General features: G+C 35.2%; 7 protein-coding genes, 1 long non-coding RNA gene and 1 pseudogene across 11 annotated transcripts; 5 read left to right on the top strand and 4 right to left on the bottom strand.

Moving 5' to 3' along the window:
• The first annotated feature begins 19,097 nt into the window (after window positions 1–19,097).
• LOC114258016 (nudix hydrolase 17, mitochondrial) lies at window positions 19,098–22,796 on the top strand. The gene is made up of 5 exons (XM_082893945.1): window positions 19,098–19,414; window positions 20,022–20,130; window positions 20,485–20,568; window positions 21,078–21,206; window positions 22,452–22,796. Exons 1-5 carry the CDS (start codon window positions 19,344–19,346, stop codon window positions 22,557–22,559), a joined length of 501 nt encoding a protein of 166 aa, XP_082750071.1. The 5' UTR covers window positions 19,098–19,343; the 3' UTR covers window positions 22,560–22,796.
• Window positions 22,797–38,618: 15,822 nt separating this feature from the next.
• Window positions 38,619–51,239, top strand: LOC145802340 (protein FAR-RED IMPAIRED RESPONSE 1-like). The gene is made up of 4 exons (XM_082895036.1): window positions 38,619–39,118; window positions 39,276–40,143; window positions 51,006–51,077; window positions 51,174–51,239. The coding sequence occupies exons 1-4, from the start codon at window positions 38,619–38,621 to the stop codon at window positions 51,237–51,239; spliced, it is 1,506 nt and encodes a 501-aa protein (XP_082751162.1).
• Window positions 51,240–57,503: 6,264 nt separating this feature from the next.
• On the top strand, window positions 57,504–73,032 carry LOC114276559 (uncharacterized). The gene is made up of 3 exons (XM_082895037.1): window positions 57,504–60,551; window positions 72,042–72,301; window positions 72,387–73,032. Exons 1-3 carry the CDS (start codon window positions 57,504–57,506, stop codon window positions 73,030–73,032), a joined length of 3,954 nt encoding a protein of 1,317 aa, XP_082751163.1.
• Window positions 73,033–73,167: 135 nt separating this feature from the next.
• On the top strand, window positions 73,168–73,572 carry LOC145802341 (uncharacterized). The gene has a single exon (XM_082895038.1). It carries the CDS (start codon window positions 73,168–73,170, stop codon window positions 73,570–73,572), a length of 405 nt encoding a protein of 134 aa, XP_082751164.1.
• Window positions 73,573–76,258: 2,686 nt separating this feature from the next.
• On the bottom strand, window positions 76,259–77,664 carry LOC145802342 (uncharacterized). Its single transcript, XM_082895040.1, has 2 exons — window positions 76,993–77,664; window positions 76,259–76,909 (listed from the first exon to the last, which is right to left on the bottom strand). Exons 1-2 carry the CDS (start codon window positions 77,662–77,664, stop codon window positions 76,259–76,261), a joined length of 1,323 nt encoding a protein of 440 aa, XP_082751166.1.
• Window positions 77,665–92,217: 14,553 nt separating this feature from the next.
• LOC114276560 (protein NODULATION SIGNALING PATHWAY 2-like) lies at window positions 92,218–93,171 on the top strand. Its single transcript, XM_028218343.2, has one exon. The coding sequence runs from the start codon at window positions 92,218–92,220 to the stop codon at window positions 93,169–93,171; it is 954 nt and encodes a 317-aa protein (XP_028074144.2).
• Window positions 93,172–95,648: 2,477 nt separating this feature from the next.
• LOC114276585 (importin subunit beta-1-like) lies at window positions 95,649–98,825 on the bottom strand (annotated as a pseudogene). The gene is made up of 2 exons (XR_014343920.1): window positions 96,268–98,825; window positions 95,649–96,145 (listed from the first exon to the last, which is right to left on the bottom strand). The product of XR_014343920.1 is annotated as an importin subunit beta-1-like (transcript).
• A 541-nt stretch (window positions 98,826–99,366) lies between these two features.
• On the bottom strand, window positions 99,367–105,637 carry LOC114313420 (kinetochore protein SPC24 homolog). 3 transcript variants are annotated; one of them, XM_082893942.1, is made up of 7 exons: window positions 105,460–105,637; window positions 102,287–102,396; window positions 101,967–102,189; window positions 100,573–100,715; window positions 100,378–100,478; window positions 99,771–99,844; window positions 99,367–99,655 (listed from the first exon to the last, which is right to left on the bottom strand). In XM_082893942.1, exons 3-7 carry the CDS (start codon window positions 102,142–102,144, stop codon window positions 99,549–99,551), a joined length of 603 nt encoding a protein of 200 aa, XP_082750068.1. In that variant the 5' UTR covers window positions 102,145–102,189; window positions 102,287–102,396; window positions 105,460–105,637; the 3' UTR covers window positions 99,367–99,548. The 3 variants fall into 3 exon arrangements, with proteins under 3 accessions (XP_082750068.1, XP_082750067.1, XP_082750069.1); XM_082893941.1 differs by having other exon boundaries at window positions 101,967–102,199; XM_082893943.1 differs by lacking the exon at window positions 102,287–102,396 and having other exon boundaries at window positions 101,967–102,199; window positions 105,460–105,608.
• Window positions 105,638–132,221: 26,584 nt separating this feature from the next.
• On the bottom strand, window positions 132,222–135,773 carry LOC114313409 (uncharacterized). Its single transcript, XR_014343921.1, has 2 exons — window positions 132,639–135,773; window positions 132,222–132,509 (listed from the first exon to the last, which is right to left on the bottom strand). It is a non-coding gene; the product is annotated as an uncharacterized LOC114313409 (long non-coding RNA).
• Between the last annotated feature and the right edge of the window lie 8,406 nt (window positions 135,774–144,179).

Here is a 144,179-nt window from a genome sequence, read left to right on the forward strand (position 1 = left end):
GGGGACTTTTGTTTGCCTGTACGCTCGAGCGGGGAAACCTGAGCTCGAGCGGGACCCTGTTTCACTGAAATTTCTGAAAATGTTTTCTAAGTGCATCCTTCCATCCTCATTTCATCTTAGGCGTTCTTAGGCCTAGTTTTAGACATCTTAATGAGGTTATAGATGTAGAACACACCGAGGCAAATTTAGGGATTTAATTATTACCTTTCCCAACTGTGAAACTTAGAGTGTGTTCAATCTGTTAACTGTATAGGGTTGGCATTTCGAGGAGACGCTCTAGCCTACTGTAGCCCAGAACTCTGTGAGTAACAATTGTGTAAAGATATGTTCAACTGATTATCTTTTGAATACTGAACTGAACTGTTTACTGAACTGGTATTATTTACTGAATGAATGTATGTCCTTTATTTCTGAACTGTACCGTGGCATCCTCAGCACCTACTGTTTACTGTTACTGTTACAGAGATCTCTGTCGGTTCCCTCGTGGAGCCACTACTGTTTACTGACTGATGGCCATCATTACTGTTCGGTCTTTTAAGACCTACTGTTACTGATATGCTAATGGATGTACCACATATGACTGTTTACGGTACTGTGCAACTGAAATACTGATTGAAATGAACTGTTTTCATTACTATAAGGACATTCATTCTAAACCCCTTTGCGCTTTATGTTATTCACTGGGCTTTAGCTCACTGCTCATATATATACGTAGGTGTACAGGCACCGAATCAAAGCTAGAGGCGTCAGGGTTATTCCAGTTTTGTCAAGCCAACCACCGTGCCTCACTGCGAGGTTCCGAGTTCGCCATGCTATGGCTTGGGGTGTTTTTTTCCCCCGCTTGTCCCTGTTACTGTTTTGTATTACTGTATAGACTGTTATCCACTGTACTGTACTGTTATCAAGGGATTAGGTCCCTGTACTGAATGTCTGTAAATGCTTGTATAGCCTGTACTGTTGTGAATGTACGAATGCATGAAAAATCTTTTTGGCATACAGACTGTCACAGCTCATTGGACATTGTTTAATTACTGTATTGGCTTCCGCCAGGCCCTGTACTCTGTTTTACTGTTCTACTGTTCTGCAGGCCTTCGGTAATCTCGGATTACTGGCCGGTTACGGTGCTAAACCCATAGGGCCGGGTTTGGGTCGTGACACGAATTCACTCTATTGTTTCTGAAACCCACCAAAAGCCTCAAACCGTCACTCACAAGACCAAAATCGAAGGTTTCACTACAAGAAAAAACACTTTTGGCGACCACCTATTGTTTTTGGTCGTAAATAGTCCACTTTCTGCGACCAAAATTTAACTTTTGGCGACCACAATTTTTTGGTCGCAGAAAATCACCTTTTGGCGACCAAAAAAAAAGTTGGTAACGAAAAGTATACCTATTGGCGACCAAAGGTTTTTTTGGTAGCGGAAGATCACCTTTTGGCGACCAAAAAAAAAAAGTTGGTCACAGAAAGTATACCCTTTGGCGACCAAAAAAAAAAGTTGGTCGCGGAAAGTATACTATTGGCGACCAAAAGCTTTTTTTGTCGCAGAAGATCACCTTTTGGTGACCAAAAAAAAAAATTGGTCGCGGAAAGTATACTATTGGCGACCAAAGGCTTTTTTGGTCACGGAAGATTACCATTTGGCGACCAAAAAAAAAAGTTGGTCGCGGAAAGTTATGGCGGGATAAATTTTTTAAAAAAATGATACTACTGTAATTACATGCTATTTTTCTGTTTAGGCATTAAAAGTTTTATAAAGTAATATATAACCCAATTTTTATGGGTTATATATATTTTTTGCCAAGTATGAACAAGAAGCATGGTATTAGCAGAGTGGATTGGGCGCATGGTAACTCCTTGGTCAGGAGTTCAAGTCCCAGGTAGCACAAAAGAATTATTTTTTTTGGGTCAAGGCGCTGACTTTTGGCGACCAACTTATCTTTGGTCACTAAAAGTTTACTTTTGGCTAATATGAATTGGACTTTCTGCGACCAAAAAAGTTGGTTGCGAATGGTCACTTTTAGCGACCAAAGGCTTTTTTGGTCGCAGAAAACTATCTGTGACGAGGCTTTAGCGACCAACTCGCGACCAACATATTTTGGTTGCGAAAAGATTTTAGCGTCCAAATATGGTACTTTTCGCGACCAAAATGTTGGTCACGGAAAGTGTTTTTTCTTGTAGTGTTTTATGCCAATGGAGTGCACATAGATCCGGAAATGATAAATATAATAACAAAATGATAAATGCAATAATAAAATGGAAAGATTTCTTACCTTCAACACTATTTTGAAGGATTTACAATGGTCTTCAATGGAGGTTCAATGGAGGTCTTCTATGCAAAATCTTCAATGGAAGAAATTTCACTTCAGACTAAAGTATTCAAGGGTATGAGTGGGTCAATGTGGAAGTAAGGTCAATCAAAAGTATATGGAAAGAGGGTTAGTGGTTTGTATACAATGGTTATGAGTAAATGGTGTAATTGTAACTTTAAGTGTGTGGATTGAAAAAATTAATTAATAATCAAATTAATAAGTGTATGTATTGAAAAAAGATATGTCATGCGCTAAGTAAGCACCAAGGATCCTCTAGAGTGTTTTTTTCTTAAAGTTTTCTAAAGTGGTGTATTGTGTGGTTGAGATTTAATGCTGAAAAATTGATGTGATGATCTGTCATTAAATCTCAACCACACAATGCACCACTCTAGAAAACTTTAAGAAAAAAAAATTCTAGAGGATCCTTGCTCCTAAGTAAGTGTGTAAAAATAGAATTTTCCCGTAAGTCCCCTTCGTGTCTATGTTCCATATTCGGCCTGACAAAAATCAAACCATATTCGGCCCAATCAAGGCTTGAGCTTTTGGTGAGATTCACATATCAAAATGGGGTGAGGCATAAAACTAGTGCCATAGAAAACTAAGGTGTTTAAGGATCAGATTAGCAACGCTTGTATGGCTTTTAGTGCCCAGACTTGTCAACACCACTGTGCGTGACCGATTTATAACAAAATTGAAATAGTCTTGACATTATCAGGGAAGGTGTTGGTCGTCTTGTGTTTGCACCGCCAAAAAAGGGAGTTGTTGTCAAACTTTTTTACTATTATTTTTCCCTCAACAAATAACTTCAGTCTCTCTTTTGGTGCCCCAGGCTGGTTTGGCTATTTCAATTGGAACTAAAAAAATACAAAAAATAAAATAAACTAAATAAATCAGTAAGATAAAATATTACATTTAAACTATAATTACTTTAGTTTTTCTTTCATAAAAAGTCAAAGAAACCAAACAGCTTTTGCCAAACAAATTTTTTAGTTCCAAATTAAAAAAGTCCGAACTCTAAAAAGTCAATTAAAAATTTTTTTGCCAAACAACAATTAAGCAAAGACAATCTTACAAAACTTTTGAGACATATTTTGAAGAAGAAGAAGTGAATATTTATTCGGTTTGTTTTAGTCCCATAGATTTTGAAATTGGCGTAGCCGTGGCTTTCATCATGGTTGTATGTTGTATTCTTTTTTTGATGTATGATGAAAGGAAGAAAAAAATAACGAAACCAAATTTATTTATTTATTTTATTTATTATTATTATTTTTTTTAACGTAAGTTCAGGTTGGGTTCATGGTTTGGTTTGGTTTGAGGAAATGGGTTAAGGTGTCGAATGACAACCATAGAATTGATTTGTATTGGAGTTCATGAAAGTCACATGGTGACGATTCACCTATGTTGGGTGTACTTTGTAGAAAACTAGAAGGTGATAAAATAACCTAAAAGTTAATAAATTTTCAAGATTGTGAAATTGAGAAAAAAATTTACAAATTTCCTTTCATTGTTTTTTCCCATCCCCTTTTCTCTAATAAATGTGTACAAACTAAAAAATTTCACAAAAACTAAACATGACCATTTCTTTTTAGTTTTGTAAAATGAGAAATTCGCAATTTTAAAATTTCTTAATTTTGTGAAGCTGAGAGATTTTTCAAATTTAAAATTGAGAAATTTCTTAATTTCACTAAACTAAAATTTATAAACATTTACCAATGGTCTATTACAATAGCTTCATTAAAATTTCATTTTTTATTTTTTATAATTTTATATTTAGATTGATTTTGTTTAATATATTTCAACAAGTTGATTTAAAAAAGATAAATTTGATTAAAAACAAATACATAGTCAAAGTTATGACAATTTAAAATTAAAACAAAAAAAACAAAGGTATGCCAAGTAGGGTAGTATAAAATATTGTCTAATTCGCTAAAATCGCATAATCTGCACCGATCCATTCACTAATCGTAAATTGGTTTGATCCACAGTTTGAAATATATAATTCGCTTTCAAAACCATCATGGCCTACCATAGTTAATACTTCTTTTTTTTTTTTTTTTTTGTATACTTCTAATGAAATATGAAAATAAAAACCTGTACGAGAGATATTTGAGATGTAGAATTTGGTACAAATTACTATTATATATACAAAAGATATTATGTAAAATCATTTGGTATTATATATTATAATAATTTTTTAAGATTATCATTATTTTAACTAATAAGTTGAAGCCGTCTAAACTACAATTTAAATTACAAATATCAAATTTATCTATCCACCATTTAAATTTTAATTTTAATTTTTTTTCCCAAACCACACCCAATCTCACCGCACACACTACTAATAACAAAGTTAAGTTAGCATGCGCAACCTTTCTAGACTCGCATCATCAGCTCCTTTTTTCCCTTTAGCTAAGGACAAAATCATCCAAGTCCAATAAACAAAAAACACTTTAAAAATAAGATTGTATGAGTTAAAAATGTTATAGTGGGAAAGCTGACGTCTCTCTCAAGATTATGACTGCGTAATTAATTTAAAAAACAGTCACTAATTTGTTATATAAGTGATCTTATTATTATTTTTTAATAATAATATCAGATATATCTAATATTTTATATATTTATTTTGTTCTAACTCTCGTATGAAGTGTGAGACTCATGATACAATAACCCCCCACCCCATATGAAATGAGAATAAAATAGTGTATAAAATATTAAGTATATGTCATATTGTTGTCTTTTATAATTAATTTGATCAAATCTTTCTTTTAGTAAATAAAGTAGGTCAAATATAAAAATAAAAAAAAAGAACTTTTAAGTTTAATTTCATTATTACTTATCTTAAAAAAAATAAAAATAAATAAAAACCTTCATAATGCTTGTCAAGTTGTTAATTGGCTACGATCATCACTATTGTATAAACAAAAATGAAGTATTATTTATTGGGTTAAAAATATGATTATCCTAGTATTATTGTAATATGAAGGTTATTGTGGAGTCACGGTGAGTTCTTCCACTACTTACTAAGAGTATATGGGCCATTTCGAACCTCGTTAGGCCCAACATCGAACCTAATTTAATTATTCCAAATTTAGACCTAAAAACTTCTAAATTTAGGCCCTAAAAAATTATAAAAACAGGTCTATATTCATAATTTTCTTATCTTTTAATATTTTTTAGTTTATTATGTAACTAATTACTATAAAATTTTTAAATGGGTGGTCAAGAGTAGAATTTCTTATCCCAAGTCCAATTTGAAAATTAAACAAGTTTAAAATCTGACCTTAATTTGACCATTACTCAGTTGGGTTGGGCTAAATGTGTCTCTGGACCATGCCCACCCATATGGAGCAGATAGTAGAGTCCAAATCGGATTGATTATTAAAAATAAATAAAATAAAATAAAAAAATTCACCATTTAAACTAATCATGGATTGAAGGAGACTTCCAGTTACTGATTCGAGCTACACCCATATTCAAATGATTACAAAGTGGATGAGGATTTAATATGTGCATGCACTCACTACAAGAAAAAGTATATTTGGCGACTAAATTTTTGGTCGTCAAAAATCCATTTTTAGTAGTCAAAAGTCAACTTTTTAGTTTCTCCGACTAAATTTTTTAGTTGCTGGTTTTGTCACGAAAACACGGTCGGGGAAGGTATTGGTGACTAAAAAAGTTTTAGTCGGTAAAAAACAGGTCTTTAGGGACCAAAATTTTGGTCGCCAATAGTCAATTACACTTTTTAAAATTATACATTTACCGACTAATCTTTTAGTCGCCAATAGTCAAGGAATCGCCGACCAAACCTTTTAGTCGCCAAAAGCAACACTTTTAGCGACCAATAATTTTAGTCGCCAAAAGTTGTTCCGTGAAAAAAAAAATACTAACTTTTCTTCTGCCGAGATTCGAACCAACAACCTCCCACATTCAAAACTTTAAGCAACACACTATCTCCACTATGCCTCTACAACACCACATGATTATATATGCAACATATATTATTTATATAGTATATTGACCCGTATTAATATAAAACTATATATATAAACATAATTATTTTTATTCAATATAATTTATGTAAAAAATAAATTATTTACTAAAAAAAAAAGGAGACCACTTTTGGCAACTAAATCTGTTTTTTAGTCGCCAATTCTATATTTTTGGCTACTAATTATTTTTTAGTCGCTAAAAAAATTAATTCCCGCCTAAAAATAACCACTTTTGGCGACTAAACTTATTTTTAGTCACCAAAAACCTCCACTTTTGGCGACTAAACTGAATTTTAGTCGCCAATTGTAGACTTTTAGCTACTAAATTTTTTTTAGTAGCCAAAAAGCTTCACTTTTGGCTACAAAATTTATTTTTGTCGGTAAAACCCATATAATCGGCGACCAAACTGATTTTTAGTCGCCAATACGTATACATTTGGCTACTAAATTGTTTTAGTCGGCAAAAGTCTTCACTTTTGGCTACTAATTCCATTTTAGTCGCCGAAAATGCTACTTTCAGCAACGGAAGGGGATTTTTTAGTCGCCAATTCTGCTTTTTCTTGTAGTGACTTGATATTCAAACATGAAATTTGATGGATAAGTCTGTGGTCCAATTTTTGAAGGGACTTCTTTTTCTGAATTTAATTAATAAAATCTAATTGATATAAAAACAAATAAGTAGCCAGGAAGTAAGAGTCAAAAATGAAGGATGTGAAATTTCTTGTTGTTGGTGTATTTGAAAAGTAAATAAAAATTAGGAGAGCAATAATTTGAATATTCTTTTATATTCTTATCAATCAATTGTTTGAGATGCCCTTCAGCTCATGCGATCATTGACCTCCTTAATAACCAATATACCAATGTCATCTACAATTTTAATTTGACAATATTATGGAATTTGAAAAAAATATTTATCAAGTTATTAGAAAATGAAGTATGTGAATTCCATTTATTTAGTTTTTATTTAATTGTAACTTGAAAGTCAATGTAGTGGCTAAAAAAATCTTAGTTCATTTATCAAACTTATTTCTCTGCAAAAAAAACAAAAAAACAAAAAAACAAAAAACAAAACAAAATAAATAAATAAATAAGTAAACAAAAAACAAAAAAATCAATTTTTAGTCACTGTAAAAAGTCATTAAAAAAATAAAAAATAAAATTAGAACCAATCAAGCAAACTACTTTTCTTTTCTTTTCTTTTTTTGTAAGCCTTTTCGTAAGTTTATTTTTGGCTAATAAACATTTTTTTAGCTACCTCCAAAGAAGGCGTTAGAGTGTGATCTCAAATTAAGTTTGAATCTACACTACACTTTATTTTTTTAATTTTGAAGCTATTTTTTAGGAACAAACATCAATAAATCTCATATTCCCATCTTATACACCAATAAGTCCTTTCCAAAATTTTATGAACCCAAGAGTCTCATTTGTGTGTAAATTACTCAATTAACCCGTATATTTAGCCCTGCATTAAAAGTTGGCATATCTAAATTACTAAAAATCCATGTTGCGAAATGAAACATTTAGCCAAAGCATACTAAAAGTTATTGTGGTTGTTAATAGGATGTTTGAAAATCTCACATATCTAGATGTATTTGGAATCCAGGAGGATTGTTATGTATTTGAAATCCAGATATATTCATATTGTCAGATTGTTGCAGCACCAGAAATCTCATCCTAATATCAAGTACCACTCATGATCTTTTTGAATGTGCTATTCTTAACATTTATGCACCTAATGATGTTGTTAATAGAAGGAAGCTATGAGATTCCATCATCAATCTTGAGTAGCATTTTTTGAAGCCCTGGTGTATGGGGAGGGGGGATTTCAATGAAATAAGGTTCATGACTAACAGAAAATAGGAGGGACAAAGGTATGATAGAATTTAACAATTTCATTGACCAATTGGCACTAGTTGATATCTCATTGCTTGGTAGAAATTTCACTTGATGCAATTCAATGGACGGTGAGAGATGGAGTAAAATTGATAAATTCCTTATGCAGGCAATATGGTTGGAGAAATTTTGTTTCAAACTTTGGGGCTTACCTAGGGGACTATCGGATCATTGTCCCCTGCTGCTTATGGTGGATTTGAGAAACTGGGGTCCTAGGCAAATTTATAAATGCTTGTGTTCTCCATTCGAATTTCTATGCAACAGTGGAGAAGTCTTGGGTTGAATCCTCTGTTCAAGGATAAATTGATGAGGAAGCTTAGTGCATTGAAATTGGAGTTGAAAAAATGGAATGTCGGAGTATTTGGAAATGTGGTGAATCAACTGAAGAAGGTTAAAGATGACCTCCATGCTGTAGATATATTAGCAAAATTAAGACCACTCAGTACTCAAGAAACAACAAATAGGAAGGGAATTAGTAGTCTGGTTTGGAGTTAAGAAAGAGGAATGATTGGATTTGGTTCCAAAAATCCAGATTGAATTGGGCACATAATGGGAATAAGAACACTAAATTCTTTCATATCATTGCAAGAAAAAGGCAAAATAGAAATTTGTTGGACTCAATGTTGATTAATGGAGTTAGATATGATGAACCTGTGATGATCAAACAAGAAGTTTTTAGGCATTTCTCCACAGTTTTTGCAGAATATTGGGTTTGTAGACCAAAATTAGTTGGATCTTTTGTGACTTTAAACTCAACCAAGGTAAGACAGGTCTTGGAATCTCATTTTACCATGGAATATATTTAGAGGGTGGTGAAGGAAAGTAACGAGAACAAAGCCCCTGGACCAGATGGTTTCAACATGGCTTGTACCCAAAAGTATTGGAAAGTTATGAAGGAAGATGTATTCAAATTCATGCAAGAGTTCCACTCCAATGGCAAATTGGTTAAAGGTCTGAATAGTTCATTCATTGCCCTAATCTCCAAGTTGGTCAGTCCTTCGAGCCTCTTTGACTTTAGACCGATTAGTTTATTGAATCTTGCCTACAAAATCCTTTCCAAAGTTTTATCACATAGGCTTAGCTTGGTGTTACAAAATATTATTAGTGAAGTACAATTTGCCTTCATAGGTGGTTGACATATCTTTGATGATATCATGATAGCTAATGAGGTCATGGATTGGTGGAAGAAATACAAAAAGAAGGGAATTATTCTTAAATTGGATTTTGAAAAAGCCTATAACTTGGTTAACTAGAACTATTTGTGGTCTATGCTAACAAATTTTGGTTTTGGGGATTTATGGGTTAGTTGGATGCAAGAGTGTGTGACCACAGCCAGAATTTCTATTCTTGTTAATGGTTCTCCAACTGATGAATTCTCTCCTAGTAAAGGGTTAAGGCAAGGAGATCTTCTTTCCCCTTCCTCTTTAATATTGCAATTGAGGGCCTTAATTTGTTGTTGGTAAGAGCAAAAGATATGGGGTTAATTAAGGGTGTTTCAGTGGGCCAATCAGAAATTCAAGTAACCCACTTACAATTTGTTGATGATACCTTACTTTTTTGTGAAGTAGAGGAGGCAGAGTTGATGACTATTAAAAGAATTCTTAGATGCTTCGAGATTATTTCAGGCTTGAAAATAAATTTTTAGAAGAGTGTGTTATGTGGTATAGGAATTGATGAATTGGACATGTTTTTGCAACCAAACTCAACTGTCAGTGCCAAAATTTACCAATGAAGTATTTAGGGCTACCTCTTGGGAATAACACTAAAAGAGGCAAGTCTTGGCAACCTGTGGTAGATAAAATAAAGTCAAAATTGGCCTTTTGGAAAAGAAAATTACTCTCTTTTGCTGGTAGAGTAACCCTAATAAAATCTGTCCTATCCAATCTCTCATGTTATTATCTATCTTTATTCAAATTGCCTGAGGGTGTGGCGAAAACTATTGATAGACTGCAAGCAGTCTTTTTGGGAAGGAGCTCTGAACAAAAAAGCAAAGTGCATCTTGTTAAATGGAAGTCTGTCACAGCTAGTAAGAAGCAAGAAGGATTAGGGATTGTGAATTTAAGGGAAATGAATTGCAGTCTACTCATGAAATGGTGGTGAAGATATGAGGGGTGGAGAACAAGGCATTATGGAAGCAGATTATTAATAGTAGGTATGGAGTTGTAGGAGGGGGTTGGCTACCTAATCTTGAGCCTCCCGGGAGGGTGTCTAATGTGTGGAAATGAATTTTCTCCGGGGTAGAGGTCAATCGAGATTTACATTCTTTTTTCCTGTCCAGTATAGAAATCATATTGGGTGATGGTAAGAGAGTGCACTTTTGGCTGGATAAATGGCTACGGAATACTAAACTTAAAGATGAGTTCCCTAGACTATTCAGTTTGTCTACTGAGAATGAAGAATCTCTGGCTTATTTTGTGCATAGAAATAAAGTTTTAGGGGGCTGGAACTTATCTTTCAGAAGGTTATTAAGGTCTTGGGAGGATGCTAAGGTTAATAGATTATATCTCCTGCTATCCGAGACACCATGCCTAAGAGCAATCCTCCCAGATTCTCTTAGGTGGCAGAGGTCCTCATCTGAGCAGTTCACAGTTGCTTAAGTGAGATTTTGGTTGGAAGCTCGTCAGGGGCCTAAGTTGTTGATCCCTAAACTATTATGGGGTAATGTGGCTCCTCCTAGAGTTTAATTCCTAGGCTGGTTGATTTGGAAGGGTAGAGTTAAAACCACTGATTTTCTGCAAAATATTGGAGTACTTAGTAGCAGCTCAAGTATTGTTTGCCCCTTTTGTAAAGTTGAACCTAAATCCTTGAATCATATTTTTCTACTGTGTAGTGGCATTTGGGAGTCCTAGACTAAATTGCTACTATGGTTGGATTTGAAATCGGCAACACCTGCGTCAGTTGTGCCTTTGTTACACTGGTAGATGGGTTTTAAATGCAAAAAGATTATTATGAATCTCTAGAATTTAGTATCATTGGCTATGCTATGGTCTATTTGGCAAATCAGGAATGATTAAATCTTCAATGGATGTCAACCTAATGTAAAGGATTTGAGCGTTACTGTCAAATGAAGGGTGGCTCTGTGGGCCAAATCCAACCTCTTAAGTTTCTCTTACTCAGTGTTCAAAAAAAAGTTTCTCTTACTCAAGGCATGATATTGTCCACAACGTCAGTCAACTCTTGTTCTGTTGTTAAGTAAGTTTGCCTCTGTTTCTGTGTGCTGCTCTGGTGTATTTGTGCTCCTATCTGCTGTTACCTAGGTGCTTGTTCAAGTGCATTTGCTAATCTTGTGTATCTGGGCTGGTGCTGTTTGTTTTTTATGCATTTGATAATCTGGTGTCTCTCTGCTGTTACCTTGGTACTTGTTCTGGTGCATCTGCTTTGATGCTGCTTGTTCTGCTCTGGTGTATCTGTGCTGCTAGCACTGTTGTCTTGATAGCTATGCTCTAGTGTATTTGTGCTGATGTTTTTGCTAGCTCTGCTGTAGTGTTTCTATGTATCTGTTGGTCCCTCACCAACAGATTCTTGATTTGGTGCTGTCATATGATTGCGTGAGCTGCTTAGTGCCAAGGTAGTTGGGATTGGGCAGTTTCACTATGATGGCTTTTGCATCATTCCCCCTCCCCCCCTCCCTCCCTCCCTCCCTCCCTCCCTCCCTCTTGTATTGTTGTGCTTTCTTCCTTTCTTAAATGGTTTTTTCTCATCAATAAAGTTTTTTGGTTCATCAAAAAAAACAAAAATCTCACATATCCAACTTTCCAAAACAAAATGATACCATATCGAAATCTTTACCATTTTGAATATACCATATCCAGGTTTGAATAGGATACAAGACAAACCTCCACATCCATCAAAACCATATCCCATAAATTGCATATCCCTAAAAACCACATCCACCACAAAGGCTACACACCCACAAATCCCATATCCCAAAAACCACTTACCCCACAAAAATAAAACTATGAAACCACATTTCAACAATCCAAACATAAAGTATATACATCCTAAAAACTACATCTATGCTATGCTATGGACAAATATATCCACATCGATCCAGCTTTCAAAATGGTGAATATACCATATATCCAGCTTTTTAGAAACCCACAACTTCAAAACTCCACAGTTCGACATCAGTTTCCACCACTTCAATGTATATATTGGCCTCTATTCACCACCAAATGGGAATCCCAACCAAATCAAATCCGTGATTATCATATGTGATCTCACGAAATAATATTTGTCTCCACAACATTCCTTCTACAACAACAGATGGATCAAATCAAATCTATGTGGAATAAGACCATAAACGTAAAATCCTACACAAGATAATGAATTAAAATGACCTTACCAAAATCAGGATTTACTGGTAAATTTTCCTATTTTTTATAGATCTCTAACTTATTCAATTTTTGATCGAAGAGTGGCCTAGTGAACGATCGCTCACTTATCAAGTGTGATGTTTTATTATTCATATTCTTTTACTACCACATAATAATAATAATAATAATAATAATAATAATAACAACTACTTTTCAAATTTTTAATGAGCACTCAAACCTCAATAAGCCTTTCTCTCTTTCTATCTATAAATTTTAGGTTTAAATAAGGTGATGTTATTGTGACAAACTTATTTATTGACTCTAAAGTACTTACTTTGATAGAGGCATTAATTTTAACCTTCTAACTAACTTTGATAGAGGCATTTTCATATTTTAATCCATTATATTTTGTTTTAGCTTCTACCAAACAAGATAAGTTGTAACATTATTATCTTCTCCCCCCACAAGAATCAAAGTTGACGGCATATATATTAAGGAGAGAGAGAGAGAGAGGGAGAGAGAGAGTCCAGATTCAGATGGTAATGGAGAAAGGTTGGTGTTCAACTAAATTCAACTTGTCAATTATTTGCACGGAAGAGTCTATGCAGTCTTTCTATATATTTGATTTATTTATATATTATTTAAATAAATTTATTTAATATAATTATATGTACTTTATGAGAGGATTAATTGGAAAATGACTAAGCAATTTATCACTTGTGTTGTCTCTCAGGATACACATTTTCCACTGCACGTGAGTCCGACCATTCCAACAACAGGAGCCAACGAGTCTTCTGTGAAAGTGACATCTTGTTTTTGAGAATTATCACTTGTTTGGTTTCATTTTCATAATTAACTTTTTTTAAAAAATTATTTTTTTATTTTTACTAACTTTTTTCATTTTAAGCAATTTTTTTTTAATTTTTAGACACACTTAACATAATACACTTAAAAAGTATAATATTTGTGAAAAATATCTTTAAAAAATTCACTAAATACCAAAAATACAAAAACATACGAAAATTTAGTATATTTTTTATATTTTTTTGTTTTTATTAATTTTTTAAAATATTTTTTTACAAATATTTTACTATTTAGATACATTTAAATAAAGTACATCTAAAAAAATAAAAAATATATATATACTTAAAATTTTAAAAATATTTCACTAAAAACAAAAAAAATAAAAAACTCAATTTTAAAAAAATTAAAACAAAACACACTGATTATTTCACATTTTAAATATGTTTTTATAATAAAAATAATTTATATGGATAAGATTTATCCATAAAACATAGCAAGCGAAAAGTTACACTAAACTATTCCACTAAATTGTGAGACTTATCATGTCACATAATAAAAAGTAAAAAATGAGAGGGAGAGAGAGAGAGAGAGAGAGAGAGAGAGAGAGAGAGATAAACGTCAGACTCATTCATAAAAATTAATAAGTAGTTAAATTATAAAAAATATTAAATATATATATATATATATATAAACAACTTGTACGGTTTTACTTACTAGAAGTAATAATATTTTCAATAATATTTTCATTAAATTTTTTTATTTGTTTGGTCCTGTGGATTATACAAACTAGTCACGGATGCAAACACAATACATTTTAAAATAAAATAGAATAATTAATCGTAGGTTTTTTTTTAATGGAAAATAGAATAGTTAAGTACATTTCTTTTTATATTTTTTATATGGTCTTATTATGTGTATGCTATTTTACTAGTTATTATATAAAGCAATTTTTATGTAGGCATCTAATCTCCCAGACACATAATGTAGTTCATTGATTTGAGCTAATTGGTGTGCCTCCTCTCCATGACTGCATTTCAAATAAGAAAATGCTAAGCTAAGTATACTTTTATATAAACGAAAATAATAACATCACAATAACACAAAGTATACAAAATTGACACATGATTCATAAATCCCGCCAACAAATTAAAAAACACCCTATCTGTACGTGTAAATTATGTATTTTTAGCTCAACTATATGCAAAATATTGTCATAACATTTCCTCTCTTAGGGACGAAAACAAATTATTTTAAAAGTCAAAAAGAATAAATTATTTTACAGATTATATTCTTTTATTTTTGAACCATGTAAATATTCACCATTATTATTAACAAAGTACACAGTTAGAAAATGATCTTGTTAACAAATGGCTTAGAGAGGTGGAACTATTAAGGGACAAGTGGGGGCCATGACACATCCCCTGTATATAATATATATATATATATAAAAATATTTTTAAAGTGATCCCCTCTAGTCTTTTGGTTTATTAAAGATGTAAATACATCAACATCTTGTGTTTAAGAGTGAGACAAAAATATAAGAAATAGAATTATATATAGCATTTTGTTATTTGGTCCCATTTTCACTAACTATTATTGCTACAATAATCACATTACCTAACCAAAATATGTATACTATTTCATATGTCCTTATTTCATTGACTTAGTATATCACGCGCACTATACTCATATTTGTTACTAATATAGCGGCAACACATCATATATCATATATAAAATATGGTAAAATAAATTAATCATCATAGTATTATTGTTTCATCGACATAGTCACATAAAGAAAAACAAACTCTCTCTCTCTCTCATTTGTCTCTTTCCATAGGGTTTTTTTTTTTTTTTTTTTCAAGTTGTTTTAAATGCTATGAAAATCAAGACATTTCAAATGTCATCGGTCTTCTTTTATCAAGTAAATATGATTTTTAAAAATTGAGAGATGGATGGAATATTTTAGTTACCACAATAATATCATTTTGTGAGGCATGGAAAAAAACAAAAAATTACTATGAAATTAGTTGGTAATTTTGTGCATTAAATCTGTCTCGACTCTTAGTTGGTTTGGCTCCACTAAATCAAAATCATGGTTTCCCTATTGGCCTTGGGGTGCAAGAGAAAGCCATAAAAAAGAACACCAGGCATTTCAATATATTCAATACATTTATTTTAAAAATGAAATGCAATGTAATTTTTAACAATTTCACTTATTTTTGAGATATTTTTCATTAAAATTTTAATATTAAAACAATACTCTAAGGGCACTCATTAGCATTTGTCTTCATAGAATAACGAACAATTATTCACACTGTGGCTTCTAGGGTAGAACTTATGCAATTTTTTAGGAGTAATGTTGTGGTCAAGATTGGGGATGGTAGAAGAATTAGATTTTGGTCTCACTGTTGGTCAGAGGGTGTATGCCTTAGAGATGAGTTTCCTAGACTCTACTCTCTATCAGTTGATAAAATAGGGTCTGTATTCATGTTTCACAGCAATAAAGATGTATATGGGAATTGGGTGATTAATTTTAGGAGACCCCTCTTTGCTTGGGAAGAAGAAGAGTTGAGTAGATTGCTAATGCATCTCAGCAGTACCCTTTTGCTCAGAGCTAATGTAGCCGATTGTTTGACTTGGAATGCAGATACATCTGGTTGCTTCAGTGTCTCATCTGCCTACCAGTGGTTTGAACTGGGTTTTGGGTCTAATAGTTTGATCTCTAGATCTTTGCGGAAGGCTCCTGCACCACCAAGAGCATAATTCTTTGGTTGGTTGGTTTGGAGGGGTAGAATCAAGTCTGCTAGTTACTTGTGCAGGTTTGGTATCCTAAATGCCAATGTTGATGTTTGTTGTGTGTTCTGCAAAGAAGTGGAGGAAACTATTAACCATGTGTTACTTCATTACCCTTTTGTGTGGCTGATCTGGTCGTATTTTGTCAGAGGTTGGGGGCTGTAATGGGCTTCACCAGGTTCTGTTCAGAGTATTTTTCAGTGGTGGTCTGGCTGTAGAATGAAGCAACTTGAAAAGAAACTGTGGAGTGTAATACCATATGCTATTTTCTGGTCCATATGGAAACAGAGGAATGACTGCGTGTTTAATGGGGTGGAGCCTAATTTTGTAGCTCTGTGTAAAACCATTGAGGTACGAATTGCCTTGTGGGTTAAATCCTTTGTCCCAGCTTTGAACTACACTGTTCGTGATCTGGTGCATAATCTGCAACAGGTTAGAAGGTGCTTGGCTTAGGAGTTTCTGCAGCAGAATGCAATGATGGCTTATAGAGATGGAAGGCAATATAGAAATGGAATTTTGGTGACTTTTTGCAACTCAACAGGTTAGCAGCACATTGCGCAATGATTCTTTGCACATCAGCATATCAGATTCTGGTTGTCTGCTGTGATGTTCTGTGGCTGCTTAGCCTTGGGGACTAATTTGTGGTTTGATTAGTATAATCTTGGTGGTGATTAATTGGTTGGTTACTGCTTTGCTGTACTGGCCTGGCTGTTGATGTGTTGGTGTGCTCAGGTTGTATGCTGCTATGGGGAATTTGCTAGTCTACTGGTGGGCTCTGGTTGTTTGGGTTTTCTTTCTCCTTACTGTGATGTTTGGACTGGGTCAACTTTGGGTGATGTTCTGTATCTCTGTGTTGAACTACTGTGTGAATGCTGCTGTAATGCTGCTCTGTAGTTTGCTCTACGTGTTGTGTTGCTATTTTGGGTTGAAGTTTGGAGCTCATGTTGCTGCGTTGCTGTTTTGGGTTGCCTCTGCTATGTTATGCTTTGTTGTTGGTAGTTCATGGTTATGTAGAATGACTGATGGGCTGCAGTGTGGTTCATGGGACCTATGTACTTTCAAGGCAATTCTGGCTATTACTTGCTGGTTGTTGTTCTTCTAATTTTTGCTCTGCTGGAGGTTAATGTGGCAGCCATTTGTTCTGCTGGAGGATCATGGGACCTTGTGCTTTTAGTGTTTTTTTTCTTTGCTGTGCTTTTCTGGCTTTTCTTTCTTTGCTTGTTGTTGGTCTCTCACCAACTAAGCTCCGCTTTATTGATGTACTCTTTCATACTATGTTCCCATCAATAAAGATTTTGCTTTGCCGATTAAAAAAAAATAGAATAACAAACAATTTCTCTTCAAAGACACTTTGTTTGGTTTTGAGTTTTCAAAAATAACTTTTAAATTTTTTATTTTTCGTGTTTTGTTGGTTTTTGTGAACTTCTTCGTGTTTTAGTCAAATTTTTATTTTTAATGTACCTAATCTAAATTTACTTAAAAAATAAAATATTAGTGAACAAATCTAAAAAGAATTCAATAAATATAAAAGATACGAAAATATCATGAATTTTTATATATATTTTTTGTTCAGTGAATTATATAAATATTTGTTCACAATTTTTTTTTTAAAATTTTCAAAGTGTATCTAAATTAAGTGAATTTAAAAAAATAAAAAATAATTACAAAAATTTAAAACTTTACAATAAACCAAAAAATACATATTAAAAATTTTTAACATATTTTTGAAAAATCCAAAACCAAAGAGACTAATGTACTTTTTAACAATTTCACTTATTTTTGAGATATTTATCATTAAAATCTCAATATTAAACAATGAAAAATGATTTATTCACATAATTTCTGTCTTCCACAATTCCCCTAATGACATAGTAAGGAAAATTTGAAAAGTTCGCCCACATTCACATATTCCCACAATAATAGTGTTACATCCACATAATTTTCTTCTCCCACAATCCTCACAAATGAGGTGGCAAGCAAAATTTCAAAAATTGAACCACGAATTGGTGTAGAACTTGCATTATGTCTTGCCATCTTATTTGTGAGGATTGTGCGAGCGAAAATTGTGTAGATGAAGCATTTTTTTTTCTCTCAAAACTCTCCTCAGATGCATTCTATCTTGCCACCTCATTAGGGAGATTGTAAGGAAGAAATTGTATGGATGTATCACTGATGATTGAACAATAGTTGAAGTGCACTCATTAGCAATCTGTCTTCTACAAGTATACATGGTGCGGTTTAGGGCAGTTTGGAGATAAAATTATAAATTAAAGTCTGAATGGCGGATTGACAAATAACTAAATCGCGGTTTGGGCAGTTTCAATTTGTTAATTAATTAAAGAATAATCTTAAGCAATTATTAAGCATTTGCATAATAGATAATACTAATTTATATAATTTTTTTCATATATATAATACTAATTAATTTTAAAATATATATTTCATATAAATAACACTAAATGTGTAAGAAATTTCATATTTTAAATCTCTCTTGCATTGATTTTTACTTTAATATTCCATTAGAAGTAAATCTCTCTTTTGGTTGGTTTCTTATCAATCAAGCGGTGTGCTTGCATTTGCTTGAGCCTCTCTCACTGGTGCCTAGTAGAGCCGAACGGTTTCGAATATAAATTATAAATTTTAAATCCTAGATCAAACTAGCCCACAGTTAAAGAGTTAATTAATATGGATCGGTGCGATTTTAATAGACTTGGTGATTTTTTGGCTTAGGCCCCATTTGGAAATTATGATTTTTAATTAAGAAGTCAAAAAAATTCACTCTTTCTATTTTTTTATATATTTTTTCGTAAAATATTAAAAAAATCAATTAAGATGACAAAACAGTAGTCTTCATAGAATACTGAAAAATTACTCTTGAAAATAATAATATTTGTGGGGTTGTTTTATTATTTGCGAATAGTATGCATCTACGGCGTTCGTTAGCGGGGCCACCCACCGAATCTATTATAGAACCCGCCCACCATTTTATTTATATTTTTCTTAGGTTTTTGTCTCTCTTCTCTATTTAACGCCTCGTCAACCTTTGCCTTCTTTCTTATCCATCCATCCATACCATTCTTCATTAACTCTCTCTCTCTCTCTCTCTCTCTCTCTCTCTCTATATGTACATATATATACATATATATGGGGTATAAATATACCATGTATAAATTGATATAAACCTAAATAAGTAAAAAAAAAAACTGTCTCTCTCTCTCTCTCTCTCTAGAGTATTCAGGATGGTATGTTCGGTTTCTCGAACTGGAAGGCATTCTCAGAGATATAACAAAGGCCGTCGTCTTGTTGTTGGGTCTGTTTCTTTTTTGCCTTTTTTTTCTCCATCAATCTCATGATTTTATGTTATTTACTTCTTGTGCTTTGGTTTTTATGTACTTTCAAATTAAAATCAATTCTTTCAACATTTGATTTTTTTGCTTTTCAACTTCTTAGCATTTCACCAAAGATCAAGAAATTCTTGGCTTTTAATCTCAAAAAGATTCTTTTTCTTTTCCATTATGGTTAGTTTTTGTTTACCTTCTTTACTTTTCAATGGTTAGTTTTTGTTTACCTTCTTTACTTTTCAATGATTGTTTTTTTAAATTATTAATTACACACATTTCTATTCTATACATGAATTTTCACTTTAATTCATCGATTTTCAATCCTAACACATAATCATCATGTGACTATTTTTGGTTAGCTTATTATACGAAACTGAAGGTTAGATCTTATTATTATAAATGTACAAAGTTTGATGTCACAATAAAAAAATAGAAGAGCTGAAGAGAAATTATATGTAGAATATGAGTAAATTCACCTAATTTTTTTTTCTTCTTCTTTTCTAAAGGAGTATTGGCTTATTTTTTTGAGATGCTATATTTATTCTGATTCATTTCGCTTAATTTCTAATTATGCAGATGCATTCCATATAGATATAAAACTTGCACCACAAAAGGTACAAAAAATGATGAATTAGAAGTTCTTGTGATCTCTTCACAAAAAGGTCAAGGAATGTTATTTCCCAAGGTAACCCCACATTTTAAAATTTATTATTCATAATGTTACAATGTACTAAAAATTATAAAGAAAAATGAAATATATAGTTGGGCACAGTGATAACCTAAAATGAATTGCAGTGACCTAAATCGAATCTGAACCTGACATTGATCTTTTTGTGTATATTTTGGTGAGTTTATTCTGCACATATATTATTATTAATATTATTATTAAACCAAAAAACCAAACCAAACCTTATTATTATTATTATTATTATTATTATTATTATTATTATTATTATGTTTTTAAAGCATTCTTTCAATATCCAATGGTTATTCAATATGTATATGCATGCTAATTGTTGTATCGTTGCTGATTCACTAGGGAGGTTGGGAAACTGATGAATCTGTTGAAGAAGCAGCTTCGAGAGAGACACTTGAAGAAGCCGGGGTTCTTGGCAATGTTGAGGTCTATCATCTTTCCATTAAATTTGATGTATAAGTACATATGAATGCTATATATTTTTATATATATTTTATTTTTTAAATTATTTGACAATTTGATGAATGAGTAAAACCTATTTAGGCCATTTAGTAGTTTTGAACACTTTGACGTATAAGAAAAACTATTTAACAATTATTGGATGTGACAATTATTAGATGTGTATGATATTCTCAACAGCATTTACACCAAATAAAGTATACACTTTATATAATATAGAATAGATTATACCATATTTCGTATTCTCCACTCTCCTTATTCTAATCTACATGCAAACCATTAGGCTGCCTATGGATTTTAGATTTAAGGACAGATTTGTCAAGAAGCAAAAAAAGAGAAAGAAATATGAGTTAAATTTTTTGTCACTTTTTTTTTTTATATTCTATTTCATCAAAATTTCATAAATTCAAAATTCAAACAAACTTTTAATGTTTGATATCAATATTCAAGGTTTATGATATTGTGAATTTTGGCAGGGAGAATTAGGAGAATGGAGCTTCAAGAGCAAAAGCGGAGGAATATATCACGAAGGACGCATGTTCGCATTGCTTGTCACTCAAGAACTCAATCTTTGGCCGGAACAAAATTCCCGCCAAAGACTCTGGGTACGTTTGTAGCTTAAAATTGGCTGCTAAGTACATTTTCATCTCATATTTTAATTTAATTTGTTTTTAAATGGTATCAATATCGTTTCCATTCAAATTTTATAATCAAAATAAATTTATTTTTTTGTCCAATTTGGGCAAAAAATTGAGAAAAATGGCGTTGGAGACTATTTAAAAACAAATTGAATAAGATATGCACTAAATTTACACAATTAATATATTGATAATAAAAATGACACAGAACATTTACTTTGGGGATAGATAGTGCATTCAATCAAAATATTTATATTATGATTTATCTTGTTAATTACCAATTATACCAAAATTGTAGAAACTAACCTAACAATATAAGAGTAGTGCGAGGCAGTGATGTCAACCCAGTTGGGATCTTAATGTTTCACTTTGATACTCTTTGCACCCTCCTCTTTATTGATGTACGTTATCATACTTTGTATGTTTTCTTCATCAATAAATCTTCTTTTTTCTGATAAAAATATATATATATATATATATATATATATATATAAACGAATGGCGATAATACCATTCTACGTGGTGTATCTCCTCTTTCAATTAATTGAACAATTAACAGTCTCCACCCAATGCCAATTAAAGCCATAGGAGTTGGATGAGACCTACTTTACTTTTCAATTAACTGAGCGAGTAATATAATGTTCATCTAACCTCATTAAAGCCATTTAAGTCATGTGAGACCTCCCTTATCTTTCAATTAATTGACCAAGTAATAAACTTCGGAATAACACTATATGTACCAATTAATATATTAACTAATATACTAACTGATGATGTGACATAATTTTAGAAGTTTTGAGTATTTGTAATTTATATAATAAGTGGGTCAGTAATAATGACATAACACTAAGTGGTACACTAATGTATACATTAATTTGTACATGTAACACCACCGTAATCTTCGGCTGGACTTCATTTAATGCCATTGAAAAATAAATAAAGTATATAAGCTTAAACGGTTAGAAAATGAGTTCCGGTATCTCAAGTTAATAGTTTCCTCCTATGCATGAGTGGAGAAACAGGGAGCACCAAATACAAGCTAATGGGACGATAGAAAGACCATAATTCATGATCTTTTGATATCGGACCTCTAAAACTATGTTAAAACACCAATTATCTCAAATGATTAAACTGTTGCATTGTATATTTTTATCTTGCGTGTGTTATTATGGTGATATCGTTTTATTGAAACATAGAGTTGATTTGGTGTAGATGAATGTGGACAAAGCTAGAGAAGTTTGTCAGCATTGGTGGATGAAGGAAGCATTAGACATATTAGTTGATCGGCTCACATCTCCTAGACAGCACAAGAAGGAATAATATATTCCACTTTGTTCTCCAACTTTGGCAATAATTTTGTGTTTTTATGTAAGTGTTTTTTTTTTTTTTTTTTTTTTGTGTGTGTGTGTGTGTGTAATTGTACATAGGGAACTGCCCAAAACCATAGGTATGTATGTCCATGTATCTTTGCAAAACAGAAGATCAAAGGACTGGTTAGGGCTAAAATGTTGTACTCAAAACTCCATATTGCAAAGAAATCGAATGTGAAAGTGTTAACCAGTTAGGATTACTGTGTGTATGTGTGTGTGTTTATTTATTTATTTAATTTAATTTTTTTTTTTATTGGCGAAAAAATAATTTGTTGTTTAAATCAAAAGGGCACAATAGAATGAATCTGGTATGAACTTGGAAGTATGACATTTTGGGATGTATGTATGGTGATTTTATGAATATTAGACAACAAAATCAATGGGAAGCTATGTCTTCTAGTCTCATCACAATATGGAGTCCACACTAAGGCCTCGTTTGGGAAGGCTCTGTTTTAGTCAAAAAGTCAAAAAGTTACTAAATTAGCCAAAAAGCCAACAACTCATACCAAAAAGTCAAAGATTCTCTTTTCTCTCTACTTTTTTGCACATCTTTTCGTAATTAGCCAAAAAGTCATCCCAAACATACTAATTTTTTTTAGCTCATATTTTAGCCAAATAGCCAAAAAGTTACTAAATTAGCCTGTTCCCAAACAAGGCTTAAGGACTTCACCATCTTCATATTTGCAATTTGTTAACTATCAGCCACTCTAAGAGATAATTATTATCACTATTATTTATTCTTATCTTACAATACAACTATAATTTAAGTAAGGCCCGTTTGGAAACTTGGCTATTTTACGTGACTTTTTGACTATTTGATTATTTTAGATTGGCTAAAAAAGATTTGTTTGGGATTTCTTTTCTTTTTTGTAGGTGATTTTATGATTGTGAGAGAAAAAATGAAATGATTATGATTTAAATGTGACATTTTATCTTATTAACTATTTTAGTATTTTTTTTTTCATTTTGTCTTTATTGACTATTTTAACGAAATTTTAACATTCCAAACGGGGCTTAAAGAGTTCTTTAAGCCCATCATTAATTAATTGTCAAGATGTAATCACGGACATGCCTTTAAAAGAGAATTTGTCCCAAAATTTATATATTTATAATATCATCGTAGTTTTAAATATCGAACAATATGTATAACTAATTGTGAAGATGTGATCACGGATATGCCTTTAAAAGAGAATTTGTCCCAAAATTTATAGATTTATATTATCATCATAGTTTGAAATATCGACTAATATGTATTGAGATTTTATCATTTTAATATTGATATACTCTCATGTAGTGATTGAAATAGAAATTATATACGTATCAGTCAGTACACAGTCAATTTACAATTGATACGGCGGCCAATTGAGCTACCATGAACTTTTTTGTGAAAGCTGGTGATTTTAGAAATTTCATGTCTTTTACACTCAATTCCCAACATGCAGCACTAGATATTGCAATCAATAGAGATAAGTTCCTTCATATCGCCAATTAAAATCATGATGATGATATCCTTTAAAAAGAAAGAAATTCCTGAACTAAAATGTTGCTTTCTTGTCCATTCACACGTCTTACTAGCCAAGACTTTTCTAACAAACTGGTTGTTTCTTCTAACCTTCCTTTTTGTGATAGAATTATCTCACTGTCACAAGGCTTGCTAGGTTCATGAACTAAAATGATGCTTTCTTTTCTATTCTCACGTCTTAGTATTCAATTCCGTTGCTAAAAGTATAACAATAACACATTTGCCAATAAAGATATTTCACCACAAAAAAGTAATTTCGCTCTTAAATTTTTATTTTGAACTATAATTTCTTGTCGTGTATGAATCATGAATTTTAATGTCAAAAAAATGAGATGTATGGCGTAAATTTAAAATTAGGATGACATGGACCACACCCACAATAAATGTAGTTTGTTTTATTTTTCTAAATATGTTTTTTTGAGTATGTGGTATTGTTATAAAAGTATAAACTGGACCAGGTCATGCCAACCATACCAAGGATCAAGCTCTATCTAATTTCTGTAGAAAACATAATTACTTCTCTGAATTTTTTGTTACTTTAAAATAAATAAATAAATAAATAAAAAAATTAAAAGCTTATAACTAAATTTATAATAAATAATATTTGGTGACCAATCGATAATCCATGCTCCAAATTGAGCCAAGATTACTTAAATTTGAAAATTTTCCAAAAATAGTAAGATTCCTAGGAAAAATGTGATTCAAAATGAAATCATTGAGACCCCAAAATTAGGTATTTTGGTTTCCACTTTTTAAAAATAGTTTTTGAGTTTTCAATTAATATTTTTATATTTTTTAATATTTTTAAAAATATTTTAATTAATTTTTAAAAAATTTAAGATTCACTTAATCTTAATATACTTAAAAAGTAAAAATTTTGTACAAAAATCTTTAAAAATTCATTGAATACAACAAAATAAGAAAATATATTGAATTTTTATTTTTATTTTTTTGTATTTTTTGTATTTAGTGAATTTTTTTAAATTTTTTTCACAAATATCATATTTTTAAGTATATTTAGATTAGGTGTACCTAAACAATAAAAAAACAATTGCTTAAAATATTTTAAAAATTCACTATTTAAAAAAACATAAAAAAAAAAAAAAACTTAATTTTCTGAAAAATAAACTCAATTTTTTGGAATAAAATATTAAATTTTCTAATTCTAAATCCTAAACGATGAATCTTTCTCTAAATTCCAACACAAGGCACTGCGTAGCAATGAGCTGAACTTATCGGACCGTTTTGATTATTCAAGTATAGATGTTATGAACCTAATCTGATTATCTAAACTTCTTGTTAATTATCACTGTATTACTTCATGTTTAATTAAGCATAATCTTGTCAATTTAAGGTAACGTTTACGTTTTTTGTTTATGTTTATAAAAATTTTATAAACTGATTTTTGTTTATTTTTAGAAAAATATAAACTATAAACGCGTTTAGTTTGAACAAAATGTTTGAAAAATTTTAAAAGCATAAACTAAAAAATATGTTTGTTCAGGCTTAAAATATTTATATTTATTTTTTATTATTTATGACAATGGGATCATACACATTACAATTGAAAAAAAAAAATTACTTGAAAAAAAATTTATTGAAAAAAAAAATTTATTAGTCAAATTTTTAAATTTTTGTCTAAAAACCAACGTATTTTTTTCTCAAATTTACAAATTGACACAATCATTTATAAACTAAAAATTATCAAACAAGTTTTTTGACAATTTTTAAAATTTTATAAATATAAACTGAAAATTAAAGACGAAATGATTACTAAACAGGCCTTAAACAATTCAGTCTCTATACAAAATTGAACTATTTTGTTAGGTCAATAATTGAATATGATTGACACATAGTTAGAAAGGTTTAGCTCTGGACCATTAAAATAAAGTGGTTAAGCACAATATGGAGATGTATATGATATGTTGGAAAATGACTATGAAAATGACACCATACTAAAATTTACTGTCTATCTTAAAGCGAGAGTATTATTCTATACAAACATAACAAAATAAGTAGAAAATTTATAAAAACTGATACAATTGCATTGTGGGGCCATTATTGGGATGTTATTCTACATCGATTGAACATAAACGCAAGTACACTACACCCAGATTAAAGAGAAAAACCATATTTACATGGAGAGATTTATTTGATTCGCCACAATTTTACTTACGTCCACAAAAGAGAGAGATAATCTACCATACGAGGTGTTTGTTTTGGAAAGATTGGGTGTTGTTTGCTTCAAAAGTTTTGTTCCGGACTATTAGTCTCATATTTGTTGGACTATGCTATCTCATGGGGGTGGAATAGAAACCATGGGATAACTCATCTCATGAGATTAGCTACTAAAATTACATTTTTATCCTATGACATTTAATTATGTATTATATTTAGTAAAATTCAATAAAATTTAAATATTTCAATTTAAAAATAAAATAATTTTATTTAGTTTTTAATTTTGTTTTATTTATTTAATTTTTTAAAATAATTTTTTTATAGATATTTTATTGATGTTTTATTTTAAAATTTTGTTTATATTTTATTTAATTTCATTATTTAAATTTTAATAGATGTTTTATTTTATTTCATTATTTAATTATTATTATTATTTAAAATTTTAATTAAAAAATAACATATATTTTTATTGATATTTAATTTATTTAATTTTTTTAAAAAAAATTTATTTAATTGTGTAAAAAATAAAATAAAATAAATTTTTATTTAATCTAACTAAAAATAATTAAAATATTAAATTTATGTTTAATATTGCAATTACTTAGTAAATAATTGAAAATGATAAAATAGTCATTTGAGCATTTCTCTTTTTTCATAATATCTCAAACAAACATTGAATTCACTAAAAATAGTCAAATCCAGATATCTAATCTCATGATTAAACAAACATATGATACAAATTCAGTCCAACCAAATAGTCCGGGAACAATGTATCCCAAAACTAAGGGGTTGTTTGGGGTGTCTTGCACTTTTTGTCTTTTTGGACTAAAAAGTTGAAGGAAAAAATATGGATGTTTGGGTTAACTTTTTGACTTTTTATAAAAAAATGTGTATTAAAAAATTGTATAAATTAGTGTGTAGGGGAGAATTAGGATTGGGAGTTGTGCAGCCGTAATTTTTGACTTTTAGGCCAAGTTTGGCATTTACTAAATAATACAAAAAGTTAAAAAGTCATTATCCTATTTAAGTCACATCATCTTATTTAAATCACATCACCTCTCTTACACAACACATCAAACCCAACCCAAACCCAACCCATATAAGTCAATAAGTCAAAAAGTGTACTTTTTTAGAACATCCCAAACCAATCCTTGTGAATAGTGATAACTTTTTAACTTTTTGAGTAATTTTTGACTTTTTAACTTTTTTTACACTTTCCAACTTGATCTAATAATCCAATGAATTGTAATCTTCCCTTATCCAATCCGTCGAAACAAATACACCCTACATGATAGAGTACACTCATAAGACCAAAAACACTCAAAAATCGGACACCAACATCCGAGCCTCGAAACAACACCCGTTTCCCTACTCATACTCCATGCTTAGTATTTTTCTGTGTCAACCTCATCTCTAGAATAAATCCTAATGCCACATAATTAACAAAACTTGCACATATAAAAATCCAATAATTATACGAGTCCTGTAGAATACAAGACATACACTCAACACCTATTGTTTCAAAATAAAAGATTGTTAATTGTAAAAATGTCTCCAGCAAATCATTTTGATTACGATTACAGGTTTTATTTTATTTTATTTTTTGGCATTTTTTCCTTGCATGGATAAGCATTAGTTTGTCTTTCTGCTATATCCTGTGCTAAGGTCTTCCTTTGCATTGGAAATTGGGAACTCTCAGTGGACACACACACAATCACTTGTCTTTCTCACATGAAAAAATAAATAAAAATAAAAATTAAAAATAAATAAAGAAAGAAAGAAAGAAAGAAAAGAAAAGAAAAACACTGTGAAAAGTAAAGAAAGTAGTACTAGTGGACAATAGGATTAGGCAACAAAGAGATATTATGCTGTAAACCACTTCACTCGGTCGCCATCAATGTTTGGCTATATGAAATGAGATGATACTATATATATATATATATTTATTGTCTTTTCTAGAAGGGGAAATAATGACACATTGGTGTCAAAAAAAAAATACAAATTAATATTAAAATTTATATATTTTAATAATTAAAATGTTATATTTTTTTATTAATTTGTAAAAATTTTCCTTTACTCTTGTTAATGTATATGTGGTATTCTTAAATATATTAGGTATTGATTTCCTAAATATATTTAGGTTTCTAATAAGATACTCTTTCTCATAATTAAGTTTCTAATAGGATACTCTTTCTCATACATACCTTCTATTATATAAAATACATTTAACTTTACATATCATTCAATATAATCCATTCAATACAATACATATTATTTTATTTCACTCTTTACTATTCTAACAACTCTATTGACAAGTAATTCTCCCTTTGTGGAAATGGGCACCACCACCAAATGAAAGAAAACAAACATATCTATATAAACGTGGTTTGATAAATTTACCACAAAATAAGAAGAAGAAGACGAAGAAGAGAGTTTTTTTTAATAAAAATAAAAATAAAAATTTATTTGATGTACAAAAATATTTTTAAGATAAATAAATAAATAATATATATATATATATATATATTTGATGAATTGATAGAGTGGGTGGCCAACAGTAATGGATAGTAGTTAGAAGTAGTTGTTAGAGTGTCACCAAAGGTGATGATTGTGTGCTTCACAATTTTTTAGAAAATTTTTTCTAAAACTCATCTTGCAATGCAAACCTAACAAACCCAATATATTTTTTATATAAAAATGTCATTATGTTGTAGGGACGAAATTTAAATTATTATTTTTTTTGAGATCAAATTATTTTAATTAATAAAGAAAGTCACGGTCAATAATTGTCCAATTACTGGAGCCCTCCAGTGAATCTCCGAAATTGCCAGACAATCTTCGACAACTGGTGGCAATGGTAAGTAAGACAGATCGATTTCAGTCTTTATGAAGTTAGGGTCTCTCTTTGAGACCGCATCGAAGCCAACTTTTGGAAGTCTTCTACCATTTCCAAGGTGATCAATTTGGTGGCAGAATTGTTCAAGTTGTCTTCCACTTGCGCTTGGCTTGCACATATGTAAGTGGATGTGAAGGATTTTTATCATTCCATAAAATTTTGAAATCAATTATATTATTTTAAAAATGAAAACAATATTTTTTTCTTTTCATCGCTAAAAAAGAAATTTTACTGATATAAAAACAAGAGATACTTACGTTTAGGTCCCAATAAGTAGATTTATTGTCAGTGCATTTCATCTTCCTGTACCTTTAATTTCATATTAATTAATGAAATTTTTCTTTGCTGATTAAAAAAAAAAAGTAGATTTATTGTCTGAGAGGTCTTATAGAAAAAAATTGTCATAAAAAAATGTCACAGCTATAAGTTTTAGCGACAATTATAAAAATTATGATAAAAAAATCATTAATTGTCAATTTTTAGCGACATGTATAAAAAATTGTCACAAAAAAATTATTTTTAGCAATAATTTTACCAAGACTTATTTTTAATAGGACTTAATGGGAATTAAGTCCAACTATTAGGACCTATTGATAGTTTACCCTAAAAGCAAAGTACAAGGTACAAACAAATAACATCAATAAAGAGAGGCAAGTGCAAAAGCATCACGATGAGTTAAATCATTCTAACTATGTTGACACCAAAAAGTTTATCATATCATTTACTAGTACTCCTGAGTTTGTGAACAACCAACCAAAGAAACAGAAATGAAAACAATATGATATGCCAAATATATTTTCATGTCTAGTTTCCAAAAACTAAAAGATAAAAATAAGGCCTAGTTTGGGATACTCAAAAAAAATTAGAAAGTCAAAAAGTTATTTAAAAAGTTAAAAAATTATCATTATTCACTAAAAAAATAATAATAATAATTTTACACAAATTATTACAAACAACTCTGACGTCCCACAGGCACAAAGCTGAGTTTTTTAAAAAATTGCACAGACAGGGTGCACAAACAACACAGTGTTGTTCGGCCCATGGGGGCCATCACAGGTCCCGTTTTGATAATTTGAACCGTTGAATGTGTAGAACTCATCGAGTACTAAATGTTTGCAAAAAATCACATTGATCGAATATCGCTAATTACATGATCAAATCAGTTTTGTATACAAAAATGGATGGTGTTATAGTTAACGGTTGAAAAAAAAACTAATCCGATTAGATAGCTATCGATATCCGATCAATTTGATTTTTTACAAGCATATAGTATTCAACGAGTTTTACACATTAAACGGTTCATATTATCAAAACGAGACCCGTGCGGGCCCTCACGGACTGAACAACACCATCTAATGCAATGCTCGAAAAGTAGGCAACCATTTCTTAAAGTCAATTCACTCTGCCCAGACGGACAGCTGTACTGCCTATGTCCTTATCTTCTCTTACACACTAATTTATATAATTTTTTAATACATATTTTTTCGTAAAAAGTCAAAAAGTTAACCCAAACAACTATTATTTTTTCCTCAACTTTTTAGTCTAAAAATTTTAAAAATACACTTATTTAAGACACTCAAAACAACTCCTAAATATAGAAAACAAAAAATAAAAGCGATACCAAACATTGCAAAGAAAAAACAACTATCTATAAATCTAATTAGTAACTTTTCTATATCTTGGTGCTCTCAGCATATATTCCCAATGTATGGCCAAACATGTCTATTACTTTTCATATATAAATAATAGATACACTAAAACTCTCTCAACTGTCTCCCGAACTATTAATTAATAGTAAAATACTTAGTATTTCGAATTTATGTGATTTAAATGGCTTGAATATCTCAAAATGATATCGTTTTACTCTCAAAATGACGTCATTTTAAGACATTCAAGCCATTCGGATAATGAAAATTCCAAATACCAAACATTGTTGTAATGAATATATCACTTTACCTATTTTATTTATGAATTTGTACATATTAATCTTTCAAGTATAAAAATATATACAAATACATTTCTTTTACATGTGATTTAGGAGTGAAGATATATATATATATATTTTTTTTTGGTTCCTTCTAGTTGAAAGGGTCAAAATGTACAAATTCATAAATGGAGAAAATAAAATGATAATTATTAACAGTTGAACGGGTCTTGCTGTAATTAAGACTAAATAATATAAGCAACGTGTTTGATTCCAACTCTCCTCCACGGTAGTCTTCTGTTTAGTGCTTCTAGGAAACCACCTGGAAATTGCATTGCATGGACTGGAATGTTTTCTTTATAGTTACTATGCATGTATAATTATTAGTCCAGTGACTTTCATTTCTTTATGTTTAAATTCTCTCACTTTTGATTTTTCTTTTTTTTTGCCATTTTTAATTTATTAGTCGTGGGTATAAATGCAATGCATTTGTGATGGTACATTTAAATATTTAAGCGATTTAACAAGGGGTTTTAGTTTAATATCCTTGATATTATGATTAACATAGATAAAGAACATGTAAGATTTTTATAATAATTGGGATCTCTCAACATTTTCACAGAGGACAAACAAATTTTCAGTTCTTCACAGAGAAATTTCAGCTTCACAAAAAAATTTCTACTTTTCACAAAGAAATTTCTCTAATAATATTATTGATAAATCTTAACTAATAAGAAAAAATATATTAGGCATCTCCTACTACTCAAAGTTTAATAGGAATGTTTCACTAATTTTTCGATTTAACAAATAAGGATTAAATTAAAAAATTATTTAACAATTACTGGATGTAGAATTTTAGCAATTACTAATTTTAAGAATATTTTGATAAAATAAAAAAGCATGACAAAAATTTTAAATTACGTGCTTTATATAATTGAGTAGATATCAACTTGGTGTACTGAATCGTAAGGTAAGTGGCCGAGTGATAAAGCCTGGAGGATAAAATTCACAGGTCTCGAATTCGAGTCACACCTTAAAGTCACTGGAGGTTTGTTCGGTCGTTACCTTCAGAGTCCTGAGATTAGTCAAGGTGCGCGAAAACTAACCCAGACACTCGGATATCAAAAAAAAAAAAAAAAAAAACTTGGCGTGCTAGTTTGTTTAGTGCCCTAGTCGTTGTCTTTACATAGCTCCAAACAAAGCATGGATAATAAAAAAACAAAAAGAAATTAAATTAAATTAAATTAAAGTGATGTTAGCAAACAAAAAGTGGTTGTTGGTGTTCATTTCATGTAAATTTTTTTTTTTTTTCATAAGTTATGATGCTAGTCTTAGGTAAGTTAGGCTGTCGCCTAACACACAAATTTTTTTTAAAAAAAGCCTCTTAATAACTAAGAACGTTTTCATATTGAGGAAAACCCCCCAATGAAAGCAGGCTCAATATGAAGGAAATCCCACACAAACCTATATTTTTCTACACAATTGTTAGTTTTGTTGACCATGTTATGGATCCAATAGAAATACAAAAATATATACAAAGTCACTCCACTATGAAATAAAAATACTTAACATAGCATGACCCTTTATATATATATATATATAGTTACATATACATATATATATATATATATATATATACACACAACACTTAATTATTGAAATAAAAAATACTATATACCTTCAAAAAAAATTACTAAATATTCTACCCATTAACTCACATGAGGTGTGGATCTCATATGGTGTGATTTTCACACCCAAGTAAGTATTATGTAAAATTTTTGATAATTTTTTTTAGAGTCCCTAGTATTGCTCGAAATCGAATTGATCCAGGTATTTAGGAATATTCAAATGAAGGAGAGGAGAGGAGAGGCGAAGGGCAGCCACGGGGGAGGGAGACTGGAGAGAGAGGGATGGAAATATGAAGGTCGGGGCTGGCAATGACAGTGAGGGAAGGGTTTGTATTTTTGACTCATACATAAATAAACTTGTATACAATTGACTTAAGAAGAAAAAATTTATTTAATAAACTTATATATGATAAGTTTACCATTTCATTTGTATTATAATAATCTCTTAGAATTTAATAGGACTTATTTAGATTTTTTCGCCTAAGGGTTGGTTTGGGGTGTCCTAAAAAAGTGCACTTTTTATTTTTTTATAAAAAGATGTGCAGAAAAGTAGAGAGGTGATGTGATGAAAAAAAGATAAAAAGATGAATTATATAGGTTATGCCAAACCAAGCCTAAGTCCCAAATGGTAAGCCATAGTTTTCTGCTTGGTGCTTCTAGGAAATTAACCATGTGGAAATTGCAGTACGTGGAATGTTTTCTATATAATTATTACGCATGTATGCTATCACTACAACAATTGCATTTTTGACGATCAAATTTGACAATTAAAAAAAATATAGCCATCAAAAGTGATATTTTTGATGACTAAAAAATGTATTAGTCGGCGTTGGTTTATGGTATAACTACTAAATTTTTTTAGTCAATATTACTTATTGGTGAATAAAATAAATAAATTAAGAAAAAAAATATGCCATAATAGGCTACTACAACAAAGTTTAGTCACAGTTAGTCAAGATTTTAGGCTACTTAAATTTTTTTTAGTCGTCGTATAATATTTTTTGCCAACAAAAGGAAATTTAGCCGTCAAATAACAGCCATATTTTTATGGTACTCTTTGGCGACTAAACGATTTCATTGGCAAATATTAAGTTTTGGTAACTAAAAAAAAAAAAATTGTCGTGGTATATTCATTTTTTCCTACCCAAAAAAAATTAGTCGCCAAATTAATACTTTTGGCGACTAATATTTTAGTCACAGTTGATTAAGCTTTGGCTACAAAAAGTTTTATTGGTTATATATTAAGATTTGCCCACAAAAATCCAACTTAGCCACTAGAGATGTAAACATTTTAGAGGGAAATCATTTAATATTGGCGCCCACCCCTATTCTCTGTGTCGACAAAACAATTTGTTCTCTCTCTCACACAGATTCTCCTTCACCACCAAATCTCACCCCGCCTCACTTCATAGCAGACCACCGTCACTCACCGGACATCTTACATTGCCACCGCCATCGCCACCACCACCACTACAAACCACCACCTCTCTCTCTCTCTCTCTCTCCCTCCTTTCTGACGATTGCTCTAGGGTTTTATATATTTGATTCAGTTTCATTTCATGTTGATTTCTGAAATGGGTTTAGTTGTTGTGATTTGATTTCTAAAGTTCTATGGGTTTGATGTCCTAAATATAGGTCTGATTTTAGTGATTTGATACATATCTTCCTCTTTTTCCTTTCTCTTTCATTAGTTTCAAAGCTTTAATTCATAGATTGTGTATGTATTTCCATGTATGGCTGCTCATTGATTGTGTATGTATTCAAAGCCCTAATCCATTGTTTCAAAGCATTTAGGTGTTTGACAATATAAGAATTTTTTTGCTATGATGCTTTGTGCTCTTCCCCTCTTTTATTGATGTATTTGCATATGTAAAGTATGTGTTATCATCAATAAAATAAAATAAAAAAATTGCTGATAAAAAAAAAAGACAATAAGAATTTTTTATTGCACACCTGCACTTTTTTTAAGCGAGCCATTCAATATGTTCTCACTCCCCCATTCTAATTTTTGAGTCATCGGTCATATGTCTGGCAGATACAAAATTTATAAAGTGGAGTGTTTTTTTTATCAGATATTGCTTGGTGTAGGTTGGTGTGGAGTCAATCTTTAGATTCTCTTATTAGGGAGATTAAAAAAAAAAATTTAAAAAATGACATGAGTTCTCTTCTGTGAAGCTATTTGATTGGTAGTCCTCTTTGTTGAAGAAAATTGAATTCTACAAGCATGTCTGTATTCTTTATAGGTCATTTTTATATTACGCAAGTCATAAGATCCTATAATGAATAAGGAAATGCACTTTGTATGACATAGTTATATTATAGAAAAATCGAATGAAGATAGAGGAAAATTTTGTTAATGGGATGATTTGTGTGGAATCAACAAGTTTCAATTTTATACTTGACAAAGTCTCTGCTAAATCAATTTAGCTTCTCTTGCATCTACTTTTAAAGCCTTGAAATTCTTTCTCTTGAATAATATTTCCTAGCCTAGCTCATACGAGTTTCAATTTTGATGCTCTGATTGCAATCGTAAAGAATTTATTTGCTTCCCTTTTATGATTCAGAGAATTTTGTGGTACTAAACTAAGTTGAAAAAGCACTGTGGTTTGAGGCTGGTTTTGGATTCTTCTAACCATTCCAAATAATAGTATAGATGTTTTATATCTCCTATTCCAGAAAGAAGTTACTGATTTGATATAAACTGTGAAATGGTGTTTGCTTAACTTCATCTGTGGATGGAGTATTAGCCAAATGTTGGTTTTTGACTCATTGTTCACTCTCAAATTATTTTAATTTGGTATAAAGTGACTCATTATTTTCTATGTTTAAATTTCTTCACATTTGATTTTTGATCATTCTGAATTGGGTAAATTACAAACGCACCCTCTGAGGTTTACTTAAATTATAAATTATCTCTCATGTGATTTTAGAAATTACATTATGTCTCTTAAGGTTTCTAATTTCATAACAAATAGGTCCTTTTATTAATAAATAATCAAGTTAATTAACAATTTTTAATAATGTTGAAATTTTATTTCAATTAATAATTCTTATGATTTTATTATTATATAGATGAACAGTTAGAAATTTCATTCTTTCAATTAATTCTGTTAAATAAAAAATTCTGACAGGAAGATATTAATATAATTTTCCAAACCACGGGGAGCAATTTATATTTTAAACAAATCTCAGGAGATGTATTTGTAATTTAACCTTCTTAATTATATGAACTTGGCGTGGTTGTTGGCGTGCTCATTTCATGCAGTGATATATGCTATACTTTTAGAAATTTTATTATACAAAATTATTTATCAGAATCATATGTCCGTAATACATGTATTTTGTTATGTTGCACTTGTGACACATGCAGCCTAATTTATTTTATTTTATTTTTAATCTGTAAAAAGAAAAATTTTATTAATAAAAATCGATGTATAAATGATACAACAATAAACATCAATAAAGTGGGATAAGCGCACAAAATATCAAATCAAAACTATATAATCCTAATTAAGTTGATATTAAAAGACAAATCTTATCATTTACTAGCACCACACCAAAAGCTGGAAAGGAAGATACAACAACCCAATCTGCACCCGAGCAAACGCAGCAGATGGAACCAGCCTATGAATAAACACATCAAAACACCTTTCTTGACAAGACAAGTAACAAAGCATCAAGAACATGAAATTGGCCAATTTACTTGCAACAATAATTTTGGATGTGATGAGTGGAAATTTGACTTAGAAGGAGTACTATTGAATTGAAATTTTAATAAAAATTAATTTTTATTTGATGGTAGGAATAAAAATCACTGTAATGCAAATGTTGTATTTAAATATAAGTTCGAGTTAATCAATCTTAATTATTTTTTGTTTTCAATTTTATTTTATGTATGATGATCACATGGTTCAAAAAATCATCACATGGCTTGGAAAACATGAAAATAAAATTATATTAAGTTGCACACACAAAAAGAGATGTAGATAGGAATAAATAAAAAAAAGAAATGAGAGAGAATGTGAATAAATAATACCAAGACACTGCTATATATCACTTGTTTTTTTCGCAATTCTGAACTATTGAATTACACAGTAATATATTATTTGTTGTCGTTAATTGTGTAATAATTATCTCTAAACAAGTAAATTAATTATAAGTATTCATGCAAGAGGTGATATAATAAAAATAAAATAAAAAATGGGTAACATAAAGTACTTTGTTAATATAAAATTTATATTTAAAAAAAAAATAGTATAATTAAACATTTAAAATGATGAATTAAACATTTTTCTTTTTTTGAAGAGAGAAGTTAAAGAAAACAATGATTTAAAAACTTAATAACATGCTTGAATGAATTAAATTGAAATTATTTTTTATGATAGAGTTAAGAGTGTGATTTTTCAAAAGTTAAGGCGGGGCACGTAACCCCTGGTTCTCACATGCCTCTACCCCTAGATGTGGCCCATAGCCCATCAATTTTATATATACACCATACACCTTATTGTTAGGATAATTTTCAGAATAAAAATTCATGGTAGAGAGCATTTTCCTTTTTCTTCTTGTTGTACAGAAAGAAATTTGCATTACGAGGTCTGAAAAGAATTAGATACGCGAAGAGACTATTATCATGTTTTGAATCTATGCCACTCATCCGTAATTAATTTCACAAATAAACTGCAGTTGACATCTTAGAGATTTTTGGACAATTTTGATAATTTAGTTTTTTTAAGAACCTCTTCTAGTGGAAAGCTTGGGTTATCATCAAAATTACATGATTTAATATCATGCAAAAGATACTCATGATTTCATGTACTAGTAGTGGGTTGGAAACTCAATGTATTATGTTAGGTGATCATTGTAATATGATTCCTGATAATACAATAACTTCAATAGTGGATGGGTCAAACTGATTCACGCTTTCAACGGGTCTGCTAGCCTTTGTGTCCTCAAAGCGTACCTACAAAAAGGTCCAAAAGGGGAGATAATCTCCCGACGGACACTCCGACGATCAAGTTAGCTTAGAGCAAATTGAGTTGAGAGAGAGAGAGAAGCAAAGGGGTAGAAAACTTAACCTCAACGTATTTTGAAAACTTTCTTATATCCTTTGCTCATCATTTCCTTGTTCATTCCAAACTGTCTTGTTGGCCGAAAGTCTATAGCCTAGTTGACATTGTTCATGGTGAGTCTGCTTCTTCCGGTGTAAAGGGGTTTCCGCATTTAATGCTACAAGGGCCTCATTAAATGATTGATGTGTGGATGCAATAACTTTGCAAGATCTTTGTCTGCTTACATGGCTAGGCTTCTGCCTGACAAGTATTTGAATGCTATTGGTCCTGGCCTAGCATTGCTTTCTCAGAGTTACTAAACTTTAATATCTAAGCTGTGAGCTAGGCCTAATCCGTAGGCTGGGCCCTCTTGGGTGCCCATTAATATCAGTAGTCCCCCATTCCCAAGTGCAACTTTAGTCCAATGAAGGGAGTAGGAGTGTGGGAGGTAGTCCCCCCAAGGCTAAGAGGGACGGGGACGGTGGGGGGGTTTCTAGGAGAGTAGTCGATCGTCAAGATGGCCAAACATGAAAAATAACTGTCAAGCCGACCGACCACGATGGTGGCTGATTAGGAAGAATGGCCCTCAGGCTAGCCGACCATGAAGGTGGCCTAGCGTGAGGGAAGACCATCCGGTTGGCCGACCGCGAAGGTGGCTGAGCATGAGGAAAGATTGTCAGGCTGGCCGACCGCGAAGATGGCTGACCGACTAGTGTAGTGACTGACCAACGTGATGGTCGACCACTGAAGGGATCAACCGTTGAGGGTATTTATGGTGCACAGGGCTCGAAGAACAAGAAAGCACGTGATGATATGAAGTGGAATGGACGAGGGAGAGGAAAGAGAATGAGCGCTCATTTTGGAGATGTAGTATGTTTTGATACGACGTGTAGGAAAAACAAAGAAGGTCGACCTTTTGCAATGTTTGTTGGGGTGAACCATCACAAGCAAACCACTGTTTTTGGTGCTGCATTGTTATACGACGAGACAACTAATTCTTTTATGTGGTTATTTGATCCTTTTGCTAAGGCTATATATGGAAAAACACCAAGAACTATCCTTACAAATCAAGATCCAGCAATGGCAAAAGCATTAGTTGTTCAGTGGCCTGACACATTTCACTGTTTATGTATTTGGCATATCTACCAAAATGCAGCTATGAAACTTAGTGGTGTATTTGCAAGGTTCAAAGAATTTACAAAAGATTTTAGTGACTGCATATACAACTATGAAGAAGAAGATTATTTTATCAATGCGTGGAATGTGATGCTTCAAAAATATAGTCTTGAAGATAATGATTGGTTGAAGCGAATGTATAATATGAAGGAGAAATGGGCTTTAGTTTATGGCAGACAAACTTTTTGTGCAGACATGACCACCACCCAGTGCAGTGAGAGCATGAATAGTGTTGTAAAAAAATATGTCAACTACAAGCATGATTTGTTGCTTTTTTTTCCAACACTTCCAAAGGTTAATTGATGATCGCCGTTATGAAGAGCTCAAAGCTGATTTTAGAGCAAGTCAAAGTACCCCGAGTTTAACATTTCCGGTAGAACTTTTAAAGCATGCAGCAAGTATATACTCACCAGAGGTCTTTGAATTATTTCAAGCTGAGTTGTGCACGGCTAATGATTGTAATATGCATCTATGTGGTGAGGATGGAACAGTGACTAAATATAAGATCATTCCTTACCACAAGTGTCACGATCATACTGTTACATACGACTCATCAAAAGGTACAGTGGCGTGTAGCTGTAAGAAATTTGAGTTCATGGGAATTTTATGTTCACATGCACTTAAAGTTTTTTCTTCAAAAAATGTTACGAAGATACCTAACCAATACATTATAAAGAGGTGGACAAAAGATGCAAAATCAGGGAGTATAGAAGTGACTTGTATAATCTATGAAGATCCAAAGGCAATGATTGGAAGACAATACAAAGAGTTGTGTCACTTGTGTACTCAATTGGCAACTAGAGCTGCTGAAACAGAAAAAACTTATAAAATTGCTTTAGATGGCCTTAACAAGATATTGGAAGAGATGAATGCAAGTTTAAGAGGAGTTGTAATTGAGAAAACTTGTCTTGGGACTTCACATGCCAACAATAATTTGTTCAAGAAAAACAAAACCATATGCGTTGATGGCATTGATGCAAGAGTTAGAGGTATTAAAGTTAAAGCGAGAACCAATATCAAGTCTAGCAAAAGGCCAAAAAGTGCTCTTGAAAGGGCTACTAAGAACAAAAAATCTCATGGAAGTCCATTCTCAAATGACGATAACCCAATGTATGATCCTGTTAAACAAAGTGAATTTTCTCCATCAGCACACTTCACACAAGTATCATTATTGTTATATAAAATCATTTGTCTTCCTTTTATTTTAATATAGTCATACATACTGTAGGAGAGGGTTCAAGAAAGGAGTTGGAAAATTCGAAGATCGAATTCTCTAGAATATGATGAGAGGCTTAGATTCTTCAATAATCTCAACTTAGGAACACAACAACAAAGGAGATGATGGAGATAAGAGATTGGGTGAAGAAGAAGGCAAAATGGCTAGAGAATAGAATAATGGCAAGGCTCTCCCATTGATCTCCCACTTTCGCTCTCAAGGTTGATAATGGAGAAGGGAAATTAGTTCTTTCCCAAGAGTTAAAAATCTCCAAAATCCATCCCTTGTAAAGCTATGGGTGGGTGCTATTTATAGGCACCTCATGATGTAGGATGGAGCCCATGTGCAAGGCACATGGGGGATATTTTCTCTAACCACCTTGTCCGAGGGGGTGACCTCTCCGAGGAGGTGACTTCTCCGAGGAAGTGACTTCTCCGAGGAGGTGACCTCTCCGAGGAGGTGACTTCTCCGAGGAGGTGACTTCTCCGAGGAGGTGACTTCTCCGAGGATGAGAAAACCCCGAAGAGGAGATCAATCCCTCGGCGAACCCTTCTTCTTAGCCACACCTAACCAATGATCCCCAATCATCCCAAAGGGTCAGGGGTAGTCCCAGAGGACGTCCTGCCGCAAAAATATTGCCGAGTCTCATGGACCCCCCCGGGGTCGTGCCACCTCGACCCGGGTATAGGCTAGTTTAACCGAAGAGTGAATTTATCTCCACTCACCGTCCTCGGGATCGGGTCCTTTGTTCGAACTCCATTACGCCCATGGTTCTGGTGCGTAGATCCCGGAAAGCTCCGAGCCCGCAAGTGTTCTGGGACTCATTAACGGAGCGGCTTCTAGATTGCATCTGAATCCGTTCGAAGCCAAGTGCTTCGGATCTCTAGATTCGTAGGTCCGAATCCTTTCGAGTCCGAGTGCCTCGGATCTCTAGGCTTGTTCAACACCCTTTCGAGTCCGGGCCCGAGTAAGTCTCTAAGTCTCTAAGTTCGTGGATCCGAACCCCTTCGAGGCTTAGAGCGATTCAGCCCGTTTGATGGCGATAAATCTGGGCCCACCGATCTTGGACTTGCGATAAATTCGGGCCCACTAATCTTGGGCTATTGGGCCTAAATAATTTAGTGGGCTTAAATTAGCTCCTCTTACATTTGCCCCTTGCGTGTGCGAGAAATTGTAATTTTCTCGGACATGCATACTGTCATTTCTTCGACCTTGCTTCGCATCACGTTTCCCAAAAAAAAAAAACATGTTGTCACGACAGAGCCTATGGATAAAGTTGATGACGCACTTCGATTTACAAAAAAATTTGACAAGCAAAAATTTTATTTTATTTTTTTTTTTTTTTTTTTTTTTTTTTTTTTTTTTTTTTTTTTTAGGAAAGGCTCAAAAAACCCTAATCCTTACAAACTTTGCACAGCCGCCCCTCTCTCTAAAACAGAGACCAACCCAGGCTTTTTGTTCTTCAACAAATCTGAGGCTAACGCCATTTGCATGCTGGTCGGCGCAGCTCCAAGCAACACCATCGAAGACCCACGCCACTGCCACAGTTGGCCAGTACTGGAACCAGCTCGCCATGGTAGCTGCTTGCTCATCCTGCTAACGTCCTGCAACCTCGCCACTACCTTCAGCCATGATTTGATCAACGCTGACCACCGTTAACAGCCACAGCTTCGGCTAACACTGGTTCACGTCAACGTCTGCTGCAACTCCCGGTGACGGCGTCGTCCTTATCACCGACCCGACCTACCGCTGGCCCTCTCTTTGCCTCTTTGCTTCCGGCCCCGATTGTCCGACGCTGACCACGCATGTTGCCCGTTCAACGCGACATGCGTTGTCTTGCCCAGCGCTATTTAGCTCATCACCGGTCCTCCCTCTCAGCTTATCAACACTTTTCAGAGTTCCGAACCCCCAGATCTTGGCCTTGATTTCACACCCACTGAAATTCCCAATGCCCGCGCTGTCATTCTCGGTTTGTGAGCAAATGTTGCTGAAACCCCATTCTTGAATATTTTTTTTTTTTGATTTTTCTGATACATAAATATGTATATATGTATTTTTTTTTTGTTGCTCATGAACCTGGGCTTGCAAAGAATAAATTTGGGATTTGTGTTCTTGACTTCTAAATAGCTAGTGCTTGGTCATGGAGAGAAAAGAAATGCTCCGATATTGAATTTTTGCTAATCTTTGTTTTATAGAGTAGCTGAATCACCGAGTTTGAACATAAATATCTGTTGATAATGCTTGATAAAATACATTTTGAATCCTCACTTGGGATCTGAACTATACTGCTGAGACTTGTTAAATCCGAGAATGATGAAATTTTACTGCTCACTTATGTGTTTGAACCACTGTTACCAAATCTTGAACTCATGTTGACAAATCTAACATAAATAGAATATTTGATGCTTTCATTGAAATATTGATGTCAAGGGTGGAGATGTGATAGGAATGATGTCACGCTTGATGCCTTGCGCCAAGACCGAACCAGCCTACCATCGGCCTCTCTTTGCTGAAACTCTTCCTCCGGCTTCGACGGTCCAATGCAAACCACACACGTCGCCCGTTCAACGCGTCGTGTGTGGTCTTGCCTAACGCTGTTCAGCTCGTCGTTGGTGTGCCCTCCTGGCTTAGCAACATTTTTCAAAGCTCCGAATACATAGATCTTGGCCTTGCTTTACACTCACTGGTTCCAGCTCCAATCACTGTTGACTTCGACGGTTCCAACGCACACCACACACGTTCGCCCTCTCAACGCAACGTGTGTGGTTGCTGACTCTTCTGTGGTACCAGCGTTGCTTCCGGCTTGAACTTGTCCGACGCCCACCACGCACGTTCGCCCACTCAACGCAACGTGTGTGGTCCTGCCAAGCCTAGCCCAGTCTTGTTGATTACAGTCTGTAAAACCTCTCTGATTTTAACTTGAATTTCCAACATCGGCTTCGGACTTCACCCCTCTAACAGTCCCAAATTTGTGAGTATGAAATTTGGCTCCCTCTTCCTCTTGTTGAATAATAAAGACGATATATTGTTGTTTGTTTAACTTGTGGATGCTTGGGAAATACATAGCTGATGCCAAAATTTTTTGTGTGGCCGTTGTAGTTTTACGTCGGCTTGAGAGGAACCAGCCCGGAGAGACAAAAACTTGATAGTTGCATTTTCATGAACTTGCTCAGAGTAATAAAATTGTTGTAGCTTAAATAGATAATTATTATTTGTTGATGTTGCCCCATTCTGATAATGCCTGAATCATGATCTGAAATTGATATTGTTTGTCTCATTTGTTGGCTTTGCTATTTCAGGCAAATGAATTCTTGATTGAAATCCACGACCTCGGGGCCCTTGGAACCCGAACTAATGAGAGCAAGGGCTGTTCCTCGGAAGTCTGAACAGAAGCAAGACTGTCCCTCGGGAGTCCGAAGGTAGCACACACCCTACTTTGGCAAGAAAGATTCCTCTGGAAGATAACCGAGTCTACCAAGCTTGCACCAACAGAAATAAAGATTGTCTCCCAGAAGTCCGAGCAGAAGCAAGGCTGTCCCTCTGAAGTTCGAGCAGAAACAAGGCTCTCCCTCAGAAGTCCGAGCAGAAACAAGGCTGTCCCTCGGAAGTCCGAGTGGATGTGCACTTCTACTTTGGCAGCTAATGGAAGCAAAGGCTATCTCTCGGGAGTTCGAGTAAGAGTCCACTCTACTTTGAAAAGAAAGATCCTCGGAACTCGTATTGATGAAATCAAGGGCTGTTCTTCAGACCCGCACTAATGAGAGCAAGAGTTGTCCCTCGGAAGGCTCTCCCTCAGAAGTCCGAGCAGAAACAAGGCTGTCTCCCGGAAGTCCGAGTGGATGCGCACTTCTACTTCGGCAGCTAATGGAAGCAAAGGCTATTCTTCAAAGCTCGCACTGATAGAAGCGAGGGCTGCTCTTCGGAAGTCCGAGTGGGAATACACACTCTGCCTCAATAAGAAAGACCCTCAAAGCTTACATTGATGGAAGCAATAGCTGCTCTTCGGAGGTCCGAGTGGGAGTATACTTCTACTACGTCAAGAAAGGTCTCTTCAGGTTGGTAACCGAGTCTACCATTCCTTTTTCTTCTTTGAGGGGCAACAAAAAATTGAAAACTGTTTCAAGCAACATAACACAATGAAGATATACGATGTAGAGAAAATAACTTTTAATGGAGATACATAATATAGAGGAAATAAATTTCTTCATAACATAAGAGAGATAGAACTTCATGCACAATGCAGTAAATGCAAACTGTAAATGTCATAGGTAGACTTCTTTCACGGAATGTTGAAATTTGCCCCTAGAGTTGCAAGATCATTCGGAAAGCTTTCACCAGCTGCTCGGGTTGTGGCCATCATGCACCATCATAGCTATGTCTTTGGATCTTTCTGTACAGACTGATATCCACATCCCCGCAAGACTTTTCATGGATCTGTTGTAGTCGGAAACTTGCTTCTTGTTGGCCAACACACCAGGCTAGGAATCCGGTACCTCCTCGGAAATAAAGTTCACCTTGAATAATTATGAATTGGGCAAGCTTGGCCATAGTCAATTTTCCAACTTTGCTTCTGAGTTGTTCGAGGACTTCTCCTCTCCAGTCCTCCGGAAGGCCTTTGTCTTCAGGTATTATCGAAGGCTCTATTCTCTTCTTGATAATAATTGTCGCCTCCTCCTCTGGGATATCAACTCTTGCCCCTAATGTTGAGAGGGCATCTGAAAACTTGTTGTCGGAGCGAGGCACATGCTCTATTTCGACCTTCTGAAATTTGTCAAGAAGCTTTTGGACTGCTGTTCGATATGTGGCCAAGGCAGGTTCCTTTAAGACGAATTGTCCTGAAACTTGCTTCACTATCAGCTTTGAGTCCCTCCGGATCCGAATCTGATGTGCTAAGAAGTAATGTCTGAGCTTTTGGGCGGTAAATACCCAAGCTAAGCAATGTCTCTCTATCGGAGTATATTGGACTTCTGCTCCTCGAATCTTCTGGCTGATGTAATACACCGGACGTTCTGCTCCATCTACATCTTGGACCAATAATGCCCCTATGGACTTGGGGGTTGAAGTTAAGTACAACATTAGAGGCACCCCGGGCTGCGGGGCTATCATGGTCTGAGGCGAGGTCAAGGCTGCCTTGATTCTCTCGAAGGCCTTTTGGTGCTCCTGGTTCCACTCGAACTTGGCATCTCCTTTTAATAAAGAGCCGAAAGGTGCAGAGATCTCTGCCAGTGCTGGGATGAACCTCCGAATATAAGACACATTCCCGAGGAACTTCTTTAACTCCTTCTGAGAATGTGGGGGAGGCATTGCTTTGATAGACTTGACCTTGTCTTCATCTGTCTCGATACCATGCCTATGTACAAGAAACCCGAGGAACTTCCCGGCCGTCACCCCGAAAGCACATTTGAGAGGATTCATCCTCAATTCGAATTTCTGGCACCTCTTGAATACCTTCTCAAGGTCTCGGAGATGGTCATCTTCTTTCTTGGGTTTCACCACTAGATCATCGACATAATCTTCCACCTCATGATGGATCATGTCATGAAAGATTGCAGTCATAGCCCTTTGGTAAGTTGCACCGGCATTCTTGAGTCCGAAAGGCATGACTGTATAGAAGAAGTTTCCGAAAGGTGTTCTAAAAGCAGTCTTTTCTGCGTCCTCTTCAGCCATCTTAATCTGATTGTATCCACTGAATCCATCCATGAATGAGAACATCTGGTGTCCCGAGGTAGTATCCACGAGGGTGTCGATGTGAGGAAGAGGGAATTCATCCTGCGGGCAAGATTTGTTCATATCTCGAAAGTCTACACATACTCTGATTTGGCCATTCTTCTTCTTTACTGGCACGATGTTTGCTAACCACGTGGGGTACTGTATTGGCCGGATGAAACCAGCCTGTTGAAGTTTTTCAATCTCCTCCTTAATCTTCTCTTCAAGATCTGGATGATATTTTCGAGCAGCTTGCTTAATTGGCTTGGAGTTTGGGAACACATCAAGATAGTGAGAGACTAGGTCAGGATCTAGTCCGGGCATTTCCTTATATGACCAAGCAAACACATCTGAGTATCGGCTTATCAACTTTAACAACTGTTCCCGCTTCTCTGGGCTAAGGCTCGAACTTACGAATACCGGCCTCGGTGCATCTTGTCCATCACTCAGATCTATTTCAATAAGTTGTTCGGGCTGAGGCTTCGGCCCATCTTGCATATATTCTGGAGCCACTTCAAGCTTTATTACTATACCATTGTCAGGAGGCTCTTCTTTTGACTCGGAGTCGGTGACTGAAGAAACCGACTCCCCGCACCTTCATAAATAATACACCATCTTGCCTCCTTCTCGAACTTTCATCACCTTCCGAGGAATAGGCGGACTTTCTGGTCTAGACATCGCTCGCTTACTTGATTCTGTCATCGGCTCCTTGTCATCTTTGATATCCTCCCAACGAGGAATTTTGACCCCTCGAGGCTTAGAGGTGGTGGGAACTTCTTCGACAGCCAGTTCGGTGAAGTAGATGGCATCAGAATAATGAGCTTCATGGATCTCGAACGGCCTTTCTGTAGCCTGAATTGTCACCGTCTTCTTTCCCCATTTAGCCTTAACACACTGATGATAACTTGATGGTACAGCCCCATATCTATGCATCCAGGTCCTCCCTAGAATGATGTGATAATTTGCCTCAGAATCGATAATATGGAACTTGGTGGCCGAGCGAATCTCTCCAACGGCTAAATCAACTGTTACGTATCCGATAGTAACTCTCCTTTCTCCACCGAAGCCAGTGATGACTATCGGCTGCTTCACAATGCGTTCTTCAGAGATTCCGGCTTTTTCTAGAGTAGCGCGAGTCATAATGTTGATAGAGGCTCCACTATCTAGAAAGGCCCTTTTGAACTCAACCCCGTTAATAAAAGCAGTCACATAAAGCGGGCGATTGTGAGAAAAAGGATACTTCCGATCAACCTCGGAGAAAGTAATTGCACTAGATTGCTCTTTTGCCTTCCTCGGGATAGATCCCTCAGTCGACATGCATTCCTCATGGTGTGCCTCAGCTATATTAATGATAGACTTGGTGATTTCTGTTCTTGCCTCCTTGGAAAGTCCAAGCTGGTCAAAGAACTGCTTGAACTTTACACAGTCTTGCAAGGTTTTGGCATAGTGATCAGGATCTTTTTCCACTCTTGGAGGCTCGTAGTTAACCATCTCCTCGGTCTCTTCAAAATAAGATGCCACATAAACATGGTGTCCTCCTCTTCTGTAGTACTCTTCTTCTCCTTCTGGATCAAAGGGATCTTCGCCATGAGTCATAAATGTTCTGCCCTCTGGATCGAGAGCACTTCCATAGTAAACTTGCTCACCCTCTGGCTCGAGGATGTCGTCCAGATAACAATCATCGTCATCGAGATTGGCGATAGCCTCGATCATCGGGCCTTCATAAGCTATCATAGCAACATTCTTGCCCTTGTCTCGGTGTTGAGGATATGGTTGTTCTCGGATGTCTTGAGTCCCTTGCTTTTTGAACCTTAATTCGTCTGCCTCGACTTTATCTCTGAAGATTTTCCTGAGAGTCCAACACTTCTCTGTCGGATGTTTCAATGTACGATGGTAGACACAGAATTCAGGGCTCTCACGGTCCTTTTTTGATGGCATTTCTTCAACATAAGGCAATTTTAGCTCTCCGTCAGCCACCCATTCCTTAACTAGAGCTTTCACTTCCTCGATTCCACATGGATAAGAAACATTCCCCTTTTCACCATTATATTGCTTTCTCTTCTGGCCTCTATGACTTCCTTCTTGTGAATTTCGGGTATCTGGGGCAGAGGCAGCAGCAACAATAGGTCCACGAGACGATTTGAAACTAGTCTTGTAACTGGCCTTAAATCCGGACTCCTGAGCCTGAGGAATGCTAATGTTCCGAGTTGCTTCCATTAATGCCGAGAAGGTGGGTAGCTTGTGATTAACTAGAAACATTTTGTACCTGCTCAATGCCCCTTCTAGACAAATTTGAACCAGATAACTCTCCTCGACTGCTTCATGACAATCTACGGCCTTGTCCTGAAACCTTTTGACGTAGTCAAGGATGTCTTCACTTTCTTGTTGCTTCTCTTTACACAATGTAAGTGTGGTCACCTTCTCCGCCACTTGAAAGAACTTGGAGTGGAATTTGTTAACCATTTCCTCCCAACTTCGGACAGAGTTTGGGGCCAAATTAACATACCAACTATATGCTCGATCGGTGAGGGACTTAGAGAATTCTCTCAGTCGGAGGACGTGGTTTGAACCATGAATACCCAGAGTCTCGATGAATCGCACAACATGTTCTCGGGCATTTCCTTGTTTGCCGTCGAACTTGATGAACTTCGGCACTGTATACCTCTCAGGGTATGGATAGCTCAGCATCTCAATGGGGTAAGGCGGCTTGATGTCTGGATCAGGCAAAGAGGGTAAGGTCCTCTTGCCCCGTTCGAGATCGAACATGGCCTGCACATCGGCGAGAGTGAGAAACTGTTGAGGGAGAGAGTTTGATGGTGGTATTCCCGGGACTTGGCTTATGTACCCGAAGACTGAGCTAGGGGCATCTTGGCCATTCTGGTGCTGCGAATTCATCATTGGTGAGGACATTTGACGATACTGGCCATCAGCGCCTATAGACAAGCCAGTTGGTGATGGGATATTGAATTGAGGCCCATAGAGTCCACCGCACGGCGCCGCTATACCGGGTTGTGCTTGCAAATTTGTTGTCGGCACCAAAGGAGGCCCGCTTGGTGCTTGGGTAACATTTATTGGTGGCGTAACAAGATTAGGTACGGGCAGAGCTCCCTTTTGCGCCATCATGCTCCTTATGTTTTCCTGGACACCAACAGTCGTCGGAACGCCATTCATTACACCAGAAACTCCCCTAGTCACCATTGGATCTTGGCTCGGCACGCCATGGAGCCCGGGCATAGGCAAACTGCTGCCGCCTACTGTGGTTTGAGCATGTGTTACTGTGGCTGTGTTGCCATGAGCCACAGGTTGATTGGGGCCTACTTCTTCTTGGATTTGATTTTGCGCTCCGGCGGAAATAACTCCACCACCAGTTTGATTTCCGTTTGGCGCCGGTGCAAAGTTAGAACTCATCACCAACATGGTGTGAGTGAGATTCTGAAGAGTGGTAAAAATCTCTTGTTGAGTATTTTGAAGTCCTTGAATGGCTTCAAACAAAAGTGGTTGATCTGGAGCCATGGTTCTGTCATCACCACCATTAGAGGATCCTTGTTGGTGAACTTCATCTTCTCCCGCCATCCTTGTTGGAGTTGTGTGGATTCCAGATCTTGTTGAGACCATTAACCAATCCGCCTCCCCAGCGGAGTCGCCAAAATGTAGGAGAGGGTTCAAGAAAGGAGTTGGAAAATTCGAAGATCGAATTCTCTAGAATATGATGAGAGGCTTAGATTCTTCAATAATCTCAACTTAGGAACACAACAACAAAGGAGATGATGGAGATAAGAGATTGGGTGAAGAAGAAGGCAAAATGGCTAGAGAATAGAATAATGGCAAGGCTCTCCCATTGATCTCCCACTTTCGCTCTCAAGGTTGATAATGGAGAAGGGAAATTAGTTCTTTCCCAAGAGTTAAAAATCTCCAAAATCCATCCCTTGTAAAGCTATGGGTGGGTGCTATTTATAGGCACCTCATGATGTAGGATGGAGCCCATGTGCAAGGCACATGGGGGATATTTTCTCTAACCACCTTGTCCGAGGGGGTGACCTCTCCGAGGAGGTGACTTCTCCGAGGAAGTGACTTCTCCGAGGAGGTGACCTCTCCGAGGAGGTGACTTCTCCGAGGAGGTGACTTCTCCGAGGATGAGAAAACCCCGAAGAGGAGATCAATCCCTCGGCGAACCCTTCTTCTTAGCCACACCTAACCAATGATCCCCAATCATCCCAAAGGGTCAGGGGTAGTCCCAGAGGACGTCCTGCCGCAAAAATATTGCCGAGTCTCATGGACCCCCCCGGGGTCGTGCCACCTCGACCCGGGTATAGGCTAGTTTAACCGAAGAGTGAATTTATCTCCACTCACCGTCCTCGGGATCGGGTCCTTTGTTCGAACTCCATTACGCCCATGGTTCTGGTGCGTAGATCCCGGAAAGCTCCGAGCCCGCAAGTGTTCTGGGACTCATTAACGGAGCGGCTTCTAGATTGCATCTGAATCCGTTCGAAGCCAAGTGCTTCGGATCTCTAGATTCGTAGGTCCGAATCCTTTCGAGTCCGAGTGCCTCGGATCTCTAGGCTTGTTCAACACCCTTTCGAGTCCGGGCCCGAGTAAGTCTCTAAGTCTCTAAGTTCGTGGATCCGAACCCCTTCGAGGCTTAGAGCGATTCAGCCCGTTTGATGGCGATAAATCTGGGCCCACCGATCTTGGACTTGCGATAAATTCGGGCCCACTAATCTTGGGCTATTGGGCCTAAATAATTTAGTGGGCTTAAATTAGCTCCTCTTACACATACTATAAAATAATTTGTCTTCCTATTTTACAAGTGATGTAATTGATATGTTCTCTCTCTCTGTGTGGAATGATTCAATTCAAAAAACCAATAGCAACTCAATGCTTACTCAAGTATGGATGTTCCTACTGTGCACACATTATTTCATCAATCGTCACAACTAACACAAACATCTCAATATGGACAGGTAAATTGAGTCTCTCATAAGTTCTCATTATTGAACTTGCAATTTTTTATTATTTATTTTATGTTTTTTTTTTTTTTTTTTTCATTAGCGGGATAACTTATATGTTTCATTCGTGTAATTTTTAAATAAAATATGTATCAGAAAAATGATCTTAGTACTTATAGTCTATTCAAAAATCAACAAAGGCCTACTAAAATGACTGATTTACTACAGGTAACTTGGTGTTTCTTACATGATTTATGTTTTTTTTTTTTTCCAATTTAAAAAGAATATATACCACAGAGATAACATAATTTTTTGTATTTACAGGCACAACTACTAGCACAAGGATATGATGGATTTCACTTCACTAGCTTTCATGACAAAGGCCAATGAAAGGAGGACCAACATTGAAGTTTAAGATGACAATCATGATGGAATCCTTGCAATGACCGCTTTATTTAGCAATATTCAGAAGTTGGTTTTTATGTGGGGATGCTAAAGTTTCAAATAGTTTTACAAATTTCCTTTTGGTTTACACATGTGACTAATTTTTTATGTAAAGATTGACAACATTTGTTTTTATTATTTTTCTAGTTATTATGAATTGGTGGCAAGACGATTGATTAGTAACACTTTGTTTTTGAAAGAGTTTAAGCAATATAAAATTATCTCTAGTTTTTATTTAATTCCCATTGAAAGCTATTATCTTATTTGTGATTCTTGATCACTCATAGAAATTAGGTTGTAAAGGCTCCTTTGTTGAACCCAATTTGAGCTAAGATTTGATTTTCCTGAATAAATTATGATTCTGATTAAAAATGTCACAAGCTAACCATATGATTACTTGAGGATGTATTTTAGCAAAATGCAACCACCTAGACATATAGTCAAACAAAAATATTTTATTATGTTTGTTTCATTGAAATAAAATTTTACTTTTGATTTACTATGAAGATTATAGAAAATACATTGAAACTAGTTTAAGGGAATGAGAATTTCATAAGGCCATCTCCAACCTTTCACAAAAATTTTTTATTTTTTATTTTTTTATTAATTTTTTTTATCTATTTTAAATTTCATAAAAAAACTTAATTTGATATAAGTAATTCTAATTTTTATCAAATTTTCATCAAAATCTTTTTTAAAAAATTCCATTTTATCTCAAATTTCTCTTTTCTTCAAATTTGACCCCAAAAAAAAAATCTCTAATGTCTGAGATAAAATTCAAATTTGATAAGTTGTCAATTTGATAAAAAAAAAAAATGACTCTTCTTCAATCTGAAAGAATTTGAGATAATTTTTTGAACATCTTTAAATTAAATTACAATGTAATAATAGAAATGTGAAGGATTAGAGATGCCTAGACTAAAAGTAAGATCACCCATTACAATTCACATTCATTCTAATTAACCAAATAGATTACAAATAATATTGGTTGTCACAGGCATCTAGGTATTTTGATCATAGAAGGTGAGGTTGGGGTTTTACATTATCAAAACAACTAAAAAAAATATAATGAAAAATCAAGCAACACAATATGGGAAATCAATAGCTTATTTTTTGAGAACATCACTGAAGAGGGTTTAGAATAGATGAAAATCTAAAATTGCAAACAAAACTGATCACATAAGAAATTTCAAGAAACTAATTGTATCAAACATTTACTGCGGCTGAATACATGATACTTCGAATTCCATGCTTGTGGAACTTGATAATTTGTTGAGGAATTGGGCAGAACTTGAGGAAGAAGCATAAAGAAACCCAATACAGAGCCTCTAGTTCACCTCTGCAACTTGTGTGAACTTTTTCTCTATTTCTCTTTGTTGGCACATAAATTTTAACCAAATTTATGTTTAAATTTCAAATACAGTCAATGAAACACATAGAGCCTACGATAAGATTGTTGTAGCCAATCACTTCCCAAAATGATTAACTTGATCCGTTGAAGTGTATAAATAAAACAACGTCGTATCTTAACGGCGTTATTCAATATGCTCAAATGACACGTGGAGCCTACGAAAGTTGACACCTGTAGAGCCTACAGCAAGGACACCACACGGGATGAAACCCCAAAGATCAATCCGGTTAATCAGATATACGATTAATCAGATAGCGCTATTATTCAAAATTCAAATAGAGCTATCATTCAATTTGAAATTCAAATTGAAGATGAAGCATTCCTATCACCTGATGGCTCTCTATAAATATGAGGACCATCACACAAGACGGGGAAGGAAGAAAATCAGAAGTGAAAAGATCAGAGAGAGAGAGAGAGAAATTGAGAGACAAACCTACACTCCAGTGGTTCTGAAATCACCAAGGGTGGAGATGGCACCCATCACCCAAAGGGCTCCGGAGCGAATGCCCTTGGCTGTCCCAAAGGTAGAACCAGCGAAATCCTGGAAAGATACACTTCTTTCCCCTATCACCCAAGGGGCTCCGGAGCGAAAGCTCTTGGCTGTCCCGAAGGTAACTGGTGTGACGAAGAAAGTCACATTTCTCCAGAAAGCTGAAGGTTTGAGAAAGATTACTGAAGATTATGTGAAAGCGTCGAAGCAGTACGCAACTGTGAAGGCCACAGCCCGAACGAAGAGCTTTCTAATTCAGGCAAAAGAGGCTAATCAGTTTGCAACTACGACTTTTGTTGCAGCTTCAACGGGGGCAACAAAAAATGTTGTGGCCCAACTACTGAAAAGGGTAGAAGACTCCATTAAAATGGTGGAATTTTTCCAGAAGAAAGCCTCTGCTGAAAACATGGCCATCATTAGGGCCATTGGGAGGAAGATAATGACCCAAACTCCTGTTGATGGAAAAAAGGCCCTTGTTGTTGAAAAAATAGTTGCGGCCTACAAACCGATAGTTCTGTTTAGAGCACAAAATCAGTCAAACCAAATCTCAGTCAACTCTCAAGAGCCCAAGGAACACTCGTTGGTTCGACAAGATTCGAATAAGGAACACCCGTTGGCTCGACAGGGTTCGAATAAGGAACACCCGTTGGCCCGACAGCATAAGGAACACCCGTTGGCCCGACAAGGTTCGAATAAGGAACACCTATTGGCCCAACGGGATTTGAATCAACATCAATTGGTCCGCTCTAAAAATGTAGGGGCCGTTTTGAAAATTCATAAGGAATTTGCAAAAACGCAAACAGTTCCTTCTATGCCCCTAGGGGCTCTACTTGATATGTCATCCGGTCCAGTTTCAAAAAGACAAAGGCGAAGAAGAAATAAGGCCTTAAAGAAACTTGAACTAAGAATAGTGGCAACAAATGTTATAGGAGCTATTGAAAGGGCTCTCTCGAAAGATGAACGCCAAAAACAAATTGAAAGTCCTGTCTTTGTTGGAAAGTCAAACGTGGAGAAGGGTAAGCAACCCTTGGGAAATGTTTCTATTTTGATTGAACTATCTATGGAGGGAATAAGAAAAGGGCCTGTAACAAGGTCCATAACCCGTAAGGCTCAAAACAATGCATCGCAGCCAGATGCTTCAAATATGAGTAATGTTGTGAGGGTTGAAAATCCTTTGTACGAACAACATGATTCTATCTCGTTTGTTTCAACGAATATTGGAACAATGAATTGAAAGATGTCAACAAAGTCGCAATTATGATGACTGAGGTTGAGAAAGAAGGTGAAAATTCGTAGGTCCAACAAGACCAAGGTCTCAAAGAAAAAGTGGTGGCCCTACAAGAACAACTTGAGAGAAAAGAACGGGAAATGGCTGCTATGTTGGAGCAAATGCAACAATTGCAGGCCCAAATAATAGGACCAGGAGGTGCACCCAAACAAATGACACAACCTGTTGTGGGGACATCCGTAGGCATACAAAGTACACTAGCCCCAGGGGGCAATGGTCCTTGTTACTCTGATCTAACCAGTGGTGGTATGAATCCAATGCTCATGGCCATGATTGATGATATGGTGAGGAGACAAGTAAAGAAAGTCAAAGAAAAAGATTATGAGAACTTTTGAATAATTACAAAACCTTACCCAGCATGGGTAGATACTATTCCATTCCCTTCTAGTTTTTCCCAACCAAATTTCAAAATGTTTGATGGAACAGGAGATCCAAGACAACATGTGGCTCATTTCCATTCAAGATGCGGGCCAATAGCCCAGAATGAGGCCCTGTGCCTGCAACTATTTGTCCAATCACTTGAAAGTTCTGCATTTACTTGGTATGCTAATCTTCCTGAGGGATCAATCCTAAATTGGGATTCCAATGTAAAGGAGTTCCTTAAGCAGTTCTGCAACACACAAAGACGAGTTGGAGTACCAAAACTGATTGAGACCAAGCAACGTGACAATGAGTCTGTTACAGATTTCATTGCAAGATGGCGAGCTTTGACATTTGCTTGTCCTCAAAAGTTTACGTAATTAGAGTTAATTCGGATATGCCTTAACAACTTCCGACATAAGCTCTCTACAGCTCTTATGGCTCAAACTTTTGAAGGATTCAATGATCTATGCACTAAAGCTCATGATATGAAGCTGCATCTAGCTAAATGAAGCAGGCCTAAGGCCGTTGAAAGGGTTGAGTCCTCGACTGCAGCTACAATCGCAACCAGAAAGAAGAGTCCCGTTGTAGTAGGGGCTAAAAAGCCCAAGGAATTTAAAAAGGTGACTATGAAAGAAAGGTTAAAGAAGAAATATTCTTTCATGGATGATCTGGTCGAAGACCTATTTGAAGATCTGTTCGAGCAAAAGTTGATTGCTCTCCTTGAGGTGAAAAGACCACATGAGGTAAGAAAGACCAACGATCCAAAGTATTGCCCCTACCATCGTTTGATTAGCCATCCGATAAAAGAGTGCTTTGTTTTGAAAGATAAAATTCAAGAACTTTTGGACTCTAAGATTATCGAGCTCCCTCCTCAAGAGAAAGCAGCTGCTAACCCAATCACTATCGACAATGATAATGAAGGTGAATGGGTTGTTTATCAGTCAAAAAGCATGAAGAAAAAATAAAATGCCACAGTGAAAGCTAGAAGTGTGGTTGATTCGACAACACAAGGGCCAAAAGTTTCCAAAAAGCAAAAACCAAAAGTTTCTAGGAAACAGAAAAAAGCCAAAGTAAGTAAGAGAAAAGAAAGAAGAACCCAAAGAAGGAACAAGGAGAGAAATTGGTCCCTGATGAGCAGTTAGAGCAATGTCCCATTGTCTCAGTCACATTGGAAGAATTTATACCTTCAAAATTTCAATCTGTGGAGTTGCAGACATACTTTGATAAAAGGAGGTAGGAAAAGTTTACTTTGGCCCCTTACTTAACCATCATTGTTTTGAGTGATGACGAGGAAGATGAAGGTGAAGTTGGTTTCAAAGTTAGGGAAGGAGATTGCATTACATCTCCTATCTGCATACCTGACTCACCAAAGTATACACCAACTTCTCCAGAATACACACCAGCCTCACCAGAGTATACACCAGCTGCTCCAGAGTACACAACAGAAGCCTTTTCTCCAAAATATTCACCAGTACCACCAATGTATTATCAAAGCACTCCAGAATATATAAGGGGAGCAGAACAAGGAGACACCAGGTGTAGGTCCGACTCTGAGCTTATGAAAAAGGCGAAAAAATGACTACACTTCAAGGATGATGAAAATAATGGCAGGTGTATGTCGGATGATGAAGTATGGAAGCATTCAAGTAAACAAGCAAAGTCATCTCAAGTTGAGGATCCTAATGAAGATTGGGAACTTGACTTTTCTCCTGATGGTTCACCATATACATCCCTAGCTAGGACATACGAAGAAGAAAGTGTATCAAGTGACCACTTTGACTTTCTTTGTAATGTCATCACTGTGGATGTAAATTTTGAAGAGCGAGAAATACATATCATTCGCAATCCAGGTGATGATGAGAAAGCAAAAATTGAAGCTAGAAAGGAAGCGAAACATCAGGCAAAAGTAATATTCTCTTTGAAAGATGAGGGTTTTGAAGCCCATCAAAATTTGATTATTGAAAGAAATCAAATTTCTGGACACCCTTTCCCTAATTGGGTTGAATGGGCTTAGTTCCCACGAGGATATGTAGTACCAAGTTTTTCTTTATATAATGGGACAAGTTGTCCAAGGCGCCATTTGGTTCGTTTCCTTGCACAATGTGGAAACACAGTAAAAAGCCAGGCGTTACTTCTACGGCAGTTCGTTCTTTCTTTAGAATGATGGGCAGCAAATTGGTACTTCAGCCTGCCAACTAATTCAATCCCAGATTGGGCCACTATGGCTGATCGATTCTATAGGACATTTTATAAACCATGGCCAATAGAAATTGGGATGTCAGAACATTTGAATGACGAAGGTATATCTTCTCAAACATATGATTTCATAGAAGGCACAATTGAGGAGAAGATTAAAACTGCCCTTGATCTTCGAGAGATGGGCACTTATCGCCCAAGAGATTTGTTTCCTTTATGGGTAGAGCAAACACCATTTCCTGAAGGACACGAACTTCCAAATTTTGTCCTATATGAAGGGTATGGAGCGTTTTTTGAAATAGTGTGGGGAAATAGCTCAAAATCAAGAACTTTGCCTAAAACAATTCCCTCTTTCTTTGGAGGAGATCGCCTTTGACTGGTATTGTTCCTTCGATGGAGTCGCGGTGCCTAGTTGGGAGGCCATGAAGAATGGTTTTAAAGAATCTCAATGCTTTTATAGACATGACTCCCCGGTACCTAAGAAATGGAAGAAGAATGCAGCTCCAGGAAAATGGAGAATTGATTGATGACGATGATCACCCTGCAACTGGACCAGTTAACATGGTCCAAATAAGTGAGGGAATAAAAAAAGTTGAGGTCAACGAAAAGGCGGTTGCTGAAGTATGCCAGACTTACTTGACCTACTGGAGGAAATTACAAAATCCTCAGGACTCTCAAACGTCAGAAGTTCCACAGGTTTTGCTGGAGGAAGAGCAAGTGAAATATGATGTACTAGCTCATCTAAAGAAAATTCCAGCATTGTTGAGCGTATATGATGCACTGAAAATGTCTCCAGAGCTTCAAAAGTCTTTAATGCATACCTTGTCCAAGCCAGAGGATTTCCACAAAGAAATCGAGGGTAGAAATCAAGAGAAGGCAACTATATGCATGGCTATGGTAACCTTTGGTGACAAAGACATGTGTGCTGATATGACAGACCATAATCGGCCTTTGTTTATCACTGGGCTTATCTATGATGTGAAAATTTCTCGAATTCTGGTTGATGGAGGATCTGCAGTAAACCTCCTGCCTCGAAGGGCCTTAAACTTATTGGGGGTTCGAATTTCACAACTTCGCCCAAGTCGTTTGGTCATTCAAGGATTTAATCAGAATGAACAACGCCTAATGGAGAAGATTGAATTGCGAACCAAGTTTGGGGATATTGAAGAAAGCACTGAGTTCTTGGTCATTGATGTAGACACCTCTTACAATGCTTTGCTTGGGAGACCATGGATACATAATCATCATGCAGTGCCGTCAACTTATCACCAATGTATTAAGTACCCATTGCCTTCACCCAAAAAAGAAGGGACAATTGTGGCTGACAATGATCCATTTGGAGAAGTAGAGGCCTACTATGCTGATGCTCGCTTCTATACAAAGACTTCACAAAGAAAGGGAAAAGATGTGAAGAAGTCTGAAGATACTCCGAATGACAAAGATACTCTAGAGTCTACTCTAATTTCAACAAAAAGAACTTTCCGATATGTGCCAAAGTCCGAAAGGAAACCGGGGGCAAAGGCTCTAGCCCTAATAAATCTAATTTTGGATCTCAAGGGTGAGTTCACGTTGCCATTAAGGAGGACAGAATGCACCTATGTGGAGAAATATAATAAGATTGTCGTCCCTCCTAAAGGAAAAGGGTTGAAACCCATAATATTCCACTCACTTGGAGATGTTGAACAGAAAGTGAAAATTGAACAAGTGCCAAAAGAAAACATCTCAAGTTTTGAGAAGCCTACCTTCAGTGTAGAAATTACACAGATGTTGCTAAAAGTTGGTTTAGATCTTGAAAAAATACCAAAAACAATGACACCCTTTGACTTTGCATTAACACCTTCGCAGAGGCAGGCTATCCAGCAAGGCGGCATTATCACCACTAGGACAGAAGGGTTAGGCTATCGGGGTGATGAGGAAAAATTTCCAGTAAACATGACTATCACTCAAGATGTGTTGGAAGATGTTGACCAAGATGCAGCTCAACCTGCACCAACAAAATTTGAAGCAGGAGGCCAAGCCACTGTGGATGACCTTCGGGAGGTAAATTTGGGTGATGAAGGAGAAAACAAACCAACCTTCATTAGTACAAATTTAAAGGAAGAAGAAGCTCAGCAATATATTTCCTTCTTAAGGGAGTATTGCGACATATTCGCATGGAACTACAGTGAGATGCCTGGTCTTAATCCAGAGATTGCAGTCCATAAGCTTGCAATTCACCCTGAGAAATGCCCAGTTAAACAGTCTCAGAGGCGAACTCGACCAGAGCTTACACCCCAGATTGAAGCTGAAGTCGACAAGTTTATCAATGCAAGATTCATCAAGGAAGTCAAATATCCAACCTGGCTAGCAAACATAGTGCCGATCAAGAAAAAGAATGGTCAAATCAGGGTTTGCATTGATTTCTGTGATCTCAATGAGGCTTGTCCTAAAGATGACTTTCCTTTACCTATCACTGAACTTCTTGTAGATGCAACTACTAGGTATGTAACCTTGTCCTTTATGGATGGATACTCAGGATATAATCAAATTCGAATGGCACCAGAAGATGAGGAAATGACTGCATTCAGGACTCCGAGAGGAGACTTTTGCTATAAGGTAATGCCTTTTGGCCTGAAAAATGTTGGGGCCACGTATCAAAGGGTGATGACTGTAATTTTTGGTGATATGCTCCATGACACCATCGAATGCTATGTTGATGATCTTGTCGTCAAGACAAAGGAAAAAGAAAACCATGTGGAAGATTTGAGAAGAATCTTCGAACGTTTGAGGAGGTATAAACTCAAGATGAATCCACTAAAATGTGCATTTGGAGTTTCCTCAGGAAAATTTATAGGGCTTGTGGTTCGAAACAAAGGGATTGAAATTGACCCAACCAAGATTAAAGCCATTGCGGAAATGCCTCCTTCACGAAATTTAAGGGAATTGAAGGGGCTACAAGAGAGATTAGCCTATATCAGAAGATTTATTTCTAACTTGGCTGGTCGATGTTTGCCATTCTCAAGATTGATGAAAAAGGGTGTTCCATTTGAATGGGATCAACAATGCCAAAATGCTTTTAATTGTATTAAGGAGTATCTTTTGAAGCCTCCAGTACTCATAAGCCCAATAAAAGGGAAACCACTCTTGTTGTACATAACAGCCTTGGATGGTTCGTTAGGGGCACTGTTGGCACAATACAATGAGCATGGGAAAGAAAATGCCTTGTATTACTTGAGTCGTACTTTGGTTGGGGCAGAAGTCAATTACTCTCCTATCGAAAAGACATATCTTGCCTTGGTGTTCGCCTTGCAAAAACTAAAGCACTATGCCTTGAAACACGAAGTCAAGTTGATATCAAGAGCAGACCCCTTGAAATATATACTTTCACGGCCCATACTTTCAGGGAAAATTGCAAAGTGGGCTGTAATTCTCCAACAATTCACAGTTGAATATGTTCCCCAAAGAGCTGTAAAGGGGCAGGCTCTACCAGATTTTTTGGCAGCACATCCTATACCTAATGACTCACCACTAGTAACTGATTTACCAAATGAAGAAGTTATGTGTAGACGCACCCGAACGTCCCGGGAAAATCCCGTTCTGTTCAATAGGCTCACCACAGTTCGGACTCAATGTCGCAATTCTCAATCTGATCTTGCAAAGTGCAATGCGAGATTGATAAATCACCAAAGAGTCCAAATCCAGCAAATCGTTTTGGAAAATTAATTTTTAGAAAGAAGTACCAAACATGGACTGCTTTGCTAGATACAGAGTCGCCACTTAAATATTTTATTTTGGAGAAATTTAGGAAACCCTGACTCGTGCCTAAGGCCACATGTCCGTCATCACCAAAGTTACCTCGGCTCGGGAACTTGGGTACGAGAGGGGAAGGTCATGCAATGAGCACCCCCGCTCGCTCGATCAAAGATCGGCCTTTACTAACATGATATCTTGTTTTTGAAAACACATGTGCTCTTATTCCGGTTATTAACCTAGAATTACTATGTGATGCGCACAGCATAACAAGTATAGACTAGACTGCCTAATTTGGAACAAAGCATTGCATATCCGTGTGTTTGAAAAATGGTTTGAACTTTGCTACCCGCAAGTAGGCTAAAACACAGATTTCGATGAATTATTCCAATACAAGCAATCTAACCTTCACCCACAAGCATTCAGGCAATTATATCACATAAGCAGTTAGCCTTATGGTAAATATGCTATCATGACAGTCACTCACACACATGCAAGGATGCTAAAGCATAAACACTTACCGAGTACTCCGAGCCAAAATGAAAGCTATGTTAGAAATCAATGCATGATCCTAACTATGTCAAGAATGCCTAATGCAACACATACAAAATGCAACTAAGATAGGCTCGACTATTCTAAAATGTCATGTGAAATGCAATTTGATATATGTATTCAAACAGGAATTGAAATATAATGCAATTAGTATAATGCGCCGAGCCCGGTGCATGCAAGACAGATGAATGGATGCAAACATACAAGAATAAGGATGCTAATTGAAACATGCTCTAAAACTAACTATCGTAAGCTGGTAAATAAAAAGGAGAAAGAAATGAGGGTTGGAAGACATGCATCACACACACGCACACTTATTTGCAACATTGCCCTCTCGGAGGAGCGTCCGAATGAATAATACATAACCAACTAGCTAATCTAAGCTAATCTAATTAAACTAGTTATTACACAACAAAAATGAATAACAAGGTACAGCTAATTATTACACAACTCTAATTAATCAACAAATTAACTAAGTAAGCGATTTAAACAAGCATGTAAACTAAATGATGTAGGTTGCCTCAGCTCTACTTTGAATGACAAAGGATGCATGCATGCTCGAGTCACCTTGTTCGGAAATCCCTTGCGACTCCCCGATTTGCCTCTGTTTGCAACTGATCTCAAAAACTTGCACCAAGCTCCAGAGAGATGAAACTCCACCCTAGGAATCTGTGAGAGGGCTGCCGACCAGCTATTGGCCTTGGAGACCACCTACCGACCACTTTTTGTGGTAAAAACTAGAAAAAGTGGTCGGCCAGCCACTTTATCTGGTTGGCCGACCAGTTTTTGCTGCTGGTTTTTGGTTTTCTACAACAGAGGGCAAGAAAGGGGCATGGCAAAGTATTTGCAACACATGTATGCGCGACCACCCTCCCCATCATTACATAAGCTCAAGGGAGTGTAGGTCTCGATCCTCGGGCCATCAATCACGCATCTCAATGCATGGTGGCCGAAGAACCGAATTGCGTAACTCAATATGAAATGAATGCACATATAAACACGTAAGGCCTAAAACTCCATCATGTTTAGTCAAGAGTGTCGGCGACCGGGAATTGAGGCACGTTTCATCACTTTGAGTATGAAACGCCCCTCGTTTCCCATGTTCAGACTAACTCCTATCCCAAACACAATGCAACAAACATGTGTAGACACCCCATTTTTGACCGACCTTAAGACTCAGACGCCACTGATTGAGTGCTTGGTGATGTTGCATATCGTGCTCGTTCAGAGGTTTCGGACTCTCGGCTGCGGGCCTTGCCTCCGGACTTCTGGACTCTTTCATGCTTTGCCTCGGTTTGCGAACCAGGCTCTGTTTTCTTTGTTTTCTCTTCCCGAAGGGAGGAAGAGGTCTCGTAGATCATCTCTCAGTGGCCGTAGGCTACGTTTCGTGGTCGTAGGCCATTTTGCTCGTTTAGAGTCCGGTTTCCGGTTTTTCGGAGTCGTTGGCCGTGTGCCTCGGTTCGGGACCGCCTAACCACCTCCGTTTGTCCCGGTTTTTGGCATACATCTTATTTGCTCCCTTTTGAGGGACACTGCGGTCCGAGAGACCAACTTCCTGGTCGAACACCACTCCCGGTGCCCAACAGTCAGTTTTCGGGGCCCCAAACTGCGCGTTTCGGCCCCCGAACCTTCATTTTGCATCGGTTTTGGTTCATTTTTGGCAGGGACCTCTGTTTCATTATTAGGAAGGTCGTAGAAGGGTGGGAGGCCAATAATTGTTCCGGCAACCAGTTATATTTCCTCATCGCCCTCCGTCGCCCGTTTTTCTCACTTGAAAGCCAATGTTGACCACCTTAAGGCCACTTTTTCCAGCTCTAAACCACATATTTGTGTTGTACACACCTGGGAGGCCACCAATATCATATGGTCGGCTACTAATTATGTTTGACCCTTTTGAACCCCTCCAAAAAGTGGGCTTTTCTCTCTCCTGGTTTACTTTCTCCAGTTTTTGACCATATGGTTGTGTTGTGCACACATGGGAGGCCACCAATCCGAGATGGTCGGCCACTAATGTTGATTGACCCTTTTGACCCTTGGCCGGCCGGCCATAGGGGGTGGCCGGCCGGCCACCTAAGCCCAAGAAAACTGGCCGGCCATGTTCCTTGCTACAGGTACATCTCAAATATGCATCTCTTTCCCCCCCAAATTGTGTATCTGGGGGGTGCATTTTTTAAGGGAAACTTGACTCATTTTCCCTCCATTTTTCCCCCATTTTCCCCCTCTTTGGCCTATATAACAGGGGCTCCAGCTCTGATTTTAGGGTTACAAAAAAATCCCCCTCAAGCCCTTTGCATTATATCTCTCTCCCTCTCTATTCAAAGCTCAAAAACTCTCAAGTCCTATACCCCTTTCTTCATCAACCCATAGTCCCACCCTTCCATCCTCCATTCCAGCAGTTTGAGGGTGTTCTCCAGAGCCTAAGACTGCTGCATTTTGGTCCAAGAGTTGCCAAAAGATTGGTCTACAAGGGTAAGCTCCATTTCCCCCTTTTTGGTCCATATTTTGCATGCTATTCTAGCTCCTTGTGCTTGCTGTTTTGGGCTCCGACCCTAACTGGAGTTAGGCTTATTTTGAGCTCCTTTTCACTTTTGTTTAAGGGCCTCTCACTGTTTGGGCCTCCTTGTTGCACTTGCTTCATTATCCCTCTTGTATGCCTATTCTTTGTGTAGTATTTTTGGCCTACGTGTAGACTGTTTTGAGCTCTTTCATGAACTGAAAAGTTGCTTACAATAAGCCCTTATTCAACATTGTTGAAGGGCTCATTGCTGTTTGAGGCTTCCATTTGCTACTTGCCATTATATCTCTATTTTGGCCATATTTTTGCATGATTTGTTAGCCTCTTTTGCTTCTGTTTTTGGGCTGTGGTCCGAACTACAAATAGACTTATTTTGACCCCATATTCATGTTTCATTAAGGGTCTTTCACTGTTTGAGGCACCCTTTGTATACTTTGTGTTATATCTCTCCTTTTGGCCTTATTTTGCATAGCATTTTGAGCATTCTTGCATACTGTTTTGGGTCCGGCCATCAACTGTAAAGTGCATTATTTTTTGCCCCTCTTCAACATTGTTGAAGGGCCCCTTTGTGTTTGAGGCCAGAAACCTCCACTTGCTTCTTTGGCCCTCTTTTGACCCATTTCTTACATGAGATCTTAGCCATACCTGTGCTGGTTTTTGTGGTTTTCCATAAACTGTAAAATATCATATTTTGGGCCCCTCTTCAACATTGTTGAAGGGCCCTCATCTTTTGAGGTCTTCAGCTGTGACTTGCTTCTTTATCTCACATTTAGGGCCATTTTTGCATGCTAGTTTTGCCCTATTTTTGTTTGCTGTTTGGCCTCACTTAGAACTGAAAACATGCTTATTTTAGGACTGCCTTGAATCTGTCTTCACATGTCATAAGCAAATAATGCATGCTTGATGTAGCTACAAGTCATTTCATGTGCTTAATCTTGCATTTCGGGACCATTTTCATGCATCGGGTGCCTTGTGTTCATGATTCGGGGCTGTTTTGGGTCATATTTTAGTGCTGAAATTTTCATGTTTTCATGCCATATTCCATGCCTTGCCATGTCTTGTTAGAGTGGCATTTTGTGGCTTAGGGTCGGTCCTCGGTTTGCGTGCATATGTGCACGCATTCCGAGTTATCTCATTTTCATCTGATGGCCTCCTATGTGAGTGTGGCTGAGGTCCACTTGTGTTGGTGTAAGTCCATTGCGCATTGTGTATGCCATGTTATCTCGTGCATCGTGTATGCCATTTCATAGCATTGTGCATGCTAGGTTGTATATTAGTTGCATTCATGCATATCATGCATATTGCATTGTGTTTGGGATAGGAGTTAGCCCGAGCACGGGAAACGAGGTACGTTTCGTACTCCGAGTGACGGAACGTGTCTCAATTCCCAGTCACCGACACTCCGAATTATCCATGATGGAGTTAGGATTTAGTTGAGTTTTCATGTGCATTCATCCTATATTGAGTTGCACATTTCGACTCCTCGGCCATCATGCATTGAGATGCGTGGTTGGTGGCACGAGGATCGAGGCATGCATACATTTGTGAAAATACATTGCTATGCTCCTTTTCTGCTCTCTGTTGCAGCAAATCAAGAATCAGCAGTCTTCCGGGACTTGGCGCGCTTTCCAAGAATAAATTGTAAAACAGAGGCTAATCGGGACATCGCCATGGATTTCCGCGCAAGGCAGCCCCGGCATGCATCATCCATCATCGGAAAAAGAGTCAAGGTAGTCCCTGCCTTGCATGCTAGTTTATTATTTTTCTTAGTTAATTTGTAAATTAATTAGGGATTTGTATATTATTTGGACTGTATTATTTGGACTGTACTATTTATTCGGACCCTCTGCGCGAGGGCAATGTTGTAATAAGTGTGCGTGTGTGTGATGTATGTCTTCCAACCCCACGTCTTTCTCCCTTTTATTTACCCGCTTATGATGGTTAGATTAGGGCATGTTTTCATTAGCATACAGTATGATAGCATGTTTGCATCCATTCATCTGTTTTGCATGCACCGGGCTCGGCGCATCATACTAACTGCATTGTATTTTCAATTTCAAGTTGAATACATGTTAGCTGTAGCATTTCATATGCCATGTTTAGAATAGCCGAGCCTGCTATAGTTGCACTCTTGCATGTGTTGCATTAGGCATTTTAGCATATTTAGGATCATGCATGGATTTCTAATTAGCTTCTGTTTTGGCTTGGAATACTCGGTAAGTTTTATGCTTTAACATCCTTGCATGCGTGTGAGTGACTGCCATGAATAGCATGCTTACCATGAGGCTATATGCTTATGTGATATAACTGCCTGAATGCCTGTGGGTGAAGGTTGGGTTGTTTAGATTGGAACAAATCATTGACTGTGAGTTTAAGCCCACTAGATAGTGGCAAAACCATCTTTTCTTAAGCCCACCCGAGGGTGGCAAAATCTGCATTTCAAGCCTACTTGCGAGTAGCAAACCGTCTTTCAAAAACAAACATGAAATGTTTCATTCCAATTCAGGCAACCCAGTCTATACTTGTATGCTGTGCGCATCACATAGTAAATCTAGGCTAAAAACCGGGATAAGAACGCATAAAGTTTTCAAAACTAGATATCATGGTTAGTAGAGACCGATCTTTGATCGGGCGAGCGGGGGTGCTCACGAAGTGACCTTCCCCAATCGTACCCAAGTTCCCGAGCCGAGGCAACTTTGGTGATGACGGACACGTGGCCTTAGGCAAATGAGTCAGGGTTTCCTAAATTTCCCCCAAAACAAAATATTTAGGTGGCGACTCTGTATCTGGCAAAGCAGTCCATGTTTGGCACTTCTTTCAAAAAAATCTATTTTCTCAAAACGATTTGCCGAATTTGGACTCTTTGGTTCAGACTTAGAACCATGACAAATTTTAGAGTCCTGAGCTGTAGTGCCCCCAAATGAACAGAACGGGACTCACCCTCCCGGGGCATTCGGGGACGTCTACAACATGGCACACATAATGCAACTTCAAGCACGCAACCTAATGTAATACAACTTAGACATGCAAACATGCAACTAGCATATGCAATGTTGTAAACTATATGGCATACACAATGCTCATGACACTAGCATATACAATGTACATGGAAACTAACATACACAATGCGATGAAAATAGCATGCACAACGTAATGATCAATATGCAACAACATGTCATACTTCAATGTTATGAACTACATGGCATACTCAATGCGGAATGGACTTAAACCAAAATGAATAAGCCTCAGCCATATCCAAATCAGTGGCCATAGATGATAGAATTAAGGCACACAAAACACATGTGAGCATGCACAATGCAATGGACCAAGCTTAAGGCACAAAACACAACTTTCCAAATGCATTGAAAGGATGAAACATGAAGTGCAAGGGCATATGTTCCGGCCCTGAAATGGCATACAAAATGACTTCGAATCATGCAAACAACTCATGTAATGCATGTTGAAGGGCTCAAATATCGAAAACTAGTGAAACATATTACACTAGAGGCATGCAAGGTGATGCTCAAATGACCAAACCAACCCTAAACAGACCCTATGCAAGCCAAAACAGTAGCAAAATAAGTTGGGATGATGGCTTTGAAAGGCACAAAAATGGGGCTCATGCAATGGCTCACAAATAGGGCATAAAAGCACAACTCTAAAGAGCACTTAAAGAGTGAAAAATATGGAAATATAGCAGCTCCACATGCTCTGAAATAACATCCCCAATGATGCCAAAACATGCAAATATCTCAAGTTAGGCATGCAAAAGACCTCAAAACTCAAAGCTAGTCAAGGCTATTACACAACATACATGCATGGCAAGCATCATTCGACCAAGAGGCTTCAAAATAGAGCTAAGGCAGCCCAAAATATGAACAAAACCATGTTGGAACAAAGCCAAAATGTGCTAGAATAAAGAGCCAAAACATTATGCATTCAAAGCTAATGAACAAGATTTACACTACAAGCATATGAAGCATGCAAGAGGCTATTAAACCAACCATAAACAGAGCCATGACATGCCAAATGATGACCAAAAATCTACTGAAATGGAGCTAAAACATGCTAGATTGACATGCTACCTTGATGAGCCATAAATGGGAATCCACTACGCATATGAGAAGCATGCCAAGGGTGACCAAACCAACCATGGATAGTGTCACGACCCAAACCCGGCCCTATGGGTTTAGCACCGTAACCGGCCAGTAATCCGAGATTACCGAAGGCCTGCTGAACAGTAATACAGTGAAACAGAGTACAGGGCCTGGCGGAAGCCAATACAGTAAATAAATAGTGTCCATTGAGCTGTGACAGTCTGTATGCAAAAAGGCTTTTCATACATTATACAAAAACAGTACAGAACAGTATACACAATATTCACATCCATTTAACTAGGGACTCAACCCCTAGTAACAGTACAGAAAACATTCCGTCTGTACAACACAGTATACAAAATTAACAGTCACACAGTACAGGGACCTAATCCCTGTATAACAGTACAGTAAACAGTCAGTCTATACAAAACAGTGAAACAGTACAAAAAGGGGGGGGAAATCTAAAACACCCCTAAGCCTTAACAGTAGGCTCGGAACCTCGCAGTGAGGCACAAAGGCTGGCTTGACAAAACTAGAGTAACCCTGACGCCTCTAGCTGCGGTCTGGTGCCTGTACACCTACATATATATATGAGCAGTGAGCTAAAGCCCAGTGAATAACATAAAGCGTAAAGGGGTTTAGAATGAATGTCCTTACAGTAATGGAAACAGTTCATTTCAATCAGTAATTCAGTTGCTCAGTACAGTAAACAGTCATATGTGGTACATCCATTAGCATAACAGTAACAGTAGGTCTTAAAAGACCGGACAGTAATGATGGCCATCAGTCAGTAAACAGTAGTGGTTCCACAAGGAAACCGACAGAGATCTCTGTGACAGTAACAGTAACAGTAAACCGTAGATACTAAGGATGCCACAGTACAGTTCAGAAATAAAGGACATACATTCATTCAGTAAATAATACCAGTTCAGTAAACAGTTCAGTTCAGTATTCAGAAGATAATCAGTTGAACATATCTTTACACAATTGTTACTCATAGAGTTCTGGGCTACAGTATGCTAGAGCGTGTCTCCCTAGTCGCCAACCCTACACAGTTAACAGATTGAACACACACTAAGCTACACAGTTGGGAAATCTCATAACTTAATCCCTAATTTGCCTTGGTGTGTTCTACAATGATATCCTCATCAAGATGCCTTAAACTAGGCCTAAGAATGCCTAGGATGGGATGAGGATGCAAAAATACACTTAGAAAACATTTCGCAAAGTTTGCTGAAAATAGGATCCTCGCTCGAGCGAGACTTTCTACGCTCGAGCGTAATTCCAAAATCAAAGGCTTCGCTCGAGCGAGGAAACCTTCGCTCGAGCGGTCTGCAAAACAGTAAAAGTACTGGATGTTGAAATTTTACGCGCGATGGTCGCTCGATGGTCGCTCGAGCGGAGCCCTGGACAAAGGTTCTCGCTCGAGCGGGGAATCCTTCGCTCGAGCGAGGAAGCCAAATCTGGAATTTCCAGATTTGCCTCCCAAGCTCAAACCAAGCATTCAACCACTCCAAACTCGACCTCTTGGGCCCAAATTCTGGAAAACATCATTAAATTCAATGTATAACAAGTTTCAAAGCTCAATTTATGAATTCAAGCCCCAAAGGTGAGTCAATTAGAACCATATTCAAACCCATTTTCAAGAATATGAAGAACATGCAAACATGCAAGGATTTAAACCAAATCAAAGCTTCAAAGCTTGTTCAAATGAGCTCATTCTTTTCAAAACAAGATGAAAACATGGTCTACTCTTACAACATGGACATGCATGTAACCATTTACCATGAATTCAACTCAAAACTCATTAATTCAACCATGCATGCAAGAAATGAGCTTCAATTCACCATTAATGACCCAAATCATGACTTAGTTCTACAATGAAGCATGAACCGTGCAAGAACTAGTTCAATAGCATCAATAAGAAGATAAGATCCTTACCTAGAGCTTGAATTAGAAGACTAGGAGCTCAAATATGCAATCTATACTTCAATTCCCAAACAATGCCAAGCAAGATCAAGCAAATCTCTCAAGAACAACTCAACTCTCTCTCACTCTCTAGCTTGGGTCGGTTGAGGCAAGAAGAGGAGAAGAAAATGTTTGGTTTGATCACATATGTGGAGTGTTCAAAGACTCAAGTGTGTGTATATGAGATAGTGGCAAAATGGTAAATATGGCAAACTCTTTAATTGGCTTATTTTAATCTAATTTAATCATACCTAATCAATTTTCAGATAATTATACCATAAAATCATATTAAATATGACGATCATAATACACTAACCCATTTCCGGTTCGGCCGCCGATAAGGCCTTCAAATAGCAGTTTAAACATATAAACATGAACAGATCAAACAAACAGTCAACAGATAAAATGCAATTCAAACAGACGTATTCACTCAATTCAGTTTCAATTTCAGTCAGTCGGTTCAGTATTTCATTCAGTTCGATTATCAGTTAGTTATCAGTCATTATCAGCTTCATTTAACAGTAATCGGTGATTAACGGTAATCAATCGGTCATAAATCAGTAAACAGTACGAGGGTTGTTACAGATAGAGTTCTAGGCAGGCCCTAAAAGGCACCAAAAAGTGCCTAAACCAAGCCTTGAAAGTATGAAAATGTATGCTCCTTTGATAGGCCAAAAATGCAAGCAAACAAAACCAAAAGAGAGGGGGTCAGCCCCCTCTGGTTTTAGGCCTCAAAACCACATGCCTACCACTGAAAATCTACTGGATTTCAGTGGCTAGAAGGCCAAGCAAAGATTAATTCAAAGGCCTCAAGACATGGCACAAAACAAGGCCAAACAAAGCACAAATGGGGTAGAACACCCCCAACACCCAAGAGGCCTTAAACAAACATCAAAAACACTTTAAATACAAGACTTTTTTTCAGTTGAAATCAAAGCCCAAATAAGCATGCAAATATGGCTAAGAGAATGATCAAGACAAAGCTTAAAAGGGGAGAAAGGGATTACCCTTGAAGCACTGCAATACCAGCAAGTTTCTCAACCAAAAACTAGCTTTTCAACCTCCAAAAAGGTCCTCTAAGAACCTTAGTCCAATGGTGGGGTGTATGGTTAAGAGTTGTGGTGTAAAGGTGAAGAACACCACACACTTTAGGCACCAAATATAGAGATAAAGAGGGAGATATACACTTATACCTTAGACAAAATTCAGAACTTGTGGAAAGGAGAGGGAGAGCCTCTCTTATAGAAAAACACAGGTTCAAGCTTCTTGGAGAAGCTAAAACTTAGATGCAATCCCTCCATACGTATATAGAGGATACAGTCTGTGCCCTCCAACTGGCACAACTGGCATCCACTCAGTCTGCCAAAACAGGGGGAAAGCTGCCGACCACTTTTAGTGGTTGGCCAACCACCTAAAGTGGTCGACCAGAAAAGAAAGTGATCGACATGTGGTGGCTTCCACACTGAAAGCAAGCCAATGGTAGGGTGGGAGACCAATAAATGCAGCCCAAAGACCAAGAAAACTAGTTTCCCAACTAGAACATCGGCTGGCGAGGAGAAAAGTGGTCTCCCACCCTTGTACCACCTCCCAAACAAGGAAAACAAGGTTTGTACCAAAAACAAACCAAAACGGATGCAAAACGAGAGTTCGGAAGGCAAAGCGCGCAGCCGGGAGCCTCGAAACCTAGCTGTTGAGCACCAAAAGTGGTATACGACCACAAAAGTGGTCTCCCGGACCACAGTGTTCCTCTAGGTAGAGGCAACAAGGTGTGGTTCAAAAATCACGCCAAGCGGAGAATATTAAGCGGTCCCGAGACAAGGCGGCGCGGCCAAAGGCTCCAAAAATCGAAAACTAGTCTCCAATGGGAAAAGTGGCCTATAACCACGAAAAGTAGTCTACGACCACAGAGAGATGGCCTACATGACCATTCCCTCCCTCCGGGAAGGGAAAACAAGACTTGGTCCGCAAACCGAGCCAAAGCACAAAGAGTTCCAAGGCCTTGAGGCAAAGCTCTCAACCAAAATTCTGAAACCTCAGAACGAGCACAACATGTATCATCACCGAGCACTCAATCGATGACGTCTGAGTCTTAAGGTCGGTCAAAAATGGGGTGTCTACATTATGCAAGTAGAAATCCAGAAAGGATGGGAGATGTATTTTGATGGAGCTTCAAGGAGTCCAGATGGCAAGAAGCAAGAAAATCCTAAAAACAATAAAGCTGGAATTGGAATTGTGTTTATGACTCCAAACAATGCTATAATCACCCATTTTTTCGCCTTAAGTAAAGGATGCTCCAATAATGAGGCAGAATATGAAGCTATAATTGCTGGATTAAAATTGGCATTACAAATTCGTATTGAAGAACTCTCAATTTATGGAGACTCAGAACTGGTGGTAAGGTAACTCCGTGAAGAATGCATTGTTAAGAAAAACAAGTCTCATCCCGTATCATGAAAGGGCTGATCAATTGCTTTCGCAATTCAGGAAAACACATATTTTCCATGTGAAGAGAAGAACAAATGCTCAAGCTGATTCACTTACAAGTTTGGCTGCATCATTGACCCTACCAGATACCAAAACAATTACTACCACGGTAGGTGAAAGAAGGGTGTTACAACCTTTAAAAGAAGTTTTTGACTTGGTTCCAATCTTGGTCGTCACTACGAAGGGAGAAGGCGAGGAAGATTGGCGGGAACCATTCATAGCTTACCTTCAACATGGTAGGCTACCTGAAGATAAAGTAAAAAGAATTGAAATGAGATGTAGGGCTATCAAATTCATCCTGTGGAAAAATGGGTTATACAAAAGGTCTTTGGATGGAATGTACATACGGTGTATAGCCAAGGAGCGTATTCAAGAGGTAATGGCAGAAATACACGCAGGTGTATGTGGGGCACACCAAAGTGGTCTTAAATTACATATGCATCTAAAACGGTTGGGATACTATTGGCCAACTATGATTGCAAATTGCATAGATTATGCTCGAAGATGCCAAGTCTGCCAATTCCATGGGAACTTTCTCCACCAACCCCCAAAGCCTTTACATTTAACAACTTGTTCTTGGCCATTTGCAGCATGGGGTACGGACATTATTGGTCCTTTTGTACCTCCATCTTCAGCAGGATATTGATACATCCTAGCTGCAACTGACTATTTCTCAAAATGGGCAGAGGCCGTGGCTTTAAATGATATAAAAAGCACAGTTGTCTCTGAGTTCATCTGAACCCATATCATTTGCAGGTTATGGATTCCATAAACTATCATCATGGATAATGGACAACCATTCAGGAGTGATGCTTTGAACAAGTTATTTGCCAAGTACAAAATCAAAAACAACCATTCATTAAGATATTATGCACCTACCAATGGTTTGGCAAAAGCTTTCAACAAGACATTGTGCAAAATCCTCAAGAAGATGGTGGATAAGAACAAAAAAGCTTGGCACGAAAAGTTACAAGAAGCTTTGTGGGCTTATCGGACTTCGCATAGAACTTCTACTCAAGCAACCCCTTATTCGTTGGTTTTTGGAGAAGAAGCAGTGTTACCACTTGAGGTTCAAATACCATCATTGCGAGTGACAATACAAGAGTCCTTAACAGAAGATGAAAGTGCAAGAGTGAGGTTGACTGAGCTGGAGACCCTGGATGAAAGAAGGTTGTATGCTCAATAGAACTTGGAGATCTACCAACAAAGGATGGCAAATGAATTCAATAAAAGAGTGAGGCTTCGTTCCTTTAAAAAGGGAAACTTGGTACTAATGGTTAGAACACCCATAGTAGTCTCACGAAGAACCAAAGGAAAGCTTGAGCCCAAATGGGAAGGACCTTATGTGATTAAGAAGGTTTATTTTAATGGGGCGTATTTGTTGATAACGATGGATGGTGACAGAATCATTCCCCCAACCAATGCAAGGTTCTTGAAGAGATATTACCCTTAAGAAAGCTTACTAGGTTGAAAACCCGAAAGGGCGGTCTAGGCAAAAGTTAGGGCAAAAAAAAAAAAAAAAAAGTCGAAGACCACCAACGGTATTGTATGTGGTTAAACTGCTAAAATATCCCACCAAAATCTAAGGTGGTAAAACATTAGATACTCTTAGCCCGCAAGAGTATAAATTGTGTACGGCCAAACAAAAGTCAAAAACCACCAACGATATTGTATGTGGTTAAACTGCTAAAATATCCTACCGAAATCTAAGGTGGTAAAACATTGGATACTCCTGGCCCGTAAGAGTATAAACTGTGTACGGCCAAACAAAAGTCGAAGACCACCAACGATATTGTATGTGGTTAAACTGCTAAGATATCCCACCAAAATCTAAGGTGGTAAAACATTGGATACTCCTGGCCCGCAAGAGTATAAACTGTGTACGGCCAAACAAAAGTCAAAAACCACCAACAGTATTGTATGTGGTTAAACTGCTAAAATATCCCACCGAAATCTAAGGTGGTAAAACATTGGATACTCCTGACCCGCAAGAGTATAAACTGTGTACGGCCAAACAAAAGTCGAAGACCACCAACGATATTGTATGTGGCTAAACTGCTAAAATACCTCACCGAAATCTAAGGTGATAAAACATTAGATACTCCTGGCCCGCAAGAGTATAAACTGTGAACGGCTAAAATAAGACAAATCAATGTATTGTATTGAGAAATTTCATATAACAAATAAATCTATCACTAAGCGAAATTTCATAAATACATTATGTTCAGATGAATAACAAAATAAATGTGCATTCATTCATTAAGAGAAGCCTTAGCCCTTTCAAAAGCACGTTCCACAACACTGTATTGTCCATTCTTCTTCTTGTGCTGGTTCAAAACGTTCAGAGCGGTTTGCACGTCTTTTTCTGATTTAGAAACACTCTCGGAAGCTTGTGCAAAATCACACATAAAGGATGCATGTTCCGCTTGGGTGGATGACAATTCCTCTTCAAGTTGTTTGAGTAGCTCTTTAGTTTGAATAATCTTTTGATTAAGACCCGCAATGTGCTCATCTAACTTGATAATTGAAGCAGACAACTGTTCATGTTCACCAGAAACTTTGTCGAAATGAAGCTTCTTCTCATAGTATTGGGCCTCAAATTCTACAGTAGACAAGTTTGAAGAATCTGCAAGTTAGGTTTTCAAAGCAAAGCACTCAAGGAATATCTTTACCTTCTCGTAAAATGAGATAAAGTCTACACCCAAACTCTTCAAAATCATGAAAACGTTGTTTGCTACAACAATCATGCCATTAACATCCGTCACTGATTGGAGAGAAATAGTAAGACCTTTCTAAATATAGGTGGCTGCTTCGTTAGAGGAAGTTCCCAAAAGAAGGCTAGATGGAGCAAAGGGTGCTTCAAGTTTGTCAAATAATTTGTTAACCCCATTTGTTTCAAGTAAGTCTGCAAGAATTTGGGCCTCTTCTGAGGTATCAGAAGTAATTTCGTCTGTCTCTTCCAATGTGTCAGAAGTAATTTCTATGAAAATAGAAGGAGATACTCAATGAAAACATAGAAGGTAAAAACAATATATATATATATATATGGATGAATGAAGTATACCTTGGTTTACGGCTTGAAGAGACTTAGGTGTGGGAGAAGACAAGTTGTGATTCCCACAAGCGGACCACGGATTCTGCAATGTGGCATGATCTAAAGAGAAAAGAGTTCCTTGAGTATGTATACATGATAAAATAGAATGAGGTACAAGGAATGAATAAGAATACCCTTAAAGGTAGCCAATGGCATATACGGGGCATCTGGGGAAGTCCGAGGCACAGTGCCTAAGAAAATGAGAGGTGTTAATAAAAAATAAAAAAAAAAGAGAGAAAGAATTATACCTTTCTCTAATAGCTTGGATGGCTTGTTCGAAAAAGGAGAAGAAAAACCTACATTTGCTGAGGGCAATTTACTAATCTTAGTCGGTGTGCCATCTAAAAGAGGGGTGTAATCATAAAACTCATCTTCACTCTCGCTACTTCCATTGAGAGAACAATCAAAAGATTTGGTAAGAGAAGGAATTTCAACACTCTTAATGCGAATACGACCAAAGGCAGTTAATTCATACCCATCTCTCTCAAAGAGTTCTTGAATCATATTCTCATCTTTATCTTCAAGAAAAGAGTACAAGTATTTGCGAAATTGATCCATTGGGATTTTGGTCGCTACAGTGGGTTGGGAAGTTCCTGTACAATCACTGACAGGCATAGTCTCTGGAAAAAGCTTTGCGAGACTAAAAAATTGAGGGCCAGAATCTACTTGCTCAAAGCTAAATCTCATTTTAAATTGACAATTACACATATCCTCGAAAAGATGAAGGAGATCTGAAACCGAGTAACTAGATCGGGAAGGAGCAATAAGTGGTCGACTATTATCCATTCTCTGAGGTGATGATGCTTCCAGAGCAATAAGGATTCTTCGTCTTTCGGTCTTTAATTGACATATCCAGTTTTCTCTTGTGTGAAGATTTTAGCTTTGTATAAGTAACATATTGGAGCACGGTAAAGGAAGTTCCCAACCACCAATTGGCATAAGTCATGGTTACGTGAGAAGTAGATCGGGTGCCTGGTAACTCCAATGAGACTTTTGTCCCACAGCATAACATATGGCGCCAGTTGTAATAAAATTTAGACCACTCAGAGGGCTGCCGACAAAATACATTAAGCGGTGTAGGGCACGCTTGAGCAAACCCAAATTGACGACCGTATCGGTTAGGGGAGTACGGTTCATAAATGAAATTAAATCCCATTTTAAAAGTTAAAATCTCTTGCCTCAAAGATATAAGATAGCCAAGATGGAAAGGCGATATCATTTCAGAGTCGACCAGAATGCCTAAAAGTTCACCTTCATGGATAAGAGCCCTAAACTGACACTCTGTACGATAAGTTAGGAAAGAATCCACAAATGGAAATTTATTAGTAAAATACTGGGCAGCCGATTGGTTTCTAATAAATCCAAGATATGGCATGAAATGAATATCAGGAATTGGACAGATCGACTGAGGATCCCTATGAGAGTAAGTCTTAACAAATATAGTGAAATCCATCCAAAAAGGTAATGCAAAGGACCCTGAATATTTTCCTTCCCAGGTGAAGGTAATGATACCATTTTACCAAGAGAATGATAGAGGTACACAAGGATAGGGATGGCCAAGCTAAATAAGGTTCCACCGGCCATTTTGGTGGCTACATGAAACGTAGTCGGACGAATTTCCTCGGAAGAGTGAGGGAAGACAAATCCGCTAAGCCAGCTTGCCAAAAAACCAGAAAGATACACATCATCAGGGATTCTATCTTTTCGTTGAAAACCACTAATCGAAGTTGGGGATTCGTCAATGAATTTGACAGTCCAATGGTTAAACTTCTTGGATTGAAAAGAGCTGGCATAAATGTTGAAAAGCCCACGGCACGCCTTGGATGTCTTGGACGAATATAAAATTTCATTGGAGGGGGTGAACTCTTCATAAAACTCGCCACAGATAGGGAGCCCGCTAATGCGATGAAGGTCCCATAAAGCGATCCCAAGTTCACCGTAAATGGTGTGGCAAGTGTTGGTGTCGGGTGACCACCGCTCTAAGAATCCTTTGAGCAAGGAGACATTCCTAGCATAAGCAAATTGGGATACATAGATTGTAGCATAAATCCCACACTTCTTCAAAATAGGGGCAAATGTGGAAAGAACATCATTCAACCAAAAAATCCATATAGGGGATTGCAAATGGGTAGAAATGCCACGAACATTAAAAGAATTATCCCACTTCAATTTTTCATGTTTCATTCTCTTAAGAAGAGTATTAAATTCAGAGCAGTCAAGGTCTTCAGAAAATGGACGGAGGATTGAGACAGAGAATGAACCGATTGATTTGGAGTGCCCTTTCTCAAGAATCTCACAGCAGTTTCAAATTCCTGTATAGACCAAGTCTTTGGAAGCCGTATGTAAAGGGATGTAGGGGTCCAACTCGGTAGGTGGCAATAAAGCAGTGATAGGTTTGTGCCGAATTATTTTCGGACCAGATTTATCCAATACATCCCTCTCGTCATGTCGAAGTTATTCAAGTGTCTTTTCCATGCTTCCTAAAAAAAAGGGAGGTGGTTAGTGAAGGCAAAATGTCATAATATAAAGAAATTGATGAAAGCCCCTTGCCAACGAATCAAGCCGTTGGGGTGAAGGACACAATCACTGCCAAAGACTCAAGCCGTTGGGGTGACGGACACAATCACTGCCAAGGACTCAAGCCATTGGGGTGACGGACACAACCACTGCCAAGGATTTAAGTCGTTGGGGTGATGGACACAATCACTGCCACGGACTCAAGCCGTTGGGGTGACGGACACAACCACTGCCAAGGACTCAAGCCGTTCGGGTGACGGACACAACCACTGCCAAGGACTCAAGCTGTTGGGGTGACGGACACAATCACTGCCACAGACTCAAGCCGTTGGGGTGAAGGACACAATCATTACCAAGGGTCCAAGCCGTTGGAGTGAAGGACACAATCACTGCCAAGGATTCAAGCCATTAGGGTCAAGGACACATTCACTGCCAAGGATTCAAGCCATTGGGGTGAAAGACACATTCACTCCCAAGGATTCAAGCCATTGGTGTGAAGGACACAATCATTGCCAATAATTCAAGCCGTTGGGGTGAAGGACACAGTCACTGCCAAGGATTAAAGCCGTTGGGGTGAAGGACACATTCACTGCCAAGGATTCAAGTCATTGGAGTGAAGGACACAATCACTGCCAAGGATTCAAGCCATTAGGGTGAAGTACACATTCACTGCTAAGGATTCAAGCCATTAGGATGAAAGACATATTCACTACCAAGCCATTGGGGTGAAGGACACATTCACTGCCAAGGATTCAAGCCATTGGGGTGACGGACACAATCACTACCAACGATTCAAGTCACTAGGGTGAAGGACACAATCACTGCCAAGGATTCAAGTCATTGGGGTGAAAGGACACAATCACTGCCAATGATTCAATCTATTCATTGCCATTAGGTTAGAAAGGGCAATGATACCTGCAAACAAACGCTGATGCCTTGCATGTTGCCTGCAAAAGAGGTAAAAAGACATAAAATAAAACATATAAAAGAAAAAAAAAAATATATATATATATATATACTTCGTTGTCGTGATTCGTACAGTTAAAATTCACTGGTACGAATCACGAGGGGTAGGCTTTGGTTAGATTAGATTCAAAATGGACCAGCTGAAACTGAGATGGTAGAATTCGACCATTTTGGTCTGGAACTATGTGGCCTACCTTCTGAAGATGTGACAGAAAATTCCAACAGGTTTTATTTAAGACCACTGCCAAAAAACAAGAGACCTGCCATGTCAACAATTCTACTTGGGCTATTTTTCTTGCAGGTTTTATTTTTTGTTTTTTTAAAAAAAAAAATAGGACAGGGACTGTATTTGGGCTAGTTAAGTTCATGATCTAACAACAAAATATATATTTATAAGGCAAAAAAAATAGAGCAGCAGCTAAAAAGGGCTGTCGTTTTTTTACATGGTCTTTGTTTGTTAGACTATTTAGGTTTATGGTCTGGCAAAATGGGCTGTCTTTGTTGCCATCATATAAAAAAAGTCTGTTTGGTCTGATGACTAGCAGTAACAAGGAAAAAAATGGGACAGCAGCTAAAAAGGGGCTGTAGTTTTTTTTTTTTTTTCTTTTGTTAGACTATTTGGGTTTATGGTCTAGCAAAATGGGCTGTCTTTGTTGCCATCATATAAAAAAAGTTTGTTTGGTCTGATGACTAGCAACAACAAGGAAAAAAAAAATGGGGTAGCAGCTAAAAAAAGGGGCCGCAGTTTTTTTTTTTTTTTTTTTTTTAGGTTTGTTGTCTAGCAAAAATGGGCTCTCTTTATTTCTAGGCCATATTTGCTAATGGCAGCAGGTTATACACAAGGTTCATATGGGTTATAAAAGGGTTCATGGAGAAGAAAATTTTTGTTGGAAGGTAAAAAAAAGAGAGCAGGTTAAACTGTGACAAACAAAAAAGGTCTTTGGGCTAGGAAAAAAAATTTGCTTGAAAGGCAGCAGGTTTTTTGTTCAAGTAGAAATAAAAATAAAAAAATAATAGAAAGGAAAGAGGCTACAGCTTTTGTTATGAAAGAAGGCAGTAGGTTATTCATCTTTTCAAGAAGGATCTTTGTTGGGACTACTTGGACTTAGTAAAAATTTTGGGAAGGGCTGTCACATGGTGATATACATACTGAAAGAAAATATTTTATGGAGAAGAAAACATACCTGATTTAAAGGAGTTTGAAAATATTCTTTTGTGTCTTCTTTAAAGTATAAGAAGAACAACTTTTGTTGGAAAAAGAAGAAAGATAATGGCTAGAAACAATCTGCTGAAAAAAAAAAAAAAAAAAAAAAGCGCTACAGGGAAAATATATGGGCTGTATCTTTTGTATACTCAAAGAGCAATTGCTGCTGGAAAGATACTAAAATAATGAAGACCTAATATACACCACAAAATCTACAGAGAAAAAACGAGAGGCTATTGGAAACAATCTGCTGGGAGCAAAAAAAGTTACAGGGAAAATATGTGGGCTGTATGCATGGATAGGTGTCATATAAGCAAAAATTCTTGCTTAAGAAAGGAGGTTGTGTTCTCCTAAAATACTTCAAACAACAAGAGTTTAGGTATAATTTGAAATACTAAGTAAGAGTTTGTGTAGGATTAGAAATCCTACCAATGCCAATCCATCCTATTCCACTTTGACAAACTCCTAAAATATATATATATATATATATATATATATATATATACTGTAAAAAAATCCGAAAAATAATAAGTGGCGAGTTGGAGGCCCACAAAAGAAAAGGCCCAATTAAAAATTGTGGCCTAGAAAAGGAAAGGTCTATGATGGCCTAGAAAAAAAATCTGCTATAAAAAATGGTGGCAAGTTAGAGGCCCACAAAATAAAAGGCCCAATTAAAAATGGTGGCCTAGAAAAGGAAAGGTCCATAATGGCCTAGAAAAATCCATAATGGCCTAGAAAACATCTGCTGTAAAAAATAGTGGCAAGTTGGAGGCCCACAAAAGAAAACGCCCAATTAAAAATAGTGGCCTAAAAAAGGAAAAGTTCATGATGGTCTAGAAAAATCCACGATGGCCTAAAAAACAATCTATTGTTAAAAAAAAAAATGGTGGCAAGTTGGAGGTCCACAAAAGAAAAGGTCCAATTAAAAAAATGGTGGGCTAGAAAAGGAAAGATTCATGATGGTCTAGAAAAATCCATGATGGCCTAGAAAAAAAATCTACTGTAAAAAAAAATGGTGGCAAGTTGGAGGCCCATAAAAGGAAATGCCCAATTAAATCTTGGATCTTTCTCATAACCCTTCAAAAAAATAAAAATAAAAAATAAAAAAAAATCAAGTCCATAAAAAGGACCCATGCAACAAAAGTAAATGGCTCATGGACTATAAAGGGCAATTAACCCTTTATTTTTATTTTTATTTTTTAAAAAAAAGAAAAAGATCAAGTCCACAAAAAGGACCCATGCAACAAAAGTAAAAGGGCCCATGAAAAAATAGTCGTCAACCCAAAAAAAAAAAAAAAAAGAGGCAAGGGACCAAGGCCAAGAAATAATCCCATCCAAGACCTAAAGAGGATCTAGATAAAAGTGTCAATTCGTCGTGACTCGCACAGTTAAGAAAATTCACTTGTGCAAGTCACGAGAGGGCATTTGTTGGCACATAAATTTTAACCAAATTTATGTTTAAATTTCAAATACAGTCAATGACATACATAGAGCCTACGATAAGATTGTTGTAGACAATTACTTCCCAAAATGATTAACTTGCTCCGTTGAAGTGTATAAATAAAATAACGTCGTATCTTAATGACGTTATTCACGATGCTCAAATGACATGTGGAGCCTACGAAAGATGACACCTGTAGAGCCTACAGCAAAGACACCACACAGGATGAAACCCCAAAGATCAATCCGGTTAATCTGCTATTATTCAAAATTCAAATGGTGCTATCATTTAATTTGAAATTCAAATTGAAGATGAGACATTCCTATCACCTGATGACCCTCTATAAATATGAGGACCATCACACAAGACGGGAGAGGAAGAAAATCAGAAGTGAAAAGATTAGAGAGAGAGAGAGAGAAATTGAGAGCTAAAGAAGTCGTTACAAGAAAGAAGAAGAGAAATCTAGAGAACTCAAGAGCCTACGCTAATAGCGATGAATAGGTAAAGGGTTCCAAACCCAAGAATTGTATTTTGTATTCGAGAGTTCAAAACCCATAACAATTTCAATAAAATATTTATTTTTCTTAAATTATCTTTTGTTATTTATTTTGTTCTTCATTAATTGAAAGTTTCATTTGTATAAAATGTATAATTAACGATCTGAAATACAGATCGGAAATAAGAACCTGCTATTCAAATAATTAACATTATTTAGTCTAAAAATTAAACAGTAGACATTTGTAACATAAAATTTTAAAATGTATTAAAACACTTCATATTTAAAATTTGTGTCAACACTCTTACTACTCTCTCTCTCTATATTGTCAAATATGTGAAGTGTTGTTCTTGGAAATGTAAAATGTGCAGCAGAGAGGATTGGTAAATGAATAGGTAGGGAAATGAATAGGCCCACTTTATTTTAATTATAAAATATATAAAAGAATTTTTTTTAACTTGACGGAGTTAAGTTTTGTTTAAATATTTGGCCACGTGGCGAGTTGAGACGCATGGGACAGGAAGCCGGGACAACAAACGGGTACGGGGGATCCGCTGCCGCTAAACAAACCTAACATTTTAATTTCAGACTTTCGGTACACCTAAAGCTGCTTTGGCATTTATTTTTAGGGTAGTGATTCATCCCCCGAAAATGGGGGAGTCCGAATCCCCCTAATTTTCATTTCAGGTAAAAAAAAAAGAAAAAAAAAAGAAAAAAAGAAAACAGTTTCCAAAATTGAAAATTAGGGAATTAGGGGCAACTTTTTAGGGCTACAAATCATTTCCCTTATTTTTATGTTATCAGCCACAATTTCCAATGTTGTCCACTTTTTGCACATTTTGTTTGGGAAAAAGCTTCGACCCCCAGTGCGATACTGGGGTCGATTGGTTGAAAAAAAAGAAATTATTTTTTTTTTTTTTTATGATTTCCACCAATCTGTCACTGGAGGTGCGACGCCACTAGGTATTGGAAGCACGGCTCTTTTATTTGGAAGAAAACACCATCTTATGTTCCATGAAGGTCTGTCTGGTCAGTCTTGAGTGCAAATGTTCACAACCCCTTCCATAACTTGTACATGTTGTGAAGGTTATTGGAATATGAACCTATAGATACCAAGTAATGTTCATTAGAGTTTTAGTTGATTGATTATTAAACAAATCAAAAACTGATGTACAATTATCTACATCATTGGGAGTAAATTTAGAAGTGATGTTTCGTAGTTCTTAAACATTTTCTTATAGTTTATCTAAGGATTTAGGAAATTTGTTATTAGGAACGTGCTATACATAAATAGTCTTATTATTATTATTATTATTATTAAGAGTGAATTATACTAACCGTCTCTGTAGTTTAGGACTTATGTCATTTTAGTTTTTAATTTTTCAATTGTGATATATTTGACCATAAATTTTGAATCTTGTTCCAAACAAAGATAATCAAAGACATTTCTTTTGCAAACCGTTCATTTGAAAGGCAAAATCGTTATACAATTTATTTTGTGTTGATTAACTTGTATGTTATTTGAAATGTAATGGAATTTTTTTAATAAATAATGTTAGAATTTTTTTGGTTATAAAGTTCTGTTTGGTTTGGTTTTCAGAATTTATTTTTAGAAATTTTTTCTAAGAAATTAAAAATTAAATTGGTGAAAAAAAATAATTAAAAACACATCATTTTTATATAATTTTATCTTTTGAAAGGGTAGAAATATATTTTTAAAATAATTTTTTTTGATATTTATTTTTTAAAAAAATTAGTTTTTATTCTTTCAAAATGCAAACATGGGGACAACTTTAATGTTATTATTAAACCAATCCATTAAATTAAAAAATCTAAAACTAAAAATATTTTTATATATTAAACATATCAATTACATATTAAAATCCTAATAATAACCATTCATTACATTATAGTCATCAAAAAAATTATCTGTTAACAAATATAACCATCTATTACATAATAATCATCCAAAAAATCAACAAAAACAACCAATCATTACATAATCATCACCTAAACATATACTAAAAATTTATTTAGTAAAAAATATGAAAATGTAAAGGTTTATTATTTTTATATAATTTTATCTTTGGTAGGTAGAAATAATTTTTAAAAATTTAAAAATAAATTTTTGACATTTATTTTTATCAAACTAGTTTATATTTTATTAAATTAACGACTTTGCCTTTGAAATAAAGTAATAGTGTCTTCAATTGTCCTTATTTGAAACGAGATTTAAAATTTAACGTTAAATACATCATAATTGAAAGATCGGAAAGTAAAATAACATAAGTTTCAAGCTATAAAGACTTTTAGTATAATTTATCTTATTATTAATGTGAATCCCGCTATATTGTATTTTATAATAAAAAAATTATGGATAGATATATGTGTATAGCATTACCCTTGTTATTAAAAGCAAAAATAGTGGGCATGTTGCTTCTACCTTTTTCATACAAATAGATTTTTTTTAAAAAACAAAATTTCATATAGAATGATGCGGCACTCGTTTCAAGTGGAATGATTGGTTCAATTTAAGAGTATACTAAGGACCGAATCATTATTTATGGTTTCATTAGAACCAAATCAAACTGAACTAGTAAAATGGAACTTGTTTGGATTTAGAACTACATTTTTAGAAACCTTGACATCATGAGCACAAAATATTGTTCATAGCTTAAAAATTATTTAGAACTAGTTTTACCATTATACAGTGTGTTTGGTGGAGGACTACAATTTATGTATATATATTTGATATTATTAAGATATTTGAGTGTTTATTGTAGATAACAAGTTATACGTATATATAAATAATTCAGTTCGGTTCCAAACCAGTTCCGTAATATTATTTTGGACCAAAATGTGAAGTTGTAATTTGCCGATTTTAAGAACCAATGCCAAGCTATGTATTGATAAAATCAAATTAAATTGTACAATTTAGTCTAAATAAGATTGATTTGTGATTTTTTTTAATTTATTTATTTAACCATATTTTATTGTCTTTTGTATGGTAGTTTTTTTTTTTTTTTTTTTTATCCAGAGAAAAAAAGGATACTCTGAGGTGTCGTTACTGCATCCATGAGCTTAGACCTCGGAGTAACCGGTTACTAGCCTGATTTTACCTAACCCATAGGAAGGGACTCATCATTGAGATACTAATGAAACTTAACCACACACCATGGACGAGCTTAGATGTCAATCAGAGTACAAGACAAGATCTCTATGAAGAGCCAGCTGCAAAGCAGCAAATTTGTCCCCCAAAATTCGAACCTTTGTATGGTAGTTTGGTATTACATATTTTTTTGTCTTGTGATGGTATTGTCACCCAAAAGTCCATTAGAAATGCTGTTAATGTCAACATCATACACGACTAAAACAAGGATGTAAATCAATAGTGTTTTACAAAGCACATGTGTTTTTTGTAAGGAAAATGTCATGTTATGTTACATTTAGTAGGAGTCGCTTGCACTAGATTATCCTTGGATCATGTTTATTTATGAATTAGATCAAATGAGATTATAGGTATAGTTAAATGATGAGATTATTAGTACGGTGAATGATGAGATTATAAATATAGTGAGATTGAATGTTCATTACCAATACAATGATGATGTATAGATATAATCCAAAGACATGGTCATTCTAGCATTAATCTTTTACAAAACAAGCATGATTTATGGGAGGGTAACCAAATTGCTATGTCAATCCCATAACTTATAAGGTAAAACGAAGCGATCTGAATCCTTTCTACTACTTTTTTTTATCCAGTCATCATCTCACAATTAATTCAAAAGTCAGAAAGCATATTCTTCATTCAGTCTTCATCCAATAGTTGAACCAAAAGTCAAACAACTAAAAAATTGTTATTATCACTATCTATGGCTTTTAAATAAATTATTGGATGATGACTGCATGAAAAAAAATTGTAGAAAAGATCTTTTTCCAAAACAAAGATAGCCTTGCATACAAAATGAAGGAAAAACCATAACATGATGACGGAAAAACCATAACACGAGTCAATAAAACTAAACAAACACAAAATTCCAGAAGAATGGCTTCTTTGAGGGATGTCATATACATGGAAGATTAAACCACTTCACAATGGAGTTGCATAATCTACTCTAATTTTTTTTTTTTTTTTTTTTTTTTTGGGGTCTATAATTTAATAATGAAATTTCCTTATCATCACAAGTCATGTTAAGAAATTCTAACTGAATGAGTACAACTTTTGTCAAAATTCTAGGGCTTCCTTAAAAAATTTAGCTAAAAATTAATTTGTTGGCTAAAATAAAACCATATTGCGTGAACTAAAATATTAAGTAGTGACCTGAGCATCACAGTTCAAATCATCTGAGGAAATGCTTGGTTTCACTTTTCAAAAAACAATTTTTAGAAAACTTTACTTTCTTATTTTTCGTATTTTTTGTTTTTACTGATTTTTTTTAATATTTTAAGCAATTTTTAAAATTTTTAGACATACTTAACTTAGATGTATCTAAAAAGTAAAAAAAAATTGTGAAGAAAACCTTTTAAAAATTCACTAAATACCCAAAATACAAAAAAAAATACGAAAATTCAGTACATTTTTTGTGTTTTTATGTATTTATTAATTTTTTAAAATATTTTTTCACATTTTTTTTTACTTTTTAGATACATTTAAGTAAGGTACATCTAAAAAGTTAAAAAAAATATTTAAAATTTAAAAAATATTCACTAAAAACAAAAAAATAAGAAACTAAAAAATTTAATTTTCAAAAAACTTAATTCAAAAAACTCAAACCAAACACACTATGTTGGTTATATATGCAAGCAAAAAAATAAGGGAAATAAAAGAATATATCAATTTACTTCAATGCTGAGGAAAATATAAATGAAATAATTTTAGGTACTATGAAAATTTAATCATAATTACCTAAAGTGTAAGGTATAAATTTAAAATGAGTATGATGTGAGTAATATACTAATATGCAAAATAAATCTTACCCGCATATTTCAATTTTACATTAAATTTTAAATTATTTTTCTAAGTATGTAGCACAACTCAACAAAAATACATACACATAGCAAAGTTACTTGCATGACAAGCCTAAACGATAGTTTTTAGTTTTTCATGATTGATGGATAAAGGATTATAGTCAAAGCGTCACAAAATAAAATAAAATAAAAAAGTTAAATAGTTTTCAACTCAAACAAAGATGTCAAAATTTTATTTTCATTCTTTTTACTTTTTCTTTTTCACAAAGTTAAAAAATTATTTTTTAAATATTTCAATCTTTTTTATCTCACCAAAAAGTCATTTCCGAAATAAACTCTTATTCTTTTGGTTGATTAACCATGAATTTTTGTTTTGAAATTTATTTCTGAAAAAAAAGTCAATGATGTAGATTTAAAATTGATAAAAAAAAAAAAAAAATGTGTGTCAGATCAAAATAACTGTGGTCCATACATGTCATTTTCTCAGTAATTTTTCTAGTATTAGGATTGTAGTTTGATAAATAACAACAATGATTCATCCCACTAAAAACATCACCACTAATAGTACTAATACATTAAAAAAGTAAAAAAAAAAAAAAATACAACTCCAAGATCAAAACATCACATCATTAATGGCGGGACCCACTGCCACCTAATTTTTGTGTGTGGGTTTTTTCCTTCCAAAGGCCAATTATTTGTCATGAAATGTTTACTTTTTGTCTTTTTGTATTAAAAAATTAAGGAAAAAAATATAAATGTTTGGGTTAATTTTTTGATTTTTTATGAAAAAATGTGTATTAAAAAATTGTATAAATTAGTGTGTAGAGAAAAATTAGGATTGGGAGTTGTACAGTCGTAATTTTTAACTTTTGGTTAATAGTGATAACTTTTTAACTTTTTAAGTAATTTTTTGACTTTTTAACTTTTTTTAACTTTTTAACTTTTTAATTTTTTTTAACTTGCTACACTTGACCTAAATAAATAAAAAGTCTAAGTTGTTGTTCCCTATTCCTTGATTAAATATGTGGGGGGTAATATTATCCAAACATAATTTATATACTTATATAAATTATGAGTCATGCTACTAGGGGTGAGCAGCGGATATACCGATCCGCCAAAACCGACCGAACCGAACCGATCCGCCGCATTTTGGACGGATGCGTGATGATGAGCGGACGGTTGCGGATTGATTTTCTCCAATCCGCCAATTTGGCGGACGGATGGCGGATTTGAGATTTTTTGGCCGCAACCGAACCGCCAAACCGCCAAATCGCGAGCATCTGTAGTAATTTATAAGACTTTGTATTTTCAATTTGTTTAAATATTATGTTTGTGTTTTCAATTGAAAAAGAGTTTAAATATTCTGTTGAAAAAAAGTTGTCAACTTGAATATATTTTTGAATTGAAAAAAATAAACATATTATTCATCTATATTTTTTAGTTTTTAAATCTAACTCTAAAAATAATAAATAAAAAATATGATATATGCTGGTTGGTTTTTGTTTTCAAAAACATATGTATATGTAACAATATAGAGACATTCAATCTCTACTACTGCTCTGTTTATGATTTTGGTGGTTTGAATTGTTATTATATTTTAAGAATCACAGATTGTAATACTTTATAGGGATGAATCATGCTGTAATTGTAATATGTGGATGAAGCATACAGTGATCGTGATATTCTAAAGTTTCAAACTTTCTTTCTTTAGATAAGGCATACAGTGATTGTAATACTTTTTTAAGTCATTGACTGTAATACTTTTTTTTTTCTTTTTTTTTTTTTAAGGAAGTGCACAAGTTGAATTATGTTGAAAATTTATAAAATTTTAAACTGCCAAACCGATTCGCATCCATCCGCCAAACCGCCAATCCGCTCAATCCACATCCGCCGGATTGACGGACGGATGCGGATTGATTTTGTTCAATCCGCCAATCTGGCGGACGGATGGCGGATTGGAGGTTTCGTGGCCGCAACCGACCCGCGCCCACCCCTACATGCTACCATACATATTTTTTTTAAATGTGTATTATATGTGAATCATGATATTTGTGATATTGATTATCATAAATATCATAACTAAATTATTTTTAGTCATAAGTAAAAAAAATAATAAGTCATAACTAAACAAATACATTTCCAATCATAATCAAAATAATAATCACAACAGATTATAACTAATATCATAATGAGTCAACTAATATCATAATAAATCATAATTAACACCACAACATGTCACAATGGTACACACTCCAAAATCGGTTGTATTATAGAATTTTTCAAAATGCTAAGCCTCCATTTGAGAAGTGGGCTAGGTTTTTAGCTTTTTGGCCTTTTTGGCTATTTTAGCCTGGGCTAAAAAGTTTGGTTTGAGAAAGATTTTTTGACTTTTTGATTTTTTTAATTTTTTTTTGAGAGAATAGTGTAATGATTATGAATTAGATGTGATGTTTTATTTGTTATGACTAAAATAACTTATTTTATCTTTTATGACTATTTTAATCTCAAAACCACTTGCTAAACACCACCTAATATAGATAATGTGAATAGTTTGTACTCATTCATTGAAAATCGAAATTCTCATTGCTTCTTTTTTTTTTTTTTTTTCGATTCAAAAATACACATTGCTATGGATCATAATTATAAAGACATTATTTCAAATAATTTTTCTATATAAGACATTTGTATATATAAGTCTTATTTGGAAACTAATAATTTTAATTAAAAAATTATTATAAACTATCACATCACTATCTCTTTATTTTCTTATAATTTTTTATAAAAATATTTAAAAAAATTATTAAAATAACTAATTTCCAAACCAGCACCTCTATTTATTAAAAAAAAAAAAAAAGAGCATGTCAACATCCTGGGAAGGTGACTGGAAAACAGCTGGAGAAGAACGTACTTTTTTGTCTCACTCTTGAGTTTGTCCATAGTATGTTTTTCTATATAATTACTCAAAGGGCATTGTTATGAAAAATTATATATCTTCCCACGTCTATTTATCTTTATGTATATATTTAATGATTTATTTTTTTATTATAATTTTATTCTAAAATAAAATTATTAGAGTATCCTTATCTTTTTCATCAAAATCTTAATTTCTTAACACTAACCCTAGCTACCGTCCACCACTATTGTCGCCGCTATTATAATTTTACAAATCTGAGTTCATTGCAATCTCTTGATCTCAACACTAACCAATTGAGTGGGAATTTTCCTAAAACATTGTTTATATATTTATTTTCAATAGCTTTTTACTATTGTTTTCAATAGCTTTTTATTACGGTTTTATTTTCACGGTTGAAAAGACTATTCACAATATGTCATTTTTACTATTTCACTTCTTGTTCTTCTTCTTCCTGTTCTTCGTCTTTTGTTTTTGGGTTTTTTGTGTGGCTATCTCATACATAGGGATGTGAGCAGTGCGATTTGGACGGTTTGAGAGTAAAATTACAAATCGAATAGCGGGTTGGCGGATTAGCGGATTGACAAATTGCGGTTTGGGCGGTTTTTGGCCGATTGAAGAATATTCTAACCAATTATCATACATTTGCATAATATATAATACTAATTTGTATAATATATTTTAAATATATAACACAAAGTAATTTTACATAATATATTTCATATATATATCTACTAATTTGTAATAAATTTATATCTTAAATCTCTCATACTCATTTTTACATTGAAATTTCATTGGAAGTTAAAAAATATATATGTATTAACTATAGCGGAGCGGAGCGGTTCGGTTGACGGATTATAAATTTTAAAATTTAAACCGCGGTTAGCGGTTAGAGCGGTGTGGATTTATGCGGATCGGTGCGGTTTTAGCGGATTAAGCAGTATTTTGCACAGCCCTACTCATACATGCATATTTTCACTACTATACAAGAATTCTATTCTCAACGGGAAAAAAAAAACATCAAAAAACAAGGATCTAGTGGTAAATATTCTTTCAATTCAATTCAATTTTTATTTTTTATTTTTTTATTTTTTCGTAGTGAGTGAATTTTTAGATTGATTTGTTAATATCTTTATGGTGATGTATTATTTGTTTGCTTGTGTGTCCCAATTTATACATATGTTTCATTTTTGCAACCGAAAGATTTTTTTCACTGGGCCATTGCCAGAATACTTGAAGAACTGTTCTTTACCAACTAGAGAATGTATGTTGGTTTAGGATTTCAATGTTAAAAAGAAGGATATTTTTGACAAAAAGGATTGTTCATTGAGTAAAATTACAACATTCAAAATTAGTTGGTGTGTGTATTGGGAGAGGATGTGGAGTAAGATAAATTTGGTGTGTGAAATAGAATTATCCCATTGTTATCAAGAGTCAACACTATTTCAAGTAAACTTTAGCGGGTAAATTACACCCCTAATGTTTGGATTTAATATATATCATCTCTTGACGTTTGAAAAATTACACTAACCTTCCTGTCATTGTAATTATTTAGACAATATAAAAACATTGAACTCATACACACTCTCTTTCTTGTTTTGCTTTACTTTACTTTCTCTTCTCTTTTTTTTTTTTCTTTCCTTTCCTTTCCTTTCCTTTGCTTCACTTTTTTTTTTTTTTTCCAATGTAATTTCCTCTACTATTCTATTAGGAGTTGTTGCCTTATATATAAGTAAAGGATTTGTGAAATAAGACTATTAATTACAGAAGTGTAAATGTAATTTTCAAAACGCTAGGAGATAAACGTTAGGTGTCAGTGTAATTTACCCAACTTTAGCCTTGTTAACACAATGAATACCACAATGCAGCCTAAGTTTCTTCAATCTCCATGGCCATTCTTCATCAACGTAAGCTCACCATTTTTATTCAATGAATTTGGAGATTTTGGATTGGCTATGGATGTTGACATGGATGACTACAACCTCGACTTCTGTCCTCCTTTCATCACAACCGAGGACTACTCCCTTGATAAATCTAAAATCTCAACCTTTCCAAGTCCAACCACTTTACTTGACAAGTTTTCAGACCCTCAAGTTCATGTCAAAGATTCAGATACCCGGTAGCCAGAAGACGATTTTTCGATAGCTGTGGAGGATTTTGGTATTGAGGTTTTGTCAAAGTCGCCGGAGAAAAGTGAGGAGAGTTTGCAACTAACTTTACCTACTGAAAACATGGAAATCAACAATGTAATTCATCTAATCAAAGCTTATAGAGAAGCCATTGATGAAGGGCAGATAGAGCTTTCCGAAGTGATCGTGAAGCGTATAAGCGAGAAAGTGAGTCCGGTTGGGGGAGTCATGGATCGGCTTTTGTATTACTTGTTCCAATCCTTCGACAAGCAAGCTGATTACCTTAGGCAAGAGTCAGACAATAACTTCCTTGCAGCTTTCATGACATTCTACCAAATATTCCCATATGGGAAGTTTGCTCATTTCGCAGCCAACCGAGCAATCCTCCAAGCCATGCCTCATGATGTGGAGCTCATACACATCATTGACTTTGACATGGGGGAAGGGATTCAATGGCCTTCAATGATCGAAGCCATTGGATGGCAACAAAGGAAGGAGATCAGACTTAGACTAACATCAGGAAAATGGAGCGAGGGAGATTCTGACTGTTCCCCCTCACCCTGGAGGTTCACAGAGACAAGGAGATGGTTGTGTGATCATGCCCAAGCTTTTTGCGTAAAGTTGACTGTGGATACCATGGAACTTCATGATTGGGTTAATGAGATGAAGACAATGAAGAGAAATGGAAGGAGAAGAGAGTGGTTGGTTTTTAATTGCATGCTAAGGCTTACCCACATGGGCAGGGTGAGAAGTAGGAGAGATCTATCAAAATTTTTAAGGGTGGCTAAGGAATTGCTAGCTTACGTTACAAATTGTAATTTTGATAGAAAATCTCTTAGTACACAGAATCCGATTATAGAATTAGATGTGGGTTCCATTTCATGTGAAAATATTATGTTCAGTTTTATGATCAGATCTTGTGCACGTAGAAGAACTGATTTTGATAACATGGGTATTATAGCTTTTGGTGATGGAGATGTTTGGGTGAATCCAAAAATTTCCTCTAGTTTTGGTTCATTCTTGGATGGGCATTTGGTACATTACAAGCTTTATTAGAATCCATAGAATGGGCTTTTCCAAATCATCTTGGAGAAGCAAGGACTGCCTTGGAATGTCTCTTTGTGGCTCCTTTGATATCTTCTCTTGCATGGATTCATAAATGGGATGAGATGGGCTGTTGTGATCTTCAATTAGGGTTTGGGTTAGAGGGTTGTCAAGTGAGCAAAGAGAGCTTAATGGAAGCCATGGAAATGGTGAGAGAAGGGAAGAGTCTATATGGGGTGAGGATTGAAGGTGAGAATAACAATATCATGGTCTTGGAATGGAGAGGAATCCCATTAGTGAGATTTTCTTGTTGGAGAAATCAATGAAAGAAAGAAAAATAAGAAATAGTGTCAGTGCATTAGACTCCTATTACCACAAAGCCTGTCTTCGTGAGTTCAGTCCGTGATGCTTAAGGCCAATTCCATTGATATGTACTGTAAATCACATGTTTTGTATTATTTATTCATTATGTGAATATTATGCTAATTCAATTGAAATGTATTGTAAATCATATGTTATGTATTATCCATTATGTGAAATTAAGAAAATAAAAAAAGAGAGTTGGACTCTCATTATTGTATGATTTTGAAGGATTAGATGTATGTAACCTTCGTTTACTTTTCTGTGATTGGAATACTTCGTAGTCATTCAAAATTTATTCATTATGTGAATATTGTACAATGATTACATCATCAAAAGGCTATGAAAGACTCATTATAAACCGTTGAATAATGTAATACATAGGATTGCTGTCTTTTTTATTCGACAAAGTTGGATCCACCTCAAACTATCGAAATGTAGCTAACTTGCACAATATCTATAGCAGTTGACCTAGTTAGCTAGCTGTGCCTTGATCCATCTGTTATCGTTTTCTTGTTTTATGTTGTTGTTTTTGTTTTTGTTTTTGTTTTTGAGAATGAAATGTCTGTTATGGTTTAATATTCAAATGTTTTTGCTTCAGGCTTCACAGTATTGATGTTACATAACTAATCTGAACATGAGAATTATTTTAGAGGAAGAAAATTCACATTACTATTTATATTGTATATAAGTTGAGCCAATTCAGCAGCAAGTTTTTCAAAATTGGCTTGAAACTTAAATGAATATCAAAAAATGCTTAAATTGAATTATTTATCTTATAATCATATCTCAAATGCGCTTTTAAAGAGTCAAATTTGATTAATTTGATTCATTTTGCTGTCTTAACCATTTGTTCAAGACTCGTGGAGTAACCAGATATCATGGTTGAAAACTTAAGTAACTTCAGATTAATGTGTTTAGATCTTAAATTTGCTATTAAAATAAAAAATAAAAAAAGGTCTTTATCTTTTCTTTACCCTCTACAAGTCCAAAATCCAAGCACAAAATAACATAAATAGAAGTCATAGCACTAGAAAAAAAATTTGAACAGAGGAATGCCATTTATGATGGAATATTTTGCAGAGTACATGGAAGAAAATTAAAGAGTTTCTTAGGAAGTCTTAAATACATACTTGTAACATAAACACACTCTAAAGGTTTGTTTGATTAGACGAACTTATAGCATAGGATTGAAATTATTAATTCATATGACACATTCCAATGTTTGGTTGCAATTTAATGTTACTCGGATTTACTAAATGGATATTTCACCGAACAATAATGCTACAACTAAAAATACAACACAAACATATAATTGGAATTATATATTCCCATATACATTGCAAAATAAATGTGGACATGAGAAAATTATTTATCCCGCTAATCCAGCTCAATAACTAATCTAAAACTAATCTCATGGATTGTTAATCTCCTCACTATGAATCCTACTAATCAAACAAAGACCTAAAAATTGTAAATATATAAATTCCTAGAAATACTCATGACTGAATGCTCCCTATGACATCGTACATTCTCAATCAATCCAACAATGTTCTATATATGTCATTTAGGTGCAAGAAAGCAACTTAATTATCAAGAGAGTATAAATCTCAGATCAACTACAAAAACCAGACGCACAAAGAGTGCACATACATGCACACACACCAGACAATATAGCAAAAGATCAGAATAGAAGGCTTTATAAACCACCCATTCAACAGGTCCCTACAAAGTTTTTCTGATCTCAGTGAGAGGAGTACCACCAAACTAAGGGATTGTTTGGAGTGTCCTAAATAAGTGCACTTTTTGTCTTTTTAGACTAAAAAGTTGAGGTTGAAAATATAAATGTTTGGATTACTTTTTGACTTTTTATAGAAAAATGTGTATTAAAAAATTATATAAATTAATGTATAAGGAAAAATTAGTATTGGGAGTTGTGCAGCCGTAATTGTTGACTTTTGGTGAATAATGATAACTTTTTAACTTTTTAAGTAACTTTTTGACTTTTTGGAGACTTCCCAAACTTGGCCTAAGTAGTCATGTAGAAATTTCACATCATCATAATAATAATGAATCAACCAACAAGAATTGACAAAAAGCATATATTAAAACAAGGATGAAGACAAAAATTGACGAACCAAACCACTGATCAGTGGATGCATAGAACTTAACAAAGTTAGTAAGAATATGAGGCCACCTTCTCCATGGTAATGGCTTCAAATTCAATGCTGACTTTCTAGCAAGAAAGTTTCTGACTCTCATACAAAGCAGATAATAAAACATTTTCCCAATTTCAGAAACTTTTATGAGCAAAATACAACAGACACAACGTTCGTGACCCTAAAAGACTTGACCTTTACCAACCAAAGAGCAAGAAAAAACAGTTTCATGAACAAAAAACGGCACTTCAGAAATAACAAACTTTTACCACACAGAAAAAACACGTCCAATCATCCCTTGCATCCACGTTGCAGTCTCCTTGAGCTGTTCATCGTCGGATTGAAGACACTCGACCAAAAACTCGGTACAGAATGAACAGTCCTTTAACAGTATCTTCACATTTGAACCGAGTGCATCTGCAAGATCACATAACACTGCAACTGCTGCCTTTGTCACACTCTCCTCCCTACAAAAGCCACCAGGATAACAGCTATTAGGAATAAAGTGTGGTAAATAAACACATCCAAGCAGTATTTTAGAAAGAGACTTGGGAAGCGGATTGAAGAAAATGAAAGTAATCAGCAATACCTTTGTCTTTCTCTACAAACTAATTCTATGAACTGCAAAAGATGTGCAGCATGTGGCACCATTAAGTCAGGCTTAGAAGTCTTAAATCCCTGAAGAATTCCAGAATAAGCTTCAAAGATGCTGCGCCTGAGCTGGTTGCCATATTCTACCATCTCTTCGTCACTGTTGTCCATCCGGGCACAGATCTCAGCAGCTCCCTGGATCATTGGTGTTGCATAAAGAATATATTTCTCGAAGTGTTCACCAATCGCTAGAGCATATCCCCAAAACAGGAGAATATGGGGGGTTTGACAGACCGGTGTAGCTCACTGCTAGATAGATCCTTGAGAAGGTGTGTCATGATCCCATCACAGAATGGTAAGATCTTCTCATCCAAAGCACGACAAATATCTCCAACCACCCCAACTGAGATGGCACAAACTTGGTATTCCTCAAAATTCTGCAAACCCATCTCCAAATATTTATAGAACTCTGACATATACTTTCCAAACTCTGGTCCAGTGGCATAAGCTAATGCACCAATAGCAAGCATAGCTTCTTCATGCACCATAGAGCTACGGCAAGCGAAAACCTTGAGAAACAATACCATAATTTGATCAGAAGCCTGCAGTATTACAGCTTTAGTCTCGTCAGTGCTGCTAAGTTTCTGGATAATAACTTGGAGGACACCACAAAGAAGAGCTTGCAAATCTCCTTGCTTTTCCCTATCATCAGACGATACAATCTGACGCTCAACAGTCTGCCCCAACTTATTCATGATGACAGGGAGTAGTTGTGTTATGATGTGAGATGTTTCAGTAAGATTTGAACACCTAACCACCTCATTCAAGGTTTCATATGCAGCAGACCTGAGCTTGGAATCACCACCGTCCGTTCGCCCAGCAGTAGCAATAAGACAAGTTATAATGTCTGGAAGGTATGGTGTAAGAAGAGATGAGCTAGCACCAGCATCCTCATAACCCTGAGCAAGGTAGTAAATGGCACCACAAACCTTCTCAGCTACATGTGGAGCATCTTTAATACTCTCCAACAAAACCCCCAAAACCCGCTGGAGATTTGCAGTGGAGATCACAGAGAATCCAGTAGATGGAGTATGCAATAACTCCAAAACACGGCTAAGAGTCCAAGCAGTTGTGTCCTTCACATGGCTGTTCTCATCCTTCATTGCATTAAGCAGAAAATCCAATCCTGCATGGACCATTGGAGCGAGCTTCTCAACACTTGGCCCTTCTAGAATTGAGCCAAATGCATATGTAGCAGCCTCACGCGATCGTCAATCTGTCTTCAATATATTAGCCTCTACAAAAGGCATAACAAGGGGCACAATAGCATAACCAACGGTCCTAGCAACAAGACCTAGACACGTCCCACCAGCCATGGATACATTCCAAATGCCATCATCTTGGTCCTGATCCTCTTTCTGCTTCAGCAAAGTCTCCAGCAACATAGGAACTAAATAAGGCAGAGCCTTCTCAATGAAGCGGGAATGCAGAGAGCCAAGAATCACCACTCTCAGCAGTCTCATACTCTTGAAATTCTATCTCTTCATCACATATGGAGCTCCAGAACTCGATTGCTTGAAGTGCAAGTCTCTTCATCTCCTTTAACTGCATTTGATGTAAGCTCAAAGATAGTTTGCATGTAAAGCTCGAGCACCTCATAGTATGTTGATGCAATTGAAACAAGACATTCAAAAGCAACTTGTCTAATCTTAGCGTCTTTAGCAACGGCCGTCTCACAGATAACCTTCATAATGTAATTCCGCCACATCTCATTCTCAAAGTTGCTCTGTGCAAAATCAAGAGCATTATAGAGAGCCCTAGTTGCTGCGAGGCGGACTTCAGGGCTGTGCTGTGCAACATTCATCCCTTGGACCACAGCAGTGAGGACAGAGTTGACTTCATCTTGCACAAGATCCTGGTGAGATATCTCCTCACAAATATATCCAAGCGTTTCCAAGGTTGCTTGTTTCAATGAAGCAGGCCTATCTTGCTGACTCATATTGACAAGCAACGATCCAACTAGCTCAGGCCACTCCTTTCGGGGAATTTCAATTGCAGCAATTTTAGCAATTACTTGGGAAGAAGTGTGCCTTGCTTCAGGAGCTGAAGATCCAAGAGTGTTCAAGAGCAAGTCTTTGATTTTGGATTTAACAGAAATATCAATTGTCACCCACTGTTGAACAAGATGTTCCTTCCTAGAAGCATCTTTAGCATCTAATGAATTTTTAAGCAGGACACCTGCCAATCTACGGGATTCAATGGGTTTGTCATTGTTTGAGAGCTCAACTGACAAAGACAGGAAAAAAGATGGTAGGTTTTGCTCTTGGAACTGCCTGAGGTTACCCTCTGCCTCAGTCCGGACCTTAGCATCGGCTGATTGAGCGGACAAAAGAAATTGGGGGATCTCCAAAGCCATTTTTTCCTACATTACATTACCAAAATTTTGCAGCCTACGTCTGCAGAGCATACAAAGGCTCTAGCAGACCTAGTGCTTGCAGATCACTTTCAGTTGAGATCAACTCATCCAACAATGAAAATTCTGTTGCTCAAGTTAGCTATACAAGCGAGGTTAAAAACTTGACATCAATGGCACCAGCACAGAAAAAACCAGAATCACCAACAGCTTCATCGACAAAGCAGATGAAGATGAACATGGAAATTCTGTATAATTCGTAGCACCTGTGACTCAGTCCAGCATCAATCCATTACCATACATATATAATTGACAGGCTAATATAATAATGTGTACAAATGGGCAAACCATGTTTCTAAAAAGTGCATGAATTAGGTGAAAATCCCAAATGATGAAATCTAGGTTAAGGAACATATGTTGTTAGATTTTAAACTTTCTCAAGAAAATTCAAAATCCTTGCAAGCTTTGCAAGCATTTACATTAGTTGGAAACAGACAACTACTTCTAAATCTACGCAGCAACAATCTATGCACAATTGATTTAGAAATGAGTTTGAATGATTCAATATAGCGATCGACTAATCTGCTGCGATTAAAATGTTTTCAACTTGTCTCAATTCAAGAACTGCAATATTTTCTTCCAAGTAATATCACGAAAAGAGATTAAATGGAGCAAACAGCCAAATAACTCGCGTCAACACTAACAGACTTGGAATTAAGTCAACAAAAATTACAAATTGACAAGATTAAAGATTCAAAATGCTAAAAAAGTTTTGAGTTTCAACATAACTATAAGACAACCGATATAAATATACTCATAAACTGGATTCCATATTGCCTTGGAAATGGAAGAACGTTCGAATTTTATCACAAGCTTATCATGTTCCAAATGTTGTTGCATGTATCAAATGCAATTGCTTCTGAAGGGTCAAATTCAAACTTCTCAACCGCCTTTCCGTCTCTTTTCACGATATCTGTTATTGGTCAGGTTTAAGGAAAACCCAATTCTGCAAAATACTAAACTAGCCTCTACTAGAAATAAAATTGACATCACGGAAGGAAAAGAGTAAAAAGAACAAGTAAGGATACACCCTGATATTTTGGAATTTTCATGCAAGTTTGGAATTATATTTGTGACAGAAGCATACATTGAAAGCTTCATCCTACAAGACACAAGAAAATTGTTTAATCTGATGCATCCAAAAATGTAGATAAAGAAGGAAAGAATAGAAATCAAATCACAGTTGCAAAAGAAGGCTAAGAAAGAATGGTAACATATTATTTCCTCACAAGTCAAAGGGTTGACTCTATTTAAATACAGATTTGAGAGAATAAAGTACGAGGTAAATACATTTCGCGCGGTTCCAACCTTCCAAATCAAAAGTAGTTGATAAGATCTTTTTAGTTGAATATATGAACCCAATTACACATAAAAATACGATATATATACGAAGTTACTGATGCTGAAGGACCCTAGCCAACAAAAGGGCAAAATTTGAAACATTGAAGTAACCCTCCCCCGCTACTTTAAAACTCCAAGCATGAGTTCACAAGCAATTTTTTTCTTCTAATAAATGTGATGAATTCATGACCACACAAAACTTTAAATGAGCATTGTAAGACATGACAACCATACTAGAATGAGCAACACAAAGCGAGAATCCTTAAATGATTGTAACAGGTTTTCTGGACTTACTGTGCCCTCATCTCATCTTGCTCAAGCTTTCTCAGAATCTCCCTTCTTTCTTCAACAGAAGCCCTTTGATTTTCTAGATCACTAATTTCATTGGTAATAACTGTGTTGACAGAATTTACAAACAAATCACCAATTAATACCATTGATTTGAAACCAAGAATAAAAAATATACAACTGAAATTGACCAAATACTTATCTAAGTTCCTCCTGGAGCAAACGTTCTCTCTGAAATTCCTCTTCCAACTCTTGTTGAAGCAAATCCATTTCTGCATCTGAAGCAGCTTCGGATCTTGCCTCATCTGATTTTTTCTTGCTCACATCTATCCTTTTCTGATAATCTGATGCATGTAATAACTTGTCAGTGATATAACATGCAGATCTATATTGACACTAAATAGCGTGTTTGCAAAGAAAATTGAGAATAAGCCTTCCTGAAGTATTTTTCTAGCAGTTGCACTTAAAGAATGGTATTCATTTTAAACAAGATGCAATTGAAAAACAATGATGGACTAAAAGAACTACAATGGCAAATATCCCAGTCTCCTCAATGGAGTGACGGCCTGTCATTTGGACTAGGGTTTGATAATTGTGGGTGGTTAGTAGATGAATAGTGTAACATCCCATCCCAGAGGGAAAATTAATTACTAATAATTTTGTTGGGTACACATTGAAAATTGTAAGAAAATGGGAATTTGTCTTTGGTTTACATTATAATTTTTAAAATGTGTGGAAATGAAAAATATAATTATGCAAGTTATGCAAACGAGAATCTTAGAACGCGCACATCAAGCAAAAAACTAACAACTGCTAAACCACACTTCAATTTGCTATTGCCAATACGGTACATATATTTGTGATGTCTCTAACACTCTGTTTGGATCATGAGGGGAGGCGAGAAAAGAAACGATTGGAGTTTGTCACTTGGGTGAGAAAAGAAAAGAAACGATTATGATTTCTCACCATTATGTTTGGATGAATAAAAGATAATAGAATGGGGTTTCTCCCCTATGTTGTTTGGATAGGGTAAGTAAGAGAAAGGAAAAGAAAGTGTTTTATTTTATTTTATTAAAATAACGTTCCATATTAATAAGTTGTGTTTTTTCATATGAGTAGTTTTGGTATTTTAAACAAATTTCATTAAATTCAATTCTTTTCTCACAAATCTCACCACTTTTGGTGAGAAACAAAACACAAGATTGGTGAGAGTCCATTTCTCACCTTCCTCAACCATCCATATAGTGAAGTCTCACCATTTCTTTTCTTTTCTCACTAAACCCCTCCATCAAAATAGAGTAAATGAATCCCAAAATTTTAGTTAGATATTCCATCTCTTAGTACGTACGTACATACATACATACTGGGGGGAATTTCATTTCAGTGCAACTTAAAAAAAAAAAGAAAAAATTACATATTCAAGACGAACTTTACAAGATTAAAAGAAAATTTTATGTAGTTTTCCATGTATCTGAAATTATTTTTTGAACTTTCCACTTAACTGCTATTTCCCTTACATAAAAACAGCAATTTTTAACAAAATAAATTGAAAAGAAAGAAGGGGTGTTGAGAACAAACAGGGAAAAAAACTGGACCTTGAAGCAAGCTGAGAACATCATTGTAATCAGCGTCGCATTGAGATTGAAGAGCCTTTGATTGTTCCAAATGTTGGGTCAAGTTGTTAACATCCTTCTCATCTCTGAGAACCCCAACGAAGTCGTCACTGACCGCAATTACAGTCGTCACATCAATCTTTCTCGACAAATCTCCCATTTTTTTTTTTTGTTGGGTTTGAGATGAATCTACTCGGATCTTCCTCTGAAGCAATCTAGGGTTTAAAAAATAAAAAAAATAAAAAAATAAAAAAAAGAGTAGATTTACAGTGATGCGAAACTAAAATGATCCATGTAATTACCTTCTGATGATGTTGGTTGGTATGGGATTCACAGATTTGTTGTTTACTATATGTCTATTATGCCATCCAATTTGTCTGTGCTTTCAAGTTTCGACAAGAGGAGGAAAGTGCTAATGGAAAAGAGGGAAAGTTCAAATTATACAAAGTGAGAACAAATAAAAAAAGTCACCTCTTTTATTTATTATTCATGGTAAGAAATCATAAACTGAAATTTTTATTTTGTTTTGGAGTAAATTAATTTCACTAACCCTTTTTATATTTTGTCATTTTTTTATTATAACTTTTACTCCTTTTTTTTTCCTTCTCATTCTTTTGGCTCTTTATATTTTAATTTTTGGACAAGCTTCAGTTTAACCCTTATGATTTAGGCCATATGCGGATTACTCCTGACTTTCGAATATCACCACATAACCCCCTGTGGTTGATAGACTAATGTGCACCGTTAACACCGTGTATGGAAGACGTAAAAAGACCAATTTGCCCTTGTATATATATATATATATATATATCTCTAAGCTTGCTAACCATTTTCACTTCCAACAGTCATGCATCTGAGAAGAGAAAAGTGAAGAGAACTAAGGTTGTTCGATCGAACGATTCAACAAATTAAGGTTGTTCGATTGAACAAATTAGGATTTCAATCAAAAAATAGTGTATTGATTTGAGAAAGTAGGGCTTCGATTGTTCGCTTGTCACTAATTTGAAGATTTATGAAGCAAACAAAGACCAAAGTTCACGAAAAATAAGTTGTACGGTATTTTTTCGATCATTGCTTTTTATTTTGTATTTCATTTAGTTCGATTTGCTGTATGTTTTGTATATTAGGGTTTGTGTGCCTTCCTTTTTCGCACCATTAGTGGTTAACTTTTTGTCATGGACACTATGTTCGATGCAGTTGGTCATATCCTGTTGGTATGGTGGTTTTGTATATATGAAATTGTTCATATACTGTGGTCCCCTATGGTTATTTGTTTATTTATAGTGAATGATGTCAGTGTATTACTTTGTTCGTTTATTGTCATTGTATTTTGTGTGGGGTATGCACTGAAAAGGTGAAGTTTATCCCTAATCCTCAGTGTATTACTTTGTTTGTTTCCTTCTTCAATTAACTATTAACTTTATGCCTGAAGAATAGGTTTTTTAATTCTATTACTTTATACTTTGTATTGTATGATTGTAGGCATTTAATCCTCAGTGTATACTGTAGGCGTTTGTATTGAATGACTTTATGCTTTTATATTCATTCTTTTCCTGTTTTGTGTGATCTGTTTGAGGATTAGGGATTATTTATTATTTTAGTTTATGTTGGTTACATGCATGACTATATCTTTGTTTAGGGTTTAGGGTTGTAGGTTGTGGTTCCAAAATGTATTGATGAAATTCTTTTCTACTTTAGGAGTGAATGCTGAAAATGTCAGACAAATTCATAACTGTTCAAATGCACCATGGGGCCATTTTATAAGGGTGGTAGGGTGAATGAAATAATTAACTGTGACCTTGACAAAATGTCCATGTTTGAGTTAAGAAACCTTTATTATGACCTGGTTGATAGAAAATGAGCAAACATAGATATATACTATACATGGCCTGATTATAGTTTAGATGTTGGGTTGAAAACAATTTACAGTGATGCTGATGTGATGAAAATGCTTAAGGCTTATAAAGGTTTGGATTATGTAGTAGTATGTAGAGAATGGTGTAGATCCTATTATGGTTTTGTCATCCAATGGTGAGTTGTTGTCAGATCCCAATGGTGCAGAACAGGGTGGTAATGCCATAGGTGGTGGTGACACAGAACAGGGTGGTGACACAGAACAGGGTGATAATGCCATATGTGGTGGTGACACAAACATTATTGATATAAACTTGCCTGATATTGACATCATAGTTGATGACACTGGGAATGACTCAGATGATAGTCAAACAAGAAGGGCGGGTAGTAAGAAATCAAGTCAAAATCAAGCTAGGGAGAATTAAATAGGAAGGGAGCATGAGGGTAATGATACACAACATGAGAAGGGGTTGCAACATACTATTGACACTGAGTCTGTAGAAGGTAATGAGGCTGATAAGAGTGACAATGCACATAGTGAGACTAAATTTTTGGCTGATGAAGAGAGAATTGATAGTGATGATTCCAAGGACTTGGACTATATTAGTTAGTGAAGAATATAATGATACTGAAACTTCTGAAGATAGTGTAGAGGAAAGTAATAACCAAAGTTGGTTGTATGAAGACCTGGAGGGTCCAAATGATGACATTTTTTATGAAATCTCACACAGAATAACTGAAGGACCACCACCTAAAGTCAATCTACCAAATGATGTTGCTTAGTATTCAGATGTTGATGATGATGATGATGATGAATTGATTAGTCTGAAAGGATCATCAGATGAGAGAGATGACGCTTGATACCCAGAATACAAAGAAGGGACAATGAAGGATCCCAAACTTGTAGTTGGAATGAAATTTCTCAGCCCGCAAGTTTCAGAGAGTATTTGAGGGAGTTTAATGTGGTGCATGGTTATGATATAAGGTACATCAGAAATGAGAGTGCTAGGATCACTGTTGTCTGTAGGCATGTGTGTAGTTCCAGCCTCTAGCTTAGGGATGCCAATTTCCAGGAAATATGAACAGTGCAACCTTTCCTTCTCACGGTACGTGAATTGTTCAACAAAACTGCTCATTAGTACCAATCACAATAATAAGCTACATTTTTTCAACAGCACGGCTATGTTTCATCTCACGATTTGGATTCTATTGGAAATAATAAAGGTATGCTTTTCAAAACCATCATACCCACTTCAATAAAACAGTTGAAGAAAAATGGCAATTCAAAATTCCAAGTAGTTGTTTCCAGAAAAGACAAAAGTTTTCCTTCTAAAAAGACAAATTTCAGCTGCCCAAAACAAAGCAAAAAGGAACAGTAAAAGACCCCCAAACTTCAAATTCCAAACTACCCATCAAATAACAAATACATAAAGAGTCCCAAAAACATCCAAGAAAATGTTTCAGTAATTATTTTCCATCCAAACAAACAGCCCAGACTTCTTATATAAAAAAAGAAACACAAACAAGAGGCAGCAAAAAGCAGATACAATGACAAATACAAACAGAGCATAACCATAAACCCTCAAAACGACAACCAGATTGAGAGACAGTAGAAGTATACCTTATTTGACCGCAACAGCTAACCACAGGAGCTAGGGTTTCTCTGTCCCTCCCCTCTTTCTCTCTCTCTCTCTCTGTGCTTGATCAATCGAGAGTGAGAGACAACGAGGCTATCGAATCGAATATGTAGATACATATAAATGATGTGTAACAGGATGTGTGTGTAAATTAAATAAATAAGAATAAAATAAAATAATAATAAAATTAATATTATAATGTGTACTTAGTTTAAGTGGTATGAGTATTCATGGTCATGGGTTCAAATCTTGCCCATCTTTTTTTTAAAAAAAACTTCAGGACATCATATTATGTGTTCACTTTATAATAGTATAGATAGATAGATAGATAGATATATGTATTTCGAATGCTTGGAAGAAGCGCGAGAGAGATGTCGATGAGTGAAAACACAACGGGCAGGCAAGAGATGTCTGCCCGAGATCGCCGACCCTTGAAAAACCCTAATTTTTTTTTTTTTTGTTTTTTTGAAATGAGTCGCACGTGTGAAGACTGTGGGCCGGTGTACGAAATCGTGTTATCTGTTTGGACTGCTCAATGGGCTTGGTCAGGTCTGGTGTAAGTTACTCTTAATGGGCCATGAATGGCCTACAGCTTACAGGCTATAGCCCTCGGGAGAAGGGCCACTGTTTCACTGGGACCAACATTGAATTTTTATGGGAAAATTTTAACAAAAATATTTTGTAAATTTTAATTCTTAATGCTTATAAATTTTACCTCTGGCATTTTGGGAAGTAGGAAAAAAAATCAATTTATTGACTTATTTGACTCATATTTTTTTTTTGGCACATTTTTTGAAAAAAAATTTAAAAAAAATAAATAAATTGAGTTTGTTTGATAATCATCTCGTTTTCAGTTTTCAGTTTTCAATTTATATTTACAAAAATTTTTAAAATTGTCATAAAAACTTGTTTGATAATTTTTTTGGTTTATAAATGGTTATCTTAATTTATAAATTTGAGAAAAAAACGTAAACTCAAAAATAGTTTTAAACAAAAATTTTAAATTTTGACTAATAATATTTTTTTTCAATTATAATGTGTATGATTCCATTGTCATAAATGATAAAAAATAAATAGAAATATTTTAGGCTTGAACAAACATATTTTTTAGTTATGTTTTAAAAAAATTTCAGACATTTTGTTCAAAACGCGTTTGTAGTTTATGTTTTTCTAAAAATAAATAAAAACTAGTTTATAAAAATTTTGTAAACATAAATAAAAAATGTAAACATTACCAAACGCTATTGTAACATTTGATTTACTTTTCAAAACTCAATTCTGTTTTTAAATCATGATTTAGATGAAACATATTGACCAAACATATTTTTAAAATATAACTCAAAATTACTTTCAAAACTTCTCTCTTCTCTTTTTTTATTTATTTATTTATTATTATTATTATTCAATCAATCAATTTTTTTCTCTCATCTCTCCTCTCTCCTCTCTCCTCCACATTCTCTCACATTCTATACATCAATGAATCAAAAAAAAATATAAATTATTTCAAAACTATTTTTAAAACTCATAACCAAACAAATTCTCTATTTTCAATCATTATTCAAAAACTCAAAATATAACTTCACACTCAAATTATAATTCTAAAACTAAACCAAACACACAAAACATGATTTGAAAATGTTTTTGAACAATTACACTGTCATTGTCTCAATTTTGATCATCTAGACTATAAATCATTATCAAATAATTATTTTCATATAAAAAAATTGATAAATTACATTACTAATTTCTCTTAAGTTTAAAAAAAAAAAAAATTTGTTATGTCATAAATGGCTTATTTGGGAGCTTGGCTACGGTTGGCTTTTAAACTTTGGGGAAATTACACAAAAAATCCCAGGATTTAGCGCATTTTTCAAATTAAACCCCAGGTTTCAAATTGCAACAATTTGTACCCCACCATTCCACCCGTGTTACAATCCGAACCCCCCGTCCATTCTGTCTCTATTAGTTAATGGAAGACTAATTTGGGCGCCAAAATTGCCCAATCTTCACGATTTAGGACAAAAGAAAGCCCTCCATTGCGGTTTACAGCTCCATGCAACCCACCTAGTGATTCAACCCGTGATTGAAGCTACGCATCGAAGGAAGACAACAATTTCATAGTTGATTTTCCAAAAAGCTTTGGACTCTGAGACAGATGTAAGAAATGGGTTCGTTTTTTGTTGTTTTATACGATTTTTTCCCTTTCTTTTTTCTCCATTGTTGACCTTTTTTTTCTCTCCATTGTTGACTTTGTTTTTGTCTTCATTGTTGACCTTCTTTTTCTCTTCATAGTCGTGCAAACTGTTTTCTATTCCATCAAAGTGAAAGAAAAAAATGAGTGAATGTAATAGTTAGGGTGGGAACAATTGGGGTGAGTTGACTCATTGCAGTTGTGGGTTAAGAGCAAAGATCAGAACTTCGTGGACTCATGCTAATCCTGCTAGGAGGTTCTTGGGTTGTCCTAATTATGAAGTAAGTGTATACAATTTTTCAGTATTTATAAAAAATTGAGAATAAAGTAATATGTTCAATTTGAAGGAGATAACAACTCTATGGAATATTCACCAAAAAATAATTGCTCATTTGTTTATGTTTTATTGCAATTATAGAAAAATGGGGCTTGTGGTTTCTTTTCCTGGTACGATCCACCCACATGTCCTCGTGGTAGACAAGTATTGCCAAAGTTGGTGGATAAGGTTGCAGCACTAGAAGAATGTGTCAATTAGGTCACATAATTAGAGGATGTTGTTCAACGTTATTGTGCACGATAGAAGTGGCTTGGCATTGCCTTGATTGCTACATTGCTTATGAATGGACTATTTGTACTCCAAAATAGTGTTTAGGCTTGCTATGTAATTGATAATATGTGTTTTGGTTAGGTACATTACTTCCACAATGTGTTTTGTAATTGCAATGCTTTTGTTGAACAATAGCAATGTCAATTGTGTTTGATTTGAAATGGTGAAATGGTTTGTTATTAATTGCAATTGCAATGCTTTTGTTTTGTAATGAGGAAATGCTTAGTGCATTGTTTTTGTTTTGTAATGGTTAAATGTAAATAAAATGTTAGGTTTGAAATGGTTTGTGAAATGCTTTTGTTTTGTAATTCAATGCTTTTGTTATCAATTGGTGAAATGGTTTTGTTTTGTAATGGTGAAATGGTTTTGTAATGGTTTGTCCCTAGCTTCAACATGTTGTCCCTACATTCATGTACAATGATAATAACCATACAAGCATGGTCAAAATTGATAACCATACAAGCATATGAAACCTGGTTTGACATAAGCATAACAACCACAACAATGCAAGCATAAGAACTTGTTATTTTCATGAATGAACTTGGAACATAATTCAAGCCAACCAAACATTGGGTTTCAACCATTCAACCATTGAAGGATAATAACCATACAAGGATTGTTCAAGGTTTCATAACCCATATGTACAGCACAATTGTTCTAAAAGCCTATTTTAATTACAAAAGTGATGAGTAAGGTAAGATAAACCATGAACATTCCAAAAGCCTCATGAATATTGCAAAAATTCTATTTTAATTACAAAAGTGTTCAAAACCATTTGTTCACACTACACTGGCTGCTCATTGCTTGCTTGTTGCCAATGTCTGTTGCTGTTGATCTTGTCATCTTCCTTGGTTGCCTATCAGTTGCTCTTCAACACCACTTACTACTGCTGGCCTCTTCCTAGATTAACAATCATCAGCTTGTGCTTGACTGCTCCCCTCTTCCCCAAATAATGCAGCTGTCCTAAAGCCCATGAATGTCTGTAAAAGAAGTTTGTAATTAGTAACATGTATTATTTATTACTAACATAATGTTTATTTACTTTTATTCAATGAAACACTTACACTACTATTGAATTTCTTAGAAGGTCCACTTGTCTTTCCTTTCATTGGACCCTTGCAAGTCCTTTGATTGTGACCATAACAACCACATTTAGAGCATTTTAGGGTAGACTACATCCTCTGCAACTTGTATGGATTCTTAGGTTCATCTGGGTCCCTAACTCTATGTCTTGAAGGCCTACCAGTTGATCTTTTAAGCTTAGGAGGTAGAAGAGGGTCACACGCTGTTTTAGGTCACAGATCTGGCCCATTCATTGGATTAATCAATGCCTCATAAGTCTTCAAAAAAGTTTCCTTCTTGAAATATGCATGAACATAATCTTCAACCCTCTCCTTCTAAAAAAATATAGCAGCTACCTCATGGGGACAAGGGATTCTTGTGAGGTCCCATTTGAAGCATGTGCATATCCTATTCTCTAAGTTCACTACATATCCATCCCCTCCATGTCTGACTTCAAACTCAGCACCTCCTGACCATGTAGGTATCCATACTTTGGACTTCAACTTCCTCTTTTCAATTTTACATTGTATCTTTTCACAAATAGGCCCTTTGTATTTCAACATGTTGTCTCTACATTCATGTATCCTCACCATCAAAGCCCTCCTAATCATCTCCATCATGGTAAGGATGTGTTTGTCCCTAGCTTGTATCACCCATGAGTTAAAGCATTCAGAGATGTTGTTAAGTAGCCTATTGGATTTGGTTCTTGGACTAAACCCATGCCTAGACCATTGGACTGGGTTCACTCTCATCATCCAGTCATATGCCTTATTATCTACTCTTTGTAGCTTAGTCATGTGCCTCTCCCATTCAATCCTTATGTATGCTTTTGCTGCCTTTCAAACACAATCCTTCAACTCTTTTCCTTTAACAACTTGTCTGAAACAGAACCTGTGATTGGCTTCAGGGCATACCAATCTCAAGCTTGGAACAAGTCCCTGTAACAAAAACAGATAGCATAACCAAACAATTAATTGACAACATTATTCTAGGAATGACATAATGATAAGAGTATTTCAAAACATAAGGAATACATAAAAATATTTGCCTTCTGTTGATCAGTCATAAATGTCCATCCATGTTCTTCAAATGGGCCAATATCTTGTAACAAGTTGTGTAAAAACCAAGTCCAGCTCTCCTTACACTCTACCTCAGCTACAACATAAGCTATTGGATACATTTGATTGTTTCCATCTCATCCAACAGCTGCAAATAACTACCCTTGGCAAGCTCCTTTCAGAAAACAAGCATCCAACCCAATTAATGGTCTCACACTAGATAGAAACCCTCTCCTAATTGTACCAAGGCATATATATATTCTCTGGAACCTAGGTTTAACTTCCAATTGAGGCCTCCACACATTTATGTCAACATTAGTACCCTCATTGGTTCTTTTCAACTCAGCTGCATAATCTCGTATCCTGCTATATTGTTCAACATTAGTTCCCTCAATCTTCTGAATTACTGTTTTTTTGGCTCTATAAGCTTTCATTGTTGACACACTTACAACAAAATTCTCTTTGATAGTTTCCTGAAACTCATTCACTTTCAATGTTGGGGTAGTCCTAAATTTCTGGACATACTTCTCTGTCAACCAAGAAACTATTATTTGTCTATTCTTGTAAGTTCTACGACAAGAGTGTTTAGGTTGATATGTTTTTATCTGCAAAGTGTTCTCTCCAGTCATCTCAGATGCATACAGTCTCCATTCACACCTACCACTACAAATTCACTTGAACCTTCTATTTTTCACTCTTAGTAAACTTCACATCATATCCTTCTTTTACTGCATATTTCTTGACAGCATCTTTGAACTCATTTGCAGTACTAAACAACATTCCTAGTTTGAATTCTATGTTCTGCATATCAGCCTCAGCCCTAAATTTAGGGTACTTAGGCCTGTTGTTATTATTCTCATTATCAGAGCATGTAGGGGTAACCAGTTCTTCCTCAGATGAATCTGCATCATTCACTTGACACTCATGACCTTCTTTAAGCCCTTCTTCATTGACATCTCTCTCAATATTACTATCAAACATGATGTCATCAAGATCAGGATCATCATCATCACTACTATTTGAGAAATCCTTGTCTGATGGGTCATCATTGCCATCACTGTCAGTGTTTGAGTCCTCTTGACAGTGACCATTGTTGTAATTTCCATCATTTTCCACATCTTTCACAGGCACATCAGTAAGGAATAACACAGGATGAGCAATATCTACATTATGCGGCTTATGATGCTCAATAAACAACTCTAAGGTATTTGTATTTTCCAACAAAGAATACATTTCTCTAATATCATCATCATTAGCCAACACTCTTAACCCTAAGACCAAATTTTTGTTGGAAATCCTATAGAAAATATGCTTGTAATAAAAAACACCCAACTCCTTCAACATGTAGCTAATCTCTGGGATAGATAATTTATCAACATCAACTGCATCAAATACATTCACATTACCCCTAACATAACTCCTTTCATCATTCTCAATAAAATAGCCATTGTGGTATATCAGAACTTTAACAGAAGTTGCCCTTACTGCATCCATACATAAACAAAAGAATAATGACAATAACTATGGGTCTACTTGCAAAACAAAGCATATTAAAAAAACAAAACCCTCATATAAAGCAATTTGGCCCACAATTCTTTATCTATGGAGACAAAATATGACAGAAAAGCAGGCACAGAATACCCTATAAAAATAATGGAGACCTTGGGACTGCAATGTATTCAGTGATACAGAGGCATACATACAGTCGGAGACCAAAGCAATGTCACAAAGCAATAAACAATAAGTGTGCATCGACAATGGAGAGAAAAACAATGTCATAAATGAATAATAAAAAAAGAAGGTCAACAATGGTGAAAAAAAGAAGGTCAACAATGAAGAAAAAAAAAAGGGAAAAACCCGTATAAAACAACCAAAAATGAACCCATTTCTTACCTCTGTCTCAGAATCCAAAGCTTTTTGGAAAATCAACTATGAAATTGCTGTCTTCCTTCGATGCGTGGCTTCAATCGCGGGTTGAATCACCAGGTGGGTTGCATGGAGCTATAAATCGCAATAGAGGGGTGTTTTTTTGCCTTAAATCGTGAAGATTAGGGCAATTTTGGCGCCCAAATCAGTCTTTCGTTAACTAATAGAGACGAAGATGGACAGGGGGATCAAATTACAACATAGGTGGAATGGTAGGGTACAAATTGTCACAATTTGAAACCTGGGGTTTAATTTGAAAAAGGCGCTAAACTCTGGGGTTTTTTGTGTAATTTCTCCTTAAACTTTTATGAGATGGAAAAAACTTGTCAATTTTTTTATAGCGGAATTCCTCTTCCAACTCTTGTTGAAGCAAATCCATTTCTGCATCTGAAGCAGCTTCGGATCTTGCCTCATCTGATTTTTTCTTGCTCACATCTATCCTTTTCTAATAATCTGATGCATGTAATAACTTGTCAGTGATATAACATGCAGATCTATATTGACACTAAATAGCATGTTTGCAAAGAAAATTGAGAATAAGCCTTCCTGAAGTATTTTTCTAGCAGTTGCACTTAAAGAATGGTATTCATTTTAAACAAGATGCGATTAAAAAACAATAATGGACTAAAAGAACTACAATGGCAAATATCCCTGTCTCCTCAATGGGGGTGACGGCCTGTCCTTTGGACTAGGGTTTGATAATTGTGGGTGGTTAGTAGATGGATAGTGTAACGTCCCATCCTAAAGGGAAAATTAATTACTAATAATTTTGTTGGGTACACATTGAAAATTGTAAGAAAAATGGGAATCTGTCTTTGGTTTAAATTATAATTTTTAAAATGTGTGGAAATGAAAAATATAATTATGCAAATTATTTGCTACTGTTTAGTGGATAATTTTGGAACTTTGGTTTGAGATTATTTCATTGGAATTGTGTGGAAGACTTTAGATAAACAAAACAAGATAAAGAGAGTGATTAAATACACATAAAGTCCCATGAAATAAGATAGAGAAAGAGAGAGAGAGAGATAAAAAATTGAGGCTAAGTGTCATTTTGGTATGTGTATCACAAAGTTGAATTATACACGTTTGAAGCTGGTGAAATAGGTTGGAACCCACAGAATTCAGCTTACATTATTAGGGTGTTATGTTAATACAGTTGCAGGACTTGAATGTCTAAAGGTTTTATTAACAAAGGTCCGAAAAGCAAAGTCCTCTTTACTTCAATGCAATTTGTCGTCACATATCCACTTGTTGCTTTCTTTCACAAAGATGATATGGATGCTAAACAGAGAATTATACAACATTTACCATGTAATTTCCCAAACATTTAAAAGCCAAGCTGGAAAATAAATAAATAAATCCTCAAAAATCTACTAGAAGAAACCGTAGAATAAGTCTCCTAACCAAATGACAAAGGCAGCAAGAAAAATAGAGATGTGGTCTATGATCCCACTTGCATCTTGCTGAAAATTAGGACAATTGTTATATTAAATCTAAGAAGAAAATGGCTTATGACTTCAATCCGAACCATTTGCACTTGTCTAGTACATAGAAAAATGAATTCACAACAACATTTACATGAGAGATGATATGAATGGCTGTCTCTGTTGGACCTTAGCGCTTACCATCTCACCAAAACCCATAGGTAGTGGTGAAGGCGCAACTTTATTCCCTTAAAGGGTATAGCGCCAAGCGCCACGAGTCGACTGCGACTCGGCCTTACCCTAGGCCTCTGCCATAGCAGGATGTTGGCCCAAACCCAGGCCAACAATCCCCCCAACACCTGTCCGCAAGTAGCATGCCCTCCAAGGGAATCGAACTTGAGACCTTGCTCTGATACTAATTGTTAGACCTCAGTTACCATCTCATCAAAACCCATAGGTAGTAGTGCAGGCGCAACTTTATTCCCTTAAAGGATACAGCGCCAAGTGCCACAAGTCGACTGTGACTCGACCTTACCCCGAGCCTTCGCTACGGTAGGATGCTGGCCCAAACCCAGGCGAACAGCCTCTTTAATCACTGGAACTAATAACCATTTTCCATTCTTTTCTTTTCTCTCCTACTTAATCTTTCCTTTTGTCTCCTAATTTGCCAAAAAGACTACAACTAAATCAATCAAAATGAACCTCTACACTATGCAACACACTGTACACAGACAAAACGAGAATCTTAGAACGCGCACATCAAGCAAAAAACTAACAACTGCTAAACCACATTTCAATTTGCTATTGCCAATACGGTACATACATTTGTGATGTCTCTAACACTCTGTTTGGATCATGAGGGGAGGTGAGAAAAGAAACGATTGGGGTTTGTCACTTGGGTGAGAAAAGAAAAGAAACGATTATGATTTCTCACCATTATGTTTAGATGAATAAAAGATAATAAAATGGGGTTTCTCCCCTATGTTGTTTGGATAGGGTAAGTAAGAGAAAGGAAAAGAAAGTGTTTTATTTTATTTTATTAAAATAACCTTCCATATTAATAAGTTATGTTTTTTCATATGAGTAGTTTTGGCATTTTAAACAAATTTCATTAAATTCAATTCTTTTCTCACAAATCTCACCACTTTTGGTGAGAAACAAAACACAAGTTTGGTGAGAGTCCATTTCTCACCTTACTCAACCATCTATATAAGTGAAGTCTCACCATTTCTTTTCTTTTCTCACTAAACCCCTCCATCGAAACAGAGTAAATGAATTCCAAAAATTTAGTTAGATATTTCATCTCTTAGTACGTACATACATACATACTAGGGGGAATTTCATTTCAGTGCAACTTAAAAAAAAAAAAAAAAAAATTGCATATTCAAGACGAACTTTACAAGATTAAAAGAAAATTTTATAAAGTTTTCCATGTATCTGAAATTATTTTTTGAACTTTCCACTTATCTGCTATTTCCCCTACATAAAAACAGGAATGTGTTTAATGGAATCTATTAAACATTGTTGCATTGATTTAGCCCTGTTGAGCTTTTATAATTGCCATGTGTCTATCAAAATTAACTTGGAATTAATTAGGAAAAATTACAAATAAATAAATATTTGACCCTTGTAACAAAATAAACTCTGAATTTTTTACTTTGTCAATTTAGACCCTAAAATTTTGATTTATTTTCAATTCAAACCATGTGCCTATTTCCATTAAGTAAAACCTATGGAAGAAATAGTATTTTAGTTATTAAATTCAATGAAAAATGGTATTTTGGATTGCTTATGTATACTTATATTAAGTTTAATAACTAAAATATTTCTTTTTTCTATTGGTTTTACTTAATGAAAATAGTCTGATAGTTTAGATTGAAAATAATTCAAAAATTTAAGGTTTAAATTGACAAAATTAAAAATTGATGTTTATTTTTTTACAAGGGTCAATACCCTGGAATTCTTCTTTTGTAATTTCCCCTAATTAATTAAGTTGTGTATATGTGAAAATAAACGAACACTTAACTTGTTTTGATATTTCGTTCAATTGTCAAGAATATTGTATAAGAAATATTTGATGAGAAAAATGAAATAAAGGAAAGGAATTTTTTTTTTTTGGGGGTTAATTGCACACTGGAAATATTTCCTCCAAAAAAAAAACAGTTATGGTGTGCTTCTTAAGCTCAATGTTCAACACAATTATAAATTACAACAAAATCAAATATCTAATTTTGAACCTAACTTGTTTGGTGAATATGTTTGAAACAACAATATGCAGCATGGACCAAATAAGTGGCTGCTAAACACAGTGGAAGCCTATGCCATTAGAGTCTGGCCTGACTTGGTAACAACAAGACACATATTGCTTTTGCTCCAAAAACCCTAAAACGTGTTTTCATAAAACAAAATATATAGTTCAATATTTCCCATTTGAATTCTGATCCAGGGAGCACATTTCAGCTTCAGCTTCACAAAATGTATCGAGCATTTGCATCTGGAGAACAAGCACAATGAGTGGGAATCTTATTTTGGAACACAATGATTGAATTCAAAACCTGTTGTGGATTGCTACAACAGTGGACTTGGGTTTAAGGTGTTACCCAAAAGACAACCTAAGAGGGGGGTAAATTAGGTTTTTACAAATTAAAATTAATAATACCTCAATAAAATTAACTATTAGTACAACAAATTATTAACAAGCACAATGATTAAGTTAGCAGTAAATGATCAAACAAAATAACAATGAAGTATAACTAACGTACAGGGTAAATCAAATAATTAGCACATGAATATTAGATAGATATAGCGGTAGTAGGAAAGTAAAGAGATTAGGGAAGAGAAGACAAACAGATTTATAGTGGTTTGGCTTCAACCAAGCCTACATCCACTCCTCAAGCTTCACTTGAGATTTTCCACTATCTTCTAGCTTCACAGGGTGCTAGCAACCTTTTCACAAATTGAGCAATCCTCCACGGATTTTACATAGACTTCACAAGTCTAAACTCTTGCAAATCTTAGGTGATTCACAATTACTCTCAAGATTTCAAGAACACAGTGTTTGCAACACTTTTATAAGATGAAATGATATATTTGCTTTCAAAGAAAGCTTACAATAAATATCTCTCAAAGATAGATATATAAAATGAAGTTTTGATTTTTCTATAAATCTCACACAGGAAAGATGAGCTTAATGCTATAAGGCTCAGTGTATAATTTGTGAGAATAGATGTGAGTGATTATAGATCAAAGAATATTTTTCAGGTTTTTGTAACTTGCTTACATTAGAGGCTTTGGTATATATAATGAAAATTATAGCCGTTTATAGCTGTTGTAGTCATTTGAATTTATAGCCGTTTATAGCCGTTGTAATCATTTGAATTTATAGCCGTTTATAGCCGTTGTACTTCCATCATCACCAATTTGAATATCTTCTACTCCATCATTACAAATTTTAATATCTTCCACTTGAATCTTTTGACCCTTTTGGCCTTTTGAACCTTTATAGCCGTTGTACTTCCATTATTACTAATTTGAATATCTTTCACTTGAACCTTTTGGCCTGCTGTTGTGCTAGGCTGTTTGAACCTTTGTTTTGGGCTGTTTGAACTCCTGATTTAATCAAATATTAAATACATTCTAACAACATTTAGGATAAAGGTTTAGGTGAGAAATAACGAGACAAAATAAATTTTAATTCTATTTTTCTCTTTCAAATAAATCATCAAAATAAATTTGGGATTCTATTTTTCTTTTTCAAATAAATTAAAACATAATTAAATAAATCATCAAAATAAATAAGTCTAACAATCTCCCCTTTTTTGATGATGGCACATAATGATGTTTTGATTTGATTTGGGAGTAAGAAAGGCTCCCCCTTAAGTCATGCTCCCTGAATTTATTTCTAAATACATAGGTTAGCACATGTGTATTAAATAAGTTTTAATCAACAACATAATATAAGATTAAGATATCAAGTTATAAATACATAACATCAGATTAGTTTGAAAATAATACCATAATACATAACATCATATAATTTCTCCCCCTGTGACATTATCAAAAGGAAATCATAGGTCAGAATCTGGAGGAGAATGAAGAAAATGATAGTGATAAATGACATCAAAAATATATATATAGCAAATATATATATATATATATATCAATCAACGGTCAATCAACAAATATATATATATATATATATATATATTACATAGCTATACAATATATATACAGATATGTATACACATACAACTCTCCCGCGTCTCTCTCGGTTTTTCGCAAAACGTGTTTGACACGAGGCCTCACTTTTGCGTCATTGGCCGACAAAAGTAGCTCTTCTCGATTGCCGCTCGCCTCGGTTATCTCTCCCTTCTTGTCTTCTTCTCTTCAATCTCTTCTCTTCAGCCTGCTTCTTAATCACACTCGGTTGCTTCTTCTTTTTCACCTCTCTCTCTTCTATTTCTTCTTCACTACTATTTTCAGTTCTTCTTCCTCATCGAGAGAAAAAAAAAAAAAAAAAACTGAACGAAGGAGGCCAAACCTCAGTTTATTCTCTTCTATTTCTCTGTAACTCATTTCTTTTACACCTCTCACCTCTAAACCATGGCTTCCTCATCCCGTCCCCTCACTCTATTTCCGTACCTAAACGATCCCATAAGCTCTGCTGGACCGAGTGCCTCTACTCCTACTCTTTCTGTCATTCCTCTTCCAAATCTTCCTATGATGTCGATTGAGCAAATCATGGCAGCTCAATCTGACATAGAAGCCAATCATTTCACACTGACGTCCTATATGGAGACGGTGACGGTTGTCACAAAATTGGCTCACCGATTGCAGAACAGGACGAGTGAGCTCCATCAGGTCAACGCCCAACTCTCTCTCCTCCAGCTAGGGGTGGGCGCGGGTCGGTTGCGGCTACGGAACCTCTAATCTGCCATCCGTCCGCCGGATTGGCGGATTGGAGAAAATCAATCCACATCCATCCGCCAATCTCGTGGATGTGGATTGAGCAAATTGGCGGTTTGACGGATGGATGCGAATCAGTTTGGCGGTTTAAAATGTTATAAATTTTCAACATAATTCAAGTTGTGCACTTCCTCAAAAAAAAAAAAATATTACAGTCAATGACTTAAAAAAATATTACAATCACTGCATGCCTCGTCTAAAGCAAAAAAGTTTGAAAACTTTAGAATATTACAATCACTGCATGTCTCATCCACATACTACAATCACAGCATGCCTCATCCACATAAAGTATTACAATCTGTGATTCTTAAAATATAAAAACAATTCAAACCACCAAAACCATGAAGAGAGCAGTAGTAGAGATTGTATGTTTCTGTATTGTTACATCTATATCTGTTTTTTAAAACAAAAACCAACCAGCATATATCATATTTTCTATTTATTATTTTTAGAGATAGATTTAAAAATCAAAAAATATAGATAAATAATATGTTTATTTTTTTCAATTCAAAAAAGATATTCAAGTTGAAAACTTTTTTTCAACAGAATATTTAAACTCTTTTTTAATTGAAAACACAAACAGAATATTTAAACAAATTGAAAACAAAAAATCTGATAAATTACTAGGGGTGCTCGCGGTTCGGCGGTTCGGTTGCGGCCAAAGGAATCTCAAATCCGCCATCCGTCCGCTAGATTGGCGGATTGGAGAAAATCAATCCGCAACCGTTCGCTCGTCATCACGCATCCATCCAAAATGCGGCGGATCGGTTCGGTTCGGTCGGTTTTGACGGATCGGTATATTCGCTGCTCACCCCTACTCCAGCACATGTACAAGGATACGCGAGCAGAAATAGGCACACTGAAAGCCGAAAATAAAGAGCTTAAACGGAAGACCACCTCCATAGCCCGATTTGGAGCAACGTCGTTCTTGGCCTTTGATAGTCAGCGAGGAGTCGTCGCTCTCGACAAAAGCACGGGGACAGGGGCGTCAAGGGTCGCCCAAGGTGATAAAAAGAAGAAGAAAACGATGGAAGAGGCAAGTAAGTAAGATCGGCGTATGGCCAGAAAAAAATGAAGGGTGTTGGTTTTTTTTATGTAAATATTTGTATTTTGATTTGTTTTTGTTTTTATGTTTAAGTACTGGAAAATGAAATTAAAAAGCAAAAAAAAAAAAAGAAAATTAAGCCTAATAATAATAATAATAATAATAATAATAATAATGATAATAATAATGAGAAAAAATAAAAATAAAAGAAATTAAGCCTAATAGCAAAATAAAAAAAATAAATAAATAAAATAAATAAAAATAAAATAATACCAGCAGAAATTAAACTTAATATGATGTTGGTGTTGCTGGAATGGTAATGCAAAAAAAATACCATGAGGGTTTAAAAAAAATTAATGTATGCAAAGTTAACTTTACCTCAAAATGCAGAACCAAAAAAAATTACATAGTTGAGAATTGTCACGACCCAAACCCGGCCCTAGGGGTTTAGCACCGTAACCGGCCAGTAATCCGAGATTACCGAAGGCCTGCTTAACAGTAACACAGTAAAACAGAGTACAGGGCCTGGCGGAAGCCAATACAGTAATTAAACAATGTCCAATGAGCTGTGACAGTTTGTATGCCAAAAAGATTTTTCATGCATTCATACATACACAAACAGTACAGTCTATACAGAATTTACAGTCACACAGTACAGGGACCTAATCCCTTGATAACAGTACGGTAAACATTCAGTCTATACAGAACAGTTAGACAGTAAGAAGACAGGCGGGGGAAAACAAACAAAACACCCCCAAGCCATAGCATGGCAACTCGGAACCTCACAGTGAGGCACAAAGGCTGGCTTGACAAAACTGGAGTTACCCTGACGCTCCTAGCTCCGATCTGGTGCCTGTACACCTACATATATATATGAGCAGTGAGCTAAAGCCCAGTGAATAACATAATGCGTAAAGGGGTTTAGAATGAATGTCCTTACAGTAATGAAAACAGTTCAATTCAACCAGTATTTCAATTGTTCAGTACAGTAAACAGTCATATGTGGTACATCCATTAGCATAACAGTAACAGTAGGTCTTAAAAGACCGAACAGTAATGATGGTCATCAGTCAGTAAACAGTAGTGGTTCCACGAGGGAACCGACAGAGAATTCTGTCGCAGTAACAGTAACAGTAAACAGTAGGTACTAAGGATGCCACAGTACAGTTCAGAAATAAAGGACATACATTCATTCAGTAAATAATACCAGTTCAGTAAACAGTTCAGTTCAGTATTCAAAAGATGATCAGTTGAACATATCTTTACACAATTGTTACTCACAGAGTTCTGGGTTACAGTATGCTAGAGCGTGTCTCCCCAGTTGCCAACCCTACACAGTTCACAGGTTGAACACACACTAAGCTACACAGTTGGGCAATATCATAACTTAATCCCTAATTTGCCTTGGTGTGTTCTACAACGATATCCTCATCTAAATGCCTTAAACTAGGCCTAAGAATGCCTAGGATGGGATGAGGATGCAAAAATGCACATTTAAAAGTATTTTCAGGATTTTCAGAAAAACAGAGTCCCGCTCGAGCTCAGGTTTCCCCGCTCGAGCGTACAGGCAAACAAAGGTACACGCTCGAGCGCAAACTTTCCCGCTCGAGCGTACTGTAAAAGTACTGGATGGGTGAAATCCCCGCTCGACGCCCGCTCGAGCTTGAGACATGACTCCGCTCGAGCGCCCAATACTCCGCTCGAGCGGACTGTAAAACAGTGCAAGATGCTGGAAGCTCGATTTTCCCGCTCGAGCGGCACTTCCCCCCGCTCGAGCGGACGACTGAAATCTGGAAATCCCAGATTCGATCTCCAGGTCTAAAACCAAGCTCAAAAGCATCAAAACCAATCCTCTTGGGCCCATTTTCTGGAAAACACTTAAAAACACATAGGATATCATGTTTCAAAGCTCAATTTTTTAAGAAATCAAAGCCCAAGGGTGTTTAATTCAAACCCAATTTCAAATCATTTTCAAGAACAATCTTCAAACATGACATGCATGATCTTAAATCATTTTCAAAGCTTTAATGCTGTTTCAAAAGAGCTCAAACCTTCAAAGATAGGATGAACTCATGGAGTATGACCAAAAGATGGACATGCATGTGAGGTATGATGAACCACAACCTCAAAACTTCAATATATGTACATGCATGCAACACTTAAGCTTCAATTCACCATTAATGACCCAAATCATGACTTAGCTCTACCATCTAACATGGACCATGCAACAATCAACTCAAAACATGGACAAGAAGACAATGGAGCTACCTTTAGTCTTGTAGTTCAAGAAGGGAGCTCAATATGCAAACTTCAACAATTTCTTCAATTACCAAGCAATTCTACAAGCAAAATTGAGATGAAATCAACTCCTCAAGTCTCCCTCTCTCTAAGGTCGGCTAGGCACAATGAGAAATGGCTGATGAAATGTTCTTGGCTCAAGTATAATGAGCTCAAGGTATAGAGGTAGTGGCCCACTCAAGGTCAAAACGGTAATTAAGTCCAACTCTTTAATTAGCTTAATTTAATCTAATTTAATCATACCTAATCAGTTTTCAGATAATTATACTATAAAATCACATTAATTCTAAGGATCATTAAACATCAATCGATTCCGGATTCGGCCGCCGATAAGGCCTTCAATTAGCAGTCTAAACATATAAGCATGAACAGATAATCATACAGTCAAACAGATAGAATGCAATTCAAACAGATGTATTCATTTAATTCAGTTTAAAGTTCGGTCAGTCAGTTCAGTACTTTAATCAGTTCAATTATCAGTCAGTTATCAGTCCCGTTTAGCAGTAATCGGTAATCAATCAGTCATTAATCAGTAATCAGTATGAGGGTTGTTACAAGAATAGCAAACTGTTAAGGAGAATAAATGTATGAAGGACTTAAGAATATTCAGCTGATATAAATGTTTCCATATCAATGTAGCAATACACATATATCATTTTAACAAAAATTCAAGTTTCACAATCATAACAAAACTTTTTAAGTAGAAATCGACATTCCAAGCTCGCTACGAATAAAATTGAAGCGATCATCGCTTAGGGGTTTTGTGAAAATATTCGCCAATTGCTTGTCGATATTTACAAATTCAAGTACAATATCCCCTTTTTGAACATGATCTCTTAAAAAATGATGTCGAATTTCAATATGTTTTGTTCGTGAGTGTTGAACCAGATTTTTTCTTAAATTGATGGCACTAGTATTATCACATTTAATAGGGATATTATCATAATGCAAATCAAAGTCCTCCAATTGTTGTTTCATCCAAAGTATTTGGGCACAACAACTTCCGGAAGCTATATATTCATCTTCGGCCATTGATAAAGCAACAAAATTTTACTTTTTGCAAAACCAAGATACTAATGAGTTACCAAGAAAGTGACAAGTGCCACTGCTACTTTTTTTTATCAAGTTTGAATCCGGCAAAGTCGGCATCCGAGTAACTAATTAAATCAAATGCAACATTTCTAGGATAAAACAGTCCCAAATTTTGAGTGCCAACAAGATATCTAAAAATTCTTTTAACAGCACTGAGATGTGATTCCTTAGGATTTGATTGATATCTAGTACACATACAAACACTAAACATAATATCGGGTCTACTTGCAGTTAAATAAAGAAGTGAGCCGTTCATACCTCGATATTTTGTTTGATCAATGGACTTACCTTTTTCATCCTTGTCTAGCTTAATGGATGTGCTCATAGGTGATCCAGCTATTTTTGAGTTATACATACCAAACTTTTTGAGTAGTTCTTTTGTGTACTTAGCTTGGTTGATAAAAATTCCTTCCTTACATTGTTTGATTTGAAGCTCAAGGAAGTAATTTAGCTCCCACATCATGCTCATCTCAAACTCACCTTGCATACACTTAGCAAATTCCTTACACAAGGTTTTATTAGTAGTACCAAATATAATGTCATCCACATATATTTGCACAATAAATAAATCATCATTTTTAGTTTTAACAAAAAGTGTTGTGTCAATCGTTCCTCTAAAAAAATTATTTTCAATCAAAAATTTACCTAATCGTTTATACCATGCACGAGGTGCTTGATATAAAGCTTTTGATAGTTTAAAAACATGATCTGGAAAAACATGATCTTCAAAACCTGGGGGTTGTTTAACATAAACTTCCTCATTTATAAAACCATTAAGAAAGGCACTATTTACATCCATTTTATAAAGTTTGAAATCTCTAAAACATGCAAATGCAAGTAACAAGCGAATGGCTTCTAATCTAGCAACCGGAGCAAAGGTTTCATCGAAATCAATACCTTCTTCTTGATTGTATCCTTGTGCAACAAGTCTAGCCTTGTTTCTTATAATTGTGTCAGATTCATCAAGCTTGTTTCGAAAGATCCATTTGGTACCGATAATGGTATAATCTTTAGGTTTTGGCACAAGTTCCCACACTTTGTTTCTCTCAAACTGGTTAAGCTCTTCATGCATAGCTATCATCCAATGTTCATCGAATTCGGCTTCTTGAAAGTTTTTTGGCTCAATCTGTGAGAGAAAAGCCAAGTTACTACAAATATTTCTAAGTGAAGAGCGAGTTTCAATACATTTTGTAGGGTCACCTAGGATTAAATCCTTAGGGTGATTATGAACAAACTTTTATTCTCTTGGCAAATCGTCATTGTTTCCTCCTTCTTCTTGAGGTGAGAGAATAGGTTGTTCAATCTCTTTGTTCAACTTACATGGTTGGTTCTTTTCTTTGTAGATACTTAAATCTTCCACATTTGGTTCCAAATCTATATTATCACTAACAATTTGCTTTTGAGCAGAGATGTTAGTTTCATCAAATGCCACATGTATAGATTCTTCCACAACAAGAGTTCTTTTATTAAAAACACGAAAAGCTTTGCTAGTTAAGGAATAGCCAAGAAAAATTGCTTCATCATATTTTGAATCAAATTTACCTAAGTTATTCTTACCATTATTATGCACAAAACATTTACAACCAAAAACATGCAAATGACTAATGTTGGGCTTTCTATCATACCAAAGTTCATAAGGAGTCTTTTTGAGAATATGTCTAATTAATGCACGATTTAAAATATAGCATGTGGTGTGAACGGCTTCAGCCCAAAAATATTTAGGAAGATTATTTTCGCAAAGCATTGTTCTACTTATCTCTTCTAAAGTTCTATTCTTCCTTTTTACTTCACCATTTTGTTGAGGGGTTCTAGGTGCTGAAAAATTATGTCCAATACCATGCTCATCACAAAACAATTTAAATTTTTCATTTTCAAGTTCTCTACCATGGTCGGTTCGAGTATTAGTAATAAAAAAGCCTTTTTCATTTTGAATTCTACGACAGAGTTTTGTGAAAGAAGAAAAGGTTTCATTTTTATGTGCTAAAAACATAACCTATGTAAATCTTGAATAATCATCAATAATAACAAGACAATAACGTTTACCACCTAGACTAGATGTCCTTGAGGGACCAAATAAATCCATATGTAATAGTTGTAAAGTCTAGTTGTGGAAATATGAGATTTTGATTTAAATGATGTTTTAGTTTGTTTTCCTTGTTGACAAACACTACAAAGATGATCTTTTCCAAATTTAATTTTTGGAAGTCCAATAACCAAATCCTTTCTCAAAAGTTTAGCAATTAAATCCATATGAGCATGACCAAGTCTTCTATGTCATAACAAACTATTTTCATTATTAACATATAAACATTTAACATCATTGGCATAGAGATCATTAAGATGAAAAATATAAACATTATCATGGCAATTACCAACGAATAAAGCTTTATGATCATTTGTGCTTTCAATTGTGCAAATGTGATTTATTAAAAATAACTTAATTACCTTTATCACATAATTGACTAATACTAAGTAGGTTATGCTTAAATCCATCAACAAGTAAAATATTTTTAATAGAAGGGTTAGGAGAAATACCGATGCTACCAATATTGATGATTTTTCCTTTCTTGCTGTCTCCAAAAGTAACAAATCCTCCATCTTTCGATGATAGTTTAGTAAAGAATGATTTATCTCCGGTCATGTGTCTGGAACATCTACTATCAAGGTACCACTTCCCTTCTTTAGCTTTAGACTTAAAACAAACCTACAAGATGACAATCAAGTGTTGGTTTTTGGTAACCATAGTTTCTTGGGTGCTTCTTGGTTATGCTTCTTGGTTAGTTTTGTTAGATCCCTTAACAATCCAAATCTTTTTTAATTTCCATGTTTATATTATTTTTGAATGGACAAGAAGATATATAATGACATTTCTTTCTACAATAATGACAAGTAATATGAGGGTGTCATGAGAGGTGCCTTTTCAAAAATTGTATTGAGATTCTTTTGTTTCTTAATAGGATCATATCCAATACCCATTTTATCAAAAACACATCTTTGATTTCCAAGAAGCATGTCACACCCTCAAAATTAACCCATTATATATCATTGACAGGCATTATTTAAAGAAGACAATTTATTAATTCATTCATTAGAGTATTACTAAATAAAGCATTACATGTAACATCGAATAAAATGCCCTACATGCTTACATCTTTCCAAGCCAACACTTGGATACAAAAATATGAGTTCTAACTCAATACAAGAAAAGCCCTAGGCTTGAATGTTTACATGTACTAATAATTAAAGACAATTAACTAAAAGTAGTCTTCTTCAATCCAGAAGCCAAACCCTCCCAAGCTAAGTCCTTGGATGTAGTTTATCACCGGAACCTGAAAATGATGTTCCCATAAAGGGTGAGCCACAGCCCAGTAGAAATATACTAATCCATATATAAGCAATGAATAAAGCAATAGCATTCAACAGATGGTTAACCAAGATAATCAATTACTTCATTTTACAGTCTCATGACACTATTGTCTAAGATACGTTTTACTTCCCAATTTTATCAACATGGCTCAGAACCTGGCCAAACTTACAACAGTGAATCTCATATATCATATTCATATCCTTCCAATATCAACAAACAAATGAGACTCAAGCTCAAATCAAACACTTCATACTTCCAGATTGATACACATTTTAGTGCTGTATCAATAAAACACTTCTATATAAATAAGCACACATAAAAGTGATGCTAATGGAGTCCATCCCCTATCTCCTCCCAAACAAAATCCGGTTTAGAGGTCCATCCCCTATCTTCCCCTAAACCGTGGAGTACATCCCCTATCTCCTCCCACACACAAAACAATGTATGCAAATACAATGCTCAATCAATACACGTATTTTCTGTATCAATGCCATAGTCAAAATTAATGACTTAACCAATGTGATTAGTTTCAGTTATTCCTAATCCACATGCAATGTCTACAACAATCACGACTATCCTCCACCGATAGCCCAAAACAGTTATTTCTAAACTGAAAATAACTATGTCAACAATTCAATAGACAAATGATTCCAATTACCCAATTACGCCATTTAATCAATGAATTCCCCAATTCCATGAATTTAACCCTCTTTTCCCAATTCCATGAATTACTTATACAAATTAATTCAATAATACAACTAGGGTTTTTCCCAAAATTTACCAAAGTATCCCCAACATATCAAAATACCAAAACTTAGAACAAAACCTATAAAATGGAGTAGGAAATCCCTACCTCGAAGAAAACAACACAAATGGTGAAGACAAAGATGAGTGTCCAAATACCAAAGTGCTCCAAATCGCCAAATGTTCAGATTAAATGAAAGCCCTCGACTCCCTCTATCTTTTTAATGAAGGATCTAGGGTAGAAACACACCCTAAGTGGATCAAATCTAAGAGAGAAGGTGAATAGGGAGAGAGAGAAGTCGGACCTAGGGTTTGGAATAAAAAAGAATATGAAAAAGACTGATCAAAACCCGCTGTTGCGTATATAAACTGGACAGGCTCGCTCGAGCGAAGACTTGGTCGCTCGAGCGACCAGACACAAAGAAGCCACGCTCGAGCCAAGGAAGCCTTGCTCGAGCCAACAACCCAAAAGCTCGCTCGAGCGAGAGAAAGCTCGATCGAGCGAAGAACTCAAACCCTCAGGTCTGAAACCAAACACACGCTCGAGCGAAGGAACTATTGCTCGAGCGAAGAACGAACTAACTCGCTCGAGCGAAGAAAAGCTCGCTCGAGCCAAGAATGCAAAGCTACAGGTCCAAACCAGACGCAAACTCTCGCTCGAGCTACCAAACCCCGGCTCGAGCGAAGAACCAAAAACAACATCTCGCTCGAGCGACAAACTCCTCGCTCGAGCGAAGATCCAAAATTCTGGACAACAACACTTGATTTCTAAACCCAACCAACCTGAAACAAACCTGCCCAACACATCCTATAATTCCAAATGAGAAAATAAGGGACAACAACAACCATTATACAATGATAGAATCTACGGAACCTATGTCCGAACACAATAGTCAAATGGAAAAAGACCGGGGTCGCTATAAAGCATGTTGAGATTATCTCTACCTTTTACAAAATTTTCAAGTGTTTTTGATAAATCATCAACATTGTTTTTTAAAGTAGTTTTCTCATTAGAGATAGTATCAAAATCATTTTTCAAAATCATTTTTTCTTTCTTTAATTCTTCTACATTAATAGATAAAGATGCAACAGATTTCTTCAACACATTAGTTTTGGCACAAACTTTTCTAAATTCATTTGATAGTTCATGGAATGCACTTTCAAGTTCTTCATACAGAGTAGTTACCTCATCTTGAGTAGAGTCTTCATCTTCAAGAGCCATGAGACATAAGTTAGCTACTTCATTTTCAATTTCATCACTTGAACTTTCATCTTCACTTTTTTCCCAAGCTGCTACCATGGCTTTTTTGTTTCTTTTATAGTCTTTTCCATGATTCTTCAATTTTAGACAATCCATCTTCATATGTCCAGGATTTTTGCACTCATAGCAAACAATAGGCTCTTTCTTGTTATCTTTGTTGTACTCTTTCTTGAAATGTCTTCTTCCTCCATAATTGTTTTTCTTGAAGTGTTTTTTGAGATTTCAACTAAACATGGCATAACTTTCATCTTCACTGGAGTTTTCATGTTCTTCTTCATTTGATGAGGCTTTGAATGGAATTCCACTTTTCTTTTTGTTTTCAACATCCTCATGTCCTTTCATGGTGATCTCATGAGTCATAAAGGAACCCATAAGCTCATCCAATCCAAGTGTGGAGAGATTTTTGGCTTTTATAATGATCGTGACCTTTACTTCCCAATTCTTTGGTAAACACCTAAGAATTTTTCTTACCAACTCACTATTAGTATAAATTTTGCCAAGAGATTTCAAAGAGTTTACAATTTCCGTAAATCTAGTAAACATACTTGAAATAGATTCATCAGAGTTCATTTTAAACAATTCATAACTATAAACAAGCATATCAATACGAGATTCCTTCACTTGGTTTGTACCTTCATACGTTACTTCAACTTTGTCCCAAATTTCTTTTGCCGAATCACAACTTGAAATTCTATTATACTCCTTAGAGTCTAATCCACAAACAAGGGTGAGTTTGGCTTTAGCATTGGCTTGCAATAATTTATAATCTCTCTCATCACATTCATCTTCAGTTTTAGGTACACTAATATTGTTTACTAATTTCTTAGGAATTTTTGGACCTTTGGTGATAATAATCCACTTGGCATAATCAGTGACTTGTAGGTATAGGGTCATCTCATCATTCCAATGACTATAATTGTTTCCGTCAAACAATGGTGGCTTATTTGTAGCTTGTCCTTCAGCTAAGGTTGCCATGGATCGAAACTCCCAGATGGATAAATCTAAAACAAGAGTCTAGGCTCTGATACCAATTATTACCCAAAAGACAACCTAAGAGAGGGAGTGAATTAGGTTTTTACAAATTAAAATTAATAATACCTCAATAAAATTAACTACTAGTACAACAAATTATTAACAAGCACAATGATGAACTTAGCAGTAAATGATCAACCAAAATAATAATGAAGTATAACTAACATGCAGGGTAAATCAAATGATTAGCATATGAATATTAGATAGATATAGCAGTAGTAGGAAAATAAAGAGATTAGGGACGATGAGACAAACAGATTTATAGTGGTTTGGCTTCAACCAAGCCTAATCCACTCCTCAAGCTTCACTTGAGATTTTCCACTATCTTCTAGCTTCACAGGGTGCTAGCAACATTTTCACAAATGGAACAATTCTCCACAGATTTTACATAGACTTCACAAGTCCAAATCCTTGCAAATCTTAGGTGATTCACAATCACTCTCAAGATTTCAAGAACACAGTGTTTGCAATACTTTTATAAGATGAAATGATATATTTGCTTTCAAAGAAAGCTTACAATAAATATCTCTCAAAGATAGATATATAAAATGAAGTTTTGATTTTTCTGTACCTCTCACACAGGAAAGATGAGCTTAATGCTATAAGGCTCAGTGTATAATTTGTGAGAATAGATGTGAGTGATTATAGATCAAAGAATATTTTTCAGGTTTTTGTAACTTGCTTACATTAGAGGCTTTGGTATATCTAATGAAAATTATAGCCGTTTATAGCCGTTGTAGTCATTTGAATTTATAGCCGTTTATAGCCGTTGTAATCATTTGAATTTATAGCCGTTTATAGCCGTTGTACTTCCATCATCACCAATTTGAATATCTTCCACTCCATCATTACAAATTTTAATATCTTCCACTTGAATCTTTTGACCCTTTTGGCCTTTTGAACCTTTATAGCCGTTTATAGCCGTTGTACTTCCATCATTACTAATTTGAATATCTTTCACTTGAACCTTTTGGCTTGCTGCTATGCTAGGCTGTTTGAACCTTTGTTTTGTGTTGTTTGAACTCCTGATTTAATCAAATATTAAATACATTCTAACAACATTTAGGATAAAGGTTTAGGTGAGAAATAATGGGACAAAATAAATTTTGATTCTATTTTTCTCTTTCAAATAAATCATCAAAATAAATTTTGATTCTATTTTTATTTTGAAATAAATCATCAAAATAAATTTGGGATTCTATTTTTCTCTTTCAAATAAATTAAAACATAATTAAATAAATTATCAAAATAAATAAGTCTAACATAAGGTTTGTCTTGTATGCCTTTGCAGTCACATTCTCTATTTTCTAGTTCTTCATTTAAATTGACTTGGAGTTATAGTTATTCTCATGGAGTAACATATGAGAATTGCCTTTTAATGAAGGTTAAACAAGTCGCGTCAAACTGAATAGTAAGTAGTTCGAGTTTGGTTTGAAATTTTAATAAATTTTGAAAATATGTTTAAATTTGGTTTGTTTTGTCTTTTGAATCAATCTTAAACGAGCTTCAATCTCACTGATCACAAGCTCAAAATATGTGTAAGCTTAACTTGTTTACATAGAACCCATCTCAAACATGTTTTTAACGAGTCAAACACGAGCGGTGCTCAAGTACTTGAAGGTAACAAATGCACGTGCATACTTGGAGGTAATTTAGTACACAAGACTCCTGTTGCTGCAAGATTTAGGAAGAACCAAATGTGTACAGAGTCTTAGTCTCGTATATGCATACTTAAATACAGTTAATATTGAATTTGTTTAAGTTTTTTATCATTTTATTTGCCAAGTCCATTGCTGAATTTGCAAATTGACTGTGCAGCTTGAATGAAGTTATGCTGATAAAACTGCTAATCTTAATCCACCTCACAGATTTGTTCCTTGGGTGATTGTGGATAATCAACCACTACAAGATGTTAGTCCCAAGTCCTCTCTTCTCTCTCTCTCTCTCTCTCTCTCTCTCTGTATATGTATATATATATATATATAACCTACTATACTATTCTGGTTACAGGATTACCAAAATTTTGCAGCCTACGTCTGCAGAGCATACAAAGGCTCTCGCAGACCTAATGCTTGCAGATCACTTTCTGTTGAGGTCAACTCATCCAACAATGAAAATTTTGTTGCTCAAGTTAGCTATACAAGCGAGGCTAAAAACTTGACATCAATGGCACCAGCACAGAAAAAACCAGAATCACCAACAGCTTTATCAACAAAGCGGATGAAGATGAAGATGGAAATTTCTGTGTAATTCGTAGCACCTGTGATTCAGTCCAGCATCAATCCATTACCATACATATATAATTGACAGGCTAATATAATAATGTGCTCAAATAGGTAAACCATGTTTCTAAAAAGTGCATGAATTAGGTGAAAATCCCAAATCTAGGTTAAGGAACATATGTTGTCAGATTCTAAACTTTCTCAAGAAAATTCAAAATCCTTGCTAGCTTTGCAAGCATTTACATTAGTTGGAAACAAACAACTACTTCTAAATCTACACAGCAACAATTTGTGAACAATTGATTTAGAAATGAGATTGAATGATTCAATATAGTGATCCACTTATCTGCTACGATTAAAATGTTTTCTACTTGTCTCAATTCAAGAACAGCAATATTTTTCTTCCAAGTAATATCACGGAAAGAGATTAAATGGAGCAAACAGCCAAATAACTCGCGTCAAAACTAACAGACTTGGAATTAAGTCAACAAAAATTACAAATTGACAAGATTAAAGATTCACAATGCTAAAAAAGTTTTGAGTTTCAACATAACTATAAGCCAACGGATATAAATATACTTATAAATTGGATTACATATTGCCTTGGAAATGGAAGAACGTTCAAATTTTATCACAAGCTTATCATGTTCCAAATGTTGTTGTATGTATCAAAAGTAGTCGTTCTGAAGGGTCAAATTCAAACTTCTCAACCGCCTTTCTATCTCTTTTCACGATATCTATTATTGGTTAGGTTTAAGGAAAACCCAATTCTGCAAAATACTAAACTAGCCTCTACTAGAAATAAAATTGACATCACAGAAGGAAAAGAGTAAAAAGAACAAGTAGTGATCAACACAAAAGGATACGCCCCGATATTTTGGAATTCTCATGCAGGTTTGGAATTATATTTGTGACAGAAGCATACATTGAAAGCTTCATCCTACAAGACACAAGAAAATTGTTTAATCTGATGCATCCAAAAATGTAGATAAAGAAGGAAAGAATAGAAATCAAATCACAGTTGCAAAAGAAGGCTAAGAAAGAATGGTAACATATTATTTCCTCACAAGTCAAAGGGTTGACACTATTTAAATACTGATTTGTGAGAATAAAGTACCAGGTAAATACATTTCGCGTGGTTTCGACCTTCTAAATCAAAAGTAGTTGATAAGATCTTTTTAGTTGAATATATGAACCCAATTACACATAAAAATACAATATATATATATATATATATGTACGAAGTTATTGATGCTGAAAGGACCCTAGCCAACAAAAGGGAAAAATTTGAAACATTGAAGTAACCCTCCCCCACTATTTTACAACTCCAAGCATGAGTTCACAAGCAATTTTTTTTCTTCTAATAAATGTGATGAATTCATGACTATACAAAACTTTAAATGAACATTGTAAGACATGACAACCATACAAGAATGGGCAACACAAAGAGAGAATCCTTAAATGATTGTAACATGTTTTCTGGACTTATTATGCCCTCATCTCATGTTGCTCAAGCTTTCTCGGAATCTCCCTTCATTCTTCAACAGAAGCCCTTTGATTTTCTAGATCACTAATTTCATTGGTAATAACTATGTTGACAGAATTTACAAACAAATCACCAATTAATACTATTGATTTGAAACCAAGAATAAAAAGTATACATCTGAAATTGACAAAATACTTATCTAAGTTCCTCCTGGAGCAAACGTTCTCTCTGAAATTCCTCTTCCAACTCTTGTTGAAGCAAATCCATTTCTGCATCTGAAGCAGCTTCGGATCTTGCCTCATCTGATTTTTTCTTGCACACATCTATCCTTTTCTGATAATCTAATGTATGTAATAACTTGTCAGTGATATAACATGCAGATCTATATTGACACTAAATAGCATGTTTGCAAAGAAAATTGAGAATAAGTCTTCCTGAAGTATTTTTCTAGCAGTTGCACTTAAAGAATGGAATTCATTTTAAACAAGATGAAATTGAAAAACAATGATGGACTAAAAGAACTACAATGACAAATATCCATGTCTCCTCAATGGGGGTGACGGCCTGTCATTTGGACTAGGGTTTGATAATTGTGGGTGGTTAGTAGATGGATAGTGTAACATCCCATTCCAGAGGGAAAATTAATTACTAATAATTTTGTTGGGTACACATTGAAAATTGTAAGAAAAATGGGAATCTGTCTTTGGTTTAAATTATAATTTTTAAAATGTGAGGAAATGAAAAATATTATTACGCAAATTGTTTGCTACTGTTTAGTGGATAATTTTGGAACTTTGGTTTGAGATTATTTCATTGGAATTGTGTGGAAGACTTTAGCTAAACAAAACAAGATAAAGAGAGTGATTAAATACACATAAAGTCCCATGAAATAAGATAAAGAGAGAGAGATGAAAAATTGAGGCTAAGTGTCATTTTGGCATGTGTATCATAAAGTTGAATGGTACACGTTTGAAGCTGGTGATATAGGTTGGAACCCACAAAATTCAGCTTACATTATTAGGGTATTATGTTAATACACTTGCAGGAAACATCGTGATTCGGCTATACGCCATGGACTTGAATGTCTAAAGGTTTTATTAACAAAGGTCCGAAAAGCAAAGTCCCCTTTACTTCAATGCAATTTGTCCTCGCATATCCACTTGTTGCTTTTTTTCACAAAGATGATATGGATGCTAAACAGAGAATTATACAACATTTACCATGTAATTTCCCAAACATTTAGAAGCCAAGCTGGAAAATAAATAAATAAATAAATAAATCCTCAAAAATCTACTAGAAGAAATCGTAGAATAAGTCTCCTAACCAAATGTCAAAGGCAGCAAGAAAAATAGAGATGTGGTCTATGATCCCACTTGCATCTTGCTGAAAATTAGGGCAATTGTTATGTTAAATCTGAGAAGAAAATGGCTTATGACTTCAATCCGAAGCATTTGCACTTGTGTAGTACATGGAAAAATGAACTCACAACAACATTTACACGAGAGATGATATGAATGGCTGCCTCTGTTAGACCTTAGCGCTTACCATCTCACCATAACCCATAGGTAGTGGTGAAGGCACAACTTTATTCCATTAAAGGGTATAGCGCCAAGCGCCACAAGTCGAGTGCGACTCGGCCTTACCCCAAGCCTCTACCACAGCAGGATGCTGGCCTAAACCCAGGCCAATAATCCCCCCCAGCACCTGCCCACAAGCAGCATGCCCTCCAAAGGAATCGAACTTGAAACCTCGCTCTCAGCACTTACCATTTCATCAAAACTCATAGGTAGTAGTGAAGGCACAACTTTATTCCCTTAAAGGGTACAACGCCAAGCGCCACAAGTCGACTGCGACTCAACCTTACCCCGAGCCTCCGCCACGGCAGGGTGCTGGCCCAAACCCAGGCCAACAGCCTTTTTAATCACTGGAACTAATAACCATTATCCATTCTTTTCTTTTCTCTCCTACTTAATCTTTCCTTTTTCTCTCCTAATTTTGCCAAAAAGACTACAGGTAAATAAATCAAAATGAACCTCTATGCTATGCAGCACATCGCACACAGACAAAACGAGAATCTTAGAACGCGCACATCAAGCAAAAAACTAACAACTGCTAAACCACACTTCAATTTTCCATGGCCAATACGGTACATACATTTGTGATGTCTCTAACACTATGTTTGGATCATGAGGGGAGGTGAGAAAAGAAAAGAAAGGATTATGATTCCTCACCATTGTGTTTAGATGAATAAAAGATAATAGAATGGGGTTTCTCTCCTATGTTGTTTAGATAGGGTAAGTAAGAGAAAGGAAAAGAAGGTGTTTTATTTTATTTTATTAAAATAACCTTCCATATTAATAAGTTATGTTTTTTCATATGGGTAGTTTTGGTATTTTAAACAAATTTCATTAAATTCAATTCTTTTCTCACAAATCTCACCACTTTTGGTGAGAAACAAAACACAAGTTTGGTGAGAGTCCATTTCTCACCTTACTCAACCATCCAAATAAGTGAAGTCTCGCCATTTCTTTTCTTTTCACACTAAACCCAAGTTGTTAACATCCTTCTCATCACTGAGGAACCCAACGAGGTCGTCACTGAACGCAATTACACTCTTCACATCGGTCTTTTTCGACAAATCTCCCATTTTTTTTGTTGGGTTTGAGATGAATCTACTTGTATCCTCCTCTAAAGCAATCTAGGGCTTTAAAAAAAAAAGAAAAAAAAAAAGAGTAGATTTACAATGATGTGAAACTAGAATGATTCGTGTAATTACCTTCTGATGATGTTGGTTGGTATGTGATTCAGAGATTTGCTGCTTACTATATGTTTATTATGCCATCCAATTTGTCTGTGCTTTCAGGTTTCGATAAGAGGAGGAAAGTGCTAAGAGCATGTCCAACCCAATCCTCTCACCAAGATGATGAAAATAATTTTTTTTTATTCAAAAAGTAAATATAGAGTAGGTCACTATTCATTCAAACTCCAACCACAAACCTTCATTTTCTTTAAGATGGGTGTTATCGGAAGTAATTTTTTTTTTTTAACTTGTTGGGTATTTTTTCTTAAACATTAATCATCATTTTCTTCTCTAAAGATTTATCTCGAAAATATTTTCATCAAAAAGTAAATAATTTTTGTTCATTAACAAATATTTAATTTTGAAATTTTTGTAAAATATATTTAATATTATACTCATTTTAAAGGTATAATTTCACCCTTTTTAATGATACCAATTTTATAAAAATTAAATTTACATATTAAAAATTATTTGTGATATAATAAAAAAATATAGAATGAATAGTGTTATAGAAATCATCCTTCATTTTTCATACTCCCTCTATATTTGAAGGATGGAACATCCATCCTCCCAAATGGAGAAGGATATAGAGGATGGGTAGGAGCTGAAATTTGAGAAAGGATCCTTCAAATTTGAAGATATAGAGCTTGGTTGGAGATGCTCTTAGACCCAATCCTCTCACCAAGAGGATGAAAATAAATTTTTTTATTCAAAAAGTAAATATAGAGTATGTCACTATTCATTCAAACTCCAACCACAAATCTTCATTTTCTTCTAGATGGGTGTTACTGGAAGCAATTTTTTTTTTTAATTTCTTTAAAAAAAAAAAAAAAAAAAAAAATTGTTGGACATTTTTTCTTAAACATTAATCATCATTTTCTTCTCTAAAGATTTCTCTCAAAAATATTTTCATCAAAAAGTAAATAATTTTTGTTCATTAACAAATATTTAATTTTGAATTTTTTGTAAAATATATTTAATATTATACTCATTTTAAAGGTATAATTTCACCCTTTTTAATGATGCCAATTTTATAAAAATTAAATTTACATATTAAAAGTTATTTGTGATATAATAAAAAAATATAGAATGAATAGTGTTATAGAAATCATCATTCATTTTTCATACTTCCTCTATATTTGAAGGATGAAATATCCATCCTCCCAAATGGAGAAGGATATAGTGGATGGGTTGGAGCTGAAATTTGAGAAAGGATCCTTCAAATTTGAAAATATAGAGCTTGGTTGGAGATGCTTGAATGGAAGAGAGGGAAAGTTCGAATTATATGAAGGGAAAATTAAAACTTTGCCCCTTTGTATTTAGTCATTTTTCACTTTGACCCTTTCTTTTTCTTTTTCTTTTTCTTTTTCTCACTTTAACTAGTATTATGTTTCAAGGATTTTTTTTAATTTACTTGTTCAGGTTAAAATTAGATTAAAAAAAAATATCATGTTAGTTGTCATTTGATTAAAAATAAAAAAATTATATATTGAGATTTAGGTTTGTTTAAAATGTATGAGTTAAAAAATAATAAAATATTTTTATATCAAGTGATTGTCAATATGCTAATTTTTATATAATTTTAGACATAAATAAATTTTTTGAGTAAATTAAAAACAATTTGACACAAGAAAAGCTAAAGCAAGAAACTTTAAGAGTCCAAATATAAATAAATAAAAAAAGGTCAAACATTTACTCTTATATGAATTAGAAGTGATTGATTTAAGGCTTTGTGACGAGGAATAAGGGTTGCAGTAAACGAAAAGGTTGCGTTGGACGGTAGCGGAAGAGGATGTGGAGGAGTTGAAGGTTGATGGTGGTTAAGTACAAACAAGGTTTGAGTTGGGGGTTAAATAATGGTAACATTAAAATTAATTGGAGATGCTAATAAAAAATAACAAAATTCAAATTTGAAAATAAAATGTTCAAAAGAGATGGAATATCTAAATAAAATATTACAGTGCAGTTTAGAAACATTCGCATATATCATTGGGTTTTTTCTTTTACAACAAAATAAAAATAATATAGAATTGCTTCATTTCATAAAAAAAATTGTGACCATAGAAAGTGAATATATCAGTTTGAATTTCGTTAAAAAAAAACAATCGGTTTGAATTAATGATTTGATGAGATTAAAAAAAAATGAAAGAAAGAAAGAAAGAAAAAGAAAGTACAACATTTTTCATCACTCATATTAATGATTAAAATAAAAAAAAATAATGAAAAATAAGAGAAGTAATAACAAATAAAAATCACTTAAAACACGTGCTTTATTTATCACAAAAATGATAAAATTTGACCACAAATCAAAATTATTCTCTACAAAAATTATAATACCTAAAAAAAAAAAAAAATTGGTGACCGCTTTTTATTATTCATGGTGAGAAATCATAAACTAAAATTTTTATTTTGTTTTGGAGTAAATTAATTACACTAGCCCTTTTTGTATTTTGTCATTTTTTTAATTTCAGCTTTTAATTTATTTTTTTTCTTCTCATTCTTTGGCTCTTTATATTTTAATTTTTTTAAATTTTATTTTATTTCGAAATTAGACAAACATAACTACAGACATAAAAATATTTTATTATATATAACTTATACATCTGGCACAAATTTAAATTTTAATATAATAATATATATTTTATATTGGAGATTTTTTTTTAGGGTCCCTGGTATTAAGATTTTATAGCATAAAGAACATTTAATATTTTCATAATGTCTAAGGTCTCTCAACATCGATCTAGAGAAATTCTCTCCATAAAAATTAGGACTTCCCAAAGAATTTCTTTAGGTTCAAATCAAAGAAAATTTAAATTTCTCTGTTTTTGTTCACAGAGAATTGAAATTTTTTTGGCTCTGTTCACAGTGAATTTCTCTTTCTTTGTTAACAAATTTTTCTTTGTTTGTTCACAATTTTAAACCAAAGAAAATTGTTTAAACCAAACCAAAGAAATTTTAATCAAACCAAATTTCTCTATATTTGTTCACAATTTTGAACAAGAGGAAATTGAGTATAATGACAAAGTCATATGAACAAATTGAGTGTAGATATATACACATATTGTGACGCCCCAAAAATCGAGAATATCAAAGAATATATTAACGAATAAATACGGGGTTTATCTAAGGTTACAGCAGTAGAAAACGTCACTAATGAATCATTTGGCTAATAACCAAGCAAGATCTCAAAAAAGTCAGATGAGTTAATAGAGCCTCCATTCTAAATCCAACCACCTTAGATAGCAAAGCTACCTTTTTGACAGATCTTGACAAAATATTAACACAAGGCTTACATGAGTTAACGGAGTATAAGGATAGGTTACAAATGATATATATATAATAATTACAAAATCATGTCTTAAATACAACAAGCAATTAATCACTTACAATCTCTAAAACGTGTTTACAAAACTAGTTCCTAACTCTCATAGGGTAGCCATACGTCTTCAAATCCTTCAGCTTTTCCTTGACCGGTCTAATAGTCTTCAATACCTGGCATGAAACACCATGAGCGTTGAATGCTCAGTAAAAGCATACACACTCCGTCCATTTTTCCTAATCCAATACACCATCACACTTATAACAAGCAAGTAATGAAACAGGATATTCAAGTCAATAACAAGGATTACATGGTTAGATGTTAGTATTCTATAAATCCCCCAAAGAGATTTCATCCTTGTAGACACCCCATTTTGACCAGCCCTAAGACTTGGGCGCTTTCTGTTGATTACCCGATAATGACACTCAAAATGTGTTCCCCAGCAATCCTCAACAAGAAAAATGGAATTTGATCTTTAATACCAACCTTCACACATTTTTGGCCAAACTATTTTAGACCTTAAAACCCTCTTTTCAAAATATTTTTCCAAATGTTTCTACGATGTTTCGAGACTCCTATTTCAATTAAAATATTGCACTTTTCAGTAAACCGAGTAAGGACAAAGTGGAAATAAATGGGAGGGAGGTGAACTCTTTGAAAAAAATATAAAACCATCTTCTTTATAGGTTTGGATAGGTTTGGATTTGAAGGAAACGGGAGGGGATGAAAGAAAACTGGTTTAGGAAAAGAACGAGCATCAAATCATTAAGAAAGAAATGAACAGCCTTTACTAAATTAGGCATATCTCTTTGTACACGTGGAATTTAGATGTAAGGCCATCATCATTGGAAAGTAGACTTCTGAGGCTTCAATTTAGACCCAAGAACTACCTAAAACCAAGTTTGGATAAGGGAGATATGCCCATTTGAAGTTTGGCTTAAGAGCAGATTTTGTTGACCTGGCCCGAGGGAAATGAACAACCTTCACTAAATTAGGCGTATCTCTTTATACACTAAGAATTTAAATGTAAGGCCACCACCATTGGAAATTAGAATTCTGGGGCTTCAATTTAGACCCAAGAATCACCTAAAACAAAGTCCGGATAAGGGAGATATGCCCATTTGAAGTTGGACTTAATAGCAGATTTTGTTGACTCGGCCCAAAACAACAGCAGCCCCATTTTTCTTAGTTTTGGCTTGGTTGGGACACCCCATTGAGCCATTTTTTGATCCATTCAAGTGCACCCACTCATCTTCCATTATCTCCACTCACCTCCCATTGTCAAAAAGAAGTTTTGTTTGCATCCATAAAAGAGTATCCCATGCAACCACTTTAAAATTTTGCTCTCCTATCACATCTTTGTCTCCCACCTTGTCCCCCATTCCTTGACTTGTTTATTCCTACATGGCTTATACATTCATATCATATATTGAAGAGGAAGAGGATGGAATGAGGGAGAAAAAAAAAATCATTTGAGAGAGTTAGAGAGAAGAGAGCAAAAGAGAAAAAATTGTCTACATTGCAACCTTGAGCCAAAACACTTCCAAGCTTTCATAGCTACTGAAATTCCTCATTTCCATACACCAAAACCACTCCAAAAATTCTGATATAGCCAAAGATCAATTGCTTTGATCATAAGGAAGAGTGTTTAGTGATTGAACGTGAGAAAAACTAGAGAGTTAGCCATTTTCCATACCATAAACTCCATAATTTCAAATTTAGGATTTAGGATTTAGGATTTGAGAACATACTTCCTACACTTGAGGGTGATCAAGAGGGAGTTTGTGAACTAAGGAGTTCATCCTTTTCTTGGAAGGTGAATTTCACAAATTTTTCATTTTCGTGCATTTCTTACTTATTTTGCTATTTTGTTTTGATTTCTTTACTCTTTTGCTTTGATTTCTTGTTATATTATATATGGTTGTAATCTAATTGAAAGTGATGAGTTGAGACTCCCATATATATTGTTGTTAGTTTTGTTTTTGTTGTGGAAATCTAAGAAAACAGAGTTTGGCCGAGCCTACCGGGTTACCCGCCTGTTGGTTGGTCGAGTAACCACCTAAAAGTACACCATCGCACCCACAACCTTCATGACTGTGCCCGCGACCTCTAGGCAAAATCAGGAAGCCTTCCGACGTTGAGAAGATCAACCTCCGATGGTCTTTAAGGAGCTTAAAGCTGCTATTTTCTTATGTTTATTTTATTTTGAGTGTTTGTGAGGATTTTTATATTGTGTTGTAATATTTATTCATCTCCCTTGGATTTGTAATATTTAAAGTATTGTAATAATTCCTCATCCCCACTTCTTATCTATCGCATTCTTTAATCGCTTTCCATAACTGTGCATATGTATATATCTTACATGTTATCCATGCTTTTATATACATGGTTCATGCCTAAATCTGGCTAAATTTGCATCTTTGTGCTTTAATTGATTATTACATGATTTTGTGCGCTATCGCATGTTTTGCAATGTTTCACATGTCAAGTTTTAGAAGCCGGGTCTTTAGAAGCATTCTCGTATATGCATGGCATTAGGATTTTGTATATAGGATCATGCATATTTTACTAACTTTGTTTTGTAGCTGTTCGCGGGACGTCGGTAAATATGTAAGCTGTTATATTTTAGCATTCCGCATGTACATAATTTTCTTATTATATTTAGCATCTTACCATGTGGCTATTTGTAAGGTCTCGGTGTCCCACATCGGGAATTGAGGGGGAGTTCCTGGGCTATAAAAGTAAAAACCTAGACCCTTATATAGTATCGAGGCCTTTTCCCAAATGGTGAAATCCCTATTAAAACTCCCCAGTTAAGCGTGCTTAGGCTGGAGTAGTTCTAGGATGGGTGACCCACTGGGAAGAACAAATCCGTGCGGGCGTGGCCCAAAGCGGACAATATCGATGACGTGTAAAGGGTCGAGACGTTACAACTGGTATCAGAGCCGACTCTCCGGAGTACCGAGTGTGGGCCCCTGGCGTCTCTTGGTGCATGTGGGCGGGCTTGCGAGCTGGCAGGCTACTGCACGGGGACGTGCAGCCTTATGAGGGGTGGATTGTAAGGCCCCGGTGTCCCACATTGGGAATAGAGGGGGAGTTCCTAGGCTATAAAAGTAAAAACCTAGACCCTTATATAGCATCGAGGCCTTTTCTCAAATGGTGAAATCCCTATTAGAACTCCCCAGTTAAGCGTACTTAGGCTGGAGTAGTTCTAGGATGGGTGACCCACTGGGAAGAACAAATCCGTGCGGGTGTGGCCCAAAGCGGACAATATCGATGACGTGTAAAGGGTCGGGGCGTTACACTATTTTCTTATGTGATATAATTGTATGAATGCCAGTGGATGGAGGTTGTGTCACTTAATTTGTAATGATGTTGATTTTTCATGTTTGTAAAGTCAAATTTTTTGGGTTGTACATCTTAAAAACTCTTTCAAAATACATGAAATCAAATTGTTCCAAAATGAATGGCATAGTCTATACTTGTATGCTTCACATAGTAAATTTTTAGATTTATTAAATAATCAGAACATGAACATATAAAGAAAATAAAATTCATATCATGGTGTAGTAAAGGCCGATCTTTTGATCGGGTGAGCGGGGGTGCTCAATTAATGACATTTCCCTCTCATACCTAAGGTTCTGAACCGAGACAACTTTGGTTACGACGAATAGTGGCCTTGGCACGAGTCACGGGTTTCCTAATTTTTCCAAAATAAATATTATGTGGCGACTTTGAGATCTGATGACGCAGTCCATTTGTGGCAAAAAAAAAAATGCAATAAAATGGATTTTTTTAAAGTTGTCAAATGTGGACTCTCGTCTATATTTCATATTGCACTTGTGAGACTAGATCAAAGAGATCGAGGGTCCGAACTGTTTAACGTGCACGGGTACCCCCCCGGGCATGTTACAATCCTCCCAACCGCAAGAATTGGACACCAGACAATTCGGAACTGCCCCTTTTGCTACTTTGTTGCAGAACTTACCTCGGATGTCTACCAACAATTATATACCGCGTAGCACCAACCGCAGGGCCTCAAAAAGGATAGTGAAAAGAAAAATGTTTTATCACCTTGAATCCAACATTATCCTTCCAAAAAAAGTTTTATTCTCTTGAATGTCCCAGCTGGACCCAACCTTATCTCACCAATCAAACCATCGAATACGTCCATTCCATTCTAGGGTTTACGCGATAACTGCTTGCGCAAGACTTAACCTTCAATTAGGGAGCATATCCCATCAATCCACACATAACACATTATCATCTCTTTATTATCCAAGTGATCGAAAACCCAATACCACCCCAATTAAGGTTTCCGTTGAGTTAGATGTCTTAAAATAAAGTTAGAACAACTTAATAAAATAGTAATATCCACATAAGCATGAACACCATCAATTGAAGAAGATAAGGAACATAGTCATAACACATGCAATATCATACCAATACATGATCATGTACAAATAAGCATATTCATGAACTCAAGAGCATAAAACACCAATGCAAAACAGAATTTCCAGATTCAGTACCACTTAAAGATTAAAATCAAAAGGACTATTTCAGGTTTTTCCTAAACTTGGTCTTTCTGTGGTTCGTATAGCATTTAATCTAATTTTTAGAACATGTTTCAGAAATGGAATATATTTTCTAGATTTTTAGTTATTTAAGAAACACTCCAGCGCTGTCCAAATTCGTCGACCGTTACGAAAATTGAATTTTCTTACAAACTGCTCACTCGTTTTCAATGAAACCAATTTTCCTTGAAAGCTAAATCCTTAAGGAATATTTTGACATCCAGGTTC

The sequence above is a fragment of the Camellia sinensis genome, chromosome 11, assembly GCF_055761805.1.
Source record: "Camellia sinensis isolate YWXY chromosome 11, ASM5576180v1, whole genome shotgun sequence".
Classification (NCBI taxonomy): Eukaryota; Viridiplantae; Streptophyta; class Magnoliopsida; order Ericales; family Theaceae; genus Camellia; species Camellia sinensis.

What these genes read in the sequence shown, in the direction of transcription:
- LOC114258016 (XM_082893945.1), top strand. Translation starts at nt 19,344, where the DNA reads ATGGTATGTTCGGTTTCTCGAACTGGAAGGCATTCTCAGAGATATAAC. An exon ending in GGCCGTCGTCTTGTTGTTGG is followed by an intron (nt 19,415 to 20,021) that starts GTCTGTTTCTTT and finishes CTAATTATGCAG; the next exon opens with ATGCATTCCATATAGATATA. An exon ending in GGGTTCTTGGCAATGTTGAG is followed by an intron (nt 20,569 to 21,077) that starts GTCTATCATCTT and finishes GAATTTTGGCAG; the next exon opens with GGAGAATTAGGAGAATGGAG.
- LOC145802340 (XM_082895036.1), top strand. Translation starts at nt 38,619, where the DNA reads ATGAAGTGGAATGGACGAGGGAGAGGAAAGAGAATGAGCGCTCATTTT. An exon ending in CATCAGCACACTTCACACAA is followed by an intron (nt 40,144 to 51,005) that starts GTATCATTATTG and finishes AATATGTATCAG; the next exon opens with AAAAATGATCTTAGTACTTA. An exon ending in AAATGACTGATTTACTACAG is followed by an intron (nt 51,078 to 51,173) that starts GTAACTTGGTGT and finishes TTGTATTTACAG; the next exon opens with GCACAACTACTAGCACAAGG.
- LOC114276559 (XM_082895037.1), top strand. Translation starts at nt 57,504, where the DNA reads ATGACTCCCCGGTACCTAAGAAATGGAAGAAGAATGCAGCTCCAGGAA. An exon ending in TACCTAATGACTCACCACTA is followed by an intron (nt 60,552 to 72,041) that starts GTAACTGATTTA and finishes GTAGAAATCCAG; the next exon opens with AAAGGATGGGAGATGTATTT. An exon ending in GACTCAGAACTGGTGGTAAG is followed by an intron (nt 72,302 to 72,386) that starts GTAACTCCGTGA and finishes TTCGCAATTCAG; the next exon opens with GAAAACACATATTTTCCATG.
- LOC145802341 (XM_082895038.1), top strand. Translation starts at nt 73,168, where the DNA reads ATGGATAATGGACAACCATTCAGGAGTGATGCTTTGAACAAGTTATTT.
- LOC145802342 (XM_082895040.1), bottom strand. Translation starts at nt 77,664, where the DNA reads ATGAAACATGAAAAATTGAAGTGGGATAATTCTTTTAATGTTCGTGGC. An exon ending in ATCATTCTCTTGGTAAAATG is followed by an intron (nt 76,910 to 76,992) that starts GTATCATTACCT and finishes ATATTTGTTAAG; the next exon opens with ACTTACTCTCATAGGGATCC.
- LOC114276560 (XM_028218343.2), top strand. Translation starts at nt 92,218, where the DNA reads ATGGAAATCAACAATGTAATTCATCTAATCAAAGCTTATAGAGAAGCC.
- LOC114313420 (XM_082893942.1), bottom strand. Translation starts at nt 102,144, where the DNA reads ATGGGAGATTTGTCGAGAAAGATTGATGTGACGACTGTAATTGCGGTC. An exon ending in TGCTCCAGGAGGAACTTAGA is followed by an intron (nt 100,479 to 100,572) that starts TAAGTATTTGGT and finishes TCTGTCAACACA; the next exon opens with GTTATTACCAATGAAATTAG. An exon ending in AAATTCCAAAATATCAGGGT is followed by an intron (nt 99,656 to 99,770) that starts GTATCCTTACTT and finishes GACCAATAACAG; the next exon opens with ATATCGTGAAAAGAGACGGA.